Below are 126,084 nucleotides of genomic sequence, written 5' to 3'. Positions count from 1 at the left end.
TTACATTTAAAAAATAACTTTTACATATTTTTATGTTTGGTTTCTTGTATGTTTCAGTTTCACGTAAGGTTTTTATTTAAGAAATAATAATAGGTAATTTATATCTACACAATATTTTATTTTGTTTTATTTGGGAAACCAATAATGCATACAAGTATTTATAATAAACAACAGATACATTGTATAAGCTCAGAACCAATAACAGACAATTTATTTACCTAAATACACAGCGTATTAATAAATATATAAATGTCAAAAAATTCCATTTGAAATAAAGCAGTAAAAAAACATTTATAAAGGAAAAAAAAAAAATTCAAACATGAGTTTAAGAAATATGTGTTAAACCGCTCATAAATTAAATATACGTACACTATTATTATTAGAGTACACAGAACAATATATTTAAGTGTGCCCTGTTTCAAAACTCAAAACAAAAATAATAAAAATAACATGCAGTAGGGTAATCAAGTTGTTTCCCTTCATTTGGTGTCATTCCAAAAATATTTTTATTTTATTTATACAAGTTGAGATTTCGATTGATCTGTGCATAATTGCAATGTACCTCTCGACGTTGAAAAGTATTTTTCTATCTTTATATATATAATTCCTCTGTACGTGTGATGTCTCCGTACTCCTCCTAAACGGCTTAACCGATTTATGTGAGGTTTTCAGAGAAATATAGATCTTTGCGCTGTGCGTGTTCGTAGATATTAAAATCTTTAATCTAATATGTAAAAAAGAAGTAAGGAGCATAAATCTTTTATTCATCAATCTACCAGGGTTGCATTCGAGAAGAATGCATTTACAAAAAAATGGAAAGGTGTTGTTTATTTGGGAATAAAAAAGTTTGTTTTTGAATGTTTACAAACAGCATCCTTATAATTTCTACCCATTTATTTCTTATTTATTGGAATTTTGGTAACACTTAAAAATTATTAAATTCAATACATTTTTAAAAATCGTATTCCTAAATAAGTACACCCCTCTATTGGTGAGAAGACCGGAGTTTGACGTTTGTAAAAAGAATTCCATATTTGAAAAAATAATTATTTTATGTTATGGAATTTAACCATAAACAAGTACCTAGGTACCTACTTAAATTCAATATTTGAATATTAACTGGTTTTGGTTTTGGAATTTAATCATAATCAAGTACCTATCAATGAAAAGTCTATTTCCAAGCTAATAACAGGCAAGCCAACGTTCGGGCAGGACAACGTCTGTCAGGTACGTTAGTTTTACATATAATATAAATAGTACCATCGTCATAATTGTAGTAATGTTTTTGCGGGATTTATAAAAAATATATACTATTAAATGATTTATAAGAAATTCGAGGCTAATTCAAAGTGCGAAATTTGATTATTTTCGCGAATATCAGTTATTTTATTTTTTTTGTTATTTAAAAAATATATTTATAAACCCTTACGGATTATTACATTCATTTTACAAAAAAAATATAAACATTTTTAATTCATACTCTGTTGTTTAAAATAATATTTTTTACATCTTTTGAAAAGTTTGTCTGAGTCTTTTGTTTAGTTTTGTCTGGTAGTTTATTGTATAATTTCAGTCCCTGGTTCATTAGTCTTGATTGTCCTTGTCTTGTTTTAGAAAGTTGTGTATGGTATTTGTCTGATATTCTCGTATTATGTCCATGCTGACTACAATTTTTTACAAGTTTTAGTTCTTCGTCTACAATTACATTAGTGGCTAATTCATGGATAAATTTTAATGATTCTTGTTGAAAGAGTTCGGTTATATTTAATTGCTTAGTTTGTTTAAAAAGTTCTCTGGTTGCAGTTAGATAGGGAAGGTCATATACTAGCTTTAATATTTTATTTTGTTGTCTTTGTAGTCTGTTTATGTCATTTTGATATCCTGCTCCCCATAGTAGTTGCGTATAACATATTTTGGTTTTTACATAGGCTTCATAATTAGAATTTTTTCAGTTTTTGGAACAAAGTTTTTGATTTTTAAAAAAAGACTCGATAATGTCGCCACTTTGCTAATTAAATTGTTGATATGAATTGTCCATGACAATTTTCTGTCTATTGTTAGTCCTAAGTATTTAACATGTTCATTTTCTGTAAGTCGTTCATTATTTATGTAAGCATCTACTTTACGACTTTTTTTCTAGATTCAAAATGGATAATATTGCATTTTTTTTCATTACGTGTAAGTAAGTTTGTGTTTGTCCATTTAGTCAACATAGTTAGGTCTTTTGTTAATACGTCTGTTTGATTTTTATAGAACAGTCTAATGTCATCTGCATACATAATCATTTTTCCCTTGAAATTGTACAGTGAAAAATCATTAATGTATAAATATATAATATTGGACCCAAAATAGATCCTTGGGGTACTCCAAAATTTACTGTTTGCAAAAGGTTTTTTTTTTCATTTACATATGTTTACTGCTTGCGATTTGCTAAGTATGATTTTAATAGTTTAACAATAAATGGCTTTATTTATTTTTACAAATACACATATAACAAAAAAAAAATAACGTATCCCTAACTCTATGTCGGCCCCATGGTGCAGTGGTCAGCGCGTTTGCCTACCGTATAAGAGATCTCGGGTTCGATTCCCGTCAGTAAAACAGATATATTGTGGAATTGCCATCACTTTCATTCGTATAATTATTCTTCGCATAGTAAGGATAAATATTTTTTTGTATTAAAACCCAGCGTGTTTACAAAAAAAAATACTTTCCAAATCCGATGTGAAAATGTCCGTTTGAAGATTTAAAAAATACAACGTCATCATTCAAATAAGGGAGATATATGTCTTGTCTCTTATGTAGACTCATATGACACCACAGACAGCTACGCAAAAGTAAGTTTTAATATTGTGTCGTATGTAATTATTATTAATTTATTTTACTTTGTATTTTTGTTGTTAATATTATTGTGCTTAACACGGACACAGTGTAAAAAGCTGTAATAGGTTAGTGAATGTTTAACGAAAAATATAAATTGAAATGAATAATTCAATTAATAAGTTCAATGGAAAATTAAACATACCGATTTCTCCATACTCGTTTCCGAGCCGGTGTAGTCCGACAATAATTGGAGAATCAACTATATTCAGTTCAAACCAAAATTATTTAAAATGACTTCTATATAAGTATATAATTTAAATACTGTTTTTCCCATGTTACGCATGTTCCTTTTAAATAGTGCAAAAACATCGTGCTTTTTGATTTGTTTGTTTTGAAAATTACGTTTTTCTTTACATACCTGCCTAATATTTTTTTTACCTCCTCTTTCACAGTAGTAGCTGTTTGATTATGGAATAATTTACCAAATAATGTCAGGGACGCCCCTTCTTTATTTACATTAAAATCACGTATGAAATGTCACTTACTGAATATTTGAGTTTTTCCTTTCTTCTTCCTCTTTCCTTCCCTCTCTACCCCCTCCCTTATTCATAGTATATTGTAGATATTTATTCAATTTTTATTTCTTAACAAATATATATGTTTTTCAATATTTTGTTTCATAATGAAAATATTACAATATTTTATTTACTTTTAGGAACACTACCAGAAGTCAAAATAGAGGATGGGTCATGGGGTCTACTACAAACTCTGAATTCGGGCAAAGCAATTTCAGGTTTCTGGGTCCCAAAATATTCAATATGCTACCCAAACATTGCAAAACCATGACCCGGATTCAATTAAATTTGTAAAAAAATGGTTACTGGGTTTAGGTCGAGAAAATTCGAAAAATTTACTTAAAAACATTCTTAAATAATAAATGGTTTAAATTATTATTGTATAACTGTATAATAAATTAACTACTGGATAGTTATGTTATTGTTTATTTTGCATAAAAATGTCTGCCTTAAAACAGGTTGTACCTAGTTAAGCAGACTAGACATGATCAAGAGAAATCTATTACCTAAGTGTGTATGTAGTAAATAAAGTAATTGTTATTTTTGTTAATAAACCATGATTATTATTATTATTTACTTATAAATAGTTTATTACACATTTTTTGAGACATGTCCTGTGTTGGTTGCGACGAGTAATTGGTCGACACAGACCCACGAGTATATCATCACAAATATTATATTGGGTTAGATATCAATATGCCTACCACTAATATTCTCAAACTGAACAGTTTGGGTAGGTAGGAAGAAATTACCCTAGGGCAGTGGTCGGTAAACTCATAAGTCAAAAGAGCCAAAGATCAGCATTACGACGATAAGATTTCTTTTGAGGGTCAAATTTCTTTTCGTTTTAAACTGTTTCCTCTTCAAAGCCAACAAACCTTATTAGGCAGAGAAGATCTCCGTATTTACTCTTTGTTATTAAGTAAACATTCTATAAATTAGTGATGTAAAGGAGATTTAACGACAATTGTGTCGACAATATTGATCACCAAACCCATTACATTTAAAATTTTTCGCCTCTTCGTGAATGATGCTATGTTAAACAAATATCTCGTAATTATTTTTTTCTTCGAAAATAGAAAAAAAACCTATCTCACTTCGGTCATACGTAAAGCTCTATATTATGTTAAAATTTAAATAATTTCATCAAGTTTAATATTATGCTTCTCCATGCATTCGATTACAGCATTTGCAATATCCTCTACAATTCAAAAGGCAATAGTCCTAGAAGTTCTTCTATAGAATACGCAGACTAAATAAATTGAGCAAAAAGTATAACTTGCGCTGTGTGAGCCGCGGTTTGCCGACCACCGCCCTTGGGCAATATGCCCGCCCTTATGCATATGTAGTAAAGTGTAATAAATAAATAATAACCACTAGAAAATTCAGTTTTTTTTTTTTTAAATCATCAATTTGCCATCAAGGCCATTTTTGTTATATTTTTCTGTATCGTATTATCATCGCTACGATTTTCAGAGTTTCGTAATTTTGTAATAACTCCGCGCGCGACGTTACTAGTTCTCTCCGGCGAATTGTCCCGATTGGTGAATTGTCTTCCTGGAAACCGGAAATCAATCATTGGTTAATTTAGGGGACCTTTTGATGCCATTTAAAGTAGTTGATTTTTATTAATTTTTTCATACATTTTAGAGAAATTTCGCCGAACTGAAATGCTTTAATTTTTACCGCGTGTAAGAATACATTCTTTATATCCAAGTTCCCGAAGCATTGAACTTCCTCATAATTAAGGACTTTTGTTGAACAGGAAAATTTAGTCGAATCGATCATTTTTTTAATTTTATTTATTTATAATTATTTTAATCCATTTAATTAAAAACACTAAATAATGCTGAATTCTTAAGAATAAAAACATTCGAAAATATTTTGAGTTTGTCCAAATTTTTGTAGACAAGGGCTGGATTCAAACCATTTAGAGAAGGTAATATAGAAGTCTAGGCACCTACAGGCGCTTACGAATGTTACGCAGTGTATAAAGTGGGCACTTAAACCAGTCAATGACAGGTCATAAGCCTTGTAGATGCCTAGACTTCTATACTACCTTCTCAAAATTATTATTAATCTCTGTTGTAATACGTTAATAATTACATTCTTATGAATAATATTCAATAATAAAAATTGGTGTTTATTTTCAGTTCGTCGAAATTGCTATTGAAAACTCATTTAAAAAATGTTAATTCAGTTTCGTAGAGCGGAGAACGAACCTCAGACCTCTGGACCACGATCTTGTTGATTAATAAATCAAAATCACATTAGATAACAGGAGCAAAGGATAAAATTAACGAAAAAAAAACGAAGTATCCAATAAAAACCCGTATCAAAGCTTCATCATAATCATCCCCGCTTCTGCGCTCAGTGGTGCATAGGGCACTGCATTGTTAAACCAAACCCAGCGTAGTTCGATAAAGTATTTTTTTGATTGTTAATAAACATACGTGGGCGGGCATATTGCCTTAAGGCGATTTCTTCCTACCTACCTAAACCGTTCAGTTTGAGAAAATATCAAGTGCATGGACATATTCTAGGTATTATTAATACAGAATCTTATAAGTTTATACGAAATTTGAAACAAAAATTCTACACTATACTTTGAAGATAGGATAGGGGATGGAAAGGATATAAGAAGGAAAAAAGGAAAAACTCAAATATTTGGATAGTGGTATTTCAATATTGATTTAAATATAAATGAAGGGGCGTCTCTGACATTAGTGGGTGAAAGAAGAGGCAATAAACATTAGATGAAGGTAAGGTGATCACAGTCTTACACTTCAGTTACAAGTCCATGAACAATGAAACATTGCAGTTCAAAAAACCTTCAACCCTTTGAGACCGTATGTATGTTCAAACGAACAGTAACTTTGCGATTTTATTATTCCCATGATAAATCAAATAATAATTTCGGGTTTTATTTTTAATTGCTGGCAATATTTTCTTTAGCTTTTTTTCCCGCTAGGTTGCAATCCGTGATCCCGCCTAAAATGGCAATTCAGCGTTGCCAACCCTACCGATCTACCGATTTTTAGTGAAATCTACCGATCTACCGAATTTGATCGAAATTCTACCGATTTTTAAACCTTGAATTTTCCGATATTTTTAAAAAAAAACTTATTCGTCCCTAATATGGGCAATCCACTTATAAATGAATAAATCAAACACTCACTTTTTTTCTATTTGCTCAGAAAGCTACTTTTTCTGCCATCTGTTTATTATAATGAATACTACTTATCCTTCGATCGTACATAATACATACGTTGATTAGTAAATAGAGATTCTTGGTTGTGTTAATGAATTAAAAGTCTGTAATTTTTTTTTATAGTTCATAGATTTCATTTTATTCAGTGGAATTTTAGCAGATCACTTAATAATAATGAAACGTTTTTGTCACCTGCAACTATTTTCTGTTAAAATTAAGTAACTTATTTCACCGATTACCAAGTATTTATTATTTTAACATTAAGATTAAAATTTCGATAAACGTAAAAAAATAGGTAAATTATTGTGATCTCAGTAGAAATCGAATCCGGAACTCGAGTGTGTCAGGCAAGCGTCAACCATTGTTCCAAGGGGGCCACCATTCTGTTTGGTTTTTAACAAATCCACTTACCTACATGTTTAGCGAAATTTCGTAATTAAAAAAGGTAGGGAAATTTTCATGCATCCCCCTTCCCCCCCCCCCCCCCCGCCATCGCCCCAAGGACAATGGTACGTAGTTATGCAGAAAGCAGCCAGCCATAGAAAAGTGAAAATGAGATAATAGAACTGAGAATGTGAATTATCAAATCTACACAACAGTTGGAATGTTTTTGACTTTGACAAATGATTAACAATGAATACATTAGTTTTTTGGTATTACAAACAAGAATCTTATTATGTATTTGAACAGTGTAAATGAATTTTAAAGTACCGTAAGATTTTTCTAGTCCTGTGGGTGTTTTCTGCAAATTGAGAAATTTTGTTTTTGTGATCGGCGCTATTTTCATAAGATGACTTTTACGGTTTTTTGTATGAAAATGGTCTGGCTGTTTTTAGCAGAATGTAGCATTGATTTTACTGCACCCGATAACACCAATATCTCATTTTTTTCAAAATTGTGGACTGCCTGCTTTCTGCATAACTACGTTCAATGAATCTATCGAAATTTACCGATTTATTTTTCTGTATCTACCGGTTTTTGCATGATGGTAGTTGGCAACGCTGAATGGCATTTACATTTTGACAGTTCTACACTCGTTAGAGCGGGTGATTCCTTCCATTATTATTTACATTATTTTAGGTCGAATGCCAACTGGCTTGTGACCTAATATGTTTACATTTATGTACCTTTGGTAAAATGGATTTTAGTATGTATTTGCACTTGGTAGTTATTTCCAATGCTAATTAATAAAACACCCTTTGAAACCTAACGTATGTTCAAAATATACATCGCAATCAATAATTTCCAAACCATAGAGGAAAAAAACGAAAATTTTAGAATAATTCTCTTTTACAAAATATTTTTTTAAACTGGCAGATTAAATTCAGGTTTCAGAGGGTTAAAATCAATATTAAACGTGCACCCTGCCAGAAATCGAACCTAGGACCCCAAGAGTGATAGGCGAACGCGTCAATGACTACACAACGAGGCAGGCTCATCTCCACGCGATTTTCTTAGTCAGGATTTTTACCTGAGAGCAGTCATCGAGTCGTTATGGGTCTATTTCACACACGAAACTGTATTACTCATCCACCTGGACACGAAGAAAAAATATGGCTTTGATGATAAAAATCTATTAAATTATTGATTAGGCCTGTATTTCGTTTTTTTATTAAAAATAATAATATCGTCATGACAATGTTCGTGTCTCGAGTCCGAAAGGGTCGATAAAAGGGAAGGAGGAGCCTACTTACTGCGCAAGCACGCTTCCGTGAATGTCAGTGTTGCCACACTACGACAAAAAAAGGTTGAAAACTTCTGGAAAAACTTTGAAATCCCGAGTGAAGCAAAGTAACTTTTGCCGTATTTTTTTTCCTTTCAATCTTAAAAGAAATTCTCGGTCAACGGTTCTTAATTTTGAAGGATAATTGTTTGCACTCCTTTCTACGGGTTTATTTATCGACAGTTGAACGTTCACAATCAATATTTTTTGACTGTTTATTTTTCAACACCTGTTCGTTTTTTTCCAAATTTAAAAATGAGCTTATAAAATAAAAAAAACATTTAACATAAGAAATAGCTAAAACGGTGTCAGATAACGAAAAAAAATAATTTTGCAGACCAGCATTGTTTTTTTTTTAATAAATAATAAGTATTTGCGTTCTTATGGTTTATCCAAATATTTAATTTTGAGGGCCGTTTTCAACGAGTTGTAAATAACTCACTATTAGAAAATAGGAATCAAGTTGGGGTAGAGTAGGATTCAAACCACGGACCTTTGGTCCGTGAGTCCAAGACACTAGACACAGGACCACAACCCGATTCAAAACATTACTATCACAAAGTTCATTAAATTTCGAAAATTTCAAATTTAAACGAAGTTCATCAAAATTCATTACTATCAAAAAAGTGATAAAAATAGGTGATGATGGGAGGAAAACGAAGGGGGGGGGTTATAGTCGGATTCCGGAAACTATTTTACATAAGAATCAACCGGAATGGTATCAAGGCTTTAAAAAAGAAAAGCCGACCAGCATAGAATTAAGAATAGTCCAGAAGGAGCGTAGAATCATATTTGAATACATCGGACTGTGTCCAAAAATGCCCCCACTCTGCCCCACTTTCACCGTGCGTATTCGTGATGTCGCCGCGTAATGTTGCACGATGGGTAAAAATATAAACATAACACAAATGTAAGGTAAAAAAAAGCAATCTGTTAATTTCTCTAAAATTTTATTGTGCACGCGGAAATATTGATTGACACAACAGAGTAAATAAGTAAAGGGTCATTTTATAAGAGTAATTGAGTTAATGAACTTTGAACTCAAAATATAAAACATATGTTATTTTACATAAAACGGATATTTTTATATTATGTTAAATAATATTTGATGTTTTAAAGATAATGTCGGTCTAATTTCCACCACAGAGTTATTTAATCCGAGGTCCAATTTTCATAAGTTCTCTCATTAAATGAGCAAAGTAGGGTGAAAAAAATTACTACCCTGGCAACACCAACGAAATGTCCATTTTCTTTTCTTCGAAAATCTGCAGATGGAAAAATAATTTCATTTTTAAGTAATGTATGTATTTGCTACTTACACGTTCATTCCCTAATTACAATGAAATGTGATCCCATCCTGTTTCTTTAAGATCCTAGCAGTATTTCTACACTTTAAAAGGACACAACACGGCATAGTTGAATTCAAATCAGGAGTTGCGTACTGAACGACGTCTACAAAGAAACTAATGGGTCAAAACGTAAAACTACTAATACGGTAATTGGTAAAACTACGGTAAAACTACTAATACGGTAATTGTTTGGTTGCAGTTCATACCCCAGTTAGAGATTGACAGAGAAGACACAGGGTTGCTGTTTGATGTTTATTTATTACATGGTGAATAAATAAACAATTATGTCGGATGAGTATTACGTCGATGATGGATTGAAAAGACTGCACTTGAACTACTTGCTGGAGCGGTGGGACTTCGTCGAGCTGGACTGAAGTTAACTGAACTTGTTGGGCCAACTAACTGAACGGGCCGACTGATGTTAGCTGCGTCCTATGGTCTCTTTATAGACGACGTTCCTTTGCAGTTTATTTCTCCATAGTAGGGACGGTATGAATGTACTGCAGAGCGATGCCCTTTGATTTCATGTGCAATACTCATAGAGTTGCATTTTACGAATGTATTGGGTTCGATTGAAAATGATGACATTGCATCGTCAGTCATTAGTCTATTTTAGGTGAACTAATTTAACACGTGTGTGTCATCGACCTAGGACTATGGACCCTACAAGTAGTTTAGTCGCCTTCTGTTTGATGCTCGTATGCGGTTTCGACTTTTCTTAATTCTATGCTGGCCAGTGTTATTAATATTTATATACAAGAAGTTTATAATAGAGATCTATATCGATAATCCATTTTTTAAAGGTTTTGTGTTAATTTATTTGTCACTGTACACTGGCAGAAGGTTTAAGATCTTTAAAAAATTCCTAGTAAGCACTCAAATAATTTTTACATTTATGTTAAATTAACAAACTTGTCAAGTAGTTTATTTGTGTCTTATATTTTTAGGTTGGTTTTAGTACAATATTTTCATTTTAAACTATAAACAATTCACACATTGAATATTTTTTAACATTAAAAAAAATATATATTTCCATATTGGGGGCATTTTCAACAACCTGTAAATAATTCACTATTAGAAAATGGAAATCAAGTTAGAGAGAATGCATTACAAGTGACCCATTGCTACATTTGTTGTAGAGCAGGGTGTAAACCTCAGACCTTTGATCTGGGAGTCTGCGATACTAGCCATGTGACCGCAACCCGATTCGATCGAAGTATTGATGCATGGCATTGGTCTTTGTCAGACATTTAGTTTATATTTTTATAAAACCTACATGTTTATTTTTATTTGTGCAGATGTTGGACTATTGGGCTGGTTAGTGTGGAGGCGCTTAATAGCCCACAACAGATATTTAATTTTCGGCTTAATATATGCACAATATTTTTTTTTATTGTTGTGGTTTCTATTTGGAAGTGCTTAGTTAATTTTTTTTATTTTTATTTGATCAGTTATTCGAATTGTATGTATTTAAGTACTAATATAATAAGATTACATTATAAAACATAAAAATCTATTAGTGATAATGTGCAAAATGTCCTGCCCAGACCCTAATCAACCTCTCTAGGCCGCGTGCTGCGGATACCTAAGGAAAGACTTCACCCAAATTGCCTCGTTTTCACACCTGCGTGTGCTGGCCTGTCCATGAAGATTTGTCAACAACTTGAGGATACGGAAGGTGAGTGCTGACTGGCAATAGGGTCTCCTGGAGGCATCTGGTAACGCCCACATGCTCCACTTAGGAGCGGTTGTTGAAAAAAAGGGAAGACATTCATACAGAAAAAAAAGTATTATGTATTTGTTTTGATTTGTTGTACCACGGGTAAGTTCCATTGCATCAAATAGATGCATATTTTGGTTTGTATGTGGAGCTACTCACAGAGGTTATATAAGGCAATGAAAAAATGCTCTCTTCCTCTCTCTTACCTAGCTTGCCTAGCTCCCCAAACAACAGTCGTCCCTGCAGTACCAGAACCCTTATGAGATAAGTTTAATCTTCCAGAGAAGTAATGCCTTTCTTTGCTAAGAAACAATGCCTTTCATTACAGTCCATAACTACAGTAATATAAAAATGAACCTTTATGGTATGTATTTAAAATAATAAAATAAATTTATGCATTTATCATATAAGTATTCTTTAATTTGACGGAAAAAACAGTCAGTCTCTTATCTTAAAAGCAAGTACATATATTTGTTTAAATTATATTTGTTTACAATTTAATAATTGTATAATAATTTATTGATTATATTGTGTTGACTTCTGGGGGATAATAATCAGGGGTTATGAATTGTGTAGTTTATTAGATCCTCTAGATATCATTGCTAACCCAAGTAAAACAAAACTTTTACCAGCCCACCAGAGTAAAGATGTTGATTCTCCAAAAACCACAACTCCCAAAACGCCCTAAAAATAAGTAAGAATATTAAAGCAATCATTATTAATAAAAGAGCACTAAAGACAGCGGTTAATGCAATCTTTAAATGCGTTTGTAAATGTGTGCATACATTTGAGCTAACTGAATAAATTAGTATACCCACGCTTCAATAAAAAAAAAGTTTTGCCTCTCTGCACTGTTTGTGATTTCCACATCTTCACAAATTTCAAAAGTAGTATAATATGATATCTAGTCAAAGCACGCATGTTTTCCCGTCATATAATACTTCCTCATAGGTGACATCTCTTGACTTTTTGGTGAAGTTAGAACTTACTTGTTATCATAATTATAGTATCGAGGTTTATGAAGGAGTAGTAATTTTACACAACCAAATAGGTGACAACTCTACGCAAAACGATCTCCAGTAGTCATTTTTAAAACTAATTACTTAAAAATGGCCGAAACTACTAAAAAATGACAAAATATATACCGACAGTGATCGGTTGCATCAAATGCATTCTCATTTAAGAGATATAGGAGTTATTTTACACCTGGACAAATTTAAACCGCACAATGCAATATGAATCATATCCTCCGCTAACTACTCTGATAAGTTAATGCTATATTTTTTTCATTTCATTATTATTTATTATGTCTCTTTGGATAAAATTAGCATACAATGATCTGAAAACACTCAAAATATTGTCAAAACATCAACAAATAATATGTATTTTATTCTATCCTTAATTTTTTAAAAGTAATATTTGCATTCTTACGATTTACCCAAATATTTAATTTTGAGAACTATTTCAACGAGTTGTAAATAACTCACTATTAGAAAATGGGAATCAAGATGGGGTGAAGTGGGATTCAAACCACGGACCATTGAGCCGTGAATCCGAGACACTAGCCACAACCACGACCACAACCCGATTCCATATTATTTCAATTTATATTTCTAGTTTTATAATTATCAATATGCATTTTTATTCAAAACAATTGTATTTATAAGGTACTTTAGCATATTATATGTGAATGTAATACGTAATATCATAAAAGAAGCTGCATCCTCGGCGGACTTCTAGTTAAACCTGAGCTAGCTCGATATTCTATGCATCTGGCCTTAGAAAGGGAGATTTAGCAAAATGACAACTCTCACTCTACACACAGTAACTAAGCTCTTTAAAGACCCGGGCTTGGAGGGTGAGAACTGATTTATGATGACCCATCACAATAGATTTTCACAGGTTGCAGTGAGGCCAGGAGCTTCTATAGCACTGAACCCCGTTTCAAAGAATAAAATAGAAAGGTAATTTGGAATTCGAAGGGGTTAAAATCAAAAATGTCTCTGTACATGATCACTGTTTTTGGGAAGAGCAAAAAACAACAGTAACGGAAAGAACATTTCTTTTAAGTTGCACATTTAACTTAAATTAATAGTCTTTTCGCTACTTGTTACACCAAGCACAAGTTGTACATTGAACTTAAAAGAAATAGTATTTTCACTCCTGGTTTTGTTGATCTTCCCAAAAACAGTGGTCCCCCTCATTTGATTGTTGTACTTACAGATAAAAGATAATTAGTCCCCGAAGAGACAACGGTAGGGCCCACTGATGATGGAGACAAACTAAGAGCTTTAGAGAAATTAGTCCACATGGCCACATTAAGTAATACCATTATACCCAGGCAAACAAGACTACCAAAAATATTTACCTGGAAGAAAAATAACATAACCATCATGATAAGCGTTCCTTTATTTGCATTGAATGGTGCACAGGGCACTGCATTGGTACTCCACGTAAACATAGTTGTTAATTATTGTAAGTTAAAATTTTTCAAAACATATTAATTTACGCAATGACGCAAAATAAACAGAACTCGTCATTCCTAAATAATCTTTATTAAAGCAATAGCAAATATCGCATCGCCCTCAAGATTTTTTTTTTAAAAATCACATCACTATACGCATGCAATCATTCATGTAAGATAGAGATATACATATGAGGACCAGGTGGGGCAATAGCCATTCTTTTAATTCTTAAGTAGAGATGATTTTCTGTTTCCAATTAAATATATTTTTATGCCTTTACAAAATAAATGTGTAGAGATTCATTTCGTGTACTTCAAATATTTATGATAAGTATTATTTATGTAAAAAAATAAAAAAATGTCATCCGCTTTTGAAATCCATGGAACTGAAAGTGTTGTTTTTGAAACAATTTTTACTATGGTTAAGATTCATAACACAATGATAAATAGGAGTTTATGTTTGGTGTATAGAAATACACTTTTATGTTATACTTTATCTATATAGTTAAATGACAGACACTCACTTTGGCTCTTGATTTTGAACTATCAAAAGATGACGAAATAACTCTGTAACTCTTTAGAGCCCTAATGTATGAAATGTCCACTTTTGATACAAAGATGGTGAGGAAATGACCGTTTTTGATATAAGGTACATTTTTAATTTCAATATTTTTACTCTAAATGCCCGTTTTTGATGTGTCTTAAGTTTTTTGTTAAGAAAAAAGTTTTTTCTATCATAACCGATCAAAAAACCCATTTTGAAAAAACGGGGATTGTTCGACTTTGATCTAGGGTTTTCATATTTATTTCTGTGTAACTCGTTACCATAGAAACGAAACTAGCTGGCAGCAGTCAAAATTTGAAAAATATTACTAACTATCCGCTTGTTCAATAAATTGGATTGTATTTACAAATTTTAAAAACTGTCTGTTTTGTTTATCTCAGTTGCAGTGCAATTAAACCATTTTTTCGTCCCATACGACGGCATATTCCTGCGTAGCATCACGTCTGATCAAGATGAAAGTCCGTTATAGAATGAAGGCACGGAAGGCAATTACCCACGAATTGAAATACGTTTTTCTTCGCGCTAATAACGTGTCTATTTAAATATACGTCATTGCATTTACGGTTTTTTTTTCAAATACTGACCGAAACGCTAGCATTTCCAGAAAGTTTTCCGAATAATCCTGCGCTTGCAGCACAAGCACCCGCAATGACGGCAAAATAATTATCTTTGAGCATTTCAGTTTTTTGTTTACTTAATACATTTTTTTAAATACGCCGTTGCTTGTATAATTTTATTGAAAAATCTGACTGGCAACGATTTTATATTGTCGCTGTTGTCAAATTTAACACATGACACTGACAGCTGATAAGCGCAGAAAATGAAAAAAGAAGAGTACATCCAAAAGAAAAAAACATGGGGCAAAAGGGCAACATCACATTGCGTTAGTAATAGACGTGTAGGATTTAGGTAGTTGAGGGTTGATTGGAGTCCTACCCCAGTTAGAGATTGACAGAGAAGACACGAGATTGCTGTTTTATGCGTATTTATTACATGGCGAATAAATAATTAATTATGTCAGTTGAGTGTTACAGCGATGAGGAGTTGAAGTAATTGCAATTGAACTACATGCTGCAACTGTGTTACGTCGTCAAGCTGGTCTGACGTGAACTGAACTTGTTGGGCTGACTGACTGGCGTTGCGTTCCATGGTATCTTTATAGACGACGTTCCTTTATAGTTAATTTCTTCACGGTAGGGACGATGTGAATGTATTGCAGAACGATGCCTTCCAATCTTATGTGCAATACCTAATCATAGAGTTGCATTTTACGGATGTATTGGATTCGATTGAAAATGATGACATTGCATCGTCGGTCATTAGTCTAAGTTTAGGTAAACTAATTTAACATGTATGTGTTATCGATTATGGACTATGGAACCTACAGCACCCCCTTTCCAGTGATGTGATCTCACGATTTATGAAGTGTTTCTCTTGATAACCTGTTAAAGATTGCTTCCTTTTTGTAGGACACTAGTATCTTGGTGCGAAGTACTGCTGATGTTATTCAGGTAATGTGATGACAGAGCGGTTCTTGAATTCGTTGTCGATTTTGAGTCGTTCCATGAGTGCTGACGACGCTGAAAATCGAGGTGTTGTACTCTGGTGTGAATAAACTGTTGTAATGTGCAGCGTTGCAGTTTTTAAAATAATTTTATATCACAAAAATAAAACAATAATGTAACAAAGAGTTTCAGGGAAAACCAAATGTGTGACTGCGTTATAAAAATTCTTTCCATGACTTGCAAAAGTTGGATATGATTCTTGCAGGATACTTGTTAAAGTTATCGTGTTGATAAGATGGTATTTGGTACGTTGATGCTTGTGCAGGTCAACGTAGGTTGTTAAAAACAATACCGTCGTGGCGAGACATTGATAAAACATTGCTATGCGGAATCGGCGTAGATGGGCGAGTTCAGCGTAGCTTTATTATTTATTTATTTATTAACGGACAGTGTTCATGCATACAATTTATAAAGTTAAAATATTATAATAGAATAATAATCGAAAACATTTAAATAAAGAAGAAAAGAAGCATTGAAAAACATAATAGACATCAAGACAAGATCTGGACTATTTATTTAGTGGTCGTTTAAATCGTTGTAAACTTAAACCAAAAAGTCCAGATCTTGTCTTGAGTTAATAATACGACAAAGACGGGTCATTGAAGAATTAAGGCCATAGTTTGTTCTATGCTGATCGATGAACAGTACTTCATTGTTTCTCAACCTACGAGTCGGAATATTGAATTTTACTTGTCCCAGTAATGATGGAACATCGATTATACCATTTAGTATGCCAAACATATATTATATGGAATCAATATTAGTTCTACGTTTTTGTAGACTAAAAATATTTAACATTGACTCTATATCAGCATAAGAATAATTACCTCCCTCTAGTCCAAGCATCCACGCTACTTTTCGAAACAAGCGATGTTGGACTGATTCAATGTGATTGATGCGATTGACGTAGAATGGAGACCAGACCTTCTGAAGATATCTGTAGTCTGTGGACCAGACCACGGATGCATATTCTAGAAGAGGGCGAACAGTCGAGCTATAATAATATTTTTGCTATTATAATGATGTACGTGCTTCCACTTTCCATTATGTTGTATCCCAACCCAACACAGGGCCCTTGGCCTCATAAAGTTTGGGATGCGTTATTATTATATTCTTTTGTAATGTGTATGTATTTTTATGAATAAAATAAATAAATTTATGATCAATAAAGAAATTATCTATGATTTTATTTTCAACTCTTTGCTTCGTGTCTTTCATTATCTATTATCTAGCTGTCAAAGTATTATCTTTATTCTATGCTATCAAACTTTTTCGCCGTTCGTTTTGTTCACTGTCATCCGCTGTCATTCTGCTGTCATTATTCTTGATTGTATTACAGAGTAATTATCAATTTCAAAATGGATAAATTATCTGCTGGAAACAATGTACTTGCCGTTTGGAGTCAATCCCAACCTGAAGACATCGAAAACTTCGTGAATAAAGTTAAAGCAATCGTCGGCGAGGGAAATGTAGCTCTCGAAAACTCTGAAAGGCTCATTAATAGTACGTTTGAACATTTTTAACCGATGTTTTTTCAACTTCAAAGAACCTCTATTACATTGCGAGTTTCTTTTTAGGTACACAGACCGAATCGAAATATGACGCTGTACTATCAAATATTCTGCCACCGAATTCGGTTAAACACGACGACAAGCTATTGGCCAAACTACTGAAGGTTGTGAAGCCCGGTGGTCTCGTTTTAATATACGACAAAATAGAAGGGATGAAAACAACGCTGAAATTAAGTGGATTTGTGGAAGTCACTGAAGGACCAGAATATATTCTGTGCAAGAAACCTAAATACGAGGTTAGTTCAAACACGTTTTTAATTTGATTATTATCTTTTAGCTGATTGCAATCTGAATTTCGTGTCAAGTAGATTCTTGTGTAAATATGCGTATTTTATCTACAACACTAATCTTTTACTTGTACATACTAAAGATACGTAATAATAATTGACAGCCATATTTTGATTTTCACTATTTCCCATTCCGCTCAAAGTGGTGACCAAACGCAGTATATTTCGATCATCTTTTACACGAAGGTGACGAAATCATTCTCACGCTTCAGGCACTAATACAGAAATAATAAAAATTTCCTTCGTAAAACTGTCTTTTTAAAAATTAAAAATATTTGCATCTTTATGATTTACCCAAATATTTTCATTTTGAGGGCATTCAAAGAGTCGTAAATAACTCAGAAAATGTCAATCAAGTTGGGGTGGAGTGGATTCGAACCTCTGACCTCTGATACAAGAGTCTGCCACGGGATCATACCCGATTCAAATCACCGTTTCATGTCCCCCTTTCCGAGACTTGAACCTGGAATTCTAGTATGGTAGGAAAATGCTCCAACCACTACACTACGAGGCGGACTTACCTCCGCCGGGATATAAGTCCGCCTCGTAGTTTCAGGGTTTTGACCTGAGAGTAGCCATCAAGTAAAAACACTCGTCCAAGATTCTGGTTCAATTTCACACACTTAATCTATTCTTCATCGGGACAGACACACAATTAAATAGATTAGATGAAATATGTCATCCGGCTTATTTATTTTCGTAATTTAAATATTTATTTTATTCTGTATTTATTTAAATAATAAAATCGTGTTTTGCTATAACAGGCCTTAATTATATCATTATTTTTATCAATTATGGAAAACAGTATACATATGTGTTAATTACAGCACCGTTTCCAGATGGAATTTTTAGCATAGTCTTTTATGGGTTTAGTCCATTTTTAATATATAATCTCAAACCTTTTGCGTCTTTTTAAGTTACCAATTTTCATGAATGATCTTTCAGTGGTTCTAAGTTTTAAATATATTGTTATAGATTGGATCTTCTATGAAATTGGGTTCAAAGAAAGTATGGAAGTTGGACAACGATGTGGAGTCGGCGTGGAAGATGGATGCAAATGATGATGTCATTGACTCCAACCTTCTTCTCGACGAAGACGACTTGAAAAAACCGGACCCCGCATCCCTGAGAGGTTCAATTTTATTCCATAGTCCTGTATTTTTAACATACATATTATATTTCTTTGGCCACTTGTAAGAAACGCCTGAATTATTATATCTGTATGCGAGAGGTAAACTACAGTATTTCCAAAAGCGAACTTTTCAGGAGAGACAAATTATTGATTTTTCATACTTTAACATCTTGTATTTTTCAATGAGAGGCTTTAAAGTAAATTTATTTTCTAAAATATATTTATTTTATAAACGCCTAAAGGGCTCTTACAATTTATAGCTAAAAAGTACATAAAGTATTATTGCAATTGACATAAAATAGAATCATAATTATTTCAATAATTATAAAAAAAAGAAAAGGGAAATAAATTAAAGAGGAAAAGAAATTAAAAACACATTAAAAAGAGAGGAATTGAGGGGATGGCCATTCCATGGAAAGGATAGCTGATTTAATTACAGCAGTAGCTCGATCACAAATGGCTATCTAGAATCACAATCACAATAGAACATCCGTGAACACCTAATATTAAATGTCAATATATTTACGTTTTGCGACGTATAATCCTGCTGAGCAACCACATATTTCAATTTCACCGGTGTAAATATGGAAAATGACCTAAAACTGCTATTTTTATTTATTTATTTATTATTTATCACGCTGTTTATTGCATTTAGCTGGCGGTCAGCAAGCCAAACGTTAAGAAAGGCAGTCGCCAAGGTAATTGTAATTAAATTTTCAATTTTTTGTTTTACATACTCCTTACTATTTAGCAAATGCAATATATTGTATTATTTTTTATAGTAAACGCCGATTTTTCGCCAATGAACTGTATTTATTTACGAGGAAAACAAAAAACAAACCGACCCGAGCGTTGACTTAGAGATTACACACGTGTTGACTTATGATTGTGATAACTTAAGCGTGTTTATTGTGATCGCTCACATGCTTAGCATGTTTTTTAACACGTCGATAATTATTTTTGATTGAGCTACAGGAGTGGTACGGAGCAGGAGTGGTAAGTCCAACAGCTCAGCATAATTATCAGCAGTTCTGTGGATGCTCATCAGGGGAGGGGAGAATGGTGGGTGAAGTTCGTCCTATTGTACTTGCATTGGAACATGTGTCGGAGTCCGGTAATCCTTGTGGGTACACGTAAGTTTACCAGGGACAGTAATGTTGGGCAATCTATTATGGTGCATATCACTTAGTGCATTAGAGAGAGGTCAGCAATCGTCCTTCCTCCTTCCTTATTAATGAGTACTGTATATTTTCTTACTGTCCTTAACCTTTAATTTGGTGTGGAGTAACAATAAAAAAATATTTACGTCTTTGTTATTAAAGAAATTAGGAGTTAGTGCTATTAACCATAAAATAAAAGATGGAAAATTTGATTTCGACATAGTAACAATTCAATTTTGTACAGATGTATCATTAGAACCCTAACCTCGCTTTATTTATTTTGTTTTTTATTTTTTAAATTTATTTTCTTTCCTGGCTCTTCTTATTGTCTCATCCCAAACTTATAACCTGATCCCACTTTCCTCATTATTTAATGTATATTACACAAATATTTTTATTACTAATTTTATACGTGCAAACTATATCTGCCCTCTGAAAAATAGCTCTAACTTGAAAATAATTATGTCTATTTATATATCGCACCTTTAAAAACCTTAAAATGAGTTAAGATCATAAATCGACTTCAATGAACATTAATTATCTTTCTGCATTTAAAAAAACGCAACATTCGGGTGGGAATAGGACAAAACCGTTACCTCGGTCTCTTTATTACTCGGAGAATTTAGGTTCCGTGTCAGTACGGAAGCGACGCAATTTGTGTAGTGTTTACATTGCTGTGTGAAGGACGCAACGCAGATAAACATATGATGACCGAAAGCCGGTTGAGTCGATTTTATTCCGATACAAATGGCATGTTTACTTTACGACCAATTTAGCTTTGTGATTGTTTTGTTCGAACTTTCCAATAATCTTGCTGACTTACTTAAATTAATGTTATTTTATTATTTAAATTATGGATAATCTTAGTGACTTATTTACGTTTCTGTCATTTCTAGAATAAATAAAAACATAAGTGCGAAGGTTTTCACGGTCACTGTTATCAATATGTTTCTTTTTTGGGTGATACCGTGTGTGTTGGATTTGTTCCGACGTTTCGGCTACCATTGCAGGAACCATCTTCAGGGTATACTATGTCGCACAGTGGTAGCTGATACATCGAAGAAATCCAACACACACAGTATAACCCAAAAAAAAAACATATTCATAAATAAAAACATGTGTTCAGTGACCTGATCTGACCTAGTAAAACTTATGTCATTATCTTATTTATCAAAGTGCTATTGTTTAGTTTTTTTTTCAATCTAATAATGACTTATTAAATAAATGTCTCTTTTAAACTTACAATAATTTATTTTTCTTACGCTTTTTTTATAGATTCATAGTTGAAAGCCTTCGGAATAATTTTTAACTTTAAAAAAAAAATTGGTGCTTACTTAAAAAAAAATACAAAACAATCGACGGAAAAATAATAGTAAGTAATGCCATTGCATAACCAATTAGGTACAGTTTTATGCTTCCGGGAGTGCAGTTCTATAATGTGTTAGTAGTTAGATAATGAACTTAATAAATTTTTTTACAGTTTGTAGTACAACTGGCAAAAGGAAGGCGTGTGCTGACTGTAGCTGCGGTCTTGCGGAGGAACTTAAAGGAGAAGTTAAAGAAACACCCAAGTCATCATGTGGAAGTGTAAGTTCTCTCTCTCTGGTGTCAATACTCTTAAGATGGTTTGGTTTTGAAGCAAAGCTCTGCATCCCTCTGCCGCTCCGGTCTGTCCTGTGCAGCCCTCTTTAGGTCTTCATATGACCTGTGGCTCAAATCTTCACATAAATTCTCAAGGTATTCTCGACGAGAGCGCCCCCTGTAGTTAGTCCCACTTACATATCTCCTCTATTACCTCATGTAGGAGACTCTCGTGACCCACTATGCATCCAATCCATTTAGCATATCTTTCGGAGATGGTCCTAATTAAAAGCAGGTGTCTTCCTCCTTCGATTCTACTAAGAACTTCATCATCTGTGAAGTGGTCTCTCCAGGAAATTCTTAAAATTATTCTATAGGAACGCAGCTCGAAAGCCTTTAGCCTCTTTTTATCTCTTTTGGATAGGCACCATGTCTCACAGGCGTAAATTGATACACTGCATACTTAGGTTTTGACAAGGAGCTTGCGTAGTTTCAGGTTTACATTATTGGATTAAATTTTTAAAGATTTTTTTAAAACTTCAGCCTTGCCTGATGTATCCGACTATCAATCTCGCTCTTTCACCGATTATCCCAGGTGACCTTACTCCCAAGGTAGACAAACTCTTTAGCATTCTTTAGTGGAGCTCCTGACATCAATACTCGCATTTGCTGCTTATTTCGAGCAAATCAGGAACTGAAGTAAGAGGCTTTGAAGTCACTCCATTGTATAATTTTGAACCGTTTCAGTTGCCTACGATTATCAGATAGGTGGTCACATTTCCTAAGATCAAATATATACCTAATGCATGTATTCTAAATTGCATTACCCGATGAAATTAAAATTCAAGTGTATCGTATTTAATATAATCAACAAATTGTACAAAGTAATAATCAGTAAGGAAACCTGTATATTAAATAAACATGTATAATTTTAAATTTTAAAAATTAAAAACCTGACCTCATTAGTGCTATAAGGTTTATATATATTGAACAATTTTTTCACTTGATTGCATTTTTCAGTGTTATCTCGGAGATGCTTTCCGCTGTGCAAGCTGTCCCTACCTCGGTATGCCGGCCTTCAAGCCCGGAGAGAAAGTCCTCTTGGCCGACCTCAAACCTGACATATAAATATGTCGTTCCCCGCCCGATGTCTGTGACCTCTGCTGCTGTATCTGTATCCTTTATACCAAAACACTGAGGAGTGTCTGTTCAAAGGTGGCTTTACATTTATCTTTTTCTATTTGCTTAGAATCTTTTAAATCTTACCTATTTCTGATCTCAGAATACTCCAAAAGTTGCTATTTATCTATGAAGATCAGTTTTTAGAGCATTTTGAGATCAGAAATGAGTAAGATTTAAAGATTTTAACCAATTAGAAAAAGAAAAAATGGCAAATGTAAATAAGCTCTTTTGAACAGACTTTTTGCTCATTTGGTAAAAGCAAAATATTTCATTGTAAATTAGAAAAAGGAAAAAAATATTTGCCTTAAGTGGAAAAAGGTGTGTAACTTAATAAATCCACAGGTTTAGCTACAAAATTTTGCGGTTTTATGTGAGATTGAAGTTTTTTTATATTTTTTTTATTAAGGCAATCCATCCTAAGAAGGATGATTTCTGCCAAGAGTAAAATTTTTTTAAAGGAATAAAAATCAAAAAACATTTTTTAAAAAAAACTAAAAATTTATCATATTTTTGAGAGGAAGCTTCCTATATGGTGGATAATTTCAGGATCAAGGATGGGGTTATCCTCTATACAAATTATTATAGTTTTACGCATTCCAATAAATTTAATATTAACAAAGATGGTATAAAAATGATTTTATAACACATTCATCTCTTTTGATGCAGGCATAGGCGCCTAGGAGAAACAGAAAAATATTTTAAAAATTAAATTTCATTTGGTTAGGTATAATAATATATATTAAATTTATAAACATTAATAAATTATCAGTTTTTTTTCCCAGTTATTATTGCAATCTATGTGTATCTCCACACCCATATTATGTATGTGCAGTACAAGAGAATATATTATGTTCCTTAATTTAAATCAATGAAATGATTTTTCATTGCTGTTTTTCCTCTTGTTCTACTTTTTACACTGTGAAATTTTTTGTAACATTCTGTTAATAAAAATATTGTTGCCAATGTATTTTTTTTTTCCTTTAACTAAATTTAATTTTCTCGTTATATTATTTATGATATACTTACCACGCGCAGTCCGTCCATATATTGGATGGAACCAATGCTTCCCTAAAAATTTTACCTCTAAAGTATCTATTTCCTTTTTTTCAATAAAATCAGCTATAAGTTAACTAATTCTTTAAATAACTACAAGAAATATTTTGTTATTGGTTTGTTAATTTAATCGAAGCCATTTGAGAAAGGTTCAATGTTCATTCATTAATAATTTCCACGCACGACCTTTCGACTGTGCAGTCATGCGCGAACTGGTTTAAAATACACCGCGCTTTGTCTGATTCTGGATTATGGAACTAAGTGAGTGCTTTAATTCCTTCAAGGCGGACCCCTAGTACAGAATTTTACAAGTCCGCACATGCGCAAATAGAGATCTTTAATATCTATGGAACCAATTCTAATAAACACATTCAGGTTCATTTTCTATGTGTTGTGATGGTTTTATTACAAATTTAGCACTTCAATCGGTTGACACAATGGCTTTATATGATATATAACTCTTATGTTGAAATTATGGCATAAAATTGCTTTATAGTTTATTTCAAAGCAACAAAATGAACAGCGCACTAAGCACAGTAATTGCTAATAAAAGTATGCCAATCGAAGCTAAACCGGCAGTGCTTAACGGAGTTTTAGTCCCAACACTTATGTATGGAAGTAAAAAATGGAACTGGCAGAGGAAGGATGAAAGCCGAGTGAACGTGGTTGAAATCGAGTGGCGGCCTCCGTGGTGTAGTGGTCAAGACGCTTGACTCACGCACGGAAGGTTCCGGGTTCGATTCCCGGTGAGAACACAAAAATTAAAATGTGATTTTTCTCAAGCCTGGGTGCTCTGTGATGTAATTCACCACTGTAATTAGGCCTCCTGGCCTGTTGTGGTGCAAAAAAAAAAAAAATGTAAAAAAATGAAATGCGATCTCTTAGACGAATGTGTGGGAAATCAATGTATGACATGGTTACGAATGATGAAATCGGGCGAGAGGGTAAATCTGAGTCGAGTATAATTGATAAGATTAAGAAAGGGTCTCTGAGATGGTTTGGTCATGCAGAAGAATGGTAAAACAAGTATATATGGCGAAAATGAACGGTAACGTGAGTCGAGGACGACCAAGGAAGATGTGGCACGATCAGATAAACCAATATCTTAAGTCTTGTCATGTCAAAAGCAGACAGAACTGAAGGGCATGTATGACAAGATGTATGAATGTGGAAGAAGCTAAGAATATATGCCAGGATAGACTATTGTGGCGGTCTATTATCTTTGCCTACCCCTACGGAGAAATGGCGTGATGGTAGTAGTAGTAGTCAAAGCACTTAATTTAATTTTCTGTATTAGTAGTAGGCACAAATTTTACCTATGCACATAATCGAAAATTTCACTGATACAATACTTACATAACCTGCCGATACTGTTTACATTATCAAAATGTAATTAATAATATGAAAAATAATTCATAAAATTAGAAATCATAAAAATTAAATTCCTCTCTAGAATCCCCTAGGCATTTCAACGTCAAACTTACAAAATAAAATTTCATTTTTTATTTTGAAAAACTTTAGTATTTTAATGATATTTTTTTCTTTTTCACGCAATGAAATGCATTCTGTAGGGAAAAATCACTTTTTTTTTTAAACAATTTAAATTACTAAGTGTATGAAATGCTGTTAAGTTAAAAAATTAATTGTTTTACTAAAACTTAATTCCAATTTTCTAATAGTGAGTTATTTACAAATGTCCCAAAAATCTTTTTTTTTTAATATCATAGTAATGCGAATATTTATTTTTCTATTTATAAAAATTTTACAAATTGTCAAAGCCAAACATGTCGCATTTTTGCAAAGACAAGCCATTTTAACAATTTTATTTTAAAAATCGTGTATGAATATATTTCTCCACAATATCCATATTGATTTTGAAAATACAAATATTAAAAAAAGATCTAATTATCATGTTGTTATCGGTATTCGTAGTATGTGAAATTTCCCTATTGTAATATTAGGTTTTGTGATACCGGGGCCCCGATTACAATGGGAAGTTAACATTTATCTTCAATTTTGTCTACAAAGTAAAATTAAGTTTTCTTTATGAAAAGCAGAATATGTATACAATTTTTTCTTCTAAACATGTTCGATTATAGGTTACCGACGAAGATACTTTAAATGTTCGTGCAAATATACTCATTTTCATACACAAATATCGGTTTTTCTTTACAGACAGTCGAAGATAACTGTTAACTTCCCATCGTAACCGGGGCCCAGGTGCAATGTAAATTTTTCACAAAATTACTGATTTTACAGGAAAGCAAAACTTCAGTTTCACTCACATAAAGTTATACTTCTAAGAAAAAGTGATAGGTTTTTCGGTATTTTTTTATAATGTATTTGTAGTAGGATCAGGATTAAATGAAAGCGTAATTATTTTTTATGAAATATAGAATATATAATGAAAAAAATTAGTATAGAAAAGTGAAGTAATTGGTATAACTTCTGAGGTAATTGTGATAGTATTACGACTGTTTTAGTCAAATATGCAGAATCACGTTTTGACTGTGTCCATAACTCAAAATCAATAAATTTTTAGTTACAACAGTCTTCTACTGAGTGTGCGATTTGATCATTACATAAATTGTTCACCCGATTTTAATTGCCGGATAAGATGAGCTCTGTCAAAAATCTTTATCTACGAAAAAATTACGCTCTAAAAATGGTCTGTTTCGCAGTTAGTAATTTTGTTATATTTGACAGCTTTTACAAAATACCCCAATCTGGCCACTGAACATATTCTCAAAAATAAAAAACGGTAAATGTATGTACATGTTTATTGGCTTGTATTACAACATTATAGATTTACATATCTCTCCCGACAATGGCACTCGCGTACTTCACATATATACAACCGTAACTAGATATAGAATATAACAAATATAACGTAGATACAATCTCTGTGCACGACTATCCGCTCAAGGCACTTTACATTTGCCCTCTCGGGTTTGGCATTCGGTCTTCCCCCTCTCCCTTCCTTACCATCCACTTAATGACAAATTATTTATAAACACAATACATTCACACAATTACGAACAAACTGATAATAATCACCGAAATTAATTACAAAAATTGTTTATGGGTCATATACGGGTTGGTGCCGCGAGAGTTTGGAAGTAGCTGCTTGCATCGACAGCAAATGCTGGGTCCTGTCATCTGATGAGGAAGTTCAGTGGTTTTTTGTTTAAGACCATCTAACTGAGCCAAATTTTAATTTTATTTATTTTTATGTATCGTATTATCAGCACTGGATTTTTTAAAGTTTTATGATTTTGAAATTACCCTGCCTGTGACATCACAAGTTCTCTTCGGTGAGTTGGCTTCCCGGAAACTGAAAATTTATCGCAAGACTATCATTGGTTGATTTCGGAGAACTAATGACGACGTTCAAAGTAGTCAATTTTTTCATACATTTTTGAGAAACTTCGTAATACAATTAAATGGTCTAATTTTTACCACGCGTAAGAAATTAATTTTTATATTAAATTTCCCATAGCACTGAACTTCCTCATTGTATGTACAAAGTGATGCGAAAAAATAATGTTTTGGCATTGACTTGTATTGTCCACCTTGTGGTGTAATGGTCAGCGTGTTTGCCTACCATGCTTGCCATGAAATATTTATTCAAAGGGGTAGTTTTACACTAGAATATGTCATAGTCCCTGGACTGGCACCTGAAGCGTAAGACTGATCATCTTACGTTCATGTAACAAAACGGTCAAGATACGCTGTGATTGATATACCAATGCAGTGCCCTATGCACTATTAGGTGTGGAAAGGGAATGATGGTGATGACTTTATTGTTTCCGGTTTAATATTTCGTAACTCAATAAGACAATTTTTAATAAAATATTTTTCAAATAGTCAGGAAATGTATCAAAATTGAATGATCGTCATGTTACAAAATCATTGAGTCCGACAATCTAAATTAATTTCCTGTAATTTTTTTTCCTTTTCTCAAAATAGCTTTGTTTGAATACCCCGCATAATGTATTTCATGATTTCCCTTACTCTTTTCGTGTCGGTACTAACAAATGTTTAATGAATAACTTATAGAAACTTATCTTTTTTGCTGAGATTTTTCTGTCTGATATGGTAATTTGTAATAATTGCATTATGAATAATTTGATTCCATATTAGCTTTGCAGAATCAATAATTGATATTTATAATTTGATTCCAAATTTGAGTGATCTTTGAAATATTTTATTACATTTAGAGATTTGTAGAAATATTTAAATAGATTTTAACAAAAACATGTATTTCTACTTTTCGGATCACAGTATTTTTGATCAGAAATTTAAATGTTTCAAAGATGAATGTGTTTCCATAGATCAAAGTGTAAAAATAGTGTTTATGATTTTCAAAAGATGTATTTTTGTACAAAGTCTTAAGAACGCATTGAAAACTGAGCTACATATTAATATGTACGTTTTTTTTTATTCAAATGTCAGATTTATAAAAAAAGAATATTTTTTATCATTCACAGCTACGGGTAGATTCCAGGCTTAATATGTGACCTGAAAATCGAGTCTCTTATTTGTCGATAATAACAAATAGACAGATTTATATAAACATTTAACATTTATCTAACAACAAAAGCACATTTCTCTTAAGGAATTCATTTTATAGAATCAAACACCTCTTTGTGAACGCTCATTCGCTGTTAAATTATTCACTTGATAATTTTAGATTTTGAGTTTGCGTACTAGAAAATCGAAAGAACAAAACAGTGGAATGAATAATTAATCTGATATTATTCTTGTATAATAATAAACGATCTTCAAGAATAAGAAAATATTTTGGTCGTTGAATGACCGCCCGCCAACGTCGATCCAACGATAAACAATTACATCTTCAGAGAGCTCTCAAGAGCAAGATACATAATAACCCTGTTTACATTTACCGTGTAAATAATTTACTCCGAGGTGTTTCATCTATAATATGTCTTTGACATTTAATAATAATCTGATAATTCTTTCCAAATTAGAGGGAGTTGAAAGCAAAAACGCCACTGTCCACGATCACTGTTTTTGAGAAAACCACTTAACGTTCAATCTGCACATTGACATTAAAATGAATAGTCTTTTCTTTACTTGTTATACAACGCACGAGTTGAAGAAATAGTCTTTTCGCTACCGGTTTTATTGGTCTTCCCAAAAACGGTGATCTTGGACAGTAGCGTTTTTAGCCCCCTCGTTTAATATTAAGCACAACAATTTGCTTACGAACTCCATAGACCTCTAAGAAACTAACATCACAACATGGGACAGAATTTCCAACTTCCCGAATAGAGTGGACAGAAGAGATGTTTAAAGCATTTCCTAACTTTATATTGAATCAGTTCACACGGCGCGTGTGTTTCCATAGTAAAATATATTTCATTTATTTACACTAGCCTTTCCAATTTCTTACAAAATGCAGTTCATAGTTCAACATTACACATACAATTTTTTATTTGAAATTCCAATCGTAGAGGCAACATGACTTCAGAATAATTTTTTTTAGAAAAAAGTTGGTGTGTATAGCAATTTCTACATAATATATCATTATTCTTTATTTGTTTGAAACTATGTACCTAATACATTAGTCCTCTAAAGAAGTGGAGTGTGGTCCATTGACCTGCAGGACAACCAAACAGTTGAGGAAATGCACTATGATGTCAAAAAGTGGATTGTTCTAATAAGAAGCTTGGACAGTTAAGTAGGTTATTAAAGCGTGTAAAACCGTATAGTCCTTTGAACTTAATTATCTGCTAATTTTATTTAAATGTTATTACAATGCATTGTTTTCAATAACTGTTTTCCGGAATAATGTTCCAAGTGATAAAATATAACTTTAATATCTGTGGAAATAGTTTGATATGTTTAACATGCTGTTTATAGCAACACTTCATTGTGTATCTCAGTTGCTTATAAGTATTATTATCTGTGGTACCATACGCGCCATTCATCACATGTTTTGTCACATTATTCCGGCTGACATATATCCGAATCTTATGTTGATTTTTGTACAATTTTTCCTCATTTGGATAGTCAACATACCATAAAACTGGTTTATCTAAGAAAGCCATCAACTTATAAAGCTGCTTGATTGCACATATAGTAAGTATTTTTAAAATAAGTACTTTTTTGTTTACAAAATATTATTTTATATTTTTTTACTGTTGATGATATTTCTAAAAAAAACAAAAATATTTACAGTGTATTTTGTAATTTTTTTGCTATCCAATTCTATTAATTATGCAAAATAAATTGATTTTGTCATAAATGACATATTGCACATCTTACCTCTCAATTTATACAACACATTATCCTTATTTCATTTTCCATCTATGTATTACCCTTTTATGCATATTTTTCGCATCATCTCAGCATGCAGAGTGCGTTAATATAATATACGAATCATCAACTAGAAAATTAATTTCATAATGCTGCGTATACATCCATTGGAAGGTAATATGTGTGCTCAGTTGCGTTACAATTTTCTATCTAATTGATCCATCGATACATATTTTAGAAGTTTAAAGCTAATACATTTTTATCTACATACGAAACATTTATATTTCTAGCATTTTCATTTCTGAATAATATCAAAGAATTCAATAAGTATTTTACCATATTGTTAGCTGAAATAATAGTTTCAAGTGAATTTGCCATAATTAATTTGAAAATATTCTGTTTCTTCATAAACAAACTTTAATTTACAATTACGAAAAATAACAAAACTAATACAAACTTATCAGATTATGCAAAATATGTTATTTACATCCACATTATTATGTATTTCTCTACTCGACTGTTGTCATCACTAAAATATATTTGACTAAAGAGCACCGAATGCGGAATAAGTTTCATGGATAAAAAATCTCATTTATATTCTTGGCAATCATTATAAGATTTTACAAGAGAAAATCTTTTTTTTTCTCGATTACATAAAATAATAGTACCTGTCTACAGTAGGTATCCATTTAGTTTATTTGTTTTTAAACAAACATAATACACTTAATGTTGTAAAAAGATACAATGAGGAAATTCAGTGGTTTTTTTTTTTATATTTCTTAATAGACCATTAAACTAAGACATTTTTTTTTATATCCTATTATCAGCGCTAAAAAGTTTTGTATTTCTAAAATTACTCCGCATGTGACGCCCCAAGTTCTTTTTCTCGGTCAGTTCTGCCAATTGGTCCATTGACTTACTGTAAACCGGAAACCTTTTACAACTCTCTTATCATTGGTTGATTTATATGAACTAGTGACGTCTTTCAAAGTAGTTTAAAATATTTTATTTTTTTCATACATTTTCAAAAACTTTGCTGCGCAATTTAATGCTCTAATTTTTACTGCGGATAAGGAAACATTTTTTATATGCAATTTCCCATAGGGCTGAACTTCCTCATTGAACAGCTTTCTTGGGTATAGCTTATAAGTGGTAAGTTTCTTTTTCAAAAAAATATTTAGAGAATTGGCTTATTTTCAAAAGTTCGGTTGTATTAAATTTTGCAAGTTGAACAGTGAATCAAAAGGACAATGCAATGCCACGACACACCTGGATCTTTTCAAGATAATTACGATATTGTATAATTTCTCAACATTGAACACATCAAACTTTCTAAAGCCACTACGCATCACAGCCTAACCGAAGTATAGTTCAATAGGCAAAATACCTAGTACAAGAAACATTGTTTTATGTTTTTGAGAAATTGTTTTACAAACACAAATATACTACTTTTTATTACGATACATCAAAAAATGCAAAATGCTCCAATCACTTAACACTTACTTATGTAATAACACATTTTATTTAAAAGGTTACAATGTGTAATAATAATATACAAATTCAAGGGTGATATTTTAAAGATAAGCATTATATTTCTATATACATACACACTCAACCAGGAGGCGAATAGACTTCTGCATTTAAAAAAATACTTTGGCTGCAATGACAGCTCAATTTGGATAAATCTCATTTGAAATTGTGTGTATTTTCAATACATAAGTTCCCCGATGGTTGATTCCATTCTATCATTGTCTAAATGGCAACACTAGCTTAGCTACTTCGATGAGCGCCTACAGAAGAAGATAAATTCAATAGTTTTGTTTTTAATATCCAATCTGTGACAATAATATCAAAACACAATAATTAAAAATAGATTATTAATGCAAAATTATCAAATAAATTATGGGAATTCAATCAATCAACAAATTATTGTCATTTAATAGCGACAGCCATAAATTACATTAACCGATTAAATTTAATATTATAGTTTTAAAAAAAGTATTTTTCTTCTTCGAAGTCTTGGAAATAAATCAATCGAATAGCACTGTTTGATTGTTTTCAAAACTGTGAGATAACATCAAATAATTTAGTAGAAAAATTCAGTGCTCCTAAATAAACGAAAGTCAGCAGAGATTAATTACTCTGAATTTGCCCATTTTTTTTTTAGAAATGGTAAAATGCTTAGCCGAGTGACTTTATCCCTAAACATTTGGGTAGATTACCATAGAGTGGAGGAAGTCCCCCCGAGATCTTGGAAAAGCAGTAATTTATCGGTGAGGTAGGTGAGATAATGATAGTAGCTCACGCGCTACTATACCAATTTATGAGATCTTTTTACTTAAACACGGATAAATAATATCCTAAATGGTTCCACTCCGAGAGTCTTGTCAATCAGTGCAAAAGACTACATTCATAAAGTATCTAATCATTTAAGGTTTCAAAGAACGATCTGGCGACATTTCTTATACATCAAATATTACGTAACCGCTTCTAGCTCGACAAAATTAGTAAAGCCTAACATAGTTTACTCCCATAAAGTTAATTTTGGCACTTTACATTGAACAGAAATTGAGGCGTCCCAGCTGATCCGAACCGAGCATTATTGTAACTTCTCGATTAAGGCGGTCGTTAAAGCTGAGAAGTGACCAGTCGCCGGTTACCATCGTAGAACTTACCGAACGAACATTGGTTACGGTTTCTGTAATAATAATCCGCGATCAGTTTCTCTAAATGTGTCCACCCACAAACCTGTATAACTAGTTACACAAATCATTGGCGTTTCAGAGATCAGATTCAAATCCAAAATTAACTCATTTACGCTAAATAATTATCAAATATGACGGGGCATGGCTATCTTCAGCTCGAGTGCTAAAAGAAATATTCTTATTGGTTTCAGCTAAATTAGCACAATTTTACTTGTATAAAGTAGAATCTTATTTTTTTGTCTAAAGACAGATAGTGGAAATGTAAGAAAAAAAAAACGATTGATAATTATTATAGGAAATAGTGAAAAATACTAACTTCACAGTTAAAGTTTGTGTGTAAGTATTCACATATTTTCTATATTTAAATGGATTTTTTTTATTGTCCAAATAGTGCAAAACTATACTATACTTGAGTAGTTTATTATACAAAGGTCAGAAAGTAACTGTGGTAGAACGGTCATATTCAAAAATATAATAGCATCTTAACAATTTTAACCTGACAGAAATTCTATGGTCATATATTATTTTCTTTATTTATAACGTAATAAGGGCATTTATTTTATTTTATCGCTGACATTTCGCACGCCCAGAAATACTCTGTCGTAAGTCTAAATTTGGCTGTTTCGAGTTATAAATTTGTTAATCCAGTTTAACCACATTTTTTTCTCTTAGGAGAAGACTCGCATATCTGTACGATTTATTTTACTGAAATATATCACAAACTTAAGTATTCTTTGAGTTTGCTTTCAACCTAATAAAGCTCAGCCGAAATCATGTGAGGGTTATCACTAGAGCCCGCCCAGGGCACTGCAGATTGAACTTTACAAAACTTCTAGACTTAGGTTCTACAGTGCAGATGAGGAAACGCTTTTGCACATTCTATGTGAGTGTGATGCTTTAGATAATAAAAGAAGCGTCATCCTCGGGGGACCACTGGTTAAACCTGAGGATGTTAAAGAGCTCGTCTTCTACCTAATAGCCCGATACTTTACGGATCTGGGCTCGGAGAGGGGGAAATTTAACAAAATGAGAACTCTCGCCTTCCACACAGTAGCCAGGCTCATTAAAGACCTGGGCTTGAGGGGTGAAAACTATTCACGGGGACCCGTCACAATAGATCTTCACAGGTCGCAGTGACATCAGGAGCTTGTATAGCACCACCTTTAAGAATAAGAAGAATTGTTCTTTGAAATCGATTGAGTAAAATATCGATATGATGCTACTGTTCCTCTCATAGTTTAGCAGCCGAATAAGCAAATAATAAAAAAAAAATATGGAGCATAATGTCATTAACAAATTTTTAAAATGTTGTTTTCATTCTCTTGGAAAATGGCCAATTTCGACATAGCGCAGAGTACATTTGGGGGTTCGATTTATTTAAGTTCTACCACAAATAATTAACTAATTTAACATATACCATTCATTTATCAAAATAGTGAGTCTTAAGCAAGTAAATAACAGGCAATATACAATTTGCGTTTGTTATTATTTTTAGACAGGTAAAAGAACTACAGTTGAAATGATTTCCACTAAACAACCGTTTTGCAGAAGTGTTTGCAAGACACCAAATGACCCGACATAAAATTCACAACATAAAATATACATCGCACTAACGAGGGTCAAAGAGTTTCTAAAACACAATATTATTAAACAATTTGTAAAATCACAGTTAGTTTATAAAATGCCGCGCGACGCTAATGACACTTGACACGTTGTCTTGTTACTGATGGCGCAGCATTGTTCTGGGTCTCTGCATGTTCTCCTCGCAGATGTCGGGGGCTGAAGACCTGCGCTTCCTGGAGTCTTCGCGTAGGCTGAGGTTCTCGGGGTAGCGCTGGGGGGCCTCGGAGGGCCGGGCCGTCATGGCGGTGGCGGTGGCCGTGGTGACGGTAGTGGCGGCCAGCTGCGGCGGCGCCCGCGGCACTAGCGACACGCAGACGTCCCCCACCTGCAGCGAGTTGACCTGCAGACCGTAACACTGGAAGGTTCTCTCCGGACAACAGGAGGCCCAGCCTTGTCCGTACACGAAGAACGGGTGCTCCATCGGTGTCTCCATGTCTACCTGTAATCATATTAAATTTTCGTATTTACAAATAAAAAATACTTTGCTGCATAGCTTTGATTTGATTGTATTTTTTCTTCTTTGGACATTAGATTACATTTTTTAATACGTACATATACATAGGTGTATGCATAAGTCTTTTCCGATTTCACTAAGAGATGACACCACCGAACAGTATGCAGCGTGTGAATTTGACACTACGTCAGTTTGTTCGTCTGACTTTAACCTACAAACACACACAGTCCGCCAAACAATAGCGTCTGTGTTTTATCGTTCAGTGATCATGTCCACGTTTGTGCCTGAAAAAGAATTTTTGCGGCATGCATTACTTTTTATATTTAATCAAAAGAAAAAGGCTGTGGAAAGTCATCGTTCGCTAATAGAAACATATCGTGAACACGCTTCATCGATTAGAACATGTGAGACATGGTTCAAAAATTTAAACAAGGTGATTTTAATGTGAAAGACAATGCGCACTCTGGTAGACCACAAAAGTGCGAAGACGAGCAATTGCAGGTGTTACTGGATGATGAACCAACTCAAACTCAACGGCGATCGGCAAAAGCATTAAATGTGTCACATGAAACAATCAGCAGACGCTTACGAGCAATGGGAAAAATTAATGAACTCGCGCATTGATCGAAAGACGGCCAGAAAAGGCCAGAAGACATGGCAAAGTGATTTTGTTACACGACAATGCGCCGTCTTACCCAGCAAAACCAGGGAAAGTCACACTGAAATCGCTTGGATGGGACATCTTTCAGCCCCGCCGCACTCCCCTGGCCTGGCCCCATCTAATTATCACCTTTTGCATCAATGGGACACGCGCTCGCAGATCAGCACTTCAGCAATTTTGAGGAAGTTGGAAAATGGCTCGATGAATGGTTTGCCGCTAAAGAAAAACAATTTTTCTGGCATGGAATTCATAACTTCCCTAAAAGATGGGCGAAGCGTAGAAGCCGATGGCCATTATTTTGAATATACAAAAATAAATTGAAAATCACATGTCTTCTTTACCACAAACATCGGCAAAAACTTGTGCATACACCTGGTATATATATATTTATATATTAAGACTTTTACTGTCATCACGCCATTTCCCGTAGGGGTACGCAGAGAGGATGGATCGCCAAACACATCTATCCTGACATACATTCCCAGCTTCTTTCACATTCAAACATCTTGTCATACATGCCCTTCGATTTTTTCTGCTTTTGACATGACCAGATTTAATATTACGGTTTATTTGGTCATGCCAAGTCTTCCTTGGTCATCCTTGTCCTACGATACTGTTCATTCTCGCCATATATATCTGTTTGACCATTTTTTCCATCCATTCGTTCCACATGATCAAAATATCTCAGTGACCCTTTCTTATATTATCAATTATACCTGTCTCTGTCTGAGAATGTTGGGAGGAGGGGGGGTCGCCAACGTCTTTACGAAACAGCTGAATTTGTGAAACGGTAACTGTTATTGCTATTTTTATAAAAAACCGAAATGCCCACCTCTAGTATCCGGTATCTCTCACCTGTGTCCTGTTATTGTTGTAGGAGAGCGTGAGCGTGACAGTGTCAGCAGCGGGGCGCCGCCGCAGACGCACCACGGTGCTGTCGGCCCGTCGCAGCTCGGGGCTGCTGTCGGCTGACAGCACGAAGTCCTCGGTGCGCATGTCCTCCACGCGCCGCAGCTGCCCGCTCCCGAGCTGTATCAGCGCCCCGCGGGAGAAGCGCGCGGCCGGGGCGGCGCGCTGCTCTCGGGACAGCAACCTACAAACAAATATGGCACATTTACACATAAAAACTAGCTGCTACTCTCTGAATGAACTCATCACACTTTTTGCGCAATAGAGTTTAAGTCATCATTACATGATCGATAGTATAAAGGATCATCGCATATCTCAATATGGCTCTGGGGCCTTACTCTATGTATGAGCTTTTCCTTGTCAAAAGTCCGTACAAAAGGGATGCGGATAGCTGAACACATTATCTGAGGTGTCCAATTTCAACATAAAAAAGAGAGACAGTTCTTTGCGTAGACTTCAACACGAAGAAAGGTTTCGGAGAATCGACCTGACCACGCTAGAACAGGGAAAAGGAAGAGGCGGCATAATTGGACTGTATAAAATGCTACAGGGGTATTATGACATGAAACAAAAAATATGAACCTAACATAGCACCAATTATGTACACATCACAATATAGAATACAGTTTTCTGAACAGGACAACAAGATGTAACGAGAATATGTATAGCACGTGGCTCAATTTGTGTTGGTTTCTTCGTTGTTATGAAAATGGAGTGATGTGTGTAAAATGTGGTAAACACCACCAAAAAAATATTAAATTTACTCAACATAAACATGTTTAGTAAATATAATATTTTTTTGTCTTTGTGTTTTATCTTAATGTTTTTTTTTAAAAAAAGGCTTGGACAACTAGGCATGGCAATTCATTCCAGTCTGAAACCACCCTGCTGGTGTAATGCTGATGTGATGCTGATGTGATAGTAATGTCAAACTGGTGTGATACCTATTAGCGTTGCTGACATCGACAATCTTCTGTCGAAAGGGTTGTTAATATCGCATCAATGTGATACTTATGTGATATTTAAATCATACTGATGGGATAATAATGTGATATTTATGTAATACTGGTGTGATAATCATGTGATATTTATGTAATACTGGTGTGATAATCATGTGATATTTATGTAATACGGATGTGATATGGGGCTTTTGGTGCGATTCGGTGTCAAGGGCAAAAAACGCAATTTGTATAAAAAAATCGGCTTGTCGGTAAAAGTAGTATGTATACCGACCGGTGCTTCATGGATCCCTCCTTGCCGCGCGGGGCGGAGGCGGCGGGGCGCGCCGGCGGCTCGGGCGGGGGCGGCGGCGGCGGCGGCAGCGGCAGCGACGCGGGCGGCGGCAGCGCGCCGTGCGGCGGGTAGGCGGAGCGGCCGTAGCCGTAGAAGTTGGGCAGGAAGCGCGCGTAGGCGCCGGGCACGGGCGGGTAGGAGGGCGCGGCGGACGGCGCGTCCTCGGGCGCCGGCCGGTAGGGCGGCGCGCGCGGCGGCGGCCGCAGGAACTCGCCCACGGCGAAGGGCGGCGCCAGCGCGCGGCCGCCCTCCACCGCCACACTGCCCGAGATCATCTCGTCACCTGCGGCGCGAAAGAGGCATTGTGAACTGTTGTCGTTGAGAAAAAAAATAAAGAATGAAGAGATAAAATAAAGGACAGAACACCAAATTTTACAATAGAATTGACCGATTTGTGATTCATTTTGGCAACATAAATATTGTCCTTAATATGTTAACAATGTTTTGAGTATGTTTGTAGACAGGCTGGATTTCCTCCCTAGGCAGTTATTTAGAGCTAAATTTGTCGCAACAGAGAGGGAAAACACTTTTGAGAAGGCCATTTATTGGGCGATGTCTCCCACATGTATTTATGTTTGGCGTCGTTGTTTATTTTGTTTTTATTACTAAGTTCTTCTTTCTTTTGGAAGCGGGATCCGGAGCGTACGGCCGCGGTCTCAATTTGGAACTAACACCGCATTCCTTCACTGTCATGCTGGGAAATTAGAATAAGGTGATTGTACTGACCATGTGTATTTGGCGACTGTACTACAGTGAGGTGTACAATGAAAGCTTAAAAGCTTATTATTTAATTTTTTTTAAATTTTTGTTTATTCAGAAAAACAACAGCAATACAAAAAAATATACACAACGTTATAAAAAAACATAAAATAAAGCCAAATCAGTTTTCCACATAAATACAATTATAAAAATCCAGTTCAGTTAGATATAATTCATAAAAGTGCATGTGTGCGAGTTTTTTTTGTTGTGTGAGGATGCGTGTGTAAAAAAGTGGAGTGTGGTTTTAGTAGGTATTTTTTTAAATACTATATATAATAAGAGAATGGACGCAGCAAACTCCAGTGACAACTGTCATCAAGCGGAGGCGATACCGTTGGTTTGGCCATATACTGCGGATGCTTCTTGCCTAATTTACGAGGTATCAGGTTCTCGACGTCCTAGACGTCCACTGCTGACTGTTCGTCGGCAGTTCATGACAGAACTACGAGACACGAACCTGACTTGGGAGGATGCACAGGAGCTGGCAGCTGACAGAAATGCCTGGAGGATCTTCGTGGACGCCATATGCTCCAACTAGGGAGCGGACACGGAATGATGATATTCTGTTCTTCAAGAGGTTTGAGTTTGTTTTAACGATTCTTTACAATACTTAAATTCTGTTCATGTTTCTGAGCAGTAATTGGCCCATTTCAGACGCATCGTCCGAATCCACACGGCACGTTAAAATTAGGGTGAATTGACATTAATTTTGAATTTCAGTGGTATTAAAAAAAAGCTAGATGAAATACTTAAACTAAACTGAGCTAAAAATATTTCTTGGATTCCTTTTTGGCGACTGGCGGGAATCGAACCCGCGACGCCAGTTTCACAGTTAGCCGTCTAACCAACTACGCCACGACATAAAATAAGCATAAGACAACTTTAACTTTATTCACAAAATGATCGAAGAACGCTACTATCGGCGTTACTATGCACCATTACATGCAGATAAGCGTAAGAATATGCCAGATATGACAATTACTACGTTAGAATAACGTAGGGAAATTACATTTCAATCTTTCATAAAAGGGGCTAGTTTACAAGAAGCGTGATTTCAGTACGCGGTTCATTTGAATAGTGCCGTTCGCGCGCGGTTCGATTTTCGCGTTTTGTTTTCAGTTTTTAGTTTCAATGTCAAAGCTTTCACGTGTACCCCTCTCCTTCGTCCCCCCTCCTGCCGCTCCCGGCCGGCGTGACCTTGCCCTTGCCACCTCTCGCCTCCCCCCCAGGCGGGAATCGATTTCCCCCACTTTCTCACCCCTCGCTTGGCAGAGCACGCTCGGACTATATATAGCGCGTTTCCTAGTCGAGATTACGGCAGTGATGCGCAGAATGGATCGGCGGAAGTTACCGAGTATCGGCAATTATTGATCTATCTACTGATACATATTTTATTTATTAAAACACATGCACAGTTTACATACATATGCATAAGGGCGGGCATATTGCCTTAAGGCAACTTCTTCCTACCTTTCCGAACCGTTCAATTTAAGAAAATCAGTGGTATATGAACATATTGTAAGTTTGAGTAGGCCGATGATGTATGAATTTTTTAATTTTTTCGACATCAAAGTGAAAGGATTCTAAAAAGTTGCATTTTGGATCACATTGAAAGTAAAAATTATTTTAAAAAATTATCCATACTACTTTTGGCCCTGAACCGAGGTTTAAAGTTTATCACTGTCTAAACATTTTGTTAATTATCTATATTGGTAAAATTATGTTTTGTGAGTAAAGATATAACTTTCATATAACAAATTCGAACACGTTTTAAAACGACCGAAATGCGAAAAGTTTACACTCCGCGGAACTGATTTCGTTGAGCGCCTGGCTAATATTGATGAAAACAATGCTACCCATTTATTACAAAACAAAGTGCAACTCACGCCCTAAGACGCTTATTTAATAAGGTTTAATGCACTTTATAAAATTTAATTTGATTGATTTTCTTACTTAAATACGAAATGACAGCCGGTTTAGCGCAAAAAAAAATACTTAAAAAAACTTTAAGCTCTGGTTGATGGCAAAAAGTTGTATCGATTATTTTTTTAAATAGTCTTTGCATTCTGAGATTTCTAAAAGGCAACTTCTAAGACCCCTTTCATTTCAAAATTCAAAGAAAAAATAATATCGGCCCACCCTATTGTAGGTATATTATAATATTTTCACCATAAAACAAAACATTGACGTACATATCTTTTTTTCAAGAAATAAAAATTCACTAAATATCTACACTATACTATGAAGAGATCGCGGAGGGGGAAGGAAAGAGGGGGGGGAAAGGATAAACTTTAATATTCAGAAAGTGACATTTCATACGTGATTTGAGTGTAAATATAAATTTAATATGTTAGTATAATGGCATAGTATTACAATATAGTACAATGATTAAAAATTAAAAATTTTAATTTTTAAACAACTTTCATTTATGTTTTTCTTTTTCCTTCTCTTTTTATACTTTCATAATTAAACTTACATATAATTGCTTTATAATATGGAAACTTCACTGGTCCATTAGAATTAAGTCTAATTGTGTAAAATATTAAACTTTGTAACTGTACTGTATGTTTCTTAAATAAAAGAAAATAAAAAAATAAAAAAATGAATAGTATTTCTTCCCTTCTATAAAATGTTATTCATCTCTGTTGTGATATATAATGAAATATTTATTAAATGATTGATTACCGAAAAACTTTAAACAAATATTTGGCCGACGAAATATTCGGTTATAAACGTAATCGACTTAGTCGATCATAATAACTGGTTATGCTTTCAGCCATCACTACTAGAGAATGGAAAATTGGGTGGGGAAAGAGTACTGTCGGTTGGCAAATTTTCTATTTCCACCGAACGAATGTGCACCGTACTGTGTGTATAGCGACTGTAACCGGTTCCGGGTTCTCCAACCCCCAACCCCCGACCAATAGGGGATGGAGGATGGAGACTTCTCCGTCTCCACAGTAACTGGCTGTCCAATTTTCACTGAATAACAATTTTACGAAAGTGAATTTTATCTAATTTTTCATCGAAACTAGACCCTCATATTGATCCTTATATTACGAAATTGACAGAATACCAGAAATGTACGCATGTTTTTTTTAATATATTTTTTGATTTCACCTACACATTTTATTACGTATAAGGTATATTTGTTTTTTGTCTGTATCCAGGCGGATGAAAAATACATTTCTGTGAGTCCAATAGAACCAGAACCTTGGACGAGTGTTTTTGACTAGACGGCTGCTCTCAGGTGAAAATCCCGAAAAAGGAATCTAGTGAAGAAAATACCGCCCCGTAATGTAATGACTGGCCCGTTCGCCTACCGCGCTGGGTTCGATTCCTGGGAGGGCAGACTTGAAATATTAGTTTTAGAGGCGATTTTACATTGAACTATTTCAATTGCTGGACTGACACCAGACGCGCAAGACTGATCAACTTACCTTCCTGTAACATACGATCGATACACTGCATTTACTTAACAAATGCAGTGCCCTATGCACCATCAGTTGTGGATAGGGGTTTAATGATAATAAATGTATAATTTTTATAACATCTTTTACTTTGTTTTTTTATCATGTTTTTTTATTTTTTTCTGTTTTTTTTAAAACATGTTTTTTTGCCATAAATGTTTTCTTCCCCATGTCTTTTACTATGTTTCTTACTGCGTATTTTATTTTCAGTACTTATTTTACTGGGTTTTCAAATATGTTGTTTACCACGTTTTTTACTGCAGTTCTTATTATGTGTTTTTTACTATGTATATCACTATGTTTTTCACTATATTTTCACTATACCTACTAATTCATTACTGTTTCTATATATTAATTACTATTTTTCATATATTTTTGACTGGCTTAGAATGGGGTAAACAACCCTAGCTAATAATAAAAGCAACTTTGTATAAATGTATAATTTTATGTCTAGAATTGATAATAAATATATAAAATAAATCAATTCATTAATTAAACCAAAAAAATGAGTCATTATCATCATTCCCTTCAGCAAATATTTATTCAAAGGGGTGTTTTTACACTAAAATGTTTTATAGTCCCTGGACTGGTACCTGAAGCGTAAGACTAATCAAAAATGATCGAGATACGCAGCAATAGGTGTACCAATGCAGTGCCCTATGCACGATTAGGTGCGGAAAGAGAATGATGGTGATAATTTATTTAAACTAGGGCTGCATTCGACGACCATGCATATGCTCCCAAAAATGGGAGGATACTCATTTTTGGTACATAAAAAAGTTTGCATTTTAACGTTAACAATCAACATTCGATTTTGGTGGATCCCAATCAGGTTCATTTTTTTAATTCCTTATAATTTCCACCCATTTATGTTCTTTCATTGGATTTTAAGGAACGTAAATATAATATTAACTCACTTTTATTATATTTATTTTAAAACAGAATTTCTATCAGTGTACTCCTGTAACTAAGAAGAGCTTCGCAATTGCGCCGCTAGACGTAGTTTGACGTTTACAAAAAACAATATTTATATTTAAATATAAATTGTTTTAAGCTTTGTTAATCACTCATGAACAAATATTTACCGATGAAAACGTACACAATCATTTTCACAATGTTTATCCGAAAGATTTTTTACCCACTTTCATGACACAAGCGGGCGTTTTGGTTTCGATTCTAAACGACACGCCATGGTTGAAGAACGACTAAATACGGATTGAGCACGACTGAGCGTTTGAGCATGAGTTAAGTGTCATTATTTTTGAGGGATCGGGGCATATCTATGTGTATTACATGTCAATGAAATTTTTAATTGATTCTTCTTGACATCCGACTTTACCGCCTACTCATTTTCAAATAACGTTGCCCATTGTTGATAAAAAAAATTCACTGTACTTTTTGAAATTCGGGATGAAAAATACGCATCCTTTTTTATTTCTCGCCTCTACGGCTATCCCTATGCAAAAAATATGTTAATCGGTCACTCCGTTGAGACGTGAAGAAAACACAAACAAACGCACTTTCGCGTTTATAATATTAATATGGATACCTCGATAAAGAAACACGTTTAGCTCTGAAATCGGTCGGTAATATAATAAATAATAATGGCTTAGCAGTGTTGAATTTTAAATAACATAATGAATAACCACAAAATTGATGCTTCAAATAAAAAAAATGTTGTTTATTTTAACTATTTAATATTTTTATTTTAATTCCTCAGAAGCAATACTTCGCAGATATGTACGATTTTTCAGAAGCCACGAAAGAATCATTCTTAAAGATGGGTTCATTCATGACCATTCAAAAATGGCCAGTCAATTTTTACACGAACAATAAATTAATATATCGAACGCCATATCCGTGTGAGAGTTGAGAATCCCTCTGTGTGTGTAGCCGTATACATTATACATGCATACATGTGCTGCGCTAGTGTGTGCGGTAGTAAAGTCAGCTGACTGTACAACCGCTGGAGTCGGGGGGGAGACGTGACGGGGGTAGAAAGGGATGGACGGGGGAGGAAAGAGATAGGAAAACTCTCCCAACCCCCCTCGCAAGGTGACTCGAGCGATTCCTATACTACAAGCTTACCAACTGTGTATCTATATGTCTGTATTGTTTGTGTTACATAAACGGGATACGTCAGCTGATTTTCAATAAAAATAACAGAGAGAAATATTGTTGCGTGAATGGAACACGACAAGTTCATACATTTTAAACTGTTTTCAACATTATTTGAGTATATCCAAATGTTTGTAGACAGGTTGGATTTCATTCCCTAGAGAGTAGTGAACGACCGAAACGAAATTTTCAACAAAAACCGCAACCGAATTTCGGCTTCTGTTGTTTCGGCTAAATCCAGAAACGAAACTGACATAAGTAACAACAATATTTTGAAATTTGTCCAAATTTTTTTAGACAAGGACAGGATTCAACTCCCTGGGAGCTGTTAATATTAAAATATTACTATGAGTTGCTATTTTTTCTGTAGTTCTGTGTGATACAACAACTCTCATCTATGAAATCAACTCAAACGACGTAACTTCGTGATATATTATATTTTGTAACTATATTTTCCATTGATTGAACACATAACTTATATAAAAGTTTATACAAAATAGCACAATAATTTCAGTCAGTATTAAGTATTCTCATTACGATTGAAATGTAAACTGTCCGATTTGTTCTAGAAATAAATAATGCCAAAAACGGCAGCGTCGAGCGCCACGTGTGTTGCGAGTCATATCTCAAAAGTATCATCTCGAAGAAAAATAGTCCTTAAGAAATAATGTTTGAAATACTGTTTCCTAAATCGAGAATCTTCTAATAATTCGTGTAATGTGCAAGTTTACTCGAGGAGAAAAATCCCGCCACTGGGTTTAAGATGTTCAAAATATAGTACATTTATTTGTATGAAGAAATAAGCTGGAGTAATGGGCTAGTTCCTTGGCTCACTGCTGGCGCTGGGCGCCCTTTTATTAATATTTTTATTTATATCTAGAGAAAAATACACATGGTGGCAATGATTTATAAAAAATAGTAATTACTTGTTTTTTTTCTGTAAATAAAGTTACCGTTTTTTATTTTTTATTTACTTTTATTTACTAAGGAAAAACAACCGTTGTTATATAAGAATACAAAATATATCAAAATAGTACATACATCCAGTTAAAGTTTTTTACAAATATAATTAGAGAACATGTTGACAGTAAAGAGAAAAACAATATATCATATAAGACATGAGAAAAAAAGAGCGCTTAAGAAGGTTAAGGGATGAGAAAATAGAGTGGAGGAGTGGAGGAGAGGGATTTTCATAATATAATTGACCAATTAAAAATGTTAATATTAAAATATAACATTATTAGGATGGTCAAATATAGTGGTAAACTGCGCATAATCGCTTCTATACACAGTTCGCCCCTGGTACATATAAGGCATAGGTATGTTGACGATCTATTGATGATCCAAAACGGCTTTGCCGTATATTCATCTCAGCCGTCTTCGGCTTCTCGTTCCTACGGAGGAGGGAGGAGGGAGGAGGGGGGAGAGTGACCTCACAAGGCCGACTGCCGCCCAGCAACAAACAGCTTGTGCCAGACCAGAGCAGAATCAACAAATTTATCGAATACCAGCTTTAGCAGGTTTTGTTCTGTATCGATTTAAACTGATTTCTTTCACTGTCGAGATCCGCGCGTTATATAAGGCTGAGAACATCATCGACAACATGTTATCGTCGGTTTAGACATGTAGATCAGCGGACGACGAAAGAACGGCTTAAAAGATCAACGATGCGAATGTGGGATTTAATTGAAAGGAAACTAAAAGCTCGTTAAACTGCATTGCAAGGTAAGTAATATTAATATCATACGCGACAATTTAAACACTATACAATACAAAGAAAAGAAGGATAAAATTGATATATATATACCATCCTGATGCCGAAAAAAAAAATTGAAAACAAATACAACCTTCGGTCAAAGAGGATTGGCCTACTACTCAGTTAAAGTGTACAATCTACTTCCATTATCCATGAGGACAATTAGTAAGTACTCACAATATAAAATTGCTGTTAAGAAATGGATAGTGGAGGTGGGTTGTGCACGGATCGATGAGTGGATCAAGCCTAATAGGTAAAACGTGTGTACTGTTTATGAAATTTAGTCTATATAAATTGGTTGTGTTTTTTATGATTATTTTAGTTTATATTGTTTATTATGTTAATGACAATTATGTTAATTAGATTAATTACGTTTTTTTTTATTATTATTATTATGTTGACTTTGTTAAACAACTAATTTAAGGCATGTTTCACATTTTGTAAAATGTTTCCCTCGGCACGGGACACGTGAGGGAACATTATTCTGTATAAAAAAATACAAACAATGTAAAAGTATAAATAAATAAATATGTATGTATATGTGTATGTAAGAGTGTGTATGTATATGTGTGTGTGTATATGTTTGATGTGTATGTGGGTATGTGTATATGTACACCGCAAGACAAAAAAAATTACGAGTTTACCTGCTACCGCGCCCCTTGACTTTACTGAACCCTTTTTCTAAGAAATCCTTTATCGATACCTCTTTCTTTTGTTTAATAAATTAAGGACACTATGTGTCACCTTTCTACAATATTTACATTTTAAAATGTCTCAACAGTCTTGTTTTACCCGCGTTTGAGTGAACATAACACAACAATCATGGAAAGTGCAAAGCAAATGTCGATTGCGATAAAATCCAAAATAATCAAATTGTCGCAAGAAAACATATCTAATTGTGAAATATCTCGTCGAGTTGGGTATTCAGAAGGTGCAGTGAGGTTTTTATTAAAAAAAATCCAAGAAACTGGATCCATAGAACGGAAAAAAGGAAGCGGACGGGGGCGCGTGACATCTGCCCGAGATGATCGCTTAATAAAAAAAATTGTTATGCGCGATCGATTTTTAACGGCACCTGAAATACACGCAGAGGTGCAGTCTACCAGCACATCAACATTTTCAGTAAAAACAGTGTCCAGGCGGCTGTTGGAGCATGGTTTCCAAGCACGGAGTCCCGCAAAGAAACCATTACTCACGGACAAAATGAAGAAGGCTAGACTGGATTGGGCGAAAGAGCACCAGAATTGGACCTTGGAGGATTGGCAAAATGTTGTTTTCTCTGATGAATCAAAATTCAACCTTTTTGGTCCAGACGGCAGAAAGATAGTTCGACGAAAACGTGGGGAAAGATATCATCCGTCGTGCGTCACTCGAACCGTTAAACATTCACCCTACGTGATGATTTGGGGGTGCATGACAGCATACGGTTTAGGACCTCTAAATTTTGTACAGGGTACGATGAATGCCATTCAGTACAAAAAAGTGTTAAAAAAACATATTATTCCAACAATCGAGGACATTACGCAGTATACCGCGGACCCAATTTTTCAGGACGATTCTGCGCCGTGCCATAGAGCCCGCACTGTGAGTACAAATATATATATTTTTAAATGCATTTTGTGACCACATGATAAATAATTTATTGTTTTTTTATAGATCAATGAATTCAAGGAGAAAATTGGCTTAAAATCGTTGACGTGGCCCGGGAATAGCCCTGATTTGAACCCGATAGAAAATTTATGGGCGATTATGAAAAAAAAAGTCGGGAAAAAAAAATCAAAAAACATTGAGGAATTAAAAAAAAACTTAATTCAAGTTTGGGAAGAAGAAATAACATCAGAAATTTTAGATTCGCTTTACGCTTCTCTAAATAATAGAATTTTACATGTTATAAAAAATAAAGGTGAATTCACTAAGTACTAAATATTTTTAAATGTTATAAATATGTTTAAATGTAAAATACTTTAATTTAAAATAAAGCGATAAGAACCTACTTCTTAAATATGAATTAAAAAATAACATGTCTTTTATTATTCCATCACAAACACTCGACCATAAATGAACCGTTATGGGTCTCTAAGGTTCGGGTAATCTGATACCTGATATATAATGGCAATTTCTAAGTACAATTCATGAGTAAGATTTTTTATTTTAACCTTGAAATAACGAGTAGTCATCACATATGTCAAACAATATAAAAAAAACTAATTAAATATCAAGAATAATTCATTATATGTCAATTTTAGTTTTTTTTGAGAACTCGTAAATTTATTTGTCTTGCGGTGTATGTGTATGTGTACATATATGTATGTATATATGCACTTATATATGTGTATGTACGTATATGTATGTGTGTATGTATATGTAGATATATAAATAAACAGATATGTTAGTCTGCCTAAGCACGGGTCTTCTACTAGGCATTACTTTATTATATATATAAAAAATAAATCAAATAGTTAAAATGAAATAAAAAAATATATTTGAAAAAAAATGTGGAGTTAAATCGGGTTGTGGTCCCGTGGCTATTTTTCTCGTATTATAACTTTTTATTTTTTCTCCTATGCCTGATACTGAGCCAGTTTAGGTGCATTTTCCGATTACATCATGTAGACTGCGAAGGTAGAAAAACATATTGCACTACAAAGCAGATAGCTGCTAAACTGACAATATGTACAGAAAAATACGTCCATATTATGTGCAGAAGCCGTATTCAGCAAGAGCGATCAATGGGTGAATTCTGACTTGCATTCGGACGGCCGCGGCGGTCGGCATCGGGGTACATATAATTGTGCATGAGATCTCGCTCTAGTAAAGTTATTGAGAATATACAAAACGATTTGATAAAACGGCTTTTGATCATGTATGACTAAATGTGAAATAACTGTGAATGGAGTTACACTAAAACAGGTTGAGGAATTTGTGTCTGGGACGTATGTTTACTAGGGATGAAAGGAGGGTGAGTGCCGGGAACAGAGTGAATGGTGTACTTAAATCAACCTTAGCAAATAAGTTTGAAGCAAGAGGCAAAATTAGCAGTTCACAATGAAGTCCTGGTCCCGACCCTGATGCATGGAAGCGAAGTATGGACTATGGCGAAGAAAAACAGGGATGAAAGTAGGCTGAATGCTGTCGAAATGCGATCTCTCAGGCCAATGTATGGTAAAACTATGTACGATAGATGCACAAATGTCGAGATCCTTACATTATGTAAGGCTGAGATAAGCATCATAGACAAAATCAAGAAAGGAGCTATGCGCTGGTTTGGACATGTAGAGCGAATGGACAGCGAAAGAACGGCTAAAAATATTTACGACGCGAATGTTGATGGATGCAGAAATACAGGAAGACCGAGAAAGACATAGCATGAGCAAATTTAACAAATACTTGAAGATGGACATGTCCCCTTATGGAAAACAGCGTGATGGTTTGTTGTTTATCTACTAAAATATTCATTATCTCTGTGTAATATGTTAATTTTCATTGTAATGTTTTAAAAATCCGTAGGTCTTTCGTTTCGGCAAATAGATTCCAAATTATAATATGTATTAGCGGCTTACTTACGCGAGAGTCTTCTCGAACCTTTTCTCGGAAAACTGCCGTAAAGCCCGGAAGGGGGCGCCGCGTACGGAGCGCGAGCGGCACTGCGGGGATTCTCCGGACTGAATGGCATCCGGGCGCTGCCCCCTAGCGCGGGAGGGCCGTGGGGCCGGGGCCGGGGTGAAAGAGCGAAGATGGCGTGGAAAGGGGCAACTTCACAGCCACACACGGAATTTTCCAAAGATAAATATTCGCCTTATTACGAGACGATGAGAAAAATATTCGATGTACGATTTAGACTTGTTCAACGACTCAGCTCACCGCTTCAAACGGGAGCCGAGTCTCATTGACATTAATAATATCTTTTTTTTTTTAAACTAACGACACTAACGAAAAAAATCATTTGTGCCATTCTCATTCTCATTACATGTTGTTGTCCTGTTTACAAATTTGTATTACATTCGATTTATTAGATACCAGGCAATTATATATATCTAGAATAATTATAGAAATATAAGAATAATAACCAAATCCCAAAGGGAACACTCCCACACTACAGAAGTCAAAGTAGAGGATGGGTCATGGGGTCTACCGCAAACTCTGAATTCGTGCAAAGAAATTTCAGGTTTTTGTGCCCCAAAATATTCAATATGTTACCCGAACATTACAAAATAATGACCCGAATTCAATTAAACAAATATGGATAAAAAATTGTTACTGGAATTGGGTAGAGAAAAATCGGAAAACTTACTCAAAAACATTCTAAAATAATAAATGGTATATTTAAATATTGTATGACTCTATAATAAATGAACTAAAAGGTAGTCATGTAATTGTTTATTTTTGCATAAAAATGTCTGCCTTAAAACAGGTAGTACCTAGTTAAGCAGACTAGACATAATTCAGAGATATCTATCACCTAAGTATGTATGTAGCAGATAAAGAAATTGTAATTTTTTGATAATAAACTATGGTTTTTATTATTTTATTTTTTTATATTGTATTGTGTACATTAGTGCTATTTAGGTTTATGTGTTTTTGTTATAATTTCTATGTATAGTATTGTGTGCACAACAATAAATATACATAAATGTCGAGTGGTAAATCTCAAAGACCAGAAATGAAGACCTATTTCTTGAATCTTTTTGAAAGTGATAGTTTTTAGCTCAGTTTCTGTGAATAGTCTATATATTGTGTTTTAGGTTTGAATGTTTTTATTTTCTTTTTTAATATTAAGTTCACAGATTGTTTAAATGTTTTCTTTCCTTTTTTAATATTAAGTTCATAGATTGTTAAAATTTGTTTAAATTTTTATTGTTTAAATGTATACTATGTATTGTTACAAGAAATGTACTATTTTTTTTATCTACCGTCCCAAATGAGTTTTCTCGTACAACTCCTGGGAATATACTATCATGATATTCATGTCTTATATGTTTTATTAATAAATAAAAAAAAATATTAAAAAAAAATAATAATAACGATTTTGTTGATTCACAAAAAAACCAACAGATTAAGAGGTAACGCGGGCTGATATATATATTTTTTCTTTTAAAAAAAATTGTTAGTTCTAGATAATTTTTTTAATATGCTAATATGTCTTCTTGCCCATACTGATCATCGTGGTTTCGGATATGACAGGGTTTAAAGAACACCTGTATAATAATATGATAATCTTACAAAATTTATGGAACTCAAAAAGTGTAATGTGATGAGTTATTTTTTGACTTTTTTGGGTGGTGAACTGTGGTTTTAATACCAACTGCAGTGGTGTAGTGAGTAATGATCAGTAATAGAGGTGCGAAGCGCAGCAGATACAGTAAGGTTTATTGTTTGAGTAAATATGTGGACGATACAAGTTTCTGCCTCATGTTACATTACATTACAAATGTCTCGACTTCTATCTTGCTACACTGAATTTAGTGCCATAAGTACCATTAGGCTCGGGTAAGAGAATGACTGTAAAAATCATTGTTGACAACCGGCGCATTCAAATTTCAGCTGTAAAATAACATCACGAAATATTCCAACTATTCATTACGATATTCCAGGCGGTGAATTAGATTGATCTTCATTACTCAAAGTTATGGCGCAAATCATCCGAAGAAGGGAATCGGATTTGGGTGAGTTGTGGGAAGAAATGGGACGGGATGGAGGGAAGGGAGCTCGGAATCTCAATGGAAGTGTTTGCGACGAGGGGGGAGGGAAGATGTGAGCCTTTTGAGACTGGGACTGTCACCCGCCCTGCGAACTGACACTATTATTTGAATTGATTTATTTCATTATTGAAGAGAGAAACAACAACAAAAAATTATAACAAATTGGTCAATAATGTATTCTCCTTCACTGGTTTACGACGAATTGCCATTTTAATTTTGCTGCGTGATCCACGATGTTTACGGCTCCAGTTCGCCGCCTTATTTCTTCATTTCTCAGTATGTCTCTTAGGCGTACACTGAGCATCTGTCTTTCCATAGATCATTGCGTGCATTTTAGTTTCTGGCTATTTTTCTGCATCACAGACACGGTTTTTAGTCCGCATGTCCTCACCGGTAATATTCATGATTCATAGACTTGTCTTTTTAAGCAATTCGTTTTTTTCAAATATATACTTTAGTTTGGCGAAAGCAGCCCAACTTCGCCCTATTCTTCTTCCAACTCCGCTGTCTGGTTATCTTCACTAGACTTTGTGTCCTAGATATATATGTATTCATCAACCCTGTCGGTTTTATAATTGTCAGTAAAAATGTCTTTCCTTATTGGACTCATAATCTTTGAAGCCTCATGTATATACTTCCATAATAATTTCGACTAGTTCATCATCACAGCCCGTTGTGGGCCCTGGCCTCCTCTAGAATTTGTATTTATTCCTCCCTGCCCCTGCAGCTCTTCTCCAGTTCGCCAGGACATTTGCTCTTTCACATTCTACATTATCCAGCCATCTTAATTTTGGGGGTACAGTTATCTATCATTCGGTGCACATGCCCCAACCATTGTAATCTTATTTTGATGAATTGTGCAATGTTGGGTTCGCCGTACAGTGCCTCTAATTCATTATTAAACCGTTTCCTCCACACTCCGTTTTGGTTGTCGGCACCAAATATCTTCCTTAATATTTTTCTTTCAAACTATAATACCACGTTGTCATCTCTTTTGGTCATAATCCAGCATTCGGCACCATACGCGATGACCGGTCTGAGAAGAGATTTGTAAATAATGGTCTTAGTTTTCCTAGTGAGCAATTTGGATCGCAGATGTTTAAACAAGCCATAAAAACGTCTGATGGCCGTGCTTTCAACTAGTTCATCCGTGTCTTTACTTGTGACCAATATGTCATCTACGAATCTGAGGTGACTCGAGTACATGGCATTGATCTTTTAATTCTTTGACAAGAATAAGGGTGTAAGGATCGATGGCAACTATCTAAACGACCAAGATACGCTGAGATGAGTGAAGCAATGCAGAGCCCAGTCAACCGTTAGATGCGGAAAGGGAATGATGATTAAAATCTTAGAAATTGAATCAGTATGTACATCTTTATGTTTTTGTTGTATTATAGATAATAATATTAATACGTTCATAGTATTTTTATCCTTGTACTTGAGTGGATTAAGCCGATAGCTTTTGATTGGCCATACTTAGAATAAAACGTGCTCCATGTGGCCATTGATAAAAAAGTAAATAGTAAATATCTAGTATTTTATCTACGTTTAAAGCAATGTTTCTCAAACTAGAATCGTTATCTTTAAACAAAATACGACACGGTCTAACTTTTCCTTATACCATACAAGCGTATTTTCTCCCGGGATTATGGCACTAGAGCGTTTTTTTTTACACGCTATGGTTATTTATTGATTTATCAACGGCCTAAGCCAATTGGTATAGTTTACGTACATGTTATTAGAACAGAAAAGAATTTATAAATATTGAAAATAATCTTAATTAGTTTTTTATATAGGAGTTGCTTTATTATTTACCTTGCTTATAATATACAAGGTTTATATTTTAAAAGTGGATTTTTCTGCAATTATTTTTAAAAAAAATTATTTAAACTGTTGGGATCAGGAGGGATATACTAATGTGGGTCAATCATTTATCTTAATTGGTTGCAACAGAGGGGGAAATAGCGGTTGAGAAACTGAATCGAGATCCCGTTTTCCTTACCCCGAAATTGAGCGTATTATGTTTTTTTAAGTTGAATTTTTTTGTAGTTGGGGAAATAATATTTATTTGAAGATTGAGAAACGACGCTGTAAGCTTTCACCTAAGTTATCCTGAAGCAGTAATAAACCTTGTGATGGCGTAAACGACGCCGACGCCGACGGCTACGTCGCGTAGCGCTAACCGATGCTAACCGCTAACGGCGCGGCGCTAACCTTGCGCCTTGCGCGGACACGAGACGCCAGACGCGGCCTTCGACGCCCATTCAACTTTAGCTGAATGAAATATACCTATAATTACTAAGCCGGCGTAGTCGACTGCCTACTTACTACTTACTTCTCATTCAACAAACCACACCACCGTCGAAGTTACCTTATTTTCATTTATTTTATTTCATTGGGTAATTCAACAAGATTCAGTGTTTGGAAAACTTTTTTAAATTAAGGAATTCAGCGCTTCGGGAAATTTGTTATAAAAAAAAATTCTTACGTGCGATAAAAATAGAGCGTTTAATTTATTGTACAGCGAAGTTTCGAATGATAAAAAAAAATATATTTTGATGAACATGAATTATTTTTTTTACGGTTTTAAAATGTACAGAGTTTTTTTGTTTCAGGTCCCGACTAGCTAGGAAATTCCTGTGTTTAGGAAGGACCTTCTTTTTTACATGTGTTTTTATTATTTCATTATACGATGCTTAATAAATTCAAAGAATAATAAAAACATTAAAAAAAATATATATATATATGTAAATTAAAAAACATTCAGGTAATAACAATAAAAATTTAATCATAAATATAAATTATAAAATATGGCATTAGTAATTAAGAAATTAAACATAAATATAAATTGGAAAACATACAGATAATGATAAAAATTAAAGCATAAATATAAATTTGAAAATACACCAATAATAATAAAAAATTTAATGACAAATATAAGTTAGAGAATATACCATTTGTAATTAAAAAATTAAACATACGTGTAAATACTAGTAATAATAAGGGAAAAAAATGTAAATGAATAAACATAAAAAGTTTTAAAAAAACTTTGAACGACGCCGACGTTACTAGTTCTCCGAAATCAACCAATGTCATAGATTTTCAGTCACCGGGAAGCCAACTCACCGAAGAAAACTTGTGACATCACAGGCGGAGTAATTTCTAAATCACAAAACTTTAAAAAAGCATAGCGCTGATAATACGATACATGAAAAAATAGGTTTTTTGTGTTAGTTTCATAGTCCATTAACAAATATAACATATAAAAAACCATTGAACTTCCACATAAATATATGTTTATCTGTCAATAAATGCTTCCCTTATAAAATATTATAAATTTCTTCAAAACAAATATATAAACATACATTTCGTATCATTAAATAGCCATCCTGCTCTACACAAAGACTAAACTATTGTTTTTTCCCATAATTATAAAATATGTACACGCCAAGCATATTGCGTTTAATTTGTATTTAAGTATGGTCGGTATATTTAATCTTCAAATTCGTTTGAAAATTCCCTAACAAGGCGAAAAAATTGTCTGATCTTTGTTTTATTAAAAATAAAATTAATAAAATTGCCAGAAAGTTTCGGGGAAGCTGGAGCGTCTCCACTTTTTGATCAAGAAAAAATATTTAAAAATGCTTTGATGGCAAAAGGGATAATAAAATATTTTAATTATTAATACAGCGATAACACTATTAGGTAATTAGTAAATAAATTTAAGTTACATTGGTTTCGAGTTTAATTTCCGGCATGATTAACATGAAATATTTATTAAAAAAACTATTTTTACACTTCACATACTATTAATTCGAATACATCATAGTCCCAGGAATGACATCAGGAGCGTAAGACTGATCATCTTACTATTACATAACAAAAATGATTAAGATACGCTGTTTACCTTATAGTGCATAGGGCATTGCATTTGTTTTTTTTTTTAATGTTACATGTTTTTTTTATTCAATAAAAATTTGCTTTTAAACATCTAGTAAATGTTATGACTGTAACTATCCAAAAAAAGAGACTAGCTCTTGTGCTTGGAGAGTGACTTACACTGTTATAGTTGTTTATTTATTAAAATTTATATAATTTTGAATATGCGAGTACAAGAGAAAAAAATAATAAACTTAAAGGATATATAAAGAAAAACAGAAAATAATAATACATTCATACTAATTAAAATTTAATAAAAAATATTTTTAAAATCTGTACATTTACTTTGAATTTGTTTATTGATATATTAGTTTTTATAGTTTTTAGTTCATCGGGGAAATTATTGTAATTGTTGATACCTTTGAAGACAAAGCAATTTGTCCATGACTTGGGTGGAATTTAGGGATTTTAATATTGTTTTGGTATCTGAGTGACTTATTCATCTCAATTTTTTATATTTTTTTCTTCTTTATAAATTTGTATAATGGAATTTATTTTATAAATATTGTCTACTGTATGAACTTTCAATAATGTAGACTTTCCGTATTGAATGTTGAGGGTTTCTTTCGGAAATAAAATAAATACAATAAAAATATAACTACTTTTTTAACCACTTTATTGTTCCTACCGACCGGTTTCAAAGCTACGCAAGCTTCTATTATCAAGGTATACTTAACTAATGACTCATATTCTATTTTATTTTTAACAGTGATTACTAAATATTATCGAATTCGATGTGTAGCTTTAAAACCGGTCGGTAGAAAAAATAAAAGTAAGTGGTTTTAAACAAAGTTGTTTTACATTTATTTAATTATAATGAATAACCACAAAGTTAGTGCTCCAAATATAAATTTTGTTTAAAATAAATAAAAATATTAATATATATTTTATGATTAACCCCAATATTTTAATCTTCAAGCCGTTTTCAGATTTGTAACTTGAGTCTATAAAGGCCTTCGCCGGAAGATATTTTCCTTTGGTTTTCATACTTTTTTTACTATTGCGAAATGACTTAGATCCACTAAATGGCAAGTGACTGGTGTAATCAAAACGACAAAACGTTGAAAAATGTTACGTAATAAACTTTACCAAAAATCGAACAAAAAAATAATGTTCGTATTTTATAGTTTATTTTGTGGAGACAACACGTGATCTTGCAATAACCTTAGACTTAAAATTTGTGTTTGATAATCACATAGCTGACATAAAAAATAAATTGCTGAAAATGTTGGGATTCATCCATGGAGCTACGAAACCATTCAAAAACCATCAATCTTCAATTGTATAACTCTATGATAAGAAGTAAAATGGAATATGGATCAACCATTTGGAATCCACATTATAATAAATATATATGTATTGTTGAATTTACATTTAAAAAATCTAATACTTTTAACGCAGAAGCATCAATAGTGTTCCACACTGAATAGTTACAAAAAGAGACTTTAAGACTTTCACTTCAAAACGTTTGAAACTAGAAGAAAGATAAATCACTTGCTGTATTTATATAAGATTCTTAATGGTAAATTAGCACGTTCAAGCTGTTTAAGTAATATAAAAATAAGTGTTCCTAATGGTCATACCTTAAGGAACCCAAAAACGTTTTACATAGATTCGTTCAAGAATAGTGTCCTTCAATCCAATATCAAGAATGTGTAGATTATACAACAGCATTGAAAACGTAGAGATTGACATTTTCGACACTAGATTGTTTAGGTTTAAGAAATGTATACAATATGTGTTTTTATATTACCTAATTTATTCATTTGTATATAAATTTATTTTTGATAACTTAAATTGCTAGTTTTATTTCGATGCTTATTTTACTAGTATTTTATTTATTGTTTTTACAAGTTTTATACAAAATAATGTTTTTTTTTTAAATAATTCAAATCGTTAATTTTGTTGATATTTTATTTTATTAATGTTTACATGTGTATATAATAAATATGTACTTTATATCAATGAATTTAATTTTACAATAATTGTATTTAATTTTTTTTAAATAATTTATGTTGTTAATGTTATTTAAATACGTATTTCGTTAGTGTTTACATGTAATTAATGAAAAATAAGAAGTGTTTTTTTTCATTTTTGCATATTTCTGTTTATTATTATGTATTATTTTTCATTGTTTGTAAACCAAATAAATAAATAAGTAAATACATACGTCATTTGACTACAAAACAACCCCCCTTTTTCCGCCGGAAGCGAACCGCTTAATACAAATTGTCAGCGAAAACATAATTTTTATGACGTCGCAACCTGTCCCCCCGTCTGCCCCTGCCAAGGCTTCTCCCGCCACCCCGGCCGGGGGTGGCGAGACCCGGACGGCTATAAATACCCCGTCACCCCGGCCGATGCCTACAGTCTACTCTACTCTACTCTACTCAGGCATGTCCCCCGCAGCTGTTCCTACGTATTACGGAAAAATTCTGATAGTCGGTTTACTACCACCGAGAATTTAACAAAAATAATAAATCCTTGAAAATATTAAAATTGATTTATTAAATTTTTCGGTCGGTAACGAGAAAATTCAGTGGTTTAGTAAAACTTAGCAAAAAATATATATTTATGTATCGTATGTATTACCATCGTCATGCTTTGAAGTTTTTTAACACTTAGCACCGGCCGAATACACATAGAATTTATCCTGTGCCCGGCCCCTTTTTGTGAAGTTTTCATCCTTTGTGAAGGGTTTCTTTAACGTGTCATAATTATGAAAATATTAGGTTATATCAATTCTAACTTCTCATATTTATTTGAAACAATGAAATAAGTCATTTTTGTATGATGGCTTTGCCAACATTGGCCTTTATGGAGAGCCACATTGCGCATTGCAATGTTCGCACATATACAGGGCCTCGCTTTTTTGTGCTTTGTATCCCGAAGCTGTGTAAACACGTGATTATAATAACCACGCTTTGTGTCCCGGTCCCGTGTTTTCACGTGGTTACCAGCAGTGAAAAAGTACTAATGAAAGTCACTAGATGTCAATAAATGCACTTTTTTAGACAGCTGGTAAACCACGTGAAAACACGGGACCGGGACACAACGCGTGGTTATATAATCACGTGTTTACACGGCTCCGGGATACAAAGTGTTAATGAGGAACTTCAGCCCTACGGGAAATTGGATTGAAAAAAATTGTCTTACGCGCGATAAAAATTAGAGCATTAAATTGTGCGGTAAAGTTTTTTTAGGGTGTATGAAAAAAATAAATATATTTTAATAAAAACAAACTAACAATGTTTGGAGTATGTCCAAATGCTTGCAGACTGGCTTGATTTTTCCCAAAGTCAACAGATGGAAGAGTTGAAGAAATGTGGAAATGTTACACAGTGTGTAAAGTGGCCAACTAGACCAGCCAATGATAGTTCATCAGCCCTGTAAATGCCTCGACTTCCATATTCCGTTCTCTAAAATGTTTTCCATTCCTGTTGCAATTTGTTAATATCAAAGATTATTAAATTGTAAAGCGATGAATAGGGAAATATCACATACTACGAATACCGGTAAAAATACATTAAATGTATTTAGAGAAATTAATTGTGTTTTCAAAACCAATACGGATATTGTGAAGAATTTTTTTTCGTACATAACTTTAAAAAGAAATTATAAAGAAATATTACATCACTAGAACAACGCGACATGTTTGGCATTGATAATTGTGACGTCAAGATTTGTGAAGACGTTCTATAAAAAATGAAATGGTTACAAACAAAGTTCAAAATTCACATGAATCGTGACTATATCGTACTAGGGGCGTGGCCAATGCAATGACCGTTTTCACGGGAATCCAAAATTATAAATTTAAAAATATTTTTTTTGCTACTAATATGTAAGTAGTAAAAAAATATTTTTTAATCGACAGTATTTCATAGACCCTTATTCCTTTAAAATTGTTTTAAAAGACGTGACATTTCCATATTGTAATGTTCGCTGTTTGCACGAGAAAAGCATAGAAAAATGTGAATTGTTGTTGAAAGAATTCGGAAGGAAAGTATTTTTATAATTTGAATACATTATTTACATCATAAGCTAGAATTACGCAAAAAATTAAATTAACATGACGATCAGCAAAAGGTTATTTAAAAAATATGCTACCTATGGCTAAAATATGGGCTGATATTCCGAACGCATTTACCGCGCGCTATAACGCGTATTTAATACGTAAAAACGCGCTATACGGCGCTATAATTGCGTTCGGAAACCAGCCCAGTAGCTGAATCACAAATAACTATCGACGCGCTAATTAGCGACGTGATAACAATTTCTCACCATGGTTGTTGATCGTATTCGCGATCACAGTGGAACATCCGTGAACACCAAATATTAAATGTCAAAATATTTACGTTTCGCAACGTATAATCCTGCTGCGCAATCACATATTTGAATTTCACCGGTGTAAATATGGAAAATATTCCAAAACTGCTATTTTGATTTATTCATTAATTATTTATCATGCTATTCATTGCACTTAGCCGGCAGTTGGCAAGCCAAATGTCAAGAAAAGCAGTCGCCATAGTAATTATAATTTAATTTTCACTTTTTTGTATTAGATACTCCTTACTATTTTGCAAATGCAATATGTTGTATTATTTTTTATAGTAAACGCAGATTTTCACCAATAAACTGTATTAATTTATGAGAAAAACAAAAAACAAACCGACACGAGCGTCGAATTGTGACTGCGATAACTAAAGCATGTTCATTATTGTTAGTTGTGATCGCTCAAATGCTTAGCATGTTTTTAATCACGTCGATAGTTATTTGTGATTGAGCTACATTTAAAACGCTCTCGCGGCCGTATTTTGTATGTAAATACACGAGAAAAACTGATTTCTAAGAATAGCACCCCAGGGGGACTAAAAAGGTTAGAAAATTTCACTCTCTGCGGACTGTCACTTGAAGCGTACGACTGACGCTCGAGGTACGCTGCGGTTGGTGGACCAAAGCAGTGCCCCGTGCACATAGGGAAATGATGATAAATTATTGTGTATTCAGATTAGCGACATTACGTCTTATCTCTATAGGAAACGAGACAAAGGCAAAGAATGGGCCAATAGCAAGCTGACAGTCACTGCACACTACAATACCTATATATGTATATTATTACGTACAGGTACAGGCCTCAGGCAGCACTGAGTGGTTATAGCTGCCGGCTGGGGGTAGGGTTGCCAACTTAATCTTCCAAAAATTCAGGAGGTAAAAAAACTAACTATAATCAAACATCTGTTTATAAAAAAAAAACGAACGTCATATTTATTTACAGTGCGTTAGTTTAAAAGTATTTGGTGAATGACAACGCCACAACTAGATATGTTGTCTTAAAATGTTTTTTTTAAAGCGCAGTATCCAATCCAAATGACCACAATAACAACATCAAACTCTTTACAAGTGTATTTTAAATAAGTGCACCCCTGTATTACTGATTTTACGCGAACTTCATTGAACCGATTACGACTTTTTTTACAAAAGTTTATTCACTACGCTAAAAACTCGCTTAACTGCAGCATTTGCGATTGACATTCAATTTTTTTATTTTTATTTCGCACATTTATCTACGCAATTTTTTGTCAAAACTTAATACAGTACTACCCTTTGCGTTTAACAAGCCACGACTTCACGAACTTCTCCTAACAAACAGTAACCATCATAATAATAAATCTTTAATCAACTTCCAATATGTATTTCATAAAAATGTTTGCAATTGGCTGCTGCACATCGATATGGGCGAAGTTGTCAATCTTTTTAAAGTTCGAGATTAGCGAAAATTGACTAACCTGCTTTCCTTCCATGATTTTACTTGCTTTTTATATATCTTGATATTTTTATGTTCTTATCGTGTATTTTTTCATTATTTAATTTAGCACTAACTGTTATTTGGCATATAATATATTACTCTCATTTCTTACTATAGTATAGAGTGAGTTTATAGAAACCATATCTCAATTATCATTTCAATTGTGTTTTTGTATTATTTTGTATTCATTTCCATGATACTATTATTTTGTATATTTGATTATCTCTCTTCAATCCGCGCCTCATTTCTGCGGATGGTGATTACGCCTGACTCCGGGCGTGGCTCGTCGGTGGACAGTCTCCCTCCATCTGGAACGGTTGTGTGCTCTTCTATAAGCATTCGTAAGTGATGACTCTGATAATTCAGTGACTCTGCCACTCCATCTTGTCGGTTGACGTCCACACGACCTTGTCCCTTCGACACTTCCAAGGAGAATAGTTTTCTCCAAACTATCAGAGTTGATTATATATGTAACTAAATTTGTATGATTTAAATCTGATTATTTTTTTACGTTGTCTTTTAATATTTATGCTTTGTTTTTTTGGATTGTTATTCTATTGCATCACATGCTATTATAATTAAATTTATTTTACCGTGTGTTTTTTATTGTTAATTATTATGGCTTAACACGGGCACAGCCTAAAAAGTCTGAATAAATTCATGAATATGAAAACGAGTGTAATTTTGAATGAATAAAAAAATAAATTAATAATAAATAAAGTGCCGTGTTTTTATGGCCATAAGACGCATTTTTTTATTTTGAAAATTCAATCAAAGATTAGAGTTCGTCTTATGGTCCGATGCGTCTTATCGTCCGCATAATTCGGTAATTGATTTCGAGGGATTTTAGCTACGATCCGGGAGTCGGCGGATTAAAAAAATGAATAGCTGATTTTCGGGAGGTTCGGAAACCCTAATTGCTACCCATAGTGAATGAGATTGTCGTCATGTGTCGAGTGTTGGGTGTCGACTGTCGGCCGCCGCCTGCCGCCTGCCGACTGCCAACCGGAGACCGGAGACCGGAGTCTAGAGCACGAAGCACGACACGTCTGCGTGTCCCCTTCAATCAGAGCAATCGAGTAAACACGATGAGCTGTTGTAAATTATACGAGGTGTGTGATTATAATGACTTTATCGATAATGTTACTCGAAAACAGATTTTACAGCGAGAAATTACGGAGTACAAAAATAGCAAACCAAAACATCTTTATAGTATATTAACAATTCGCAACAATCAGTCTAATCTTTATCTAAGAGTTTTTTTAAAGGTCTCGTGTTTGCGATGTTTTTTCCGTTTGATGAATCGATAAAATTTCATGGCCATGTGCCCCGATTACAATGGGAAGTTAACAGAGTTATCATCAATGAGGAAATTCGTTAGTTTAAAATAAATGTATTTGTTAATTAATAGACGTATACTTTATGAAACATTTGTTCGTCCCCAGCTAGAATATTGTTCTCCTATTTGGTCACCTTACTATAATGTTAGTATTAATAGACTAGAAAGGGTCCAACAATTTTTTTTAAACAGGTGCTCAATCACAAATAACTATCGACTTGCTAATAAGCGACGTGATAACTTTTTCTCACCATGATTGTTTATCGTATTCGCGATCACAATGGAACATCCGTGAACACCTAAAATTGAATGTCAAAATATTTACGTTTCGTGACGTATAATCCTGCCGCGCAATCACATATTTGAATTTCACCGGTGTAAATATGGAAAATGACCTAAAACTGCTATTTTTAATTTAAATATTTATTTATTATTTATCACGATATTCATTGCATTTAGCCGGCGGTTGGCAAGCCAAATGTCAAGAAAAGCAGTCACCATAATAATTGTAATTTAATATTCACTGCTTGTATTAGATACTCCTTACTATTTTGCAAATGCAATATATTGTATTATTTTTCATACTAAAGGCAGATTTTTTGCCAATGAACTGTATTTATTTACGAGGAAAACAAAAAACAAACCGACACGAGCGTTGACTTAGAGATTACACACGCGTTGACTTATGACTGCGATAACTTAAGCATGTTCATTATTGTTCATTGTGATCGCTCAAATGCTTAGCATGTTTTTAAGCACGTTGATAGTTATTTGTGATTGAGCTACAGAATGTCAAATTCAGCATGTCTAAAATATATTTCTTATAAATATTCCGTTGTAATGCGGGCCATGAAGTGCCTATTTAAATAATTTCGTTAGTTCTGTTACAATATGTGTATAATTCAAAGATCACAAAAACAGAAAATTCAATCGTTGATAGACCAAATGAGAACAACCAGTTATGGTGGCCTTCAGAAATTATGTTAATTAAATCTAAATATACACGTGATAGCAAAACAGTATTCCCGATACGGAATGTGTTAAATCCAGCTGTAAATCTACAAAATGACGTTTTCACAAAAACATCAGCAGAAAAACATCGAGACGTATTTAGGGATAGATACCAGGGCCTCGATTATCATTGGGAAGATAAATACGTCATACCTTTACCTTGACGGTATAGTTGAAGATAAATTCTCTCTAGCGGTTACAAAGGTATACTACCGACCCGCCACCTGCAAGTTTTGGGTAGGTACATCGATATGAAACAAGGGGAAGCGTACGTCAAGGTTCACATATCGGCGCCCTAAAATGACATAGCTTCAGTATGACGTCAAAGATGAATATAAAATTCTCCCGACCGACTACAAAGATATACTACCGATCCCCCCAACCATCAAGGTTTGATGTAAGTTCATCGGTTTATACCGACGGGTAGATACCGTTTATCTACGCATTAAAAGTGTTTAAAAAAATCCACCGAGAAATTTTTCCTATAATTATGATTCTTTAAAATTTTTAATCGTGTTGAGGTTGGAATTTTTTTCTTAAAAGCCTATTAAAAATATGAGAGAGAAATAAGTAAATTTTGAAGTCAAATTAAATTCTGACATAACTATCAGTTTAATGAAACGAACGCCTAGATGCAAAAAATATTGTCGCTATGTTCTGTCCTATTAACATATGAGAACATTTTGGTAATTAAAAAACAACTTTTAAAAAGTGCGTCTAATCTGACCCACCACCGTACGTATTTTTCCGCCCCAGCGCCCCCAGCGGGCTTTAAGAGTTATGTCAATCAAATTACTCACCGGTGAACTGTGTAAGTTGTATTAGCACTATCTATCAATTATCAATCTAATTCTAGAGTTTCTTATATAACTAACGAAACAAAGTTTTCTTTGTTTAAAAAACATAAAATATCAAGTAAAATACTAAAACAAATTGTTTGAAAGCAAATTTGCAGATTGATATAAAGAATTTTTGAGCAAAATACGCCGCGATGTAAACTTGAAGAAGATTGCAACAAAACTGAAGAATAGTACATAATATAATAATTATACAATGGATAGCTGGTAAATATTTCTAGTCGTCTTATCTTAGATGACGATAGTAAAGAAATTCACACCGATAAGAGTTATCATAAATGAAGTAATGTAAAAGTAATCATTCATGAAAATAATCGAGCGGGAACAATGGCCGACACACCAACAAGAATCAGAAGAGAGTAATATACCGCTACTCATTGTTTCTGAGTGTTACGGGGAACACCAGTCTACGTACGAGTACATGGTGTGTCCGGAAAGTATTTTTTTTATTTAATTTAAGGATGCTGGGTTTCTCAGTTTCATCCTGCTATCCGGAGAGTGAGGACAGGCGTTTACGCGGAAGTTGTTTTGGGACCTTGTGCAAAAGTCAAAATAAAACACTCGGTAGACAAAAGGATGGCGATCAAGTTTTACGTCAAACTTGGCAAGACTGCCACTGAAACTGTCCAAATGATCAATATAGCCTTTAAAGAAGATGCTCTGTCGGATCGGTAAAAGGTCGGCGTCTCCTCGCCCGAGGAAGGCCAGGATGAGCAGATCCAAAATCAAGACGATGCTCATTGCGTTTATTCCCTGATATTTAATGTAGTCAACTGGTTTTAAAATCTGGCACGAACAATTAATATCAAAGGACTGGTCCATCACGAGTTTGTACCACCTGGTACAACGGTGAAAGCAAAATATTATGTCGAAGTGCTTAAAAGACTGAAACACAAGATTCAACGCGTCCGGCCGGACATCGCAGACGACTGGAAGTTGCATCACGACAAGGCACCGGCCCACAGCACCTTCCTTGTCTCCAACTACCTGGCCAAATCAGAGGTTCCAATGATTCCCCAGCCTCCCTACAGTCCAGACTTGGCTCCCCCGACTTTTTTTTGTTTCCACGCCTGAAAGGACACATGAAAGGAAAACATTTTGAGACTATCAAGGGGATCCAAGCAGTTTATATCGCGGCCTTAAGGAGCATTCCAGAGGAGGCCAAACGTGGCGCATTCGATGTGATTTTTAATAAATATCATAAAAAACAATAAACCTTAAACGTCAAGTGGCAACCGGTCTTTAAAAAAACTAAACAACAAATACCCTAGTCCAACGCGACGTGTAGATTGAGGGCTAGGAGAGCTGACCCCAAGTAAATAAGACTTACAGCCAGGAGGAAGCAGAAGAAGAAGAAAATAACCTCAAACAACTCAATACCCAAAATCAATGAGGAATAGTTTTCAACTAACCGGTAATCAATAGATCAACCTAGTAGAAAGGAGGCAGAAGCCGAACGGACGACGAACCAACAACCATAATTATTCGCCCGGTTTGGTGGTACAATGGCCAACAGGCCAACGTATCGTACCAATGACCGAAATAATCAAGCGCTCGAGCAGAAATATTGGCCATAGCATCGTACCAAGTACCGGCAACCAAAATAAAATACATTTCCAGTGTATTTAAAAATAACAAAGATTACGCTGGCGAGAATATTTACCGACAAAAATAGAGATAACAGAACGCAGAACTGAACTGGATAAGAGATACAAAAATACACTTTGACATAATATACGATTCTATTGAATTCAGATATAACTAAACAAACAGAAGTGGCCAGATATGCTGAAAAATCCTAATATACAACAAGCCCTAACATAGCAGTTTTTGAAACTTGCATTAATATATTGCGAAATTTTCTTAATTAAAAAAACTTTTACAATTTAAAATGAACTGTTTTACAATTAACATTGTTTTTTAAGGTAAAATAATGTCAAACGACACTGAAAGAAAATGTTTTTAATACAGTTAAATCTGCAGTGTCCTGGGCGGGCTCTAGTAATGACCCTCACTTGATTTCGGCCGAGCTTTTTAGGTCGAAGACATACCTTTTGGAGTACCTTTTTATCCGTTCCTTCGCATGATGCTGACCTGGTACTTTTTGTCAGAGCATAACGCTCTACTTTCTGGCCCATGACCTAAGCTCGTTACGAGGAGCACATTTGGGCAACCCACAGTGGGGCTCAGGGCCTACTGGGGTAGAAATGAGGTGGACCTTGTTTATTTGCATTTTCAAAATACTCAAATTATAAGTGATGTCCAATCTCTGTCGCAATCAATTGTCACCAGAAGTCAAAATCAAATCTTCTAAGAGCAACTTTTGTTTTTATGCCCCAATGTTCAGAATGTGTAGAATTGTCAATTCATTTTACAACTTAGAATTGGATTGGCATGGGGTAGCTCGAAGTCTTATAATATGCTGATAGTGCTTTTAAATATATTATGTACCGTTATTTTACTGCCCGTCTTTGTGTTTGCTACTTATTTTTACGTTTATTTGATTTATTTGACACTTTATATACATATACATATAAGGGCGGGCATATTGCCTTAAGGCAATTTTTCCTACCTACCCAAACCGTTTAGTTTGAGAAAATTATAAATACATGGACATATTGAATCTTACAATTTTATACAAAAATAAAAACAAAGATTGACAAAATAAAAATATTTATAAAAAAATTATCACTATACTATGAAGAGAGGAGAGGGGATGGGAAGGAAAGAAGAAGGATAAATGAACAATTTAAATATTTAGATAGTGACATTTCAATCTTGACTTAAATGTAAATAAAAAGGGGCGTCTCTAACATTAGTGGGTAGATTTTTCCACAATCGAGCGGCTGTGAAAGAGGAGGCAAGAAAATTAGAGCTATGACAGGGTATTAAAAGGGTTCTCTCGTTACTAGAACGAAGACGTTCAGTTCTCGTTACACTCAGTTTTTTGTACGTATGTTTCTTCATATAACTGATATAATTTGCTTAGGCCGTATATATACTAAATAAATATATGGAACAAAACAAATAATTAGTTAGTTTACAATATTTCACACTTAAATTACTCGATAAAGCTGATACGAACATAATCAATTAATTTGTATTTTTCTAATTGGCTAATTTACATAGAGTATGTAAAACTCGCGCATGTATAATGTCAATTTTGCGATGTTTTTATAACCTCGCAGATTTTCATTACAGGGTTCAATGTTATACCGAGGTATCGTAATAGATATAAACGGCTTCGCGCGATAAGCTTAAAATAAAACTAATAAAATATTGTTGTTTTATCAAGTGAGTATTCTAGTACTACTGTTTATCTGCAATTGATATGACTGCTGTGTTTTATGCTAATGAGTTAGAAAATTACCTACCACAAACTCTCGTTTATCTCCCGCGATAAGAGTATTAAATAATATTTGGCTCGTGTCAACCGAAATAATGTACACAATCGCGTGCTTCAAACATCGCGTTGTTTTCCAGTTCCGAGATCTGCTGAGGTTGCGGTCATTTAAACTACATTTAAATTACAATGACGACAAGATTACGAGATCAGATGAAAATATTTGTGCATGCTAAAGTTTTGCGGTCGATCGGGTATTTGATTGAGCGAAATCATTAAAACCATACTAGAATCAACACAGTTGACATAGATATGAAGAAGATCTATTGACTGCAAATATAACATGAACATAAACGTTCGTAGTCTCCTTGAATATGCCTCCTCTGTGTGGTCTCCCCAGTATTCCATACACAAGATAAGGCTTGAAAATATTCAGAAAACATTTTTGAGACATCTCAATTGGAGATCCAGATTTACGGACCTTAACTATAAAACTTCTTGTCATAAACATGCTTAGTCTTGAGGATCGTCGTTTGTTATTAGATATGGGGATTTTACATGACATTCTTAATGGACGTCCTGATAGTCCTGTTCTGGTTTCTGAGTTGGCCCTTAACGTACCTGGCTACCGCACCCGTCACACGAATCTATCTCTTTTCCATGTACCCACAGTTCGCACCAACTATGCACAGAACCCTCCTCTGATTCGCTTGACGCGTAATTATAATTTATTTTTCAATAACATAGACATATTTAACTGCAGTAAACTCACTTTTAAAACCAAAATTAAAAAACTATTATTTGAAAAAAATAATGTTTCGTTATAAAAAAAAATATATTGTTTCTATTCACTCATATCAAATACACACTTACCCTGTCCTTAAACCTACCCTCACACCCATATACAATCACACACATATTCACATACCTACCAAAACCACACTCCACTTTTTACACACGCATCCTCACACAAAAAAAACTCGCACACATGCACTTCTATGAATTATATTTAACTGAACTGGATTTTTATAATTGTATTTATGTGGAAAACTGATTTGGCTTTATTTTATGTTTTTTTTATAATGTTGTGTATATTTTTTTGTATTGCTGTGGTTTTTCTTAATAAACAAAAATTAAATAAAACTAAAATTAAAATAAAAAGAAAAAGCATCTTCTGAAATAATTATACCTACATGATATGACATGCTGATGCGGTGATAGAGAAAGAATGAAGTTGGTTGAAAAAAGTATCCCGCAAACGTCGATTACTTTAAAAAAGGTGGTATCAATATATTTATTTACGGACATTGTCCATTTATACGATTGATAGGGTTTTAATATTACAATAAAAGAATATCAACAATATTTTGAGTTTGTCCAAATTTTTAACTTCACAAACATCGACAGATGAAAGAATTGAAGGAATATAGATGTTCAGATATGGGCAGAATGGTGAATGTTACACAGTGTGTAAAGTGGCCAAATGTTTTTTTAATCTTTTTTTATATTATTATTATTATTATTATTATTATGCACCACAACAGGCCAGGAGGCCTAATTACAATGGTGATTTACATCACGGAACACCCAGGCGTTTTTTGGTTTAAGTTTACAACGATTTAAACTACCACTCAATAAATATTCCAGATCATGTCTTGATGTCCCTTATGTTTGTCAATGCTTCTTTTCTTCTTTTTTAAAAATGTTTTAAACTATTATTTTATTAACATATTACATCAGAGGGGAAAAACATAAAAGAGAAGGTAATATAGAAATCTAGGCATCTACAGGGCTTATGACCTGTCAATGGCTGGTTTAAGTGGCCACTTTACACACTGTGTAACATTCACCATTCTGACCATATTTGAACATCTATGTTCCTTCAATTCTTTCATCTGTTGATGTTTGTGAAGTCAAAGAGCTAAAACCTTTATTTATGCGTGTGAGATTTATCTAATTGAATTATTTCACCTACATACTAGGCAACGCCTGAAAATGCTATTTTTTCAATTTCTATACTTCTTCATGGACGAAGTGGATTTATCAGCAATATTTTGAGTTAGCCCAAATTTTTGTAGACAAGGACTGGATTTAACTCCCTGGGGAGCTGGTAACATTAACATATTACGGCTGGCAAGAATTAAGGCTATAATTTGTGCTATGCTGATCGATGAACAGTACTTCATTGTTTTTCAATCTACGAGTCGGAATATGGAATTTTACGTGTGCCAGTAATGATTTCACATCGATTATACCATTTAGTATGCCAAACATACATATATATATGGAGTCAATATTAGTTCTACTTTTTTGTAGACTAGAAATATTTAACATTTACTCTACATCAGCATATGAATAGTTACCTCTTTAGTCCAAGCATCCACGCTACTTGTTGAAGCGAGCGATGTTGGACTGATTCAATGAGATGTATGCGATTCACATAGAATGGAGACCAGACCACGGAGGCATATTCAAGAAGAGGGCGAACAGTTGAGCAATAAAGAGTTTTGATTGTACGGACATTAGTAAAATCAGAGGATATTCTGTTAATGACGCCAAGTAATTTCAGTGACTTATTTACTGTATTATCTATATGCTCTTTGTATGTCAGTTTATAGTCCAAAACAACTCCTAAATCTCTGATGAACTTAACTACATCAATTTTGGAGTTTTCTATTAGGTACTCGAAGGAAATCGGTTGTTTTATTCTATGAAATGACATTATTTTGCATATTTTAATATTAAGTTCTAATATGTTGACTTTACACCATAGTTAACGTCTAGTTGAAGAAGAAAACAGTCTTGTAAAGTTTGAATTATTTGAATAATTTTTTTGTCGTCCGCGAAGAGCCAAAAGCGTATATACTCGTACTCATATACAACATTCATCCCTAAAACGTTAAACCCGAGCTGAAGTAAAGCTTTTGTATTTATTTAAACATTTTGTAAACATATACAGTTTACATCCATATGCATAAGGGCGGGCATATTGCCTTAAGGCAATTTCTTTCAACCTACCTGAACCTTTAAATTTGAGAAAATCAGTGGTATATGAACACAATTAACAATTTCTTTATAGAACAAAATATTAATAAAAATACATGTTTTTTTAAGAAGTAAAAATTGACTAAATATCGGAAGAGCGAAAAATTCAAACTTATCTCAATTTAGTTCTGTTCTCTATAATATATAGTTTCTGGGTGAATAAACGATTTTATTTTTTACGTCGTAGATTTGCTGCGAGGCTTCGAAATACCCATGAAATGATTTGACTACGACCAATAAATGGAAATTGGAAAATTACTGACTCCTAAACCATTACTGAAAATAGATCCAAATTCTCAGATCAGATATTCTAACATCACAAGCGGCACAAACAGACTACCCTGTGGGACACCGATGACGATCGAAGAGGAATTCGTTTCTTTGATGCTAAGGAGTTATTTTTATCACCAATTATGACACAATACTAGTTATTACATTAGCAATACGAAGCGTGACTAGTTATACGGCAGCTATTATTATTGACCAACACCAGCTGAAGCAATAAACTCCCCTGACCTTCAATGTGCGATAGTGCAAACTCAGCTCACTCAATGAATGCAGAACCAAATATTTAACGTGGGGATTTCATCATGTCTCGCGCATTTCAGGTATTGTGTCGGTACTGGGTGAGTTCTGATGCGAGTGTTCCGACCTTCCTTGACCCCTGACTTGGGGAGTTGGAATGGTGTACGGTATCTTATTGGAAGAATCGATCAACTAGAAAACGAAAGGTCACGGTCGGAAGTTCTCAGCGCCATTGGATTGCACGATTCTAACCAATGGACGAGAAATACACTCGCGTTATGTCATATTTTCTATGTAACGGAACAGATATAAAATTGAACGTAAAACGTTTTCATTTTATAAACTCTCGATTTGCCGTCGGCACTTATATATGAATGAAACAATTTATTGAAACACGCGTAACATTGTATGATCAGCTGGAAATCTACAGCAAAAACATTGATGGATATTTTTAAAATTGCAGGCTAAGTAACAATCGAAACTAAATTGTAGCTACCAATTTCTGATGAAAGAATTTATACCTGTATTGAAGAAGCAGCAAAAACGATTCAATAAATTTATTTGTGCAACGTCAAATTTGTAAACCATACTGGTATAGAATATATTCTAAATACCCTCGGCGATAAAATAAATTCTGAAGCATGTGTACATGACCTACGGTATAATACCTCGTACGTTGTGCAGGTATGCATTTATAAATATATTGATGTGTAATGAACCAAGCGGAAGATGGTAGAAATTCTAATTTGCGTGAACATTTAATTAATTTTAAATTTTTACATGGTAACCTGTATTCGAAACAGGATTACGCAGTGTCGTTCCTCTAGTTTTAAAAATTTCTTACAGTAAGGTAAAGTATGTGATTCACCGGTGCTACCGAGTTTTTTGGTTATATTTTATTTGAATGTGAAAAATATGATTATTTAACATCTGACAGTTTTTTAGAGTTAGATACATAGATACACTTATGTGATAAATATAATGTGTGTTTATAATGTATGCATAAATATAATGTATACCTAGAGTATGCCGATGATGCGGTTATAATTGACGATTCAGTCCGGGGTCTTCGGGTCACTGTAGATAAGCTAAATAGGTACTCCGCATGCATAGGTTAAAAAACAAATTTGCAAAAACCCATGTGCTGTGTAACACTTCGTGGCTTGATACTCAAAATCGCTTGACTCTGTCAAACCGAACCATCGAAAGGGTCGAGAGTTTCAAATACCTGGAGCTCAATCACAGATGGCTATCGACATGCTAAAAAACGTGCTAAGTATTTGAGCAATCACCACGAACAATCATGAACACGCTGAAGTTATCGCGGTCGCGTTGCAAAACGAAATTCAACTTCGGTCAGTTCAAGAGGATTGGTTGAATCTCGCACACGCCTTCTTTCAATTTTTCTCGAGTGCCGTATTGCATTTAGCCGGCGGTCGGCAAGCCAAATGTTAAGAAAAGCAGTCGCCATAGTAATTGTTTGTAACTTGAAAACGAAATAACAAACCGGCACGAGATTACACGCGTGTTGACTTTTTTGATTTGACGTTTGACCACGGACTACGGATACGGAACTTATCTATGGCGTTTTGCAACGCGACCGCTTTAACTTCAGCGTGTTCATGATTGTTCGTGGTGATCGCTCAAATACTTAGCACGTTTTTTAGCATGTCGATAGCCATCTGTGATTGAGCTCCTGGGAGTATATGTTACAAAAAAAGGAAGCTTTCAAAGAGAACTGGGAGTACGGCTAGAAGTAGCAGCCGCAACATTCAACAGTATAAAGGCTGTCTGGAGATCGGATATTTACTCAGTGAAAACCGAATGCCACAAGGTGCGGCTCACACAGCGCAAACTTCTAATACTCTCGCTACTTGGACTATTGAGGATTTTGCAAACGCTGTCATTAAATGCATGGAGAAGCATCATATTGAACTAGATTGAATCGTTCCAATTTCAACGTATGAGGCTAAAAGTATGACCGAAGTGAGAAAGGTTTTATAGAAATAAAATGGATTTGGAGATCAAGAATATCAACACAATTGTGTCTAAAGCTCTTTATCGCCAATTTAATGATTGTTTACTTGAAATAGAGAGTAAATACGCTGCATTATAAGGCGTGTTGGCTTTAAGGAGGAAACAGTTTAATACGAAAAGAAAATTGGCTCTCAGAAGAAATTTTAATTTTTGTACTGCTGCTTTTTGGCTCTTTTGACTCGTGAGTTTGCCGACCACTGCACTAGACTATAATATTGTAGACAAAATAACATAAATTAAATATACAGAACACTTCAGAAAGGCAAAAGAAGTTAAAATAACAATAAAAATAAAGACAAAAGATTCAGCTAGGTACACAACTTTATTCTCAACAAGCAACCATAGTGAATTTATTTAAAATAAAACACTTTATAAATTTACCACACAAGAGTTTAGTACTCCACTACTTCGGGAACTACACTGGCTACGTTTTCCACAGAGGGTCGAATAGAAACTCTGTTGGCTTATGTATAAGTCACTGCACAACTCGGCTCCGGAATATCTAAGAGAACTATGCATTCCAGATGAACTAGCTGACAGGCGTCTCACGCTTAGATCAGCTACGTCTACGGCGAGAGGAAAAGTTATTATACCTCTACGCAAACAGCGCACTAAATTTGGTGAACGCGCATTTGCGGTCGCAGGCCCTATGGCATGGAATGCTCTCCCAGCAGAGGTGCGAGGCTGTGAAAGTGAAGTGATGTTTCGGAAAAAACTTAAAACCCACTTGTTCTCTAAATCATTTGAATAAATCCGTAGCACGTGACAACAAAATAAATTATTTTAATTAAATTACAAATTTAAAAGCTTCAATTAAATTAACTTAACAATAGAATCACCATGTAAAGCGCCCTTGAGGTATTTTATTTCGAAAATGGCGCTATATAAGTTATCCATAAGTAATTTAATTACATTAAAACACGACTAGTTTCGGGTAATCAGTATTACCAATTCTCGGGTGTAAACATAAACTTTATATTTTTCGACAAAGTAAATGCTGAAGCAATAAATAATATAGCAACCATACTACTGATAGTACTCATTCGTTTATGTACATGTATAATTAAATATATTAATTCAGCGAATTTCAATTGTTTCGTACAGGATAATCAATAAATCGTCCATTTTGATTATCACATAATTCCGAAATGGCTTCCACGTTCTCCCGATCTCGTCTGATATTGTCAAATAACTAATTACTAATTACATTAAACCCAAATCATCGCCAGTCTCAGTCGGTAAGTCAAGCCAGTTCAGTTGGAAATGTTCAGATCCACGCGCCACCCGAACGAGCCACTACACATTCTAAACAACACATTACTTACAGACACAATACGTATTATGTGATATATTACAGTAACGTGGCCATATGCTCATATTATTATAAATTAATGTAGGTACTATCGGTCGTCCCAGACGAGTCTATTAGCATTAGCCAGCATACAAAACATTACATCACCATCACCTTTAAAATAGCAAACATTTTATATTCAATCGTCTACACGAGTAAAATACATTGTTAATTATTATTTAGCACGCAGTTATTAAATTAAATGAATTATAGAAGTTCATAATTGACTAATTCCTAGTTCTAATCGCGAAACTCCCAATTTATTACACACAGTCCAATTTGAACAGGAATATTTGAACATTGAAATGCGCGGGGATTCATAATTAATCCTGCGATGACTGAGAAACGGTACTTATTAGATCACCGCTGGGTCGACGAGGGGAGACGTTGAGAGAATTTCGCAGAAAGCTCGGTTGCGCATCAAATAAACTATTTAATATTTAATAAAACAGTAAACTACGGGACGGGTAGTTACTCTGAATACAACTCTCAAAGGATATTTCTGGTATATGATTATAATTATATCCGATTAAGATGAAAATGTGAGAATACTGTAATGAGAGGATAAATGATAAATGAATCGTCTTTCTCAAATCGCTAGCTATATTCTAGCTCCCGAAAGTCGTCCAATTTAGTGCCAAATCAACATGATTTCGAAATTTAAATATAAAGATGTTGTTGTGATTCTGTTGCAAGATAGTAAAAAAAATTAGCCATCAGGTTTTAACATAAGTTATTTAGGATTTTTTTTCAAATGAAGAGAACAGAAAAACACGTAAAAAATAATACAACAAATTAGTAAATATTGTATTTTCCTTCATTATTTTACAACGAATTAGTATATAGGATGACTGGAACTGAACCCGCCATAGCAAATTCTCATATAGAAGAGGTCATTTGCTAATTATTGGACCTTACTTTCCTCGGCTAAAGTTTCATAGTTTGGGAGATATGTCCATTTTTATATTTTATTGAGATTTTCCAAAATTTGACTTTCAAGCATTCAGAACTTTTCTTTTTTCATTATTTTAGTGTTTCTTTATTATTTGTTGGTAGTCATAAACATTTGTGATCAAAATACGTCGAAATTTCTCTTCAAAATAAGGTTAAAAAATAAGATATTACAGTTTTAAAAAAAGGGTGACGAACTACGAGTATAGAGCTAACTTAGTGTAGAATAAATTTCAAGTTGAATTTAATCGTAAAGTTTTTTTTTAAAGCGTAATATCTTATTTATATACCCTAGTTTAAGGGAAGTTTCGACGTATTTTAATCACAAATGATAATGACTACCACCAACAAATAATAAATAAATCAAAAAACTTAAAGTTCTGAATGCTTGAAGGTAAAATGTTAATTAAATCTCAATAAAATGTAAAAATTGACATATCTCCCAAACTATAAAACATTAGGCAGGGAAATTAAGATCCAATAATTGGCAAATGACCTCCTTTATGTGCGAATTTGCTATGGCGGGTTCAGTTCCAGTCACCTGTATAATTTAAAGCATCTTCACCGTACACTGCGAAGATATCGCGAGCAACTTTGGCAGCTTTATTCCCTCGGTTGAACGCGGACATTTCATTTTGAAGGCTTTTAATCAAATAATATTTTTTTTAAAAGCAAACACAAAATGTTTTACAGCAGATTTTTTTTCCGAATGACGAATAACCTTACCATTTCTTTTTGTCTTATTTTCTCATTTTGAAATCGTTAAAGACGCGGAAACTAATGGTGCTAACACCTAACAATATCTACGTAATTAAATAGTAAACTTATTTGATTTATACAAAGGCATTCCTTAATTTTGTAGAGAGGCCAAGTTACAACAAGATCTATAAAATTTTGCCTAAAACATTTCATGCAAGATCCCTATAATTACGAAGTTTGTCGTTACATTTTAAGGTTGACCAGCTTCGGCAAAGCGGCAGGCAACGGTAATATGTTAGTGGCAATCTCAGCATTTTACTCGCAACACGGTAATGTAATTCTTATTTCATCGTAAGGTCGTCGATCATTCCCAAAGCCACCATTGTTAACCCACGCGGGGTGTTGATGAACACGCGAAGCTTCAACATGACGAACATGCCCGCGTTCGGAACTCGAATAACGCTAAGTGACTACGTACCGGCTTCATTTTCATAGTATTATACAACGACCAGAGGAATAATATCCAGAACGGGTTTGTGGAACAATACCCATTGTTATTACCCAATAGTCCATAGAAATTTAAATTCAAACCTGGCGTGTAATCAACTGGTAACGGCGAAATAACTACAAATGGAAATCAGAAAAGTTAAACCAGAATGGTCAGACACAATATTACAAGAACATAACAAAATTTCTTTTATTTATGTTCAAAGCAGTAACTTTGTGGTCAAACATTACAATTAATGTTAGTATATATTAGTTTTTAACCAGTTACAGATTTTTTATGCTCGGGAGGCATCCGCAGTCTGTAATGGTGTTATGTGCCGTGGGATGTTGAGTAGCACTTTGTAGAGTAATTAAATCACCGTCCAGTCGTCAATAAAACAGGGTCGAAGATAGTGAATTACTTTATTTGATTTACTTTCAGAAAACAACAATGATGTCTCCAACTACACTCGTTGGTTTACTGTTACATATAATTAATATTAGTTAAAATTATAATTCGTCGTAGTCACGACGTACTAAGTAGGAATCTAATCTTGAATGTCTCCTCCCGGAATCAATGTATGCCATTATAAAGCGTACATTTTCAGCTAATGGAGGGGATGATGGTATGTTAATTTAGGAAGAGTTCAGATTGGAGCATCGCAAAGTGCATCTAAATAGCCAATCTTTAGACAGACAATATTATCCCTCGGGACATCCGCCCCTTGCAGATGAGAGCATTAAGATAGGTAAATTATTAAACACGTAAAGACTATAGATATAAATTAGCAAATGGGTATAGACTACGACAAATAAATAACCCTTGGCTAAAATAAAAATGTCAAGCCAAAGATCAAAATATCATGAGTTTGATACCGTATAAATGATCACGGTGTGGCTGATGGCACTCAAAGGGGTTGGTCGTAAATATATCAAAAGGCAAAAGGTTTTCAGGTATACGACAATGGAATATACGCGAATCTCCCAAAATATCAAACTAATAAACTTCAATCTGTTTTCAATGCAGCAGCAAGGCTTATTACGGGAGTAAAAAAATATTCTCACATCTCACAACATCTTCGAGATTTGCACTGGTTAAAAAGCCCAGAGAGAGTAAAATACAAGCTGTGACAGTATTCAAATCCCTTCATGAAATGGCTCCAAAATACCTATCGGACCTTTGTATTAGGGAAAATACAAGTCAAAGAAAATCTACTCTTAGGTCAGCATTTGATTCAGGAAGAGGAAAACTTGTCGAAATCCGGCGCTCCCCAAACACTAGATTTGGAGATCGCGCTTTGGCCGCCGCCGGCCCCTCTGCCTGGAACCGATTGCCTTCAAACTTACGAATCATCGACAGTCCCAGTCAGTTCAGATCCCAACTGAAATCCTACTTCTTTAAACTATCATACCCTCAATTTCAAATCTGGAAATATAATATATCACTTAAGTTTAGTCAGAATGTTCGTTTAGATATACAATTTTAAAGCGCCCTTGAGGTGATTTTTTTACAGAAATGGCGCTATATAAATCAGCCAAATATTATTATGGCCCAGCCAACCGTTTCGCCTCCGCTTGATGACGGTTGACACCGGAGTTCGCTGCGTCCGTTTTCTCATTACTTCATTTCTCACAAAGTTCCTCAAACCAACGCACACCTAAGATTCTTCTGAGACACCTATTCTCCAAACTCAATATGTTGCAGTTTTGGGCCCTGGTGACGTACCACGATTCGCATCCAATGAAAGCACCCACCCTTTTCCCGAAGCTGTTCATGAAGACTTGTGCCTTTCTTCAGTTTCGCATATACACTATCATTTTTTTTAAACTAACTAAGCGAAAATGTAATATTTCTTTACAATCAAACCACGGAAATGATAAAACAAAGAATTATTTAAAGCTATCATTGTACTCCCCATATAGCAGGTACATAAAATAATGTAAGTGATATACGAGTGTAAAATAAATTGCTATTTTTTCTGTGGTTCTGTGTGATACAACAACTCTCATCAATATAATCAACTAAAACTACGTAACTTTGTGGTACATTATATTGTGTAGCTATATTATCCATTAATTTAACACATAACTTGTATAAAAATTTATAAAAATTTCACAATGAATTCAGTAAGTATGAGGTATTCTCATTACGATTGAAATGTCAACTGGCTGATTTGTTCTAGAAATAAATAATGCCAAAAACGGCCGCGTCGAGCGCCACGTGTGTTGCGAGTTATACGTCAAAAGTATCATCTCAAATATAAATAGTCCTTAAAAAATAATGTTCGAAATAATGTTTTCCAAATCGATAATCTTCAAAGAAATTGTGTAATCCGCAAATTTACTCTTGGAGAAAAATCCCGCCACTGGGTTTAAGATGTTCAAAATGTAGTACACTAATTTATACAAAGAAATAAGTTGGAGTAATTGGCTAGTGTTTTGGCTCATTGCCGGCGCTGGGCGCGCTTTATTAATATTTTTATTTGTATTTGGAGAAAAATACAAATGGTGGCAATGATTTATAAGAAATAGTAATTATTTATTTGTTTTTCTGTAAATAAAGTAAACAGTAAAACATTATTATGGATAGTCAAATATGTAAGCTGCGCATAATCGCTTCTGTACACGGTTCGCCCTGCCCTGCAGTATTGTCAATGTGTGATCAATCTAATACCGCACGGTCAGTACAAGCACCTTTTTCTAATTTCTCAGTAAATGGGCGTTATAAAGGCGGCAATTGGTTTTTATGATATTTACAATGCACGTTTTCACGATACAGCGATGATAATACGATGCATCAATTTTTATTGGCTTGGTTTGATAGTCTTTTACCAAATATTAAAAGGAAAAAAAACAGTGAAATTATTTGTTGACTGGGGAAGACATTAGATATAAAGTGCTGTTACTTTCTTCGCAAACGGTTTCATATAAAAAACGTATAATGACTTTACAAGACTGCTTTCTTCTTCAATCAGACATTAACTCTTTTAACCGATGGTGTAAAGTCAATAAATTAGAACTAAATATTAAAAAATGCAAAATAATGTCATTTCATAGAACAAAACCACCAATTTCCTTCGAGTACCTATTAGAAAACTCCAAAATTGATGTAGTCAAGTCCATCAGAGATTTAGGAGTTGTTTTGGACTATAAACTGACATACAACGAGCATATAGATAATACAGTAAATAAATCACTGAAATTACTTGGCTTCATTAACAGAATATCCTCTGATTTTACTAATGTCCGTACAATCAAAACTCTTTATTGCTCAACTGTTCGCCCTCTTCTTGAATATGCCTCAGTGGTCTGGTCTCCATTCTATGTCAATCGCATAAATCACATTGAATCAGTCCAACATCGCTTGCTTCGAAAAATAGCGTGGATGCTCGGACTAGAGAGAGATAATTATTCTTATGCTGAAATAGAGTCAATGTTAAATATTTCTAGTCTACAAAAACGTAGAACTAATATTGACTCCATATATATGTTCGGCATACTAAATGGTATAATCGATGTTCCATCATTACTGGGACAAGTAAAATTCAATATTCCGACTCGTAGATTGAGAAACAATGAAGTACTGTTCATCGATCAGCATAGAACAAACTATGGCCTAAATTCTCCAATGACCCGCCTTTGTCGTGTTGTTAACTCAAGACAGGATATGGACTTTTTTGGTTTAAGTTTACAACGACTTAAACGAGCACTAAATAAATAGTCCAGATCTTGTCTCGATGTCCCTTATGTTTGTCAATGCTTCTTTCTTTTTTCTTTAAATGTTTTAAACTATTCTTTTATTGTAATATTTAAACCTTATAAATTGTATACATGGACAATGTCCGTTAATAAATAAATAAATAAGTACAATGAATATTGTATTAAGTACAAAATGTTGAGCAACGAACTTTCGATACGACAGTATCAGCTTTATACACTGAAAAAAACAATCAATCGCGAAAGAAAGACGAACCGGCTTTCAGGTTGTTTGTTTCCTTGAACCACCGCCCGTCGATAGATCCCACTGTTAAAATATGTTTACGTACCAGTGTCGTGTAATCAATAAACAACGCACTTACATCACATTGTTTCGATGATATAAAAACACGAACAAACTTGCTTTAGAATTGACAATAAATTGAACGTAGTTATGCAGCAAGCGGCCAGCCGTAGAAAAGTAAAACTGAGATTGTAGCACTTTTGTGAAAAGTTTGAATAATCAAATCTACACAACAGTTGGAACGTTTTTTACTTCGACAAACGATAAATAATGCGTGCATTCATTTTTTAATGACACATAAACGAATTTAAATATGTATTTGACCAGTTTAAATGATTTTTAATGGGGTTCAAACCAGAGGCAGTTCCTTAGTATGTGCATAAGTGCAGTGCAGCACGGCCAAGTAAAAATCATCGTTATTTTCCGCACGCCAAGTAAAAATATGTGTCAATAAATTAATAATTTTATTGATAGTAAAAATATGTTATAAGTACAAAGAAACAGAGATTTGTTAATTAATTAATTAATTATGGATAACTTATATAGAGCCATTTTCATAATAAAATACCTCAAGGGCGCTTTACATGGTGATTCTATTGTTAAGTTAATTTAATTGAAGCTTTTAAATTTGTAATTTAATTAAAATAATTTATTTTGCTGTCACGTGCTACGGATTTATTCAAATGATTTAGAGAACAAGTGGGTTTTAAGTTTTATCCGAAACATCACTTCACTTTCACAGCCTCGCACCTCTGCTGGGAGAGCATTCCATGCCATAGGGCCTGCGACCGCAAATGCGCGTTCACCAAATTTAGTGCGCTGTTTGCGTAGAGGTATAATAACTTTTCCTCTCGCCGTAGACGTAGCTGATCTAAGCGTGAGACGCCTGTCAGCTAGTTCATCTGGAATGCATAGTTCCCTTAGATATTCCGGAGCCGAGTTGTGCAGTGACTTATACATAAGCCAACAGAGTTTGTATTCGACCCTCTGAGGAAAACGTAGCCAGTGTAGTTCCTGAAGTAGTGGAGTGATATGACTGAACTTAGAGATTCCGAAAATAAGTCTCGCTACGGCATTCAATACAGATTGTAGGCGAGTCATTTTGTTCATTGGTAGACCTGCATAGATACCATTACAATAATCGACTCTAGACACTACAAACGCATTTATTAATTGACGGGCGGCATCAACCGGCAAATTTTTGCGTATGCATTTAATATACTCGTAAACATCATAATATTCAATACTAGCGCCAAAAGATTTAGCGAAATCGACTCTTGCGGACAATTTTCTCATCTTGGCACGCGTGCGCAATCGTACATATTATGTTTTGCACAATGCTTTACTCTGAATTTGTATGAAATATGCCATATCTCCTAAAATCGTCATTTGAGCGAGATAGACAACGCTTCATACCGGTGAATCGTGCGTTAGAGGGAGAAAATAATATACATACTCCGGGCATTACCAACGCATGCGCAGATTTGAAGTTCGTTCGTAATGTCACTTTTAACATGCGTAATGACATGATGTTCGTACGAATTTATTTGATTTAGTTACCTGTAACGTCCGTATAATGTTAGGTGAATTTAGCGTTCGTGGTTCCGATGCGCGGGCTGTCATACTATTGCTCATTTATCACGTCAGATCTGTCATATTGTTAAAAAAAATTAAATTAGCTATATAAAACTTTTAAGTAGATTTTTTATTATAAATACCTTCAAAAATAATTATTTTTATCTAATTTACGTTTTTTTATTTTTTTATTATTGCGTGATTTTTAAAAAACATTCGTTTTTAAATGGCAAAATCGTATGATTTCCTCATTTCTCTTACGTCTCACCTCACTACACCCTTAGGGCTTCTCTAGAGAATTATTACTCTTGAGAGAAATACCGTTTTTGTGATCAACACTACTTTCAAAAGGTGATTATTACGGTTTTTCGTACAAAAACTGTTTTGAGCAAAACAAAGAATTGACCTTACGGCACCCGATAACACCGATATTTTTGGAAATTGTAGACTGGCTGCTTTCCGCATAACTACGTTTAATTTCAGGCCAATGCTCACGTCTGCGCCTGCACGACTTCGGAGTCTGAAATTTAAATACTGTGTATTCTAAAACCGCAAAATATGTAAACCTTGTATAGTACGTCCTGTATAGTACGGAGGAATATTTACTGAATCTAACTGGTTTGACTACCTAGAAGGCGAGAAAAACTTTTGGCTCGCAAAGACATCCATTATCTTCGACTTTCTTAGAATCCTAAGAGTACTTTGGGTAAATTACTAGAAACTTTTCGAAGCAAACTGCGACCAAATTGACACTAATATTTCGTTTACAGGTTATTTCAAAGTCAGTTTTTGTGTTTTCTTTTCTGATTCCAGTTTCAGTCAGACACAAATATTGCCATTTTATTGATAGACGACATTACATATAAACCTATTTAAAGTTTATTATGAAACTACAATAGCGTTGTTTTTTAGTTTTGAATGGAATACATTTCCGTTTGAAGTTAAAATTTTCGTCGTTCGATGTCATTCTTGGACGAAAATTAGCACGACAGCTGCCGTTGAAGTCGTCAACTTCTTCGACAGTTCAAAAAAGAATACTGCAGTCTTACAGTTACGATTATCAGACAAACCTAAACAATAAAACCCATTGATAAAGTAAAACGTCAACATATAAGTCTCTAATTTCTAACCCACGTTCAAATTCAAATTATGAGCAACTTCTAATTCTTTTTCATTTTGATACCTGACAAAACGCCGCATTTTCTATATGAAATTTATATTTTTTTTTTAATTATCAAATTTAAATTTTTATTATTAAATATGAAACTATAAAGTAGATACTAACCTCCTTAATAAAATACAAATAAATGGGGAATTTAGAAAACTCAGACGTCGGGACAGCATTTAAACTGCCTTTGTTTTTTTAAAGCAATGCAACATACCACACACCTTTAGCCCGCATGTGTCGGGAATATAACATATATTGCCGAAATAACAAAATCGACATAATATTTTATGTTACTCTCCTAACTTTGACGAACAAAGGAATGAATCTTCATCATTCCCATTCCGCACCTAATAGTGCATAGGGCAGTACATAGTTACACCAATCCAAGAAGATAAGATGGTCAGTCTTACGCTTCAAGTACCAGTTCAGGGACTATGAAATATTTTGAGTAATTCTTTAATGAGGAAGTTTCGTGATTAAAAAAATATATATTTGTTAATAGACTATTGAACTAAGCAAAAAAATTATCTTCACGTATCGTATTATCAGCGCTTTGATTTTAAAAGTTTTGTGTATCTGAAATTACTCCGCGTGTGACGTCACAGTTCTCTTCCGCTTCTTTTCGGTCAGTTCTGCCGATTGGTCCATTGTCCTACCGTAAAGCGGAATTCATGATTGTATCATATAAACAAGTGACGTCGTTCAAAGTAGTCTGTTTTCATTTTAAAAATATTGTTTTTTTTTCATACATTTTAAAAAACTTTGTCGTACATTCAATGCTTTAATTTTTACCGCGTTTAAGAAAAAAAATACATCCTATTTCCTGTATGCATGTAATATTGTATCGACTAATACCTACAAATTGTATGTTTTCTAGTACATACTAGATCTTTGTTGAATTACTTCATAAAATATAATAAATAAAAAGTAAAATTAGACATAGTAAACATTTCGCGAGGAGTGTAAAAAGTGTATCAGAAATTAAATATGTTAATTAGTGAATATACAAAAAACAAGATCGATTCTGGTATCGGGTACGAAATTGACAAATTTGTTATTATTAAATGTCTCAAGTAAATAGATAGGGAATTCGTGGAATAAAATAATTAGAAAATGATAAAATCCGTTTTGTAATAGTAAAACAAACTGTCATGTCGAATGACCTTGACTGTGACACGTCACGCTACTCCTGGCCAATGAGCGTAACGGGCAGCCGCGATTGGCTTATTTTACTTGAAATTAATGGACCGATTTTATGTTCATACTATCGCATCGCCCAGTGCTGACAAAAGGTAGACTGTTTCTAAAAAAATAACAGAATATTATATTTGATTTTATTGCCTATAACTTTAAGCATCGACATATTAATACATAGACGCGCCCTAAAGAGTAAAACGTTAAAAAAACGTATTGACATGAAAACGTACCCATAGTTACTAAGCTAATATATACCAGTAGCTCAATCACAAAAGACTATCGTGACTGACGTGTTTAAAAACATGCTAAGCATTTAAGCGATCACGATGAACAATAATGAACATGCTTAAGTTATCGCAGTCATAAGTCAACGCGTGCGTAATCTCTCGTAGTCAACGCTCGTGTCGGTTTGTTTTTTGGTTTTTCTCGTAAATAAATGCAGTTCATTGGCAAAAAATCGGCGCTTACCATAAAAAATAATACAATATATTGCATTTTCAAAATAGTAAGGAGTATCTAATACAAAAAAGTGAAAATTAAATTACAATTACGATGGCGACTGCTTTTCTTGACATTTGGCTTGCCAACCGCTGGCTTAATGCAATAAATAGCATGATAAATAATTACACTTAAATGTTTATAAACCACTTTAATTAAAGTGGTTTATACAAGTTTATAAACATACAAGTGTAAAAAGTTATACCACAAAGTGAAAAATGTTTTTGATGACAGTATAAAGTAAATAAAAATAGAAGATATGGAATATTTTCCATATTTACACCGGTGAAATTCAAATATGTGATTGCGCAGCAGGATTATACGTCGCGAAACATAAATATTTTGACATTTAATATTAGGCGTTCACGGATGTTGCATTGTGATCGCGAATATGATAAACAACCGTGCTGAGAAATCGTTAACACGTCGCTTATTAGCACATCGATAGTTTTTTGTGATTGAGCTACTGGCTGGCGTCGAAGAACGAGTAAATACGCGTTGGGCATGAGTTAAGTGTCGTCACTTTTGAGAGCTCAAGGCATGTATTTGTGTCTGCATATTTCGATTACTTTAAGTCGTTATTTAAAAATGGATAGAACGATAGATGACAGCAATATTTATCATTCTTCTCAAGAGAGAGAAGTGAAAAAGAAATAATGATCGGAGATTTGTTTTATTTCTAGTTATACGAGTTAATCTGAACAGCCGAAACGTGGAAATATACAAAGTACAATGTGTCGGTTTGATGTTTTAGTAAAACGCAGTCTGTTGTGGCGTGGTGCGTGATGCAGTTAATCAACAAAGAAAGGCATGGTCTCCCTTATCTACCGCGTAGTATTTATCTCCACCACAAAATACGAGTACATGCCAACAGACATAATTCTACAAGGCTCTGTTTGTACAATCATATGCTATTTTAATATCACCGGGTGAAATAAAAACCCTGCCTCATTGATAAGAAGTAAAAAGTAAAAAGTTTAACCTCTGAATAAAAATAACAAACACGAGCACACTTCGATAGCAGTTTTATATGCCGATATACGAGTAGTAGTTAGTAGCAGACAGCGAAGGATTATTCGAAGTCCACCAGATCAATTGTCAACACACGAAGAAGTTGTATATTGGTTTATTATGCAACAGACATTACAAAAAGCCATTATACTATTACATTTAAAAGCTACCGCATTTATTTCAACTAAATATTACGTCATAGTGACGTAGTAACAACATGAGGGGTAAGTTAATACAAAAAAATATTTATTTTATTCTTCCCACGCGACATCCTGAGATTTAAGCGAAATTCTATTTATACCATTAACGACCCTTTTAAAAAAAATACACGATTTTGGAATAGCGAAAAACATTAAAATTGGATCTATGGGGATTTTACCAGATGACTAAATGCATCTGAGCTCTAGGTATGTATATTTCTTCCTTTGGAGTAAGTAATTTCTACCACCAGCTAAGTAAATACAATGTGTACTATGTAAGTACAGACATCAGCTTGAGTCAGATTGATATGATTTTATTGAGCCGTCTGTGTCTATCCCAACAAAACCTATAATGTCCCGATTTGCACAATGCAGCAACGCTGTTCTAACAAAAATCTTCCACGACTAATAGAGGCTTAACTTACCTCGATAGATTTTGCGAAAGAAAGGTGGATTTATTTTTGACAATCGATGAACTTATCGTTGAGATATAATATATAGAGATAACACTCCGCACAAATTCGAGCTAAAAAGTCGTCCCTAAAGGACAAGGTTGGACCAGTCGAGATAGCAAGTATCGTCACGTCAATTTTGACGAGCAAACAAGTAGAACAGTAAAAAGCACGGACTGTTTACATAGGTTTACATTACTGTAAGTTCTATTTAGTATGTCGTTCCCTTCAGCATACGCGTCACCTTTTTTTGTCGTTTCGCTTTACGCCGACTAACTGAGCAGGACGGAGACAGGAGATAACTCACGAATTGTAACATATTAATACGACTTTTTTGACATTAAATTAGCCATTTTAAACAAGTATTGATTTAGATAAGAAAATTACTTGGCGGTGAAAGGTTATACTTATATATACCATCGCTTTTCCAGATCGATAGATGCAGTATCTAAGCGTACATATGGGCATTTTAGTAATTTCGAGGAGAAAAGTACCAGGCGAACGCTCGCAATAGGCTAAAGTCCGTTCTATCAAACATAGACCACTTAGCCGCAGGTCGAGGGAACATATAGGGGAATATTTAATTTTACCAAGTAGACCGTTGAAAGAAATGGTATCAATCAATATTGTAGTATCAGGTTAATTTTAATATGACTTACACGGAGATCTGCAGAAACGCAAAGGGGTAAAAAGAACGGCTCATAAAAGAAAGTTCAATCGTCAGAAAAGTTTGGTCAGGAAATACCTCTTTTGCAAAATACACCACCTAAACACCAAACGGAAAAATATGTTTTCTATAAAACGCCGTATTTTTTTTATTGTTTTAATTTCTTTAATTTCATTGATAAACCCTTACGGCTTACATACATTGAACAAAATATTTTTACTTTTAAAATTCACATTCTACTGTTAATAATAATATTTTTAACATCTTTTGTAAAGGTTGTCTGAGTCTTTTGTTTAGTTTTGTCTGGTAGTTTATTGTACAATTTCAGTCCATGGTTTATAAACAATATTTTGAGTTTGTCCAAATTTTTGTAGACAAGGACTGGCATGGTTTATTAGTCTCGATTGTCCTTTTCTCGTTTTAAAGGGTTGTATATGGTATTTTTCTGATATTCTCATATTGTGTTCATGTTAACTACAGTTTTTTTTCAAGTTTTAATTCTTCGTCTACAATTACATCAGTGGCTAATTTATGAATAAATTTTAAGGATTCTAGTTTAAAGAGTTCAGTTACATTTAATAGTTTAGTTTGTTTTAAAAGTTCTTTAGTTGCTGTTAGATAGGGAAGGTCATATACTAACTTTGATATTTTATTTTGCTGTCTTTGTAGTCTGTTTATGTCATTTTGATATCCTGTTCCCCATAGTAGTTGCATATAACATATTTTAGTTTTTACATAGGCTTCATACATTCATTTTTTTTCCTTTATTGGAACAAAGTTTTTGATTTTAAAAAAAAAGACTCGATAAAGTTGCCACTTTGCTAATTAAATTGTTGATATGAATTGTGCATGTCAATTGTCTGTCTATTGTTAGTCCTAAGTATTTAATATCGATAAACCATCGCGTATCGCAATCATTTACTACACGAAAACAATATGATTAGTCTTACGGACCAGGTTCCACTCCAGACTCCGGGGAATATATAAAATTCCGTAGCAAATAAAATTACCCTAGAAATTTACTATTCTGCACATTGCATTACCGTTGGTCCGCACCGCTGCACTAACTTATGCAAATGTAAGGATTTAAAGTGCATCTTGCATATGTGAAGGTGTATCTAACAATCATTAATTGATTCTACGGAGTCGTTAAAATTTCGAAGAATTATGAAAATGTAAAGTGAATATCACTTATTTTGATTTTATAAAAATTAAACCCCAGCTTACGTTGAATTTTGATACCGCGGATCAGAGATCTATATTATAAAAAATATGTTTATAGGTTCGTAGTTCGTAGGCTTTATTATTTATTCTGTTGCAATTCGAGTAAAATTGTCTGTAAAGAAGCAACCAGTATAGTAAAACTTCAATGTATTATTTGTCAAAATGTCAAGAAGGCTAAAGTAGAAAAAAAATAACGTACTCTTAAATCCTTTTATTTTTTATTCCAGGATATTATGCCTCGTGAATGTCTTCATATTCTGTTTTTTATAATCAAAAGACTGATGTCGGAATTCTCGAAATATTAATCTCTTATAAATAAGAAGATGAAATATGTTATTAATATTATTTTCAATAAGATTCCGAAGCAGATCTTGAAAGAAAATGTTGACGAAACATTTAAGAAAAAAATAATTCAATGGGTTATATGTAACAAGGCTTTATATATTTTTTTAAAATAAAAAATAAATATTTGCGTACATATGATTTACATAAATATTTCATTTTGAGGGCCATTTTCAACGAGTTGTAAATAACTCACTATTAGAAAATGGGAATCGAGTTGGGGTAGAGTGGGATTCGAACCACGGACCTTTGGTCCATAAGTCCGCGACACTAGCCACAGGACCATAACCCAATGCATATGTATTTGTATTGTATGTTAACATTCAACTATTTTTGTAAATATATTTTGTGTGAAAAATACGTATGCTTATCCTTTCGTTCATATTACTTTTTCAATTCAAATAATTACTTAATTTTTTTTTGTAAAGGAAAAAGTGTTTAGTTTAGTGGGTTTCCTTATTTTCTTTTTATATTTTCTGTACATGTATATATCTTCTTAAATAAAATTTTGCCGTAATACCTGTGATGTTCAGCGTGATGACGAAATTCATCGCTATCCTACAAAGAATCCAGGCAACTCAAAACAATCTGTATCATAAAGGACTTCAGATGTTTAATAAGTTGCCTGTGGAGATTAGGAATGTTGGGTCTATATCATCGTTTCGTGGGATGGCGATGACTTATGACTTAAACAAACATCCATATGGGTAGTGTCAACGGAAAGCGTCTGGATTTTATAACAATGTTTTGTTTTTGGAATTATTTATTTATATATATTTATATTTTATTTGTACAACTATCTAAAATAAATACAGTCGAACTCGGTTATAACGATCACGGAAATAGCGAGATTTCGGATGTAACGAGGAAACATTAGTTGGCACTTTAGTACATGGTTTTCTCCATACAATTATTCACTGTTATAAGGAGCTACTTCTCGGACATACCGAACAAAAATATTCTCAAAAATTATACAGAAAATCTTCAATTGTTAAAAACATCATTCTCGAAATAAGAATCTAAGTAATAAAATCTATACAGTCGGCTAACGTTAAGGATAAATACCGTCGGGCGTTGGGATCGAATTATGTTCATGATAGCTATGTAAGTGTCTAAGTACCTAATTGGATTTTTCGCCAACAATTTTGAAAAATGAACACACATGGTTTTAAAAAAATCCAAGCTTTGTGAACTTAATGAGTGCCGGTTCGGCACATTGTTAAAATTTACAGCTGCTTTTGTAGTTTATGAATGACATGCTTGTTTCGGGGGCTTTCACGGGGTTTTTTAGATTTTTTAATATTCTAGGCTTATTTCAATACACAATAAACATTACACTTGTGATATCACCCACTTGGGTGATATCAAATGAGTTCTAGACCAGATCAGTTAAAACCTAACCCCTGTAAAAAAAATATGTATGAATTATATGTACACATATTTATTTACTTGTTTACTTAGTGACAATGTGCAATAGCGATTGTATAAAAAACCTTTTTCTGGTATAACGAGTAACGCTTATAAAGAGCAAATTCAAGTGGTCCCATCTTCCTCGTAATGACCAAGTTCAACTGTACAAAATAAATAAAAATATAGATTTAAAAAATACAAATAAATACTCGTAATTTAAACCGAAGATTACACTTATACCAGAAATTAAGAAAAACAGCAATTTCATAATGGCCGTCGCATAACTTATGCATAATGTAAGTTATTGGCACACAAATCTTTAATTTCGTTTTATGTACATATTTGTTTATGAAACACGCTATCAATTATTAGTTATCTGTTCTCCAAGCGCAAGCGGGCAAGAACAGCTGTAGAATGACTTAATCATTTAAATATAAACATACGCTACATTGGATGATTTCATATCGACAAAGATGATGGAGAAAAACAAGATTTCGTTTTAAGATGTGACGTGGTTCTGCGGTATTGGTGTATTTATTACATCTTGTAGCAAAAATGTTTCATCTGTACGCAACATCTATTGTGTTGTTGATTCCCCTTCGTGCTGCTGCGGATATCCCCTTCCCTCTCTCTATGATTACCGAATGGAGCCTCTCGCTACTATCCGTGGTCCTGTTATAGGTGTGTTGGATATACAGATCTGGTAGCTCCGAAAAAGAATTTCTAGGCTTTTGAAAAGTTTCGTAATCATTTCGGCGAATTGATCATGTCCAATCAATTTATTCCCAGTCAGTGAAGAATTCACTTCAATTCACAATGAAGTGCATATTATTTACTTCTGGATTACCTTATGTCAGCACAAAAATGCTAAGGCTACCAGATTACAGAGAGCTCGTTCGACAACGAGCAACTGTTCCGTGTATGTGGGCACCGCCAAGGAGACTAAACTTATGTCCTCAGATACGTTGCGCGGTATGTGGTGGGCAAGCTGTATGAAACATCTACTGGCTAACTAGGTTTAGGAAGAAAAATGGAAACCAGGCATATGAAGAATATATTATTACAAATAATTAAACAATACTTATTTGTTGTGGCGTCTGATAGACATAATTATTTTGTAAATTCTCCGATTGTCAGACTACACCGGCTCGGAAACGAATATGTAGAAATCGATATGTTTCGTTTTCCATTGTCAGTTTTAGGTTAAAAATTTCACAGTGATGAAATCAAAATTTCGTAACTCACATTATTCGAATGCTATAAAAATCACTTTGACTTTTTGAATGTATTTTGTAGTAAAAGCCTTCTGGGCGTATGTTTTTTTAGATTTAAATATACGTATCTTATCATCATTCCTAAATCCGCACCCAGGGGTGCTTAAAGCACTGCATTGATAAACCAAATGCCGGGTATTTCGATCATCTATTTCATGAAGGTAAGGTGCCAAGTTCAGGAAAAATAAAATACTGTAGTTTAAACATCCTTTGAAATCAACATTTCACGTCCATCCTGCCAGGAACCAAACCCAGAATAAGATATTTTTAAATATAGTGTGCAAGTAAAGCACAGAAATTTCTATCCGCGAGAGCGTCCCAGAATAAATTTTAATAAAGGTTTGCCAGTAACTTAAATTATTAAATACCAAGACAACTTTTGAACAAAGGGTGCGCGGTGTGCAATATTAAGTTAAATCGTAATTAAAATTGAAAATGCAAGCGTATTTTGTTCTAAAAATGCTATCTTTTTCAATTTAATTAATTTTTCAACGAGTTTTAACTAAATCAGTTTTAGAAAATAGAAATTGAGTTGGGGTAGAGTGAGATTTGAACCTCGGACCTCTGATCGATGAATCCGCAACACTTGCCACGGGACCACAACCCGATTCTACTAGAAAAAATAAGTAAAGAGTCAGAAACTCCCATACCAAATTAAATTCCAAAAAAATGAAGAATACATAATTTCAGCATTTTTTGTATGTACCTGCCAAATATTTTATATGTATCTTATAATTTTAACTAATTACATGTCTCGTAAGTATTTTTCAGCTCTGTTTGACTCCAAATCCCAGCTCTTAACACAGTTTTGAAAAAGTTTTTTTAAAAAAGTAAATGAATCTTTTGTCTACAAGTTCAGGAACAGAAACACTCATTTTAAAACGGTATAATAACAAAAAATATAATGCTGTTTGACCGTAAAATTACAATTACTTGAGGGTTTTTCCCATATATACATTAATAGAAATATACATAAACAATCCGTAAATACTGTCTGGGAATTTCGGAATATTTCAATTAATTTCCCTTTTAGACTTGAACTTAACAAACAAACGATGTCTTGAAGTAGTTGTCGGTAGTTTGCATTATTTTAGTAGAAGTTGTGTAGTACTTGACAGGTTGACAAATCCAGATACTTCACAGAAATTAGTTTGTCTTTAGTTAGTTGCAAAAGTTTCCACATCAGCATAGGTTTATGTCACAGGTTTGAATCAGATCCAATTCAGTATCCAGTTAAAAATTCTCGGAGGGGAAAAACTGTGGTTCGAAAAATATTCGAATAATTCATGTAAAACAAATTACAAAATTTAAGGGTTCAGTTTCAAAAGAACAAGAAAAATAAAACGGAATTCCTCAGGGATCCGTGCTGGGACCTATGCTGTTAATTTTGTATATGAATTATATTGTAAAACATGTGAGCGAATGTGAAATTAGACTTTTTGCAAAAGATACTTTGATGGATGTAATGCAGAGATAATTGAGCAGAATTTTTGACTGGCTAAATGTAAATAAACTTTAATTAAACGTTCCAAAAAGTAAATTGATGATTATCGGAGGTTCTGAGGAAGATAGGCAAATTCTTAAAATAAATTATGAACTGGTTAAACAAGTTGATAAAACGAAGTATTTAGGTATAACTTTGATAAGAAACTAAACTTCGGGCATTATATTGAAAACATAACAAAAAAATCGAATAAAGAAGGATTGTTTGGAAGAATCAGAAAAAACAAATTTAGATTCAAGTCAATTAGTATTCCAATCCATTGTAAGTCACACTTGAACTGTCCTGTTTCTTGGAAGCGATACGGAATTGAAAAAAAAAAGATTCATAAAACAGAGCAAGGAGAGTAGTATTAGTGGGAAAATCATGTTCAGAAGTTGATAAGTACTCTCTTTTAAATACGAGTATTTGCATTCTAAAATTGCGACTCATTCCAAAATTTGACAACCCCAAACCATGTTATTTGACTTGCCATTTTGAATACAAAACAAGACAAAGAAAGTGTTGTGTTGTACTATAATATAGGCTTATAAAAATATTGATTTAGCAAATTTTAGTAAATTTTAGAGACTTATTTTATTTTATTGAATTAAATTTAACTTGTTGTTAGCACAATAACCGTGCATTTATTAGTGTTTGTGTATTTTATTATGCAAAAAAGTCAATTATACCTTTTTTCTAAGTGTAAAAAGCCTATACTGTTTTATGTTATCTAAAATGGTTTTCATTAATATCGCTTTCCATCCACGCTTTATTCCATGTACGCATTATTTCTCTTGTTTCAAGTATCTTGGAAAGTACAGCTTAAAGTCAAATTTTATTTAACAGAAATGTAGATCACGTAAATCGCCGTCAGATGCCATTATTAGTTTAAAACACATTAAAGTTTACATCCATCTTTTATATCATGTACCCATCATACTACCTTCATGGTCGAAATAAATCAGTTTTTCAAAATAATTCACAAAATGATATTAAGCAATAACATAATTTAAATGTTAACTTGAAGGGTGTTTTTTCTGATTTTCTTGATTTAATTCAAATTTAGAATTGGGCTCATTTAACCCATGTGTGGCCTATGATGTCACACGAATTGATGTCCCTATGTTTTTTTTTAATAATGAAGTCGAATTTTGCAGTAACAGGCCGAAATTATATGATTATTTTTACAGATTATTAAACAGTATATGTATGTTTCAGCCTCGTGTTGCAGTGCTCAGTGTGTTTTCCTACCATGCAAGAGGTCTCGGGTTCGATTCCCGACATGGTTGTTATGAAATATTTATTTAAAGGGTGTTTTTACACTAGAATATTTCATAGTCCCCTAGGACTGATACCTGAAACGTAAGACTGATCATCAAAACATATTCCCATGTTTTTTAAAGGGCCCTAATAAAGGAAACTCATGACGTCACGGGCGTCAGTTTCGGTGGGGATTTTAAAAATTCTTCTTTTCGACATCCGCTCCTAAGTGGAGCAGGTGGACATCGCCAGACGCCTCCAGGAGACCTTATCGCCAGCCAGCACTCCCGTCTCCTCCCACGCCGATCCCGCGTCCCCCTGTCCGCCGAAGAAAGTCGAAAGATCGTCATCGACGGCCGTCCAGGGCGGCGGGAGCCCGCAGATGCAAAGAGAGGCAACTCGGGTCCAGGTTCTCCCGAGGCATGCGCAGCACGGGTCCGAGCCAGGTCCACCGCCGCATCCTCGAGGCGCTCATTATAGGAGGCTGCTGCGTCCGTTCTCGGACTTCAATGTTAGCTAAGAAATCGAACCACCTTACGCCTAGTATTCTCCTCAAGCAAGCACTTACTCTCAAAGCTAAAAAGTTTGGTGTTTTGAGCTTTGGTAAGGTGCCAAGGTACCGGACCAGAGTCTTTGATAGGGTGGGTGGATACTTATTTTTTAACAATATTTTGAGTTTGTCCAAATTTTTGTAGACAAGGACTGGATTCAACTCCCTGGGGGGAGCTGTTTATATTAACATATTACATATTACTAATATGTTAATATAAACAGCTCCCCAGGGAGTTGAATCCAGTCCTTGTCAACAAAAATTTGGACAAACTCAAAATATTGTTGATAAATTACCTGGTCCATGAAGAAGTATAGAAATTGAAAAAATAACATTTTCAGGCGTTGCCTAGTATGTAGGTGAAATTTTCAATTTTCAATTTTTCAATTTATTTATTTTAAAAACGTTTATGTACATAACAAAAAAATTCAATGCATACATAAAACGAAAAAATGAACACTAAAATTTAAATATACAAAAATGGTCAAATAAAAAATACCCAGCAATTATAGAGAAAGAATGCAATCCTCTCTGACCTTTTTTTCACTAATATGAAAGATGTCAATATCCGAAGAGATACGGTTGAGTAAAGACATCGGTTGAGTAAAGACATGACAACGAGTTGACATTGCTCTTCCTACTGGCATTACCATCGGCAGGTTGATTCTGCAAGCAGGAAGATAAAACAGCTTAAGCTGTCTATGTCTAAGGTAGTCATTAGGAACATAAAGAAAACATAATTCAATTAGATGATTCTCACCTGCATAAATAAAGGTTTCAGCTCTTTAGCTTCCTAAACATCAACAGATGAAAGAATTGAAGGAATATAGATGTTCAAATATAGGCAGAATGGTGAATGTTACCCAGTGTGTAAAGTGGCTACTTAAATTAGCCATTGACAGGTCATAAGCCCTGTAGATGCCTAGACTTCTATATTACCTTTTTTAAATGTTCTTCATCTCTGTTGTAATATGTTAACTTATTTTTTATATATTTTTTTTTTATTTCCTTAAGTTTCTAGTCACGGATGAAAATTTTGGGCTGGCCATGGTATCCGTAGCATTCTACGCCAGCACCACATTTCAAAAGCGTAAATTTTTCTTCGTTCTCTTTATCTCGGGGTCCACGTTTCTGCGGCGTACAAGAATATAGGCAAAATTACAAAACTTTAAAGAATAATTGCGATGGTACCATACATTAAAAAAATATTTAAAAAAATCGGCTTTGTACGAATAAAAAAAGGTAGCGAACTTGATGGTACGTTCGCGAGTTTACATTGTTACTCCATGTCACTCGGGGCACGCGGAGTACAGAGCTGCTCCGACGGCCACGACTCTACCCAACCTTGGCGCATTACAGACCGTTTTATTATTTGATTAGTTTTATTTTACGACCATTGTTGTACCGTCCGTCCCGCCGCAGCGCCATTTTTTGCGGAGCGCTTTTTATCGGCTGACACAAAGTCCGAAATGACTGCCTTTTTATAGGCGGCCGCGGCTACTGTGCGCGGACTGGTTCTCGCAACGCTCGCATTCCTTCCTCCTTCCTCCCTTCTCCCTCCTCCTCGCTCTTGCCGGCCGACGCGCGACGCGGCCAGCGCCGGCCGCCGCGAACCGCGCCGCCGCGCACCGCGCCGCACGGCGCGCCGTACTCCACACAAAACACAATTCAGGGCTAATTAGATTTCCATTTCATTGAAAAACTCGTTTACTAAGCGCAATGCGAAACGCGTACAAAAACGTTGGTCCGATTTTGTATATTATTACCAAAAATTATCACATTACTAACATGAAAATGATTAATGGTTATACCTCAAAAGAGTTGACTCAAAAGGTTTTTTTCTAATAAATGTGAACATGTATATAAAACAAGAAATAAACATTTCGTAGGAAAACAAATACACAGAACTCGTTGATGCACCGAGCTGTACATTTATATTATAAGGAAATACCATTGGAAATAAGAGAGCAAAAAATATTATTTCATTTAAATGTCAATTAAAAAAACATGTGTTTAGCAGATAAATTTTAAAAAGTAATCTTATTCGTGTTAGCTTTATAGAAGTTTTCTTTTTAAGTGTACGTATATCGTTTGAAAAATGTTAATAATTAGTGTATGTTTTAATAATAATTAAACATAAGTTAATATTAGGACATTCATTTATTATGTTTGTACTATTTAAAGACAAAATAAAAAAATAAAATAAAAAATTGACATTGCCAATATTGATAAATCACAAAATGGGCACGCGTATCATCTGATACGGCTTTAATTCTCTATTAGGAAGAGCAATTAGGCATTTTTCCAAATTTGAGAAGATGTGCGATCTTGATTTATTTAACGACTCAGCTCTCCGCTACAAATGGAAGCCGAGTCTCATTTACAATAATAATATTTAGCGTATTTTAACAATATTTAGCTTTGATTAATAACATTAGCCTCTATTAATAATATTTAGCCACTTTTTGAATTAAAAAAATATATCAAACAAACATCAAATTGCACATAATTCTTGTCACATTTTGTTGTCCTGTCAAAAATTGTATTATATATTGTGTTGTGTACGTAATTGGTGCTGTGTTAGGTTTATGTTTTTTTGTAATAATATCACTGTAATTATACCGATATAGCGCTGTGTGCACAACAATAAACATAAATAAAATATATAAAAAGTTCACACACAGAAAGTTGGAGTTACGAGCATTGCAATTCTAACTGCAGAGTATATGCACCGTTTTTGTCTTCCAATTCAGCGATGCTATTCTGACCCGCTCTCGCGACCGTAGAAAACACTTTTATCCCGAGATAAAAGATTTTTCGCGGCCGCGAGAGCGTCTGGCATATCACCCCAGGTACCAGTCCGGAGACAATGAAATATTGCCGTGCAGAACCACCTTTGAGAATAATATTTCACGTCCACCCTGTCAGGCATCGAACCTGACCTCGAGCATGGCGAACAAAGGCGCCAACTACTGCACTACGAGGTGGACTTATATCGGCACAATTTACTTTTTCAGGGTTTTTACCTTTGATTGACCTGGTGACAAAAGGGTCGCTTTTGTTGCTGGTGACAAAATTTACTCATATCGAATTTCAATCATATAACATAGCATTTACAAAATATGTACATATATGTATACATAATATAAGCATATTATTAAATTAAATTTTACGAACTAAAAGCCGATGGCCCATTACATACGTATCGTCCCAATTTACCCGGTCCGGTAAAGTTACGGTAGGCGGATACTTATTTAATATTTTCTTTTTATTACATTTTTTGTAGAAACAGTAGCGAGTAGTCGCGGGAGAAAATTTTGCTTTAGGAAATCAATTAGAGAAGTCGGCCTCGTGGCGTGCTGGTCCGTGCGTTTGCCTGCCAATTAATAAATAAAATAATTGAAAAAATCATCTGGCCGGGTGGATTTTCGCTGTGATGTCTCTGAACTGGGTGAATTGTGGCAACGAGTGCCGCCAGTGTGGGCATAATTTATCTTCCACGCAAGCCGTCACGTAATGTGTAGACCCTGCTCAAAACGTGTTGTGTACTTTCACGACAGCGATACTTCTGAAAAGGTGGCGCGACGTCAAGCGGCCGCAGCCGAGGAGAGCTCCTCAACCCACCAGTCCGCGAATGCGAGACTCGCACTATCTCGTTATCTCGTATCGTGCCGAGCGTAGTCAGCCGAGTCAGCGCAGTGTGTAGGCAGATGAGATCAACGAACGGCGACTGAATGCGGATCTTATTGGCGCCATGGGTTTCGACACCTCTCGCCAGCGGTTACTTCATTCTTCATCAGCGTGACTCCCCGAATTCCGCACGAGAGAGAGACATTCTGTTGGCAGATTAATCTCCCCGTGCACGACGCCAGCACGCCGGGCACGTGATTCATTGCGGGATGTCACAACACCGGCACCGGGCACTCGAGCGTGGCCGGTCTGTTGATGAATCGGTAACACGTAGTATTGAATACTTTTTGTGGCCTTTTCATGAAATTACCTCCATGACGCTGACGCTATTGCGCGCATAATTTATTGTTCGTTTCTACGATGAGAAAAACCTAATAGTAAACGATTGAAGGGTGCGCGGAAAAACGATTTTCCAGATGTTAATGCTATTTTTTTCTCCGGAACGAGTTCAACAGAATAACATACTCAAAACTTACAAAATATCCTTGTGTTATAAATTATAGGAAAATAAATATTGTTAATTTTTTATTATTATTATTAATTTTTAAATTTATTTAAATATTTTACCAAATAAGAACTCAAGTATTACAAATACGCTATTTATTATTTATTTTTTAAAACTGGGTACATTTGAACTACATGCTGGAACTGAGTTGCTGCATGACTGGGTTAGCTTACTTGGGGTGACTGGTTAGGCTGACTCTTTGGGCTGACTTGCTTGAGCTGACTGGGCATAATCATGCCCTGTGATCTCTTTATAGGCCACGTTCCTTTGGTCTTTACGTCTGTATAGCGTGCATATACTGCAGGAGTTGCCATTACCTAGACTGCCATTTTATGTGCAGTACTGTTACTAATATAAGATACGTACTAAGCAGCTGGAAAAAAATGCGATGATTGCTTCAATAAGCTTATTTTTGTGTGTTTGAACGGAAAGAGTTTTTGAACATAATTAAAATGCGGACATTTTTATTAGTTTTTTCTGTGATTGTATGCAAAAACGTATTTTACATTAATTCAAAACCTATTTGATTAAATATGTAAATCCACTATTCTACAAATAAGATTTTTATAACTATCAGCATTACCAATGTATGATTTGATTCAAGTATATAATATTTTGTCATCTTTACGGCGCGGCGTAATATAAAGGCCGCTGTGATTCCCGGTGAGTCGGTTAAAAGTATGGTATCTACTCATAGGTGGGTCATAAATGCTTTATCGTTACTTAATATAACGTAAAACCGTGAAGAGCACAGACGATTTGTCTCAAAATCCACTGACCCGTAACCTACCGCGACCGTCTAGCAAAATAAAGACATAACCACAGTCGAAATTTCCACAAGCAACAAAAGGAACTTAGAAATCTTTAAGCCCTGAAAAAGGTGGGGAAAATCGTAACATTATAATTAAAACTTTGATTTTTTACGTAGGTAATAATTACAACTTTTTTGTTATTTTAGAAAAATATGAAGATTCCAAAATGGAACAAGTCCGTGGATTTAAAAAAAAATGTAAAAAACTTGTTTACAAAACAGTATTTTTAATAAACGTTTATTTCAGTATTATTTATTTAAACCAATGGATTAATAAACAATATGATAAGTTCCTTAAAAAAAAAATAAGAGACAGTTTTTTTCGATTTTCTCAAACTTTGAGTCTATGGGACTTGTCCCCTTTAACATGGTTCGATTCAATTATGCACATCGCTAATAATTCCTCGTGCCCTCGTGCCACGCGTGGCGCTGGTAAACGAACCGGCCAGCGCATAATGGGAGAAGGCGCATTAGTTATAGGTGACATAATATCCGGCCACGGTGCGCTGAGGTACTGCGCTAGAACTGCCGGCACTCGACATGTGAGTAAACAATTCAATATTGTATCCAGCCTTAGAACAAAGGAATAGAGCTGTTTATCGGTACAATCGGAACACAAACGAGGCATTGGTAATTAGCCGCCGACATCGAAATGCGCTGCGCAGGAACCATAAAGATGCTAAATAGGAATAGGTGATATCAATATCATACGAATTAAAGCATACTGTTCACGCGTCTATAAAGTCTGCCTGATATTCTGCGTATTGCGGATATTTATTCTCTTCTTCTTCTCTTAGCGCCCTGTCAGGTATCCCCAACGTTGGCAATCACTCTGGCGAAAGTCTCTCTCCACTGTGCTGCCCGGAAAATCTTCTCCGCAGTCCTGAAGACAGTACAGTCTCGTATATTACGCAGCCAGTTCATCTGTCTTCTTCCAGCCTCTCGGTGCCCCTAAATCTTCTCCTTCAAAATTAAATGAAGCAAGAGGTACTTTTCTCCACGCATTATATGCCCCGGATACGAAATTTTACGAACTTTTATGGTGGTTAAGAGGTCTCTGCTTGGTTTAGCTCGACTTAAGACTTCTGAGTTCATTATCAGGTATGTCCAAGATATCTTAAGCATTCTGCGATGCAACCACATCTCAAAAGCCTCCAGCCCGTTCATAGTGTTCACCTTCAGAGTCCCGAGTCTCACAGCCATACAACAATACAAACTACACATAACCTCAATTCTGCATTTAATTTCTACATCTGGGTCGGAAGTCTCTGTTAGAATGCTGCCGAGGTACTTAAACTTGTCCACCTTTTCAATGTCACTACACTTTAATTTGAGAGAAAATGCGGAGTAATCGAGTCGGCCAAATGTTATCTATTTTATTTTACAAACATTAATTGTTTGCCAAATGCATCCACACTATTTAACAGCTCCTGAAGATCGGTAATGGTATCAGCCAGCAAAACATTTTAATTAACAGTAAATAAGACATTACATCATTTAATAAAAGGGGGGAAATTAAAAGGACATAACGACCAGAATCAGCTATTATCAGATCAAGAAAACTGTGTGAAACTGTGAAAAATGTTTTCTGCTCACTTGGGAACATCTTAAACATTGGAACTCTCAGAACTGTGTATTTTACTCTTTCTCAGTCAGTGGCTTCCTATGGTATAGTGTATACAGCCCAATGGCTGGGGAGGTTGCACGGAGTCTATCATAAAACCTAAATAAATTAACTTACAATGACGCTTCGATATCCTCCAACTTTCTCATCTCAGACATTGTTTCAGTTTAAGAAGGTACATTAGACTTTTTTTATAAGATTCATTGACACATTTCTGGTCCTGCGGTTACAACTGAAGATCCAAGCAGAATGCTCGAATGATCTAGGAAAAGCCGGAAGATCTATACTAAAGGATTCCAAGTTGTGTGACGAAGACTTATCTACACATTCTGAACATTGGGACGTAAAAACAGAAGTTCATCTTAAAAAGTTTAATAGATAGCAGATTTTTACTTCTGGTGACACGGTTGGGAAAATGAAAAGGAATTGATTGCAACAGAGATAGGACATCACTTATAGCAGTAAGTATTTTGAAAATGCATATGGTTCATCTCAGTTCTACGTTTCTCCAATGAAGACAAATTAAGAGATTGGTCCGTTTCAAAGTAGGCTATATTTATTTATTTATTTATTTATTTATTTATTTATTTACGGACAAAGTCCATTATAAACATTACAATTAAAAGAAATTTTTACAAAGGAATAAAAAAATATAAGGAACAGAAATAAGCAGCAAAGACAGATGATAGATTTTTTAGATTAAGTAAAAAGCATAGGCTAACTATACAGATTCTTTAGCTGATTTGTAAAGAAAGACATCCTTACACCATAATAATCAAGATCTTGATGATCGTTCACCCGCCTGATCATTCTGGGCAAAGGCGACTGTGCACCATAATTGGTCCTGTAGTGACCGAGGAAAAGCATTTCATTATTTCTTAGTCTACGGGTGGGAACGTTAAAAAGAATCTTTTGCAAAATTTCAGGGGCATCAATGAGACAGTTCATAATTTTATACATGCAGATTATATCTGCAATGCATCTGCGTTTTTCAAGACTTGATATGCTTAAAAACCTTATTTATCTATGGTTAGTTTGGTTTGCTTTTCATTTTGATTTTTTAGTAGGATTTTGGATTTGTGAACGATGCTAAATCACCATAGACTAACAGACTGTCGTATTTTTTCATAGTGATAGTTGGAAGACCGGCGATCGATACAAGTTACTTTCTATCCCGAATAAATATATCCTTCAATAGGGAAAATTCTTATTGCTAAGAAACCAAACTAACTAATTTCGCCCTTATTCCACGCGAGCGAAACCGCGGTTAAAAGCTAATAATAAATTAGAAGGACAAATCATTTACATCTACCCAGATTTGTATTCCCGGTGATAACGAGCTGTCGAGTGCGGGTCGCGATGTGCGGCGCGGCGTGCAAGCGTAAGTTTGTACATTCGTAGTAAACCAAGTATGGAAGAAAGAGAATGGGCGTCCCATTGTATGCAAATCGTATCGGGAATTATACTGAGGACCGGTTTGGGAGACAGGGTCACGCAAGGGTATGGCTCCGTGGGCTGCGGTACAACGTACACCGATACGGCGATATGTGGCGGGTACTGGAGCTGGGTACTGGGTAACCGCCGCCGCCGCGTGAAGTTAGCGGCGGATTGTACAGCGCCAAATTAAAACAAAACGTCACACTGACAGATGAACGTCAAAAACTGTACTAATTATTATTACATGTTACATATTATTTATATTCTTGTATATCGAGGCTTTACTGGCAGAATACACTAAGTCATTAAAACAAGTTCCGAGATGATAGTATTTTATATACCAACACGTAGAACTAGACAAAATACTCTATATTATTGTCACCTTTCTCAAACCAACTATCTTTATCACTACCTATACCGCGTATACACAGATTAGGAAATGAATGTACCTCTCATATCAACACAGACTAAAGAACTGTGTAATATGTTTAAATATATACTATATTTATATTTACGTTTATAAAATACATTTGCATCGAGTGTTTTAGGAAGGTATAAAAGAGAATTGAAGAAGGTAAATAAATGCAGATTTGGGTACTTGCATCGGTTGTCTGAACTAAACTCTTGTCCGTCTGTGTTGTTCTTGTCCCATGAAAGAAAAGTGCTAAATTACTAATCTAAATAGTAGACTGCGCGCGTTGACCGTGCTCTAGGGCCCGTTTCGTCTGCTCTAAGGTCCGAGAGGTTGTTAGGACGATTAGGGTCTTTGCGCAGGATCGTTTTTACTTATGGTATTAGGGCAGTTTGGGATTTGTGAAGGATCAGTGTTATGGCGAATGGGAATTTCGCATGAGTTCGATAGGGATCATGTTAAGATCTGTGTTAGGACTTTGCCAGTAGTGTCTTGATAATTTGACGTACTTATGTGCTTTGGAATGCGAAATTTTCTTCTCTCATTTTAGTGCGTGTTGTATCAGGCGAATCCTTTAAATGTTTCCTATATGTACTCGGGGTTCTTCCTTTTCGAAGCATGATTTGGAACGTACGGCCGCGGTCCCAATTTAACGCTGTTTTCCTTCACAGCCATTCCGGGAAACTCGAATAAGGTGAATGTACTAAGGTGAGAAATTGACAATTCTGCAGTGAGGGGTACAATGAAAGCTTTTAAAGTTTCGTTTTGTTATTTTCGCGGTTTGATTTTTTTTTAAAATTAGATTTTGAAAATTGATAGTGAATATGCAAAACTAAAGAAAGACAAGTCTTCATGAGCAGTTTAGGGAAAGGGGTGGGTGCTTTCATAGAAAAAAGAGACATTGAATTCAGTAGTTATCCAGATCCAGTTACTGGTTCTTTGGAGGAGCCCACGCCCCGCCCCACCGCGGACTGAACAAAACAATACATTCCTCGAGCAGCTGAAACACCACTATCAAATTTCAAACTGGTTATTAATGCAGATGATGACGTCACCTTGAGACATACGCCGCATCTCGTAGTAGTTCTGTGAAACACGCGTTGCTTTCCTAACACTCCGTCGTGAGTTTTCATAACAAAATTAAAATTCTAAGCTCGCTCAGTTAGCTTCTATTAATTTTCCAATTTTGCATATTTGCAATATTACTTTATAGCGAATTCAAATTATAAAATTTAGAATACTTTTTGTTTAAATCGGATTGAGTAATAAATGACTGAAAGAGAGATTCATTCGTCACGATTGTAGAACAACGACGCGTGTTATTTTCTTCAACTTCACACCAGAGCGGTTAAAATATTTTTTTACATTGAGGTATATGTCTAGAGTAAACATGAGCGTTCGAAATATGTTCTCTCAACCTGCGGCCTATTGGCATATGTTCGATAGAACGGACTTTAGTCTGTTGCGAGCGTTCGCCGGCTACTTTTGAACTTTTGTCTCCTCGAAATTACTAAAATGCCTATATGTCAGGGGCGAGCTCTCCCAATAACCGATTATTTGCAGCTTATTTTTTGACATCGAAAGTAATGTTTTATATTACATTATCATTAGGAAAAAAATATATCACAAATATTGTTTTAATAATAATACATTGCATTTCTTGGGTTAATCAATTTTCATCATATTCAATACAGCGAGCAAGCTACACCTCTATCGGCCAAAATAATTACTACCGGATTACAGAAGATTATAATTTCCATAATGACATGCTTTATCTGTGGTTAGTTCGGTTAGCTTTTCGTGTTGGTTTTGTAGTAGGATTTTTGATTTGTGGACAGAATAACGATTCTACGTCACCATAGACATAGGCTAATGGATTATCGTATTTCTTTCAGGGCGTTAGTTGGAAAACCAAGCATCTTTCAATCCCGAAAAAATATATTATTCCATCGGGAAAATTCTTATTAATAAACGAAAACTCTTATTGATAAACGACACAACTAATTTATTACCTAAATAAATTCTCCCTAATACCATGTAAGCGAAGCCGCGGGTAAACGCTAGTCAAATACGAAATAGACCTTTTTTATGTGCCAAACTACCGCTATAGCCATTTTATCAGAATTTTTGCAGCTTACCAATCTAAAATCTCACCGCTTGCTACTGCTAAATGTACGCTAAGACACTGCTTCAATCGATGTGGAAAATATAGTAATAGCGAAGGTTTAACCTTTTACCGGTAAGCAATGTTTTTATCTTAATCGATACTTGTTTAAAATAGGTATTCGAATGTTAAAAAACGTTTTATTTACATGTTACCAGTCGTGAACTATCGCCTATCTCTTTCCTGCTCAGTAAGTCAGGCGTATAATGAAACGATAAACAAAGGTGACGCGTATGCAGAAGGGAGCGACATACTGAATAGAACCTACAGTAGATCGATGTAAACAGTCAGTGCTTTTTACTGTACTACGTGTTCTGCTTGCCAAAGTCGACGTGATATGACGAGCGACACTTACTCCCTCCGCTGGTAATTCTCTCATTTTGTTTGTGTCATTTTTGTAGAACATTTTATTTTATTTTATTTTATTTTATTTTATTTTATTTTATTTTATTTTATTTTATTTTATTTTATTTTATTTTATTTTATTTTATTTTATTTTATTTTATTTTATTTTATTTTATTTTATTTTATTTTATTTTGTTTTATTTTATTTTATTTTATTTTATTTTATTTTATTCTATTTTTCTCATAAAAACAAAACACATGGAACTTGTACAATGGTTTCAATATGCTATGCAGAGATTCCTGAGAAGTTATAGTAAAATCATTCATTTAATCATCACCATTGCCTTCCCCACCTAATGGTGCATAGAGCACTGCATTGGTTCACCAATCGCAGAGTATCTTGATCATTTTTTTTACATGAAGGTAAGATGATCAGTCTAACGCTTCAGGTACCGGTCCAGAGTCTTTGAAATATTCAGTGTAAAAACACGTTAAATAAATATTTAATGTCAACCATGTCGGGAATCGAATCTGAAACCTCTTGCATAGTAGGCAAACGCGCTGACCACTACACCACGAGGCCGACTTTTTTTTTTAATGTAAGTGTTTTTTTTAATTTAAATTGAAAACATATTATGCATAATTTTATATAATATTCCCAAGGAGTTTTTGTAAAAAACCCATGTAGGGATGTCGCATGTGCAGATAACAATCTTTATTTACAGACGTTTTTACATTTTAAACTACAACATTATTTACAAAAGCAGAATAAAAATTTTGATACACTACAAATTAAAAGGATAATAAAAAGTTTCAAAAAATTACAAAATAAACATGACACAAGGTATGAAAATGAATTAAAGTGACATATACATAATACAATTAATAAACAAAAAAAGAAAAATATAAATATAAGTTTAAAAGCTAAAGCTGAACCAGAATGAGAGTGCAAATGTTAAAAAATTACAAGAATGAATTTTTTTTTTAAATTAACAAAATATATGAACCCAAACAGGTTAAAAAATATCAAAAGCGTATTAAAATTACAAACACATAAATACAAGCTAAAAAAGTATGAAGAAGCATAAAAATCGTTACAAAAGTATTAAATATTTGTATAATCATAAGTGTTTTTATAAATAATAATACAGTTTGCTTTGCGCAAAAATTTTCCGGTCATGAAAAGATAAAGCAAAAATCGATACCGAATTATTCGCTATCTCCTCTTCATTCACGACCATCTACCGGTATCTCGCTACGGATAAATAAAGTGCTTCGATATATCGAACAGCAAAGCTGATAATTGACCGAGCGAAACGAGGACAGGGCGCCGGCCACAGGCGTAGCCGCGCGGGGCAGGGCTGGGCGCTTGCCCCCTGGCTGATTTAATCAAACAAAAAATATAGGTCAATAGTATCAATGGGCCATAATAGTGTTGCGCCAAGGAATCTGAACGTTGGTGCAGCCAATGAAAGGGAAAAAAATGTGTCTAATGCTGAACTGAAAAAGATAGAACTGGCTTTACCAGTTTAAGAAACCAATGAGGAACTTCAGCCCTACGGCAAAATATCCTTCTTCTTCAGCCTTATTCTCTCCACTGCTGGATAGCGTCTTCCAAACGTCGTTATTCCTTCCTATCACCCGCTTTTATCGAGAGAGGGTATATCATTGACCCATCTTTTCTGTGGCCTTCCAACACTGGTCTCCACTTTATTATTCTGGATGTCTACCTGCCATCATTTTGCCTCGCCGAGTGTCCTGCCCACTGCCATTTCAATTTCCCTGCACGATTCACGACATCCACGACTCCGGTTCGGCGCCTTATTTCTTCATTTCTTACTCTGTCTCTTAGACATACACCGAGCATCTGTCTTTCCATGGATCGTTGCAGGCATTTTAATTTCTGGCTACTTGTTTTGAGTTACAGATACAGACATGGTTTCTAGTCCGTATGTTGTCATCGGCAATATGAACGTTTCATATACATGTCTTTTTAAGCATACATATAGGGACTTCTTTATTTTCAAAATTATTAGATTATGAGTCCAACAGGGAGAGACATTTTCATTAATTAAATGAGTAGTTTTACGTTTTGGTCATTAGTTACTTTGTAGACGTCGCTTAGTACGCAACTGCCTATAGAAATTCAATTATGCCGTGTTGTGTCGTTTTTAAGTGTCAAAATACTGCTGGGACTAAAAGGGAATAGGGTTGGATCACATTCCATGTGTAAGTGGCGAATTCGTAAATAATATTATTTAAGAATTCGATTATTTTACCGTCTGTCAGATAGTTAAATAAAACATGTCGGACATTTCGTCAGTATTTCCAGGGTAGTGAAATTTTATACCCGGCTTTCTATTAATAAGCCTTAGTCTTATAATAAATTGTATTATTTTACTAAATTACTAAATTAATATTTAATGATTTTTTTCCGTTTGCCTAATAAAAGTGTCTGTTTTTTTAGAGTCCAGTCAATAAAATATTTTTTGTGGTAAATATAGCATAACACACAATTATCTTATATTTGTGTTATGATAATATATTGTTCGCAGTTTAGCAACATTACGCGGCCACTTCACGCATGCCGCAAAAAAATATTTTACTGACAGAACTATAAAAAAAAACATGTACTTTTATTAGGCAAACGTAAAAAAAAAACATTAAATAAATATTTAGTAAATTAATACCGTTTAATATAATACGAAGGCTTATTATATATATATGGCATATTTCACCTTCTGCACACGTTCTCTAGCCAACTTCAAGAAACACCTGAAACATTATTATATGTCTCCAGAATCCTGAACTCCCTAAGTTTTTACTGATTTTTTTTTCTCAATTATATATTTTTATCCCTTTCTCTTTCCTTGGTTCCTCTTTCTCTCTCCTTCCAAACTCATTATCTGATTCCACATTCCTCATAGTTTGATATGTATAACATATTTTACTTTTTTAAATTTATTTTTTTACTAATTAATATGTGCAAGCCTTATCTCCCAATTAAAAAACAGCTGTAATTTTTAAGTAATTGGATTTTATTTTAATTTATTTTAACATATATATGTATCTTTTGATGTATATATTTGGTTTTTTAGTCCAAAATTTTGGCTGATCTCTTATTTTGACCAGTCTGTTTTTTGGTTGCCCGGAAAATATTGCTTTCAGCAATAAGTCCACCAAAGTACTTTTAATTTGTACTGAAAGTTTTAAATAAATAAATAAATATTTATAAAATTTACGGCGTAAGCAAATGGGGAAGTTCATTGCAATGGGAAATTGGATATAAAAATTTTAAAAAATTGTTTCAACTTAGAGAAGAAATCATTTTTGAGAAGGAATATGGAAGCCGAGGCATTTACAGGGCTTATGTACTGTCATTGGCTGGTTTCAGTGGCCACTTTCTGCTAAATGTTTAAACATGGGCACAGTAATTTAAGATCGAAATAACTCCCTAAAGAGGGAATCCAGTCAGTCTGCAAACATTTGAATATACTCACAATAGCTAAGTTTCTGCCGTTTGATATTCATCAAATGGTGAATGTTACACAGTGTGCAAAGTGCACATTTAAACCAGCCAATGACAGGTCATAAACCCTGTAAATGCCTAGACTTCCGTGCTTCCTTCTCTAAAATGTTCTGCATCTCTGTCGTAATGTGTGATTTCTTGCAGCAAATCTACGAAGCGTTCCGTATCGCAAATGTTCGAAATCCGATAATATAATGTGTTAGTCCACCGGGCTCCCACTCGGCCGCGGCCGGTTCCGGGTTCGTTAACCGGCGAGGGCGGCATATCGGTCGCAGGTCGCGGCGGAATAATTATTCGCGAAAATAGATCGCCACAATGGCGATATTTCTTGTCGACCGTTTGTACACAACTGACAATACCGGCCAGCGCCGTGCCCTATGCACCACTGCTATATTGTAACACTGACAGTCCAACACCAATACTCCCAGATATGCTTTTTTAATTACTAAGCAATCAAGAGCAATAAGTAATAGAATGTAGATATTCAAATATTATGTCCCTGTTAATACTTTACAAATTATTTATTTATCTCTCTCTGAATCAATTATACGATACGCTATAACTACCTGTGGCTTAATCACAAATAACTATCGAAGTGCTTAAAAACAAGCTAAGCGTTTGAGCGATCACAATGAACTATAATCTCTAAGTAAACGCTCGTATCGGTTTGTTTTCCTCGTAAATAAATACAGTTTACTGGCGAAAAATTGGCGTTTACTATAAAAAATAATACAATATACTGCATTTGCAAAATAGTAAGGAGTATCTAGTACAAAAAAGTGAAAATTAAATTACAATTACTATGGCGCCTGCTTTTCTTGACATTTGGCTTGCTAACCGCCGGCTAAATGCAATAAATAGCGTGATAAATAATGAATAAATAAATAAAAATAGCAGTTTTGGAATATTTTCCATATTTACACCGGTGAAATTCAAATATGTGATCGCGCAGCAGGATTATACGTCGCGAAAAATAAATATTTTGACAATTAATATTAGGTGTTCACGGATGTTCCATTGTGATTGCGAATACGATAAATAACCATAGTGAGAAATTGTTATCACGTCGCTGATTAGCATGTCGATAGTTATTTGTGATCGAGCTACTGGAGGTTATCAAGTGAAACTAATATTAATTTTATTCAAACTTTGCAAAATTCTACGAACGAATTGCTGCTACATAAAGATGTATACCGCCAGAGACACAATATTTCAATATCATTTATGTATAAATCTGTAAATAAATTATTAGTTTACTTTACTTTGGCACAACTTAATTTGTCAGCATGCGTCGCACTCCGAGTATAAACACAAGTTGGTACATGATTACAACACCAGGTTTACTAGTATGGCTGTAATAGAGCTAGCTGTTCCTAGATATTGCAATAAATATGGCAAAAGGACACTGCAATACAGTATACCTAAAATATTTAACATGTTATCAAACAATATTTAAAATACTGAGTTAAATACAGGAGTGAGGCGTATGCTCAAATTACGGTTGATCGAAAAAAGATTTTTTAAGATATGCTGCAAATGGTGTACCAATGCAGTGTCCTATGCACCATTAGGTGCGGAAAGGGTATAATGATGTTGGTGATGATGAAGAACATTTTAGAGAAGGTAATATAGAAGTCTAGGCATCTACACTATAGAATGGTGAATATTACACAGTGTGTAAAAAGGCCACTTAAACCAACCAATGACAGGTCATAAGCCCTGTAGACGCCTAGACTTCTATATTACCTTCTCTAAAATGTTCTTTATCTCTGTTGTAATATGTTAATACTACTTTACTAGATAATATATTTATTTTTTTATAAACGGACATTGTCCATTTATACAATTTATAGGGTTTTAATATTACAATAAAAAAATAGTAAAAAACATTTTTAAAAAGAAAAGAAGCATTGACAAACATAAGGGACATCGAGACAAGATCTGGACTATTTATTTAGTACTCGTTTAAATCGCTGTAAACTTAAAACAAAAAAGTCCAGATCTGGTCTTGAGTCAACAATACGTCAAAGACGGGCCGGGTCATAGGAGAACTAAGACCATAGTTGGTTCTATGCTGATCCACGAACAGTTCTTCATTGTTTCTCAATCTACGAGTCGAAATATGGAAATTTACTTGTCCCAGTAATGATGCAGCATCGATTACCATTCAGTATGCCGAACATATATATGGAATCAATATTAGTTTTACGTTTTTGTAGACTAGAAATATTTATAAATTGAGAAATATCCATAAATAAGCTACTGATGTAATTGTAGACGAAGAACTAAAACTTGAAAAAAATTGTAGTAAACATGGACACAATACGAGAATATCAGAAAAATATCATATACAACCTTCTAAAACGAGACAAGGACAATCGAGACTAATAAACCATGGACTGAAATTATACAATAAACTACTAGACAAAACTAAACAAAAGACTCAGACAACCTTTACAAAATATGTAAAAAATATTATTATCGAATAAAAAATGGTATATTATTTTTGTAAAATGAATTTAATAATCCGTAAGGGTTAATAGATGACAATATTTTGTAGACAAGGACTGGATTCAACTCCCTGGGGAGCTGTTTATATTAACATATTACAACATATATGAAGAACATTTAAGAGAAGATAAAATAGAAGTCTAGGCATCTACAGGGCTTATGACCAGTCAATGGCTGAATTAAGCTTGTCTACAAAAATTTTGTTGATAAATCCACCTAGTCCATGAAGAAGTAAAGATATTGAAAAAAATAATATTTTCAGGCGTTGCCTAGTATGTAGGTGAAATAATTCAATTAGATGAATCTCACCCGCATAAATAAAGGTTTCAGCTCTTTAACTTCACAAACATCAACAGATGAAAGAATTGAAGGAATATAGATGTTCAAATATGGGCAGAATGGTGAATGTTACATAGTGTGTAAAGTGGCCACTTAAACCAGACATTGACAGGTCATAAGCCCTGTAGATGCCTAGACTTCTATATTACCTTTTCTCAAATGTTCTTCATCTCTGTTGTAATATATTTAGTTAATAAACGAATTTTATGTATAATAAAAGGGAAACACTATAATATTTATTGTTCCTTTGAGTGGTACCTGAAGCGTAAGACTAATTATCTTACCTTCATGTAACAAAAATTATCAAAATACGCTGCGATTGGTGTACCAATGCAGTGCCCTTTGCACCATTAGGTGCGGTAAGGGAACGATGATGATAATGAAGATTTTTTATTTCCTTATGACGAACTAAATATTTTGCAATACGGATGGCTGGAGTTCGGATAAACGGAGTTCTACCGTATATATCTTCATAATAACTCAGGGCAAGGAGTGATATTGCTCGAATACCTCGTCAGCTGAATGGGTTGATATCGAGACCAGTAATTAAAACTTGAATGGGCCGATAATTGAATCGAACCGGTAACAATGGCCGGCGATGGGCGACGGATTCAGAGAGAAATATCGCGAAAGGGAATAAAGAAGGTCTCTTGGAACAAGCGGAGGACTTGCGCAATGGAGGCCCAAGAATTCCAATTCAATGACGGCTGTCAATGGTACCACCTGTTTCACCGCACGCGAATATATTTACTCCATTTATAAATTTATTGCATGCACATATTACATAATTTATTACGAGGGAATCTATATTATTCATAACGCTCGAGCATTTGAACATGAATATGAAATGCCCTCCCATCTAACATGGCTCAGCTTGTTCTAAAGATGGAGATTTTTTGTGTTTGTAATTTTATATATTTTTAAACCAGTATTAAATAAAACCAAAACCACGTACTTATAAATAAATAACATGATTTACTTAAATAAATTATTTTAATTGATTTATTCAAATAAATTTTGATTAAATTTTACATGGTCTGAGTTCGAACCGGTGTGAGCCAGATTGGTTTCTATCTTTAAATTAATTTAATTATATTAGTACGAAAGGAATTAATATTTATTTAATTTAAAAATTTCAAATTAAAATTAATTGCACATTAAATTTTGAATGAACTAAATAGAAGTATTAAATAATTATTAAATATATAGGTGGAAGTTCATTGTAGATGTATTTTTTTTTACTGATTGAATATTTGAAGATCAATAATATTTTTTGCTCTGTTTTTACCGATATTTTGTGTTCTATTTTTTTTTTCTTTTTTAAATATGTTTTTTACTGCGTCTTTTACTACAATTTTTATAATTTTCGACGTTTTTCACTATGGCTACTTTATTTTTTATTTTTCTTTCATTCCCTTTCCGCACCTAATGGTGCATAAGGCTCTGCATTGGTACACCAATTGCAGCGTATCTTGATCATGATTTTGTTACATGAAGGTGAGATGATCAGTCTTACGCATCAAGTGCCAGTCCAGGGAACTAAGAAATATTTTAGTGTAAAAATACCTTTTTAAATCAATATTTCATGTCAACCATGCCGGGAATCAAACCTGAGACCTCTCGCATTGTAAGCAAACGCGCTGACCATTACACCACGAGGCCGACTACCTTTATTTATTATTTCTATGTATTGATTACTGTTTTTATTTATTTTTTACTGACTTAAAACGGGGAACTTATTATAACCCTAGTTAGACAGTGTAAGCAACTTTGAATAAATATATTCGTATGTGATGTATTTTTTTAATGTGTTTCGGAAATAAAAGACGAGTGATGCGTTATCCTAAAATTTGTGGATTCTATTAGCATAGTAAAATAACATTGGTCTGAAATAAAATTAAAATAAAAAATATATATATGTCCGTTTTGTTGTACGGATTGCCTAAGTACAGGAGTACAATAAAAAACGTTTTAAGAGGAAACCAGGTTTCACCATTCTTCACACAAACGTATTTCTGTATTTTCTCCCTGGATTACGTCGCTAGAGCAATGACTTTTACACACTATAGATATTTACCATTAGCGTGTCCCAGTCATTTGTTTTTTTTGATAAATTGATTATTATCGCAACTAGAACCACTAAATCTATACTTTCTCGGATGTCCCGCAAGGCTCTGACCCGGGTACATTGTTGTTCTCTAATTTTATTAGCAACATTAAAAATGTTATTTTGAAATCGCGTTTTCTGTTATTTGCGGATGACTTAAAATTTTTCTTAAGGGTGACAACTTTCGACGATTTTATAATATATGTGAATGGAGAAGGCGTAACAAACTTAGGTTTAACGTTTCCAAGTGTTCGGTCACGTCTTTCACTAAGGCCCAAAAAACTCTATTTTCTCTCTACAAAATGAATCTGATACGAACATCAAATGTAAAGAAAGGGTCTGGGAGTTAGATTTGTGAGTACACTGACATTTTATGAACACATAGATACAATCAGTGGTAATGCATTGAAGATGTTAGGATTCGTTCTGCGTACTGCCAGTGTTTTTGAAAATACCCGCGTACTGAGAACTTTTTACAACTCCTCGGTGCGAAGTAGACTCGAGAGTGATGACTCAATGATTTGGGGTCCACATGAACTGAAATATTCTCTTACGACGAAGAAAATCCAAAAGAAGTTTCTGAGATATCTCTACATGAGAGAGTGCGAGTATTATCCGCGGCTCTATCCGACCGAGTTTCTCCAGGGTATGCTCGGCTACAACAGTTCAGATACTAGAAGGAATGGGTATTTGACTACACATTTTTATCGATTGTTGTGGTATAGTCAATAATTCTGAGATTATGATTAGCATCGGTTTGTACATTCCTGATAATTACCTAAGACAGCGTCAGCATAGATTGTTTCATATTCCGATATACAAAGGCACCCTGCCGTTGGAAGGGCTACCGCTATGTTGAACAACATCGCTCTGGATATTGATCTGTTCCATGTATCCGAAGGGGTTTTCCGGAGCAGGATTCTCCTACTACTTTGACATACGTCTCTTTCGTGTATTTTTTTCTTTTTTTAAATATGCACGCTTTGAATGTATGTTTGCTATACATACGTTATTTTTAAATAAATGAATTGAATTGAAATATAATATAAAATTATTATATTATAAAATTATATAAAAATTACATTATTATTATCAACAAATTACAACAGGGATGGAGAATACCTTAAATAAGGGAATATGGAAGTCAAGGCATTTACAGGGCTTATGACCTGTCATTGGCTGGTTTAAGTGGCCACTTTACACACTGTGTAACATTATATTCATCAGCAAAATGCCATTTGAGGCAATAACTTTGACAAATAAAATTATCTAATTTATATTTATTTCCGACAGACAGCGACGGGTTTCCGACAGCCATTAACGTATATCAAGGATAAGATTTTTGAACCGAAAGTATTTAATGCATTTTTTAAAACTTAAATATCATTTTGCATAAATATGTTCCGTCACATTGACACCTTCTGAATATAAATTATGCGGTATTATTTACCATTTCCGCATTAAAATGTGCATTTGTACACCCACCTAAAAATCATTTTCATTGAATAAATTTGTTATAATACATTTTTTATTTGAATAAAATATGTTTTTTTATTAAAGTTACCAAAATGTCATCAAATATTTCAGGCAAAATTATGTATTCTTTAGGCACTAAAAATTTCAATTCCCTACAGAAATGAAGGAAATAACCTAAATAAATAGGTCAAAATAAAATTAAAGAAACACTTGAAAAAAACATCATCATCATTCCCTATCCGCACCTAATGGTGCATAGGGCACTGCATTGGTACACCAATCGCGGCGTATCTTGATCATTTTTGTTACATGAAGGTAAGATGATCAGTCTTACGCCTCAGGTGCCAGCCCAGGGACTATGAAATATTTTAGCGTGAACACCCTATTGAATAAATATTTCATATTAACCCTGTCGGTAATCGAACCCGAGACCTCTTGCATGGTAGGCAAATGCGCTGACCATTACGTCACGAGGCCGACATAAATTATCCAAAAATAAAATTAAAGAAACACTCGATAAAAACAACTAAATAACAATGATACAAAATACAGTGAGGAAGTTCAATGGATTTTAATTATTTGTTTAAAGGATGTCAAACTAAGGCCAAAAAATTATCATTTTTTTATCTATTATATTATCAACGCTATTGTGTTTTAAAGTGTTGTAATTACTCCGCACGTGACGTCACAAGTTCTCTTCGGTGAGCTCTGCATGGTCAGTTAGCTTCCCGTAAACCGAATATCTATCACAACGTTATATAATAGGTTGTATCGGAAGAACTAGTGACATCGTTCGAAGTAGTTCGTTTTTATTATTTTTTCATACATTTTCAAGGAACTTCGCAGTACATTATCAATTGCTCTATTTTTTGCCGCGCGTAAGAAAACATTGTATACATTTACCGTAGCACTGACCATCCCCATTGAAAATGATCAATATTTTTAATATTAAAAGAAGAAGTCCTCCCTCTCCAAGCACAAGAGCTTGTCAGTTTTTGTAAGAGAAACAACAATAAAGACAAAAAGATAATACATTATTATTTAATATGCAACTCAATTATAACTTATGGCATAATAGGATGGGGAGGCACTAATAAATCGATATTAAAAACCTCTCGAATCTGCTCAAAAATCAATAGTCAAAATATTTTTTAAAAAGCCAACGTTGCAAAACCATGACCCGGATTCAATCAAATAAATTTGTAAAAAAATGGTTACTGGGTTTGGGTCGAGAAAAATTGGAAAATTTACTCAAAAACATTCTTAAATAAAAAATGGTATAAATTAACATTGTATAACTGTAAAAAACTTAACTACTAGGTTTGTTTATTTTGCATCAAAATGTTTGCCTTAAAACAGGTTGTACCTAGTTAGGCAGACTAGACATGATCCAGAGAAATCTATTACCTAAGTGTGTATGTAGTAAATAAAGTAATTGCTATTTTTGTTAATAAACCATGATTATTATTACTTTTATTATTATATTATGTTAATTTTCAATGTATAAAAAATTTCGAGACGTTTACATACGATTACTTTAATAATATTTCATTTTCGTTTATTTGCCAATAAATGAGATAACGCTATTTATATAAATATTATTTGGTGTTATTGTATTGCGTGAAGCGTTGCATTATATTTATACGTACATGATATACCGCCCGGTACAGATTAAGGAAATAAGAACCACATGTAGCTATTTATAATTGCACAATATCGCAAAATAAACAATCTGCCTTCTTGTTATTGGAGTATAATGAATGTGCAAGAATGTACAGAATATATAATACATTATATCCGAGTGTTAGAAAGTAAAGCGCAACTTCATTCAGAAGTAATTATCTAATCTATGAAAGTGTAAATTGCTCTGAGCAAAATATCAGCAAGCCCCAGCATACAAATTTCAATTTTAATCTATTGTAAAAATAAATTATATCATCTTTTCTTCAAAAACATTTAAAAAAAATAACTTTCTAAAAACATTATGAATTAAATTCAAACTATTTTCAGGGGTTGCCGTTGCCTGGTTGACGAAAAAATTCATCCGGATGAATCTCACCCATATCAATAAATATTTAGGCTCTTTTAATTCTGAACTGAGGAAATATGATTTTTTAAACAAAAGCAGAATGGTGAATGTTACACAGTGCGTAAACTGGCCACTTAAATCAGCCGATGACAAGACATAAGCAATGTAAATGCTTAGAGTTCCTAAATTCCCTTCTCAAATGTTTTCCTTTTCTGTTGTAATAAATTTTGACGAAAATGAGTACTTTTATTATTTATAAGGGCTTTTTACCTACAAACAACAAGAAACAAAGAAACTTTAAGTTTACATTTTTTTTAATCAAAGAAAAATCTGTATTTTTATACTGTGGAGTAAAATTATTCCTTATTAATATTACTATGTATATTAAAATATGACAAGTATAGATATAGGTACTTACAATAGACACGTCTTCAGAATAAAGAAGCATTTGTCACTTCGACATCCGAAAAAAGTTCTTTCAAATACAAAAGCACCAGAGATAAAAATCACAAAATCTATTCGAACTCGATTTAAAAATATCTCACAGTTCACAAAGGCAAACTTCACTGCTAAATCCGATCGGAATCCGATTGAAACTCGTTCACAGGCGGCGAACTGTTACCAGGAGAACATACGAATGAACACAAGCCACCAATCACAAACGAGCAAAATAAATGTCCGCGTATCAGCGACAGAACCGAGACGCCACCTTGCGTCCATCGTCGCGCGAGAACTGAACTGAAACTGAAATAAAATTGAATACACAGACCGATCGGCGGGTTCGGCGCGGGGGACGTGGGGGGGTGGAGCATCCAGTGAAGGCAGATATCGGAGGAAAAGGGAAAAAAGGGATTCTTGGAATCATGACGAATCTGCTATACCATTTAGATTGAGATTTCGGGAACTGTAGAACGCAGTGTTCCGTTCATGTAAACAAATTATCGGAATTACAGTTTCTCATTTCTTTTTTCTGCGTTTCATAGAATGGTTTCTGTTTGAACGTTTGATCAATAACATTTCATACGGCATTGATGTTTTAAACATTTTATTTGATGAAATCATAATTGTTATTATTATTATTATTATGGATAACTTATATAGCGCCACTTCGGTTATATAATACCTCACGGGCGCTTTACAAAGTGATTATATAAAGACATAAATTTAATTTTAACTTTTTAATTTAAGAAAAATAATTTACTTTTTCACCACATGCCAAGAATTTATTCAAATGATTTAGAGAACAAGTGGGTTTTAAGTTTCTTTCGAAACATCACTTCACTCTCACAGTTTCGGGCCTTTGCTGGGAGAGCATTCCATACCGTAGGGCCTGCGACCGCAAATTCGCGTTCGCCGAATTTAGTGCGCTGTTTGCGTAGATGTATAATAACTTTTTCTTTCGACGTAGATGTAGCTGATCTAAGCGTGAGACGTCTGTCAGCTAGTTCATCTGGAATGCAGAGTTCCCTTAGATATTCTGGAGCAGAATTGTGCCGTGACTTATACATAAGCCAACAGAGTTTGTATTTCACCCTCTGTGGAAAACGTAGCTAGTGTAATTCCCGAAGTAGTGGAGTGATATGACTGAACTTAGAGATTCCAAAACTAAGTCTCGCTGCGGCATTCAATACAGATTGTAGGCAAGTCATTTTATTCATTGTTAGACCTGCGTAGATACCATTACAATAATCGACTCTAGACACTAAAAACGCATTTATTAAATGACGGGCGGCATCAATTATTATTTTTTTGCGTATGCATTTAATCTGTCAAAGCTGGTAAAAGCATGAACTTATCGTTCTACCAATTTGAGCGTCAAGAGAAAGGTCAGAATTAAGGATGACTCCCAGTAGTTTAACGGTGGGTAAAGCGGTACTCCTTACATCGGGTAGTGCCGTATCCTGAATCAAATTCTCTCGTCTGGCTGAAGCCATCCATAGTTGTTCCGTTTTAGATGGGTTAAGTGTTAGTCTATTTTCAGCTATCCAGTTTCCATCATACTAATCATCATCATTTATTACTAAATGTTTCTCTAGGCCTTAGATATTTAGGACCTCGGACACACAAATTTTGGCCCATCGGGCCTCTCAATTCTTATTGTTGGTATTTAGGGCTATCGAAATATAATAAATAAAAAAACTGTCAAAATATCTACACAATTTTTTAAATATTTCATCATCATCATACTTCCCTTTCCGCACATACTGGTGCATAGGGCACTGTACTGGTACACCAATCGCAGCGTATCTTGATTATTTTTGTTACACGAAGATAAGATAATCAGTATTACGCTTTGGGTGCCAGTCCAGGGACTATAATATATTCTAATGACTAGTGTTAAAACACTGATTTAAATCAATATTTAATATTACCCGTGTCGGAAATCGAAGCTGAGACCTATTACACTGTAGGTAAACGCGCTGGTTATTAAACTGCGAGGTCGACAGTAAAGACGGAAAGTTGGGAGAAGATGAAATTTTTTATTTATTTAAATGACCGCATCAGACTGAGAAGTTCGTGTAGAGGGAATAAGGAAGTTCAGTACTATAAGAAGTTGGATATAAAATATAGTTTCTCACCCGCGGTAAAAATTTGAGCATTTAATTGTAATACAAAGTTTTTCGAAAATGCATTGAAAAAAAACTACTTTAAAGTACGTCACAAGTTCATGTGAATCAACCAATTTATTATATCGTTATTATGTCTAAACTAAAAACATTCCAATATTTTATTCGTATTGTTTAATTAGTTTATTCTCAACATTTGTGTTAAATTTAATTTTTGCTTTGTTCATATTTAAAGCATTAACTTTGTGGTCAAACATTTTACTAAATTCTATTAAATATTTGTACACACTTACTGATTTTTCTATGCCTATTGGTTTCGAGACGTACTCATCTCTTCGTCAGGACACCAATTAAACCAACATGCAAAACCCACTATACATCTTCACCATAGTTTTTGCACAAAAATGTAAAACCAACACGGCATGCATTTAAATAAGCACATACACTGATTAGGACAAACAAGCTCTGATTAGATTGTGAAAATATGAAGGAGCTTGAATTTAATAGGTTTAGGGTGACCATTAATGGAACATCGTATAACGGGATATATTAAGAGATGGTTTGATTATTGATAACCGGAACCTTATTTTTTAAAGCTTTTCTCTCCTCCTTCCATCCCTTTTCCGTGCTTTCCATCAGCACAAGCAAAGGCATGTTTTTTTTTAATGTTTTGCTTGTCGAACCAAATTATCATATGACTTTATTAGCTATAGTAGAACAGATATATGAAGAAGATGAATTTTGTATTTTTTACACATCGCCAGGAGAGAACCGTACAGCCTGGAAAAGCTCATTGCGAAGGGTGGAGTGGAGGGAAGAAGATCCAGAGGTCGCTCATCACAAGCTCACACACGACCTTTCACCTGCTCAGCTATGTGCTAACTGAAGTAAAGTTTACTGTGCTTTATCTTATTCTGAAATAAGAAACTGCATAAGTCTGTTCCTGTGAGGCGGTCACCCAGTACTGAATTCACAAACCCGCGTAGTCATAATTCGACGCTCGTGTCGGTTTGTTTTTGGTTTTCCTCGTAAACGAATACAGTTCATTGGTGAAAAATCAGCGTTTTCTATAAAAAATAATACATTATTGCATTTGCAAAATAGTAAGGAGTATCTAATAAGAAAAAGGGGATAATTAAATTACAATTACTATGGCGACTGCTTTTCTTGACATTTGACTTGCCAACTAAATGCAATGAATAGCATGATAAATAATAAATAAATAAATAAAAATAGCAGTTTTGATATATTTTCCGTATTTACACCGGTGAAATTTAAATATGTGATTGCGCAGCAATACGTCGCGAAACGTAAATATTTTGACATTTAATATTAGGTGTTCACGGGTGTTCCATTGTGATTGCGAATACGATAAACAACCATGGTGAGAAATTGTTATCACGTCGCTTATAAGCACATCGAGATTTATTTGTGATTGAGCTACTGATACCTCCCATCTGACACGTCCGCTATTTAGGAAGCCGCTTCGGCTGGATTCCGAAACATCCCGAACGGATAAAGCGTCGGGGATTTACGAATATGCACGCGTGATGAGAGTAGCAGATTTTTTTTCGTTTTTTTCAGTCCCGCCACTGCGTTCGCGCGGCCTTCACGCCGGTAGTACCGCGATCAGGTGCACGCACACCCACACGGGCGGACCCGTGCGGACACGGCCACACCTACACCATCGGACCGGCATGCGGCACCGCGCAGGTAAAGTTCACGGACGGGCCGGCAGGGACACGCCGCGCCGCGCCGCGCCGTACTGGGAACTACGAACCTCACTGCATGATACCCTACACATATTCTCATTCATTCTCAATATCTACGTAACAAAAAAAAACAAAATTTTTTTCATTAATGGGAAGATTGAGAAATGTAATAGAGGTAAAGAGTAATGTTCTTATATATAAAACAATCTTATGTGCACACATAAATTACTGTTCTTCTATTCTTTTTTACGTAATGAAGGAGAAATTTAAAAAAATACAAATTCTTCGAAATAAGGCGATGAGGATTATACTCCAAAGAAATAACTATTCTAATGTAGAAAGAATACACAAAGATATTGGCTCGCTCACAGTAAAGCAGCAAATTAAATATAATGCAGCAATTTCTATGCATAAAATATTTAAGGGGATGAATAAAATAAAAACAATAATAAAATTTTACCAACAATGTCATACATATGAAACAAGGGATAAAAAAAATATAAGATTACCAATGAGGAGAAAAACAGAATCTCGAAACTCATACAAGGGATTGAAGCTGTACAATGAGTTACCTGAAGAAATAAAGGAGATAAAAAATATCAAAATATTGCAAATTAATTTGAAAAAATATGTTATTTAGAAATTTTGAAAAAAAATTGTGATTTCATTCAAAGTTTACATTAGTTCTTAAGATATTATAAACTCACTTATTAAGGCATAAATAAATCAATAAACCCTACAATGCCCAACGTAGACGATCTGCTACCAATCGATAATCGGTATGAAGAGAAAAAAGACTTTATTTATTGGGTCCACGTGTAGAATTTAGTTAGCATGATAAAAATAAAATAGGAATTAATTTAATCGTTATGTAAACCTTGACGAAGAAGCTTGTTTGCTTTGACCGATTGGTGAAAAAAAATATTATAAAAAATTAGTTGTAAAAACAGAGTTGTTTTATTTATTTTATTACAAAAGATTTATGCTTGTATAATTAACTTACAGCAAGGAAAAGACTGGGGAACTTCAGCCCTATGGGAAATTAAATAAAAAAAGGTTTTCTTACGCGCGGTAAAAATTAGAGCATTAAATTTACGGCAAAGTTTAAAAATATTTGAATAAAAACTAACTACTTTGAACGACGTCACTAGTTCATGTAAGACAACCAATGATAAGAAAGTTCTGGAAGATTTCTTATTTACTTACCGTCCACGGACCACAGTGTGTAAAGTGGCCACTTTAGCCAGCCAACGACAGATCATAAGCCCTGTAAATGCGTAGATTTCCATTTTCCCTTCTCAAAAATGTTTTTCCTCTGTTGCTACAAATTTAGATCTAGATAACTCCCTAGGGAGGAATTCCAGTCTGCAAACATTTGGACATACTTACGACGTCACTAGTTTTCTGAAGTCAACCAATGGCAGAGTGTTTTGATACATTTTCGGTTACCGAAAAGCCAATCCACCAATCAGGACAACTCACCGTAGAGAACTTGAGATGTCACAGGCGGAGTAATTTCAAAATAAAAAAACTTAATAAAATCACAGAGCTGATAAAGGTATTATTTTAAAAACCTCACTGAACTTCTTCATTGTGCAATTAACTTTGCTGGACATGTTTACGTAAGTTTTCAATGTGGTTGTAATTCACCGTATCACAACTCACATAAATTTAATTTAATCTGTGCAAAAAAAAAAAAATCGAATCCTAACATTTAAATGTTACCTGGGCAGAACTTCAGTCTTATGATCAGCGCCTAGAGCATTTTGGTCTAGATAAGTTGGAATTTAGGAGACAGATTTTAGACTTGAAATATATATTTATAAAATAAGTCATTGTAAAATTGATTCTACATTTTGTTTAGAGAACGTACCCCTGAATGTCCCTAGTCGCCGATTGAGATCGTACACAACATTTTTTCTTCCAACCTTCAATAATAATATGGCGCACTTTAATGCATTATCACGTATATTAAGATTGTATAATAATGTAGAAAGTAATGTTGATATTGGTATCTTAAACGATACATTTAATAATTATAGAAAAACTGTACCGCAATTTATAAAATCAAATAGTCACTTATGTTAATTAAGTCAAATAATTTATAAAACGCTGTTAGTAATTATTTATTGTAATAACTTTTATAACACAATAGAATTCAATTAAGCTAGTCAATTTAAAAAAATGTCCATTAGAAAACTTTTTTTTTCTTTATTTGTGCATGCTGTGTTCTCATATATTTTTTTATTTTTACAATACGCCTAAGGGGCATTTACAAATATTATACAGGTAAGTACAAACATTGTAAGTAATAATTTTTGAAAAAAAACAACACTTTTTTTGTATACATGTAGAAAAAAAAAGCATGCTGCAATGCAAAATAAAAAGTGAAACTTTGCACAGTAAAAAAATAAAAATGGAAATGAGAAAAATGTTAGAATTGAAAAGCAAATTGTAAGTAACGTGTAAAGAATTTAAGCAAAAAAATGGTATTAACAAATTAATGATAAAATAAATAATACAAATTAGTTTACAGATATAAGATAATAGTATAATATATGGTAGACAAAAATATTTGATAAATTAATTTCAGAAAGAGATAAGATAATAATAATACACATCAAAAACAGAGAAAAAATGAAAAAGAAAGTTTTATAACGACTTAAATAATTAGTTTTAAACAATGGATTTAAGAACGTTTTAAAATGAATAATTGTTGTATTAAAAATGTCTATATCACAAGTAAATTTGTTGGCTAAGGAATGTAAACGCGGAATCGGAGAGTTTCGTGCATGTTAGTATCTTCGTATGTAGTTGCAAACGACTCCGTACTTCTAGTGACTCGATTCGGATGAACATTATCTAAAATAACAATTTGTGATTATTATACCAATGTGCTATTGTTTATTGTTTGTGAACCAAAATAAAATAAATTTCAAAGGCAATCAAAGCTGGCCCTCATTAATCCAGATAATCGGAGTTTTACTGAAATACTAGTACCAAGTACCAATGCGTGGACGTTTTAATACCTCGGAATAGCCCGAATGCGATACATACATTAGGTACTATGCACATTACGTACAAGACTTGGGAGCGTGTTGAAGTACGCGCGCGTCAAGTTGGCGAGCTCCGGATAAAGCACCCGAGAACATGATGCACATACGATTAGCTCACGGAGCGGATTACTCCCGAAGTCAGGACCCGATGCGGAGTGGGAATGGCCAACAGGATTGCAGCTGGATTTCATAAACTTCCGCTTTAGGTCGCTGGGAGGATTGTCCGCGTCACCAGCTCCGTCGTGCCTTACTGAGGCGCCTTCACTGCCGTTGGCAGAGTCGAAACTCGGGACTAGGAATTTCAACGCCCACACCGGGGCCTCGATTATGATGGGAAGATAAAGACGTCATACCTTCACATCGACGGTATGGTTGAA

General features: G+C 34.2%; 3 protein-coding genes across 3 annotated transcripts; 1 reads left to right on the top strand and 2 right to left on the bottom strand.

Moving 5' to 3' along the window:
• Positions 1 to 11,799: 11,799 nt before the first annotated feature.
• On the bottom strand, positions 11,800 to 15,254 carry LOC148285433 (transmembrane protein 42). The gene is made up of 3 exons (XM_088225346.1): positions 15,015 to 15,254; positions 13,623 to 13,769; positions 11,800 to 12,085 (listed from the first exon to the last, which is right to left on the bottom strand). Exons 1-3 carry the CDS (start codon positions 15,105 to 15,107, stop codon positions 11,963 to 11,965), a joined length of 363 nt encoding a protein of 120 aa, XP_088081472.1. The 5' UTR covers positions 15,108 to 15,254; the 3' UTR covers positions 11,800 to 11,962.
• Positions 15,255 to 17,234: 1,980 nt separating this feature from the next.
• On the top strand, positions 17,235 to 23,383 carry CIAPIN1 (cytokine induced apoptosis inhibitor 1). The gene is made up of 5 exons (XM_088225334.1): positions 17,235 to 17,498; positions 17,573 to 17,802; positions 18,829 to 18,985; positions 21,626 to 21,732; positions 22,747 to 23,383. Exons 1-5 carry the CDS (start codon positions 17,354 to 17,356, stop codon positions 22,852 to 22,854), a joined length of 747 nt encoding a protein of 248 aa, XP_088081460.1. The 5' UTR covers positions 17,235 to 17,353; the 3' UTR covers positions 22,855 to 23,383.
• A 3,344-nt stretch (positions 23,384 to 26,727) lies between these two features.
• Atx-1 (Ataxin 1) lies at positions 26,728 to 119,091 on the bottom strand. Its single transcript, XM_088225356.1, has 4 exons — positions 118,791 to 119,091; positions 37,829 to 38,171; positions 36,542 to 36,779; positions 26,728 to 35,010 (listed from the first exon to the last, which is right to left on the bottom strand). The coding sequence occupies exons 2-4, from the start codon at positions 38,161 to 38,163 to the stop codon at positions 34,669 to 34,671; spliced, it is 915 nt and encodes a 304-aa protein (XP_088081482.1). The 5' UTR covers positions 38,164 to 38,171; positions 118,791 to 119,091; the 3' UTR covers positions 26,728 to 34,668.
• Between the last annotated feature and the right edge of the window lie 6,993 nt (positions 119,092 to 126,084).

The sequence above is a fragment of the Micrasema longulum genome, unplaced genomic scaffold, assembly GCF_059751315.1.
Source record: "Micrasema longulum isolate JH-2025_06_02 unplaced genomic scaffold, ASM5975131v1 h1tg000036l, whole genome shotgun sequence".
NCBI lineage: Eukaryota > Metazoa > Arthropoda > Insecta > Trichoptera > Brachycentridae > Micrasema > Micrasema longulum.
Note: the sequence above shows the minus strand (reverse complement) of the source record. Positions and strands in the feature narration are given on the sequence as shown.

Excerpts from the sequence above, each read along its gene's own strand:
- LOC148285433 (XM_088225346.1), bottom strand. The coding sequence starts at position 15,107 with ATGCTCAAAGATAATTATTTTGCCGTCATTGCGGGTGCTTGTGCTGCA. Across the intron at positions 13,770-15,014 it reads CTGGAAATGCTAGCGTTTCG|GTAAATATTTTTGGTAGTCT; the intron begins GTCAGTATTTGA and ends TTTTTCTTCCAG. Across the intron at positions 12,086-13,622 it reads GGACTAATTATCTTTTATCT|GGCGTTTTGGGAGTTGTGGT; the intron begins GTAAGTACAACA and ends ACTTATTTTTAG.
- CIAPIN1 (XM_088225334.1), top strand. The coding sequence starts at position 17,354 with ATGGATAAATTATCTGCTGGAAACAATGTACTTGCCGTTTGGAGTCAA. Across the intron at positions 17,499-17,572 it reads CTCTGAAAGGCTCATTAATA|GTACACAGACCGAATCGAAA; the intron begins GTACGTTTGAAC and ends GTTTCTTTTTAG. Across the intron at positions 17,803-18,828 it reads GCAAGAAACCTAAATACGAG|ATTGGATCTTCTATGAAATT; the intron begins GTTAGTTCAAAC and ends ATATTGTTATAG.
- Atx-1 (XM_088225356.1), bottom strand. The coding sequence starts at position 38,163 with ATGATCTCGGGCAGTGTGGCGGTGGAGGGCGGCCGCGCGCTGGCGCCG. Across the intron at positions 36,780-37,828 it reads GAGGGATCCATGAAGCACCG|GTTGCTGTCCCGAGAGCAGC; the intron begins GTCGGTATACAT and ends ATTTGTTTGTAG. Across the intron at positions 35,011-36,541 it reads ACAACAATAACAGGACACAG|GTAGACATGGAGACACCGAT; the intron begins GTGAGAGATACC and ends ATATGATTACAG.